We start from the raw sequence: 134943 nt of genomic DNA, 5'->3' as shown, positions 1-134943 counted from the left end.
AGAAATGTGCTAACAATATCACACATACACAAATAGGCTAGGATGTGAAGAAAATAGCAAAGAAGAAATTAAATGAAAACCTAATGTTCCTTTGGGATTTCAAAGTTTGAGGAAGGCCTCAAATCTAGGTTAAAAAAAAAAAAAAGAACCACGTGAAGACAGGCAGGCTCGGCTTCATCCTCAGGCACGAGAAGTGACCACTGGACTAGGGCAAAAGATGCCAAGCAAAGGCCAGCACAGGGAGCTGTTTAGTTAGTTATTTTTGATTAACACGAGCTTCAGTGAGATTTTATGGATTTATAGTCCTTCCATGAATCTGTGATAGCTTGGAACTCTGTTCCAGGGCAAAAATGCACTTAAACCCAATTACACGAGGCTCTGTGGTGTTTTGGGAAGTTTGCAGGCATGCCAATGATGTCTGCCAGCAACTGCACAGGGCTCACTGCAAACAGAAGAGCATCGGTTCATGTTATCAAGAGGCAGTCATAGGGGAGGGGAGTAAGGGGAAAATGGGAGGGAGGGAGAATGGGAGGATACAAGGAATGGGATGACAATTGAGATGTAATATGAATAAATCAATAAAATATATTGGAAAAAAAGAGGCAAAGGTTCATCCATGAGTGTGAGAGTATGGGAAGATAGTAAAAAGCAACCGCAGGCAGCAGGGCCTCTAAAGCAGGAACCACAGCAGCAGGCTACTAACTGCTGCTCGTGTCTGCTCTTCTTAACTGAATATAGTGATCTCATTTTTTTTTTTTTACCAGAGCAGACATATTTTTATATGGTAGCAAACATACTTGCCAACAGACCCAGCTTTGCAATCCCAGGAACAAAACACAAACCCAAAGGAGTCCGTCTCCACTGAGCCCTGCTGTCCTTACCTTCCACCCCAACACTGATCCAGTTGGAGTTTTATGAGCAATGTGGAAGGAAGCCTAGGGAGGTGGAGTCTGTAACTAAACTCTGAGTTCTGGAGCCAACATCTCAGGGCTCCTGAACTCTTATTAGTATTCTAAGACAGCTGAGATAATTGGCAAGGAATTAGCTTCCTCGTCTTTATGAGAACAACTCAAATGAGATAATGGAGGCGAGGGGGACATGTTGGCAACCAGTGGATAAACGGAGGCTGCATGAAGGGTCCAAGCATCTGCACTCTGCAGATAATCTGGCTTCCTGGGGGCATAGGGGTTGCTCAGAGAGTATGAATAAAAAGTATATTAAATAAGCACATGTGTACATATAAACTTAAAATGTATTTTATTGCTAGAAGAAGTGGTACACAATTAAAACAGCATAACATGCATTGTTTTGTGACTTCTAATGCATTTGCGGAACTTCTGTATCCTTAATGTGCAGCCAAAATTGAGCCACAAAAAAAGTGCCTGACAAAGACGAATGCTGCCTGCTCTTTTCTATTTCATTAGCAAGTGAGCTGTCAGGACTTTACTTGTTTGTGACTGGTGTGAGCAATCTCTTTGCTGAATTGCACAGTACGTGCTGACACTTGAAGGCTAGTTCAGTCTCTGGTGATATTCATGATGTAGTCTCTGCACCTTCTACCTGTGCGATGCTTTTCCTGACCACTTTCTTAACTCTGGAGAATCCATGAAGCACCCTACGCTCTGTTTTCCACGCCAGTGCTCGCCTTTAAATGCTTCCCTGGCAGTGAACTCTAGCGAACCTCAAGAGCAGCGAAGTCATTACAAAGTGAAGGGTTTTTTTCCAGTGTTTGTTACATTTATATGTAACTTATTTAGTTGTAAGCTTATATGCTTTAATAATTATCTATTCTTTCCTGCTTTTTGTTTGTTAGAGAACTCCAAGCTGGTCTTCAGCTTGCTAAGGTAGCCAAGGCTGGCTTTAAACTAGCTCCTCATGTTCCTTGCTCTACTTCCCACCTGGGGATAGCCATATACTGCTACACCTGGCTTATATAATTACATTTCAATCATTGTACTAGAAAATCACCTAGAAACAAATAACAATGTAGTAATTGCTTTTGTGAGCCAGTCCAAAACAGTCCTAGAAGATGGCTTGCAGGATCCTAAAGAGAACAAGGCCAGTTAAGAAAACAACTTGAGGACTAAACACATCCTATTCCACTGAGGCCAGACACAGCAGCCCAGCTCAGGACAAGTGATCCAAAAACAGGCAACAGAGTCCATGGCAGAGATAGCCCCGCTAGGGAGCCCACATGACGACCCAGCTGCCGTGGTTACATATGGTGGGTTCACTCTCTGTAAGCTCCCATAGGCCTCGGTTAGTTGACTCTCTTGGTCTTCTTGTGAAACAATTGTTCCTTAATTAGAGACCTGACGCAGTGGCTTGGCTGAGGTCTATATGAGAAAAGAGACCCCACAGCCATAGTTTCATGAGTTATCTATGTAAGGAGTAACTCTCATTTGAATAGTTTTACTTTATGATTTGATGGATTTTAGAGTATTCACTATTTTGGGATTCTTAAAAATGATTTTTAAAAAAAAGCATTTTGTGTCACATTTACAAAATGTGTTTTTTCTAGCTTTAATAGTTTCACTGAAAAGCAGGCAAAAGCAGATCCCCTGAGAGCCTGCCTTGCTTTATGGTTGATGTGTATGATGAAATATGACTTTTGCTTCTTCGGTTTGTGATTTGAATCTTTAGTGGTTTCTTTAAAAATTCAGCTATGTTATGTGAACAGATTTTTGTTTTAATCTCAAGTGTGGGATATGGGGTTGCTTTTAGTTTGTTCCCAGCTGATAATTGTCTCCTGCGGCTCAGAGAGGAGCGTGGCCTTTGTCGGCTGCAGTTAGTAGAATTCTGAGGACTCAGAGAGGGTGTAAATATCAGAGCCCTGATAGAATGCTTTGGAGGAAGCTACAAACAAAAAGCAAACAGAAAAAAAAAAAAAAGCTTCCAGGAGACTGTTGGAGGAGGAAGAAGGCTGTGGCTTTGGGCAGAACTGCTGGGTATTCTGATGACTGAGATTGTATTGTCCCAAAGAACCCGATGACCCTAACCAGCCAGAAGTAGTCAAAGAGAACTCTAACCCCTCTTCCCACTAGCCTTCTTTCTCTTCTACCCTGTGATGGGGTATGTGAAGGTATTAGGAAGGATAAGGGGTGAAGAAGGGAGAAAGAGGTATAAGGAATCCCATTAAAACAGAGTTTAAAAGTAATGCCAACACAAATCTGTCTTTTCTGTTCTCTGGTAGTCTTCTGGACAACTGTGTGAGGCAAAGTGTGACAGGAGACAGTCTGGACATGCTGTTTAGCTTGGATTAACTACCATCTTTTTTTTTTTTTAAGACTAACAGAAATAACACTGAGAAACATTTGATTTTTTAAAATGTCTACAGCAAGGAAAACAAAAGTCTCTTCCTTGGTGGCTTTCTTGTAACTCAGATTCTTACAAGCTTTAAGAGACAAAAGAAAGAAGCCAATGAGAGTAATTTGGGAACAGGACAGTAATCATGTCAATTAGTAACTGTTTTATCTGATATTATGTTGTGCTGACTTGCTGCCTTTAACTCTTACTGGCAGGCAAAAAATCATACTAAGTTTTCCTTAACGTAGACAAAGAACAACACAAGAAAAAATTGCAGAATTATGAGAGATACGATTGCATTAAAATATTCCTGAGGCCAGCTATCACTTTGTTTGACATTCCATTTTACTAATTGAAAATTCAGCCACAAATATAAGTAAATGCTGTAGTGCATTCTATCTATGTAAACTATTTTAATTTTACTTTTTATGAAGTATTCATTTTATATTCTGGTCCCCTCCCTCCTCTCTCCCCATCCCCCTCTCCTTTCCTGTTTCCTCCCATCCCCCTCCCCTACTCCTCAAAAGAGGAGAGCGCCCCCTACATCCATTCCAGCACATAAAGTCATCTCAGGACCTTCCCTTGTGGCCCAGTCTCCACGGGACCCCTTGGGCCCTGGTTAGTTGGCTCTGTCAGTCCATCCATAGAGCTCCTGTCCTCTCTGAGTCCTCCATCCTTCCTCCAACTCTTCCCCAAGACTCCCCTATGTTTGGCTGTGGGTCTCCAATGTGCTTCCATCAGCTGCTGGGTGGAGCCACTCAGAGGGCAGCCATGCCAGGCTCCCATCTGCAAGCACAGCGGAGTATCGTCAGTAGTGCCAGGGGTTGGCTATCTCCCATGGGTGGGTCTCAAGTTGGGCCAGGCACCAGCTGGACATTTCCTCAATCGCTGGTACATCCCCGTTCCTGCAAATCTTATAGGCAGGGCAAGTCCTGGGTCGAAGTTTCTGAGGTTGGGTTGGTGTTTTCCTCCTTCCACTAGGAATCATGTCTCTCCAGCCTCCAGCTATCGCTTTTAATGTCAGCACTAGGAAGGCAGAGGCAGGCAGAACTCTGTGAGTTTAAGACAAGCCTGATCTGTATAGCAAGTTCCAGGGCAACTAGGGAAACAGAGAAAACCATGTTTCTCAGAAAAACAAAACCCAAACAAAACATCATCATCATCATCATCAACAACAACAAAATGTTTCTAGGTAACTGGATTAAAACTAAAAGGGATTAATAAACCAATAAGAGAAAGATAGCATGATCAGACATGACTGAACGTAATTCACACATACTTTGTGATTTTTTTCCTGGTAAGTGGCAGATCATTGGGTCATCTCTATACTCCAACGGAGCCCAGCTCATAGACAGCCTGAGTGCCTGCTTGTAGAGGATGGTTTAGGGACTGGGGACTAGCTTGAAGTGGAAGAGGATGAGTTGGCCAGAGGATAGACTGGAGGGAAACGCCACTGGTCTGGGATCGTAGAAAAGTCTAGGCTCCTGCAGGAGAAAAGTTAAAGGAGATGCAGCTGATGCTGCTCGTTTGTTACTCCCTCAGAAAGCAGGACAACCTGTGAGCATCAGACTCAAGCTCCGTGGGCTACACTGTGCCTGACACGAAGTAGTGATTCATGGACATGAGGCAGAAATACACAAATCACATTGATATCTAGGAGGTACTCACGTATAAACACATTTTAGCTATATAGTACAAGATAAACATACAATTCTCAGATCCAAAGAAGATAAATAAAAAACAGGACCCAAGAGAGGATGTTTGAGTCTCACTCAGAAGGGGATATAGACAGCGGAAGCAGTTGAAGAGGGGGAACAAGGCAGGAAGGGAGCGTGGAGAGAAATGAGATCAGACCTAGGGAAGGTGGGGGCAGGAGGACAGAGAGCCTGCAGGGAGAAGGGAAACCTTGCGCAGGGGCATCTTTGTTACAAGCTGGAGACCTAATACAGGGTAGGTCAAGACACATGTATGCATACATGCACACACACATGCACTTGCCTAAGCACACACACTTTAAAAATTAAAAAAAAAATAAAGTCTTAACAAACTTAGGACCATAGTAATACAGAATTTAACTTTAAGGCCACAATATTTCTTAAGTCCTCTCTCTTTTCTTTTTTTGTCTCTCTCTGTCTCTGTCTCTCTCTCTCTTTGTCGATCTGTCTGTGTCTGTCTGTCTGTCTGTCTGTCTGTGTCTGTCTGTCTGTTTCTCTCTCTCTCTCTCTCTCTCTCTCTCTCTCTCTCTCTCTCTCTCTCTCTCTGTGTGTGTGTGTGTGTGTGTGTGTGTGTGTGTGTGTGTGTGAAAGAGAGTAACTCAGACTGACTTTAAACTCCAGCAACCCACAAGCCTCAGCCTCCTTTCCTAGTGCTGAACTACAATCGTGTAGCACCATACATCTACACACAGCTTGATGTGTTTAAGCACGGTTCCCTATGTGGCTCAGGCAGAGCTCAAAATATGTGCCCAAGTTGGTCTCTAACTTGTGATATTCCTACCTCCATGTCTTGTACTGCCACCCCTAGTCAGACAGTTACTTTTCCACATAGCCTCAAGCACTGTGTATACCTAGACATGGCATTGTGTTGGTGACATTTCCCCGTAAGCTTTCTTCCTTAAATAGAGTGTGACAGTTAATATTGGTGGCCAATGGACAAGACCTAGACTTATCTGGGAGTGCCTGTGGGGATTGAATTGAGTACATTAATTGAGGTGGGAAATCTGCCTGCTGTGGATGGCACCAGTCCCTTGACTGGGATCCTTGAATGTATAAATAGGGAAAGGGGGCTGAGTAGCAGCATGCAGCCTTCGCTCTCTGGTTCCTGATTGTGGGTGTGATGACGTGATTAGTGGTTCAAGTTCCTGCTGCTGGGACTTCCTTGCTATGGCAAACTGTACCCTGCATTGTGAATTACAATAAATCCCTTTTCCCTTTAGTTGTTTTGTCAGTATGTTTTATCATAGCAACAGGAAAGGAAACTAAGATACGGAGAGAAAGAAGCACACTGTGTTTTAACTCCTCGACCATAGGATGCGAAGGAAGAGCCAGATTCCATCTATTTCTTTTCCCCTATTTGAGGCTAAATTATGTCAGGCAAAGCTGTGAAGAGCAGAAGCATCTTCTTTGGAAGCCCTAATCACCAGAGGGCGAGTGATAACAAATGTTTCCATATGAATTCCACGGCAGATTCCATCTGCAATCTTTACTTTTGAATAGTCAGCCCACTTTAAGGTTAATCAGAAACAACATGTAAACAAATGAGCAAGTTCCACCATTCTATTAAAGAATTACCTGGAAACTAGCCAATCATGGATTTCAAAACAGGTTGCTTTCTTACAGAAACATATATATATAGATATGTGTGTGTGTGCATGTATGTATATAGACATATATTTCATCCATCTAGTATTCCTATCAGTATAAGCAAACAGGTCCCATTCAAGGCGGAACATTTAGCTTTCTGTTAGCAACGGAAAGAATGCTTCCCCAGCAACAGGAAAACCCGAAAAGGACATCTATTTTTAAAAGTAAAATGTGAAACCCTCAGCATTTTGCTGATTTAACGAACAAGACAAATTATACATCTTACCCATCCAAAAGAGGCGAGTGTCCTTATAGATTCAAGAATAGCTGATTTCACACATCCTTTAATTAATTTGCTTTGCTCTTATATGCCAGCAGGGGTTTTGTTGCTTTGTTGTTGTTGTTGTTGTTGTTGTTTTAATCCCCACACTTCTTCTGAGTTCTGTTCATGGATATTTACACAAAGAGCTTTTCAAAGCAGGAGGTGTCTCATCTGAGGTGGTAAGGTGGCAATGCAAGTTCATTATCATACGCAAAACAGTTCACAGCAGCTGTGCCACTGCTCAGCCGAGAAGTTCTGGAAAAGGTGGTGATGAATGTGCTTGTTGAAGAAAAGTGATAGGAAGGGAAACTGCGACGTATCGCAGTTTTAAAGCAGAAAGGACCCCAAGAAGTTTTTGATTTGTGACACAGGCTTTGTCCAGCGATAGAGATAACCCGCTGTGTTATGGGCGTACAACAGGGCTAATCTAACTAAAGTTTCAATCTTTGTAGAAAAAGAAACTAAAACTCAACTGGTGATTTTTTACTTCAAGGATTTTGTTCTATTAATATCAGGAGGCAGGGCCATGCTGCAAACATTCTGTTCTCCGCTTTGTGTTTATTCCATAAAGGATGATTACTCAGGGCACATGTGTAATTTCACTTCCATTTAGCTGCTTATATATTTACTACAAGTAGTTTTCGGTTTAAAGTTTTCACTGAAAACAAAATATCATTGCTGAAAGGGTGAAGGCATGCCGACTTCTTGCTGACTACCACCCTGATAGGGAAAAGTAATAGAGTTCCTAGAACAAACTGTTCAAGCTGCCAACAACCTTGGTTGTCAGGCTGGTGAGACCGGAAGCAATATAATGGCAGTCTTTGATTTCAGCCTTCCTCTGTCAATGTGGAAGTAGCTGAGGTAAGCCTTATGTAAGGAGACATATTAGGCTGGGTCTAGAACTGATTCCTTTTCTCATTTCCTCCTTTGAAGACAAAAACAGGAGGTCAAAGTGTAATCACACTGTGGTCTGTATCAAATCGAAGACAAAGACGTTCAAAACATTGTAAGTTTTCTTTCTTTTTTATTATTCATATTACATCTCACTTGTTATCCCATCCCTTGTATCCTCCCATTCCTCCCTCCCTTCCGCTTTCACCCTATTCCTCTCCCCTATGACTGTGACTGAGGGGGACCTCCTCCTCCTGTATATGATCATAGGGTATCAAGTCTCTTCTTGATAGCCTGTTATCCTTTCTCTGAGTGCCACCAGGCCTCCTCATCTAGGGGACGTGGTTAAATATGGGGCACCAGAGTTCATGTGAAAGTCAGTCCCCGCTCTTCATTCAACTGTGGAGAATGTCCTGTCCATTGGCTAGGGGTTCGATGTAAGTTTTAAGAATTACCTTAATGTATATGAATATAATCACAGACATAACAATCATTAGTCATATAATTCTACATGATATATACACATATAAGATTTTATATATATATATCAAAGATATGTGCACATATGTATATATCAAAGATATATAAACATATATATTTCTTTAAATATTGACTGTACTATTTGTTGTATAAAGTTGAGCAAAATATTTTAACTCTTTGGCTTTAACTTTCTTTTGTTTAAGCTGGCAATAATAATAGCAATTACTTTAAAGGGTTGTGGTGAAAGCATTGAGACTCTGGCACACAGGAAAAACTTAGTAAGCATTAGGTGGTTAGGTATTATAGAGAATATGTTTATTCAATAAACCCATTGGCTGTTCAGATCTATAGATGAACAGGTAAAAGCATTTTTGTCATCCTCTTCCTTTATGTTTTAGGGTCATGAGAACATTCTGTGTATTATGAGTGTGAGTTCATGACATTGTGCATTTGTGAAGACTCAGGAGGAAACCTCACAGCACAGGAAGCAAGGCAACATTCGTGTATAAAAAGAAAGCCAAACCCTTGAGACCACATAGATCTCAGGAATGAAGGCAAACTGCCACCAGGAATCTAAACACACAAAACAATCTCACTGACGGTCCTGGGAGAAGAGGTGCTGAACCAAGTGACTTTGGGAATGTTGGTGGGTGTACAATTGAAGAGTCTGCAGGCAGAGACTCTGTACTTCCGGTGATAAGTATTTCCCGTGAGAGTGGGTGCTAATACTTCTGATGTTGCTATACACACATTTATAAATACATGTGTATGCCTGTTTCTCTGTGTGTGTGTGTGTGTGTGTGTGTATGTGTGTGTGTGTTTGTGTGTGTGTATGTTTATTCTTGGGGCAGGCCTTAAAGGTGGTCTCTATTTCTGGTTAGTTGCAGAGAACAAGCTGCAATCTGTTGCTGCCATAGACTGAGCTATCACACCATGCCATGATGGGATGTGTTTCTTGGAACCGATCCAAAGTTAATCTCTAAATTGCTTTTATCAGGACTTTTTTTTCACAGCAACAAGAAAAGTAACTCGTGTAGTTTCTTGGCTCTATTAGCTGCAATGATCTAAAACGAACAACAGTCCAGGCAGCAAACAGCACTTATAGATTCCAGGTCTTGGTTCTAATATTATTTCTCAACAAATGGAACAGAGGTTTCTTTGAGAAATGGTTTACTTTAGGCCTGGCCAAGGAAGGGCCAGTTACAGCCTACGCAACCAGAAGTAGAGGAAATATCAAAAGGAAAACAAGTTCCCCACACTCCCAAAACAACAACAACAACAGTAACAACAACAAAACTTGTCCCACACTGATGGAACATGTGAAGGGACAAAGGGACAAACAGCACTGGATAAAAAGCCAAGAGTTGGATCAGTGAACTAGTACTAGACTACAACTAACAGCATAAAAGAAATACCTATGTCCGCATATCCGCAGGAGTGGTTGAGGCCTCCCGTGTTCTAGTAGAGAACCTCCCACCAACACTTGGGCAAAGCATTGTAATTCAACTTGGTAGGTTAGATACAAAAAGCAGACATGGCAGTAAGAGGGGACCTGTTGGGAAGGTCAGCGGGCGAGGAAAGAGTATGAAAGAAGTTGGCGACTAAAATTTGTCATCGTTTTTATGAAACTGTCAAATAAACATGTGTTTCAAAATAGAGAGGTGACAAATCTGTCATGGAAAATAATTCCAAGTAATTTATTAATGCATTGTCCCCAGAGAAGAGCAGCGCATTTCCATTTTCTAGGGACAGACTGCCCATTGTGACTTCCTCGCTACGAGGAGAGTATGAAGGAGAGAAATACCTCACAGCGACAAACATCTGTTCCAGTGAGGTCATGAGCAGGTAGTATGTGACACCTGTCATGGATCTGTAAGGCTTCTGTCAAATATTAAATGCCTGCTATGATGCTGCATTGAAGACACTAACAGTTTCTGTAACTAAGAATAAAATGTTTAAAAGTTGTCTACATCTAAATTTTGTGGTTTTAAATACTCAAAAAAAAAAAAAGAACCTTGTATGTGTGTGTGTGTGCGCGTGCGTGTGTGTGCACGTGCACATGTGTGTATGGGGGACATGCACATGCTGTGGCATATGTGTGGTCGTAGGACAACCATAGGGGCCAGTCATTACCTTTTACTTTTGGGTCTCTCTGCCTCTCTTCTTCCTATTGCAGACACCAGCCAAGCTGGCTCCCCGGAGGAGCAGCAGGATTAGGGCCCTGAGCTACCCAGTGCAGCTTCTCCCATGTTCTGAAGCTCTGAAGCCAGGTCCTTGGGTTTGTAGAGCAAGCACTTCACCTAGTGACCCATCTCCCAGGCCAAAGTATTTGTTTTTAAAACACTGATTGGAGCACCATTAACATACTATACTAATAAAGTATCAGACGTTTACATACTTCCAATATGGCCTTCTATATAGATCTTGATGTCATTATATTTTAGAGCTAATATTGAAGCAATATTTGAACGTTATATTTTCTGGCTATGTATGCCATCAGCAGAGGCCCCATTTAATTTCATCTGTCTTAGTTGGGCCAGTATCTCCTCAATAAAGTACCATGCTAGAGAGGAAAAGGATATGCTGGGCCATTCGAAGCTCGGCTTTACAGCCCTGAGATTTAAATTATCCCATGAAGTTCTAACAGAATGGGGATAGCCTTTTGTGTGTTCTTAGAATGTATGTCTGTGGCCAATGTGGTATTTCAATGCTGCTTTATTGGCTTTGGCTCTGGACCTTGATAATGAACGTGTAACCTGCAGTGCTCACTGGAGGACAGTGTACATCCATGGATGAAGGACTTGTTCACATTTGTTACAAGTGAGGGTTTTGGAGGCTCCATCATAAAAACAATAAGATATATAATTTCCTAGTTTAATTTACATATATTGCAACTATGTGAATCTATATAATCATCAATTACAAATAAAACTAAAATTGGCCTTATGGCATAAAAAAATTAAACATGAAAATTGATGGATAGATGTAATTTGTTCGAGAAGTTAATGACAAATACCTTTTCAGTTTCTCAAAATGAAGTTAGATTAAATTTGTGGAAAGCTGAATATGTAGAAATAGTTTTTGTTTCAGAAACCAAAGAAATTGGCAATGGATATTCAGTGTTTGGGGGCTTAGATATCAACATCAGCGACCTGTTTTTCAGTATCGAGGGTTTCTCTTTGCCTCTTGCCTCTCCTGGGTCATCCTCTCTAGCACTAATCAGGCTGATCCACACATCTGTTAGGACCAAACCCTCTGCAGTATCACCTGCTTCTAAAGAACGCTTGTTTTGTTTTAAATGTCTTATCAACAGCCCAGCATTCCTCGCTCAAGTTTCCTCTAAATCAACTGATGGGAATAGGATGTCCTCAAGGCCACATGGAATGAAGTTTTGACCCTTTCTAAATTGGAGGCTTACTTTGTTTTGATATAGTTATACTTGCTTTTGTAAGTATTTTCTTTTCTAGCCACATAACTCAATTGCCGTAATTATATTTTGCTTTATTGCTTTCCTTGCTAGTAAACTGACACATATCCAACATATATATAACATAGTCAAGAGAAACCATGTCTGGTGGTACAGGGCCAACACTCCCAGCTACTCAGGAGCCAAGGCAGCATTGAAAACTCAGCGCCACGCTGGGTTAGAGTGAGTTCATGGCCAGTGGGAGGAACACACTGAGACTCTGTATAAAAACAAAAAGTACCATGAAATCTAGAGACACAGTTCATTGGTATCTCTTTCCTAGTGGGCAATGAGGCCTGCAGAGCTCACCTTCTGTCCTGAGCATCCTGTAGCTCTCCAGTGACCAAAGTGATGCTCCCATAATTACAAAATAAGAGCATACAACATTAATTTTTAAATAGTTTAATTTTCAACACAATGGATTTGTTTTCAGTTTTCATTAGGGGTATTTTCCTGAGTTCTCTTAGGAAATGGCTCACTATTCATGTAAGAACATTGAGCATACACTCTGTCCTAATTATTACTGTTTAATTGTGCTAATTACTGTTTCAGGGCAGGTAGGATGTCCAGTTATTATAGAAGCAGGGAATAGGCCCATGTGTGTAGCTAGAACCAATTGCCCAGTAGAAATAAGTTGTGTGGAGGGTGTGTGTGTGTGTGTGTGTGTGTGTGTGTGTTGAGAAGGCAATCAGCACAGGATTTTATTTTATTTGTTTAGGTCATACTAAGAGATTCTGGTTGGGAATTTGATTGGAAGGGCTAGGAATCTTGATTTGTTTCCAGGCTTACAATATTCTGAATGCTAAAGCCATACCCATAGCACAGGTTTGTGTGGAAACCTAGTGTATGCATACACTCACATTTTCACTTTTTCCCTTTCACATAGGGTCTCACTTAGCCTGGGATGGCCTTAAACTAGCTTTACTTTATTTATTTTTTGTTTTTTTGTGACCTGGTTTCTCTATGTAGCCTTGGCTGCCTTGGACTCACTTTGTAGATCAGGCTGGACTTACTTATTTAAACTGACAATAACCCTGAATTTCTAATTCTCCAGGCTCAGCAGCCCAAGATCCAGGATAATAGATATTTGTTACTGCTCCTGACTTAGATAGTACTGGGGGTTTAACCTAGGGCTCTGTGCATGCTCAGCAAGGGCTCCTAATTTGTCACTTTAAAAAAATGAAAAAAATCGTTCTTCTACAAAGGGAAAATGATAGAAAACACAGAACTGAATACTCAGAGCAGCCACCTAAATTACAGTTTGAATTCAGTAGCTGGTGTTTTAAACATTAATGAGCCTTCTGTATTCTTATTTACAGGTTGGAACAGTATCTTTTTCCAGGCTGCTTGCTGTCTCTTCTCTTGGTTTCTCTTGGTATCAATGCAGCTTTGTGTTCTTCAATCTTCTGTCCTATTTATAAATTACTCTAGTAACACTAGAGTTATAGCTTACTCTATTGTATAAGTTAGAATGTTCTTGTTCCAGTAAAGGAGAAATTGGATATAAGTTGCAAAGTAAAAACAAAAAACTACTTCGCTACAATTCATTGAATGGAGCAGTGAGGGCTATTCTTGAAAGTCAGCATGATTGCTTAAATCAAATTTTCCTTGGGTGGACACAACAGAATGGAGATAATACAGGATTTGTAATGCATTTGCTTTATTCACTGTTATAAGAATTTATGAATACATCCTTAAATTACATTTAGCACAATAGTGCCATTGTTGAGTGCAAAGATTCCAGTACAGGGGAAGTGACTGCCCGCTTTAGTTTTCCACAAACTCTTTTATAAAGCTTTTTGTAAGAATGTGATACAATTGTCTTATTTTTCAAGTCCAAACACTTCTCAGTTTCTTTGCAAATTGTTTTGTAACAGCAGAGGCTTTTCAGGAAAACTTCTTCATGGGAATCCAGGGAGAGTGATTCTACTATTGTTCCCATAGAAGTGGACTGAGAAAGGTGCCATGGTATTAGCAGTTCTATTCACAGAAATTTCAGAGTTCAGTCTTACTTAATTTGGATCTACTCAGAGACATTTACTGAAATTCGTCCACTCTGATATATAGAAATTATATTATATAAAGGTTTAAAAAAAATCCCAATAAAGCTCTGGAGACTGCAGTTACCGGGCAAACGTTGCTTCCTTTTTAAGGGTCTCTATGGAAGGAACATTAAGCCTTCAAGGTTAGGCAGGTCGTGGCCAATCAGCAAAGCAGCAGCCCTTAACTCTACCATCGGAGTGAAGGCGATCTGCCCGGATCACGTCTACAACCTGTCGCGCGCCCAGCACGGGACTTACAGAGCGCTGGGAGGGACAGAGGCAACTTTCGGCCAAAGTTTCAGAGAGAGACGCAGCGTTGGGCAGCAGTTTCAGGTCACCGCGCGGCGGCGGCTACGCAGCCGAGTGTCCCGGGCACTCGAGGGTCTCCACGGGGTCGGAGTGATGCGCGAGGGGAGTCTCTCCGCAGGGACGCAGCCTCCTCAGCGCCACCCGTCCGCGTCCCGGCCTTCACGGTCCTGGACCCAGCCAGGCGCGGAGGAGCCGGGTCGCTCGCTGCCCAGCCGCCGCCTCCGTCCCTGCGCGCGCCGGCGCCATGGAGACAGTCACAAGACGCCCGCGCCCGGCGCGCCAGCCAATGGGAGCGCACGTCGCGGGGAGACGCGGACGTCGCTCTTCCAAGATGGCGGCGCGTCCGTCGCGAGCAGCCGGGCCAGGGGGAAGCCAGCGAAGCCGAGTAAAGCCGCCGCCCGGGACAGGATTGAAGCAGCAGTTGCCGCCGTTGGCGGCGGCCCGGGCAGTTTCCGCTGCTGCTACGGCTGTTGCCATGCGGCGAGGCTAGGGAGGACCTCACTCCCCCGGGGTGTAATGATGTTAACAGAGGTAAGCGGCGCCCAGTGTTTACCTGAGAGGCGGGTGAGCGGCCGGCGCCAGCCCGTCACCGACGCCGCTCCCGGCGCTGGGCCCGACCTGTGCCGCGGCACGGCCCGGACAGCCGCCGGGATCCCACAAGTGCCACCGAGTGGGCGCGGTGCTGACTCGGCAGAGTTCCACCTCCTCTTGTCGCCGCTCGCTGTCGCCCCGAGCTGTCGCTCCTCCATGGTGTCCGCTCCCCGCTGCCTTGGGGGCGGCCGTGGCCCCCCGCGTCCCGGTGCTGGTCCTTGTCCGCGTCCCCGGCCTCCGGGCCCCTTCCCCTCCCGGCTGGGTCAGCATCCTGGCGGTGGCTGCCGGCCCGGGCGATTCTGCCTTCCACCCCTACCCGGAGTGCTCCGCTAAGTGAGGCAGGTTCCCCCAGCCACACTCGCTGGGCTTGTGCCCCTCTCCCCTGCCCCCCACATCAAGTCACGTTCTTGCAGTCCTCAGATCCCAAAGTTCAGTTTGGCATCCACCTTCCTGACCTGCGAACGGCCCCCTTGCTTCTCTCCGTGGAACATTTTTTTTTTCTCCCTCATTTGACCTGAAATGGAAGTAGGGCAACAGTGATGAACCAATCAGTTTCCCTTTTCTTAGCGCCCACTGTCCAGTTGCGGAGACCAGACGTTGAAGAAGTAGAGTTTGCCTGCACTGGCAGTACTTTAGGGGGAAGAACTTAATCGGTGCAACTAGTTTAATGACGGGAGGTGACATAGCCGTGCGAACGAATGGTCTGTGCAGGTGTGGATGTTTGACGCTTGTGGATTTCATAAAATCCTAGCAGCAGTTCATTTCAGGTTTCTTGAGAATCCTACTGTCAGGGTTTGGACATCTTTGTGAGCTGATGTGAGGGTAATAAACGACGTTAATGGTCTTTGGGAAGCAGTCCTACACGGGCCAGAAAGGAAATAAAATATTTGCGTGGCTTACTGTGTGAAAAGCAACGATACAATAGGACACGCTGAACTTTCCAAGTCTTTGGAACTTGCCTAGCTGAGAAGCTTCGTACTTTGGTGTTTGTTTTCATCTTTGCCCAGAATCTGGCATACACAGTGTGCCTGGGAAATCCCTATTGGCTGATTGTTAACTTATGAACCACACGTTTCTATGAGTTAGAAGTTCACATTAGGTTTCCCGATTCTATATATTTCTGAAGTTACGTTCATTGTCACAGACTACGGTTATAGCAAACGTTGTCATCTATTTCTATTATACTGATATTTCGGTGAGAAGCTGTCCTTATCTTAGTATTAATAACTTCTGTGGTGTCATAAGACTTTTTAGAGCTTTGATCTTTTCACACAAGATTAGTGTGCTAATACAAAGATATTTTGATTTGGATAGCCCGAGCATCCCGCCCCTGACAGTGTTTCTCTGTGTAGCCTTGACTATCCTGGACTTCTTTTGTAGACCAGGCTGGCCTTGAACTCACAGAGATCTGCCTGCCTCTGTCTCCCCAGTGCCCAGTGCTGGGATTACAGGTGTGCACCACACTGTGAGGCTAGCCTGAACATTCTAAACTTCTGTATTTTAATATGACTTAATGTTTCAGTGAAGTATTTTAAGCAGTAGATCAGAGATAGCCTTCCTTTGTTGTTGTTGTTGTGTGTGTGTGTGTGTGTGTGTGTGTGTGTGTGTGTGTGTGTGTGTACAGCATACAGGCGTGTTAGTGGCAGAGCCAGGGTTCCAATGTCGGCAATTCCTGTAGAGCTATTTTACCAAGCACTACTTTGGGCTGCTGCTCTAAAGTAAAACTCAGATTAAATTGTGCTTTGATCTTGTCTATGATTTTCGGCAGACATTTTATATAGAAGCTGACTGAAGCCCAGAGACTTGTCCAAGGTCGAACAATTGTTAGAGAAATAGTTGACAGTAGAAATCTCATCTGACTCAGTTCAGAATACCAATCTCCTTGCTCAGCTGCCTCTCAACGAGTAGTTTTCAGCTTTCTTGACCAATTTTAAAACATCTTACTTCCTTGTCTGAATATTGTCAGCAGTTGAACAGAAAAGAATTCATTACTTGAGACTTTTTGCTGAGCTTAGCTTTTTGTCATTTCAAAAAAAAAAAATATTCCCACGAACAGTCTCATTTTGAAGTATTTGAGATACCACTCCCTCCCCCCCCCTCTCTCTCTCTCTCTGTGTGTGTGTGTGTGTGTGTGTGTAAGTAAGTGGTAACTTAAACCACCCAGCAAGTCTTAGGGTTGAGGGGATGTGATTTAATTAATCTTAGATCTTAAAATCTAAAGTAATGAGCTGCATCCTGCAAGGTTTTCCTACCTTTTTAGTAGTCCTGTTCAGCAGGTGTTTTCCCTGCTCTGAAGGTAGTGAGTTAAGGTAGGTGATATTATCACCATTAGCTGGGTGACAAAACAGGCTGAGAAGGTGAAAATAACCTGATTAAAAACCACAGAATAAGACAAGAGTCACATTTAAGTCTTATTTAAGATTCTGTGGAGTATCATGACCTTCCCCCGAAATGCAGAATCCCTCCTCCTTCTGCTCTTTCCCTTCTTTCTTTCTTTCTCCTTCCCTCCATTCCTGTCCTTTTTATTTTCCTTCCACTTCTGATACTGTCACTATGCTAGCATTAATTTTTTAAAAAGTAGAGAAACATAGATATGATCATATCAATAATGAACATTCATATGAAACTATTAAGTTTTGCATTTGTCAAATTATATATTTAATTGAAACTTCAGAAATGAGATCACACATGAGTTATTCATTAAGAGCTATTTTAAATAAGGAGAAAGGGAAAATTACTCAAGCCAACTAGTATGTACATTGAACTTTGAAACCTATAAAAGATAATAGTATAGGCTTAGTTAGGGAGCTCTCATTTTTAACTTTTTGGCTTCATTTTTTTCTTTAAAGTATTTTTTTAAATGCAGTTAAATTATTTGGATGGCTATTCATTTTATGTATTTGTGTATTTTTATATTTTCTGTCAGGGATGATACAGCTACTTTTAATATCCAGTTAATATTTCTTCCTCTTTTTTTTCCTTTAAGACTTAGTATTTTCAATGTTTCTCCTATAACAGTTGCAAAAATTTATCTAATATCCTTGAAAATTATTTGCTTAATAGTTTCTGGCTTTCTGCTTATTAATAATAAGGTTTACATCTCAAAATTGGGGCTTTTAAATGTCAGTTTTTTTAAAAATTAGTGTGAATTTTCTCAGTATTAAAATATTGTTAAATATCACTGAATTTCATTAGTAAACTTTTAAAGTTTTCTTGTTATTTCAGAAGCTATACAAGGGTTAGCACATTTTCCTCTACCTCCTGTATACTTTTATTTAGCTGTCATAAAATCATTCTGGTAATATGGCGTAAGGTTATTTTGTGTAATCAGTTGTCAATCATTTGCCATTCTCTGCATGTACAAATAATGAATAGGCAAGACTGTTCAGACCTGCAATTCCAGCACTTGAGAAGTGGGAGCAAGAGGAGCCAGGCCAGCACCTGGTTCTAAAGCTAGTCTGGGCTATGTGATGAAACCCTGCCTCAAAAAACAGACAGATATCAACAGGATGAGAGAGAGAGAGAGAGAGAGATAGATAAAGTGCTTGGATTTGTATATGTAGGACATTAAGTGAATTCTAAGTAAAATAGTTTATACTTGTATTAAATCACTAAATCTGCTTTCTTGATTTTTAGATCTGAACACTAATTTTTTTTTTAACCTCAAAGTTAACAGACATGAAACAGATGGAAAGGGCCTTAATGGTAGGACTTTTAGAAGCTCCAGCTTGTTAAGAAATGAAAAGGCTTTGTGGTTCAGATAAATTAGGATGATACTCGTTCAACGAAAATGAAATCAGTTTCCTCTCTGGAGGCCTGCTCATTGCTTTCCATGGGTGATTGACTCAGAAAGAAAGTGATACAGTTATAGCCTATTGTGCAGTTATGTGACCATGGAGACTTCCAGAAATGCTTGTGCGTTCTGTGGTGAAGCCTTGAGAGTTAGTGGGTGAATGTGCATCAAGGAACAGGCTGAGCTTCTGGGACCCTTTCAGTCAATAATTGTGCACATATACTTGCCTGTAAGGACTATGTAAAATATGGCAGGATTTTATTGATTAGTTTATTTATGGTGGAAATACTCTTGAGATCGATTAATCCTTAAACTATATGAGCTGCTTCTTTAATTATTAATTAATGGCATTGTAAAGGCTGCTAACCAGAAGTAGAACTCTGGAGCCTTCTTGGTATTCCAGGCCTGTGAAGAGGTGTGCGAAGAACTTTACAAAGGGAGTGGAGGTTTTCGCAGGAATGACCCTGATTTGCTAGTGTACACGTTCCTTGTTAGAGAATTTTGGTTTCTTTCTGTAATCAAATTCTTGTAGCAAGGATTTTACATATTTAATACAGTGCATTACCTCTGTGCAAGTGGAAAAATTGTTTACCATTTCTAGCCCAGTGTGACTGTTAATTTCTGAATACTGCTAATTTATCACAGGTAACTGGGACACCTTTTTGCAAAGGTGATAACACTGTTAAAGTCTCCAGAAGTTCAAGTTCAATCAGTATAATTTTACTCACAGAGACTTCAGTAATAGCAGTATGCTGTTGAGCATTAATAACAGTAACAGCTTTTTAAAATGAAGTTTACTTAGTTATTTCAATAACTATATTGGTAGTATCCCTCTGTTTACTTTACCTAAACGTTTCTCCTACTTGGAACTTTGTAGCCTTTGGCTAACCATTGCCATCTCTCTACTAGATGAACTCTGTCTGGTAATGCTCATCCTCCCTACATGGTGAATTCATTTTGTAGTCTATATGGGAGACTCAAGTATTTATTTCATTGCTATTTTTACTTCATTTAGCATAATGATTTAAGTGCTCCCTCTATTTATCCTGATGGACTCTTAAGTTGATTATACTTATTTGGATGCTGTGAAAAGTGTCCTAATGCACAGTGCACATATCCCTTTAACATATAATTCATGCCTTTAGATGTGTATACAACATATGTATTATAGGAGTATATAGTAATACTACGTCAGGTTTCTTTTTTTTTGAAGAATGATAATGTAGCCTATTCTGTGACAACTATACTAGTTTCCAGGCTACTCTAGGTATCTTTCATCTTTTTGATAATAGCTAATCGAACAGGAAGATATGAAGCAATATCTCATTTGCTCATTATTAAAATGGGTTACAGTTAATTGTTAGAATCCCTTATATGTTTAGAACAGTAACCCTTTACCAGAGCTATGGTTGCAAGTTTTTTCTTCTAGTCTATGAGATTTCTATCTTTAAAATTTATCTTGTGGGGCATGTATATGCATGCATACATGTGTATGTGTCCTTGCCTGTGCATGTGGATACCAGAAGTTTTGGAAGGTGTCTTTCTGTAGTGCTCGCTGCCTTATGTTTGAGACAAGATCGCTCACTGAGCCGGGACCCCACTGGTTATGCTAGGCTTGCTGGCCAGCGAGCCCCTGCGTCTACGTGTCTGTCTCATCGTCCTTGCAGAGGAGTAACAGACCCCATATTTGTGCTCTAATTCCGTCTTCGATTCTAGTGAATGGAATCTGAGCTCCCCATCCCAGAAATTTAATTTGGGGCCCTGTGAGGTAGCCCAGCACATAAAGGCACTTTCCCTACAAGCTTAGTAACTTGAATTTAGCCTCTAAACTTCATGTGAGTGTGGTCGAGAGAACTGACTTCACAGAGTTGGTCTTGCGTTGCCAGGCTATTCATGTTCTCTTTCCTCCATCTTGCACACAAAATTAAAAAAAAAAAAAGATGATTTTAACTGGAAAATAATAATGTATATGTATTTTTAATAATTTTAAAGGACTTGAATTTTGTATTTTTTCAGGTTTTCAGAGGTTGGACATTAACATAAAGTGATTATTTTTATTTTTAATATTTTAATTCATCATGCCTCTATCCTTTTTATTCCTTTCTGTTGTATTGGGGTCTTACTGTATAGCACAAGTTGGCTTTAGACTTTAGATCTTCCAGTCTTAGCTTTTTGAGAACTAGAGTTACAGATATGTGTCACCATGCCTCCTGTCTACAGGGAGGTATTATGATTGCAAAAATAAGCAAAAATAGGTGATGTTTTAGTTAACACCTACAACTCTAAACCCAGGCTTTTTGCGTGCTATGGAAGTACTATGCTCCATCAGTGATATTACTCCCTAAATAGTTAGATGATCAGTTTTTCACAGAAATGGATAGAGGATTGTGTAGTAGGTATAGGTTATGGAATAGGTTATGATGAGAAGCACTGTGACATTGTTACATATTTACAAACTTTCCTACAGTTTATTTGGGGGAAGTACAGGGTTAAATGTTGGGTTGGGAATAGGAAGTCAGCTTTAAGATTTCAGGCCTTTATACATCATATGAGCATTGCAAAATGTTTTGCTGTACATCTCTTAACGTAAACACCACCTGTACACTTTTGCAGATAATAAAAGGCTAGACATTTTAATGTAATCATATTGCTAGGTGTAGTGTGCATGCTTACTGAGGATTTGTGTCATTTCTAGTTTACATTAAAGGTTTGAGGGGATATTTGAAGTAGAGTGCCACAGGCGGAATCAACAAAGCTCAGCTAACTAAAGCAGCAGTGGCAGATAGGGAGCGTGAGCTACAAAGGGGAGAAGCTGAGTTCTGTCCCAAGTTTCCAGTGCTGGGCAATAACATGGCATTTGATGGAAAAGATGGGCGACTTCACAGATTTCTTTTCCTCTGCAAGCTTCTCAAATTCTGGCTTTTAAAAATTATGTCTCCGAATTTTGTGATTTCACAGACTGTCAAGTATTTCTCACTTGACGGTACTCTAGAATTAAGTTTCTATTTCAGAGTCAGGTTTAACTTTGATAATGTCCTAAATATTCAGGAGAGGGAACTTTGAATTGAAGCAAATGATAGCTTTTAAATTGCTTTAAACATTAAAAGTTGTAATTGAGCAAATGCATATGTTGGAATAATGCAATAATAATACTTAAGCCTGTTATTAATGCTACAGGAGTGAGGCAACATACAAATTAGCCTGTGTGCTGCGCATTATGAGGAGTGACTCGATCCCTATTTACTGATGTGATCATGAAATAGTCCTTTGAACTTTGTAAGCATTAGCTTCCCTTTCAGTAAAAGTGAGATAGCACCTTAGTCAATTCGTGATAGACAATTGAAACACAGTTATAAAGAATATTGATAAGGCTTTAGTTAAAATTGTATGGAGGTGTGTTTGTTTATCAAGTGAGAATGTGGCTATTTTGTGTTAGACACATGCTAATAAGATCTGTTGATGTGGTTAGTCAGATTGAGAAATCTGTGCTCAGAAACCTCACTGTCATGGCTAAATTTAGTTCCACTTTGGCCATCAAACTGAGGCCTCAATTTTTTTTTTTTAAAGAATGAAAGAAGTTATCAGATTAATGAGTGAAATTAAGAGGAAAAGAGGTTGGAGAATGTGGTTTAAAGTTAGCCACACAGCTCCAAGTGAAGAAGCATGCACTTGCTGAGTTGGGGTGAGAAGGCAGTCCTGATTCAGCTTCCTGCAGCAGCAGTGTCCTCACTTCCGGACTGCCTGCAGGGGCCCTAGAGAAGAAGAATTCAGAAGGCTAGCTAGAGAAAGTCTGTGAGTCTTGGTTCTTTTTCTTCCATGGGTGCTCTGTCACTAAACTAACCCTGTGAGGCCTTTGAGTATGTTTTGTTTTTCTAAAGGCTTACGTATCCTTAGAGTAGAGTAGTCAATCACATTTTACTGACAGACTGCCAAATCCCATTACCCTAGTGAAAATAATACTCATGGCCTGGTCTGATCTCCATGTATTTACTTATTTATTTGCTGTATTTTTCCTACCATTGTGAGTACTCGAGGCTGCTGGTTAAAGTGCATTCCCACAGTCTAAAGCAGAGCTTTAAACTAGGTACTTCATACTAAAGTATGTGTTGACAGAATGAATTTTAAACATTCCCTCAAGAAAAATTAAGACAAGTGAAAAATAACTTGGATAATATGTCTACAATATATTTAAGGTACCACAATAATTACTCTTAAAGGATTGGCTATTCTTTATTTCTTAGAAAATTTATAAAGGTAAGTATATGTAACATTAAGTAACATTATATTTCAAATTTGGGTTGCCCCCATATCCCCCCAGTAAAAAAGAGAAAGAAAAATAAAAAGTTGAGCGGGAAGGATTTTAGTTAAGAAGTTAAGTGTCTGTGTTTTGGACCGGGTGAAATCTAACAGGCTGCAATTTAAAACAAATTATGAATGCAAAGTGGTAGTTTTTATCTTGTATCTCTGACTACATGGTATTTATTTTGATTTCATGAGTTCCTAAAAATTTTGTTCTGATCTAGATACATCTATAAAGGGTTTACTTGTAATAGTACAAAAAGGCTGATTTTCATTGTACTTTTTTGAATGTTTAAGTTTGATGACTTTTAATGCTACTGTGAAAGTTTACAAGTATGTATGAATAAAATTGTTATCTCTGATTTCAGAATTGGAAATTTGGAGGCAGGGCACATTTCCAAAATGTGCAGGTGCTAGTAGGTTCTTTGGATTAAAATACTTCTTAGTTACACAGAGCACTACTGGCTATTTGTCCATCTATTCATCATGGTTTACAGCAGTAATATGTGCTAGGAGAGTTTGCTGTTAGTAACCTATCTCTGCTGTGTTCAGTTCTTTAGGATGATGATCTACATAGCATATTCTGAAGCAGGAGAAGTTAGTATGTGTCAACTGAGATAGTTCATTGTTAACTCTGTAACACTATTTTCTCCAGTTTCCTGAGGCATCTTTTCAAGTCTCATGCATTTCTGACCACTCTAAGGTGATTTTTGAAAAGTCTTTGGGTGCTGCTCTGTTTAATCTTGGATTGATTTTATTCCTGAAACATTGAGAATGGCTTTAGCTTGTTGTGGTTTGGAACAAGATAGGTATGTAATCCTTTGCATTGTGAGTTTATACAATTGATAAGACACTTTGTTCTTGATTTTTTTTTTTTTATGACAAACAGCATTGGTGTTTAATCAGACTGCAACTGTTTTAGAATTACCAGTGTTTTTTTATGTGTTTCCTTTTTTATATATTACCTAAGTGTCCAACATAAAATACTGCATTAGTCTGATCCTGTTAGAAGGAACTTGCACAGAGGGAGATTGGAGAAAACATAAAGAAAAGAATACATTAAAAGTACAGAACTAAACAGTAGACTTTAGAAATTAGTGGATATTAATTACATGCAGGTTTTAGAAAGATGAGTAGGCTTTGAGAATATTTTATGGTTTGTTAAATTTCATTTTACAATCAAGAAACCTTCCAGAATGAATGTCCAATAGTTTAAAAAGTTAATGAACACTAAAGCAAAACTTGGGTGAGTATTTGTGACTATGTTTGTATGGGGACTCTAATGCTCTGTGGTGGTTTGAATGACAGTGGTTCCCATAGGCTCGTCTGTTTGAATCCTTGGTACCTACTTAGTAGAACAGTTTGGGAAGGATTAGCAGGCTTGGCCTTGTTGGAAGAGGTGTGTCACTGCTGTGGTAGACTTTAAGGTTTCAAAAAGACTTGCACCATCCCATTGTGCTCTCCGCTTCCTGTTGGAGTTTCCAGATACAAACTGTGAGCTGTTCCTGATGCCTTGCCTTAGTTCTGCCATCATGAACCCTAATCCTCTGAAACCGTAAGCCTAACTAAACTCTTGTATAAACTGCCTTGACTATGGTGTTCTGTCCCAATAGAAAGAAGCTAAGATATGCTCTACGTACCATAAATGTCTTTCACAAGAACTGTGTGTACTTTTGGTTAGGAATGATGGCTGGTTCCAGATTGCTTGGGGATTGCTTCACCTTGGTGAAGTATTTAGTCTTTCTGAACCACAGTTTTCTTAGTGATAAAATTTGTATTCATGGTGCTTATTACATAGGTTTAAATGAGTATGAAGTGAAGTAGTTCTATGTAGAACTGACGCTGAGTAAATACTACGCCTTATGATTATTTCTTTGAATGTAAGTAGCAAGTAGTGTATTTTTTTTTCTACACTTGATCTTAGCCAAAAGGCCGAGAGGCAATGCAAGTAGTATATTTTTTCAAACTTAGTTTCTTTTTTGTCTTAAGTTGTTTTCTGTTGTCTTTGTTTCATTGAAGAAGCTTTAAAATGCTGAACAAGCTAATACATACATACTCTTTGAGCCAGATAACCTAATATATTCCTATTTTCCTTTGTTAGTAGTTAGTAACTTTTTATTTTAGGAATTATATTTCTAGTGTAATTTGTAAGAATTAAATTTATATTTAATTTCAGGAGGAAATCAACAGGGATGATACCTGTACAATATAAATTGGATATAATCAGAAAATTTGGTTATTATTTTCTTTGTGTCCATGAAAGCTTTTAGTGTAGATGAAAGGGAAGAGAAAATTACATTGCACTTATATTCCACTTGAAACGTGTCATTGCCATGCAGTGTTCTCATATACAAAGTACTATGGTTCTTTCAGCTTGATAAATGTTTCATTAAAGTAATTACAAATAATTGAGATAAATGTCTTAGAAAGTTAAATAGGTGAATATGTATAACTCATTAAATCCTACTGACATGTTTCATATAAGGAACTGATGAGCAAGAAATAGTAAAATTAACCCCTCCAGTATGTAGTTCTATAAAGGGCCAAATATTGCAAATAAATTGTTTTCTTGTATAAATAAAAATTATGGATATTTAAGCACATTAATAATTTTGATCTCTTGATGCAGCAGGTGTACAGGCAGGCTCATGTAATAATAAAGTATTTTTTTGAGCTGAGCATGGTGTCCCATGCCTGTAATCCCAGTACTCAGGGAGGCAAAGGCAGGCAGATCCTTGTGAGTTTGAGGGCAGCCTGGTCTACAAAGTGAGTCTAGGATAGTCAAGGCTACACAGAGAAACCCTGTCTTGAAGAAAAACAAGTTGGGCTTTGTTCTCAGGGTGCCCAGTGTTTCTGCTACAGTAACTTTCTCCTTAGCCATCAAGGGCCTTGTGCATGAATTCATGTCTGGCTCTCTCCTTTCTATATTTAGCTCTTTCATTCTTGCCGTTGTTACTGTATGTGTTACTCCCTGTCCCACAACTCCTGTGCTTCTTTCCATCTGTTTTTCTCTACATTTTAAACCCTGTAGTGTGCTGCCTTAGGAATTGTTCCTTAATCTTCATTCTTTTCTTCATTTAATTGTAAAGATGCTTTTCATGTTAATTTGCAAGCTGGAAAAAAAAAGCTTGCTTTTCTTTTCTTTTTTAAATTAGTTAATTAATTAATTAATTTACTATACATCCTGGTGGTAGCCCCTCCCTGCTATCCTCCCAGACACATCCTCACCCCCCCCCCCCCCGTATTCCTTGGAAAAGGGGAGTGCTGCCCCCCCCCCCCCCAGCTCATCAAGTTGCATCAGGACTGAGTTTGTCCTTTTCCTCTGTGGCCCATTGAGGCAGTCACATCAGGGGTGTATAGCTTAGTGTAATTCCTTTTCATGGCTCGTCCCTGCATTTATTTTGTCTTTTAGTCAAATGACGACTATTGTATTTTTGAAAGTAGGATCATTGACTTGTTATTTATCACCTTGCCACTGTAAAGCCCTTAGCATTGTAAAGAAAATTATGTCAATTTCTGCTAGCCCTAGAACATAGCCTGAAAGTTACAGTAACACCTGCAAATTTTCAATAAGATTCCTGAAAGTTACAGTAACACCTGCAAATTCTCAATAAGATTCTTAAAGAGTAGCAAGGGTTTTATGATGGTAGAGCAGTCTATTTTGTTCTATAATTAATTGATTTTTCACTCTTACTAACTTTTGATTATTCAGATTTTCTGTACAGAAATATACCTGTCCCCGCTAGTAAACAAACAAACAAACAAACAAACAAACAAGCAAAAATCCTTGCTTAGCAGTTTTCAGAATAATAGTCTGTGTTATACCTTGGTTTTAATATCAGGCTTAGTTCATTTTCTTGTTCTGTGACTTCACCATTTTTGTATCGTTTTGGTCTCCCCACCCCCCATATCTGTATAAAATAGCTGCTAATATAATTTACTCATTAAAGAGATCTTATAGTCAGATGTATTTAAAAGCCATCAAAGGTCCTGAGCTAATAGTGAGAGCTTAATCCTTGGTAGCTCATATTGCTGTGTTAGAGGCTATTTGCTGTATAATCTAGAAGTGAAGCATTACCAGGTGGGTGACAGTGTTAGGTTGCACAGTGGGATGTTTGCTTTGTCCGCTCATCATTACAGAATTATGTTGTTTTGATTTTCCTTTGGGTATTACCAAAAATACCAGAAGTATTTTGTGTGTTTTTTAAGGTTCATGTTTATTGTTTTTAATTGTATGTATGTGCAGTTTTATGTCAATATGATACAATCTAGAGACATCAGAGAGGAGGGAGCCTTAATTGAGAAAATGCCTCCATAGGTTTAGGCAAGCCTGTAGGATATTGGTGATTGATGTGAGAGGGCTCAGCCCATTGTGGTGATGCCATCCCTGGGCTGGTGGTCCTGGATTCCAAGAAAGCAGGCTGAGCAAGATATGGGAATCAGGCCAGTAAGCAGCATCCCTCCATGATCAGCTTCTGCCTTTAGGTTCCTGCCCTGTTTGAGTTTCTGTCCTGATTTCCTTCAGTGATGAACAGTGATATGTAAGCATAAACCAGATAAGCCCTTTCCTTCCCTACTTGTTTTGGTCATGGTGTTTAGTCACAGTAATAGTAACCCTAACTAAGACCATGTATATATGTGTGAGTATGTGCATGTGTGCGCAGAGGCCTGTGGGTTTCCCTGGAGTTAGAGGTATTTGTGAGCTATCCAAAGCGGGTGCTGGGAACCAGGATCTTCTGCAATAGCAATTCATGTTCTTAACCATGAAACTATCTCTCTAGCCCCAGTATTCTTCATTGTTATAGTCTGTGATGTTGAAGGGTAAATATAGGCTCTTTATGAATATGTTCTGCTTTGCTTTGTGCCATGAACTGCTGTGATACAAGTTTTGTTTACTTAGACAGGTATCAGGGTTTCTATTGCTGTGAAAAGACACCATGACCACAGCAACTTTTATAAAGAAAAATATTTAATTGGGCTGCTTACAGATTCAGAATTTAATCTATTATTTATTGCCATGTGGGTAAGCATAGTGGTGTGTAGGCAGACAGGGCACTGGAGAGGTAGCTGAGAGTTTTATATCTGGATCAGCAGGAAGAGAGTGAGACATGGACCTGGCTTGAGCATCAGAAACCTCAAACCCAACCCCAGTGACACACTTTCCTGGACAAGGCTACACCTCCTAATAGTGCCATTCCCTGATGACAAAGCATTCAAATCTATGGGACTACTCTGGGGGGCATTCTTACTGAAACCACCACAACTGGTAAATGGAGCTTTGTTATTGTGAAAACTGAATTTAGTTATGTTAAAGTATATGAGGTTAATTTTCTTGGAATTTAGTTATTGTTAGAATGAGATGATGATGGAGAAGACAGTAGGCAGTGTGCTTACCTAGAAATGCCAAGCATAGCACTGTGTTATGTTAGGGTTCTATGTTTTATATCATTTTTGGAATACACAGAGAAAATGAAGAGAACAGCAGGAACTTATTGAGAAACATGGACTTTACAAGATTTTAATTTCATTTTTGATTTCTTCTTTCTTGCCTTGAAAAATATAGCTGAACAGTGTTTTTTTCTGTGTTACAACATTTTGTTAGCTACTTCAAAGAACATAATGATTCAAAACCCTGTTATTCAGAGATAATTTTCTAAAGAAATGACTTAAGTATAGCCTTAAAACTATTGTAATTAGATGTTTTGTATGAAACATATTTTAGTATGCCAGGTTATTTTAAAGGAGGTATTTAAAATTACTATCAACACAATTTTTAACATTTTTAAATTTTAAAAAGATTTATTCTGTATGTCTTTTCCTTGCATGTGTGTGTATGTACCTAGTGCCCACAGGAGCCAGAGGGAAGTGTAGAACCCTAGAACAAATCATAGAGGGTTATGATTTGCCATGTGGGTCCTGGGGGTGGATCCCAGATCTTCTGTAGGAGTACAGTGTGAGCCATCTCCCCAAATCCTACTGACACTTAAAAAAAAATCTTACAGTATTCTTGAAAATCCAGCTTTCTTGTCTTCTGCTTTTGACTTTAGGTGAGGAAGTATCATAACTTGGAGATCATGTCATTTTTATGTGTTCCTCTCTTTAAGCTTTGAGTTGTTATACAGAGGAAATGTTATGCATTTCCTCATGCAGGCAGTCAAAATTATACTTTATATTTGTATACTTAAAAAAGGGCTCATACATATACAAATTTATAATGTGTTTTCACCTAATAGAAATTGGATTTAGAGAGCACTTTTACTAAAATTTGTAAACGATGCTTTACAAATAGACTTGTCTAACATTACAGGAGGTCTCATTACTTGACAGTACATTAATTTAACTCATAATTATTGTCTAGAGGAGTAAAATTGTAATATTATAATAAATGTTGAGAAGGCATGTGATAGAAACTCCTTTTGTCCCAAGTTAATTATATGTAATAGAAAAACGGTGTAAATGAATACATGTAACAACCAAACATATCTAAACAAATGTTGACATAATATTTTAGAGTCATTTTAAAAACCTATTTTGATTTAGAAGTTTTCATGTTTATCATAGAAATGAAAAATTATATACTTGCTTTAAAGTCTTGGGCTTCTTTGCTTAAACATTTGTTGTTAATTGAAGATACAAAACATGACTTAAGATGATTTTTTAAATAAGAAAAGTGACCTGTCCCAGTGAAAAATAATAAAATATTGATTACAGTGTTTTTTGTTGTCAAAATTACATCTGCTTGATGAATAAAGAAGTATAGAAATTGCATGCTTCTTGAATAAAGAGGTATAAAAATATTTTCTGAGTGTGTGTGTGTGTATGTATGTATGTATGTATGTATGTATGTGTGAGACCGTGAGAAATGGATGCATGTGTGTGCATGTATGTATGTTTGTGGATGCCAGAGTTCAACACTGGGTATTTTTCTCTATAATCTTCCCTTAATTTTTTATTTTTGTAGTGCTCGGAGTTCATCTCAGAGCTAGTGCGTACAAGGCAAGCAGTCTACCACTAAGCTACATTTTGATCCCCTCTACTTATTTTTTGAGAGCAAATATTTTACTGTATCTAGAGCACCCCATACGGCTAGACAGGCTGGTCAGCAAGCCCAGCGGTCTGCCTGTGTGCTTTCTGGTACTGGGTGTGGACACATCTTGCTGTGCCCTGCTTTTCCTGTGCATGCTGGGGTCCGAATTCAGCTTCTCACGCTTACACAGCAAGCAGTTTGCCTGAGCTTTCTTCCTAGCCCCTAGTTTTTCTGTTTTAAACAATCTCCTTTTATTTTCTTGTGTGTGTGCATGTGAGAGAATTTTCATTAAATATAGGAAAATGACTTAGTATATTGCTGTGAATTTTCTTCGATAATTTTTATTTAATTATAAGTTTTTGTTTATTGTTGCACTCCTGCTCAGTAAAAGTAGTTTGTCACTACACTGATATAATGCAGACTCCAAGGGCAAATGGAGCATTAATGTACAGATGTCTGTAAATCCTCAGATTGAGAAGTGAAGTGGTGGGGTACATCACTGGGAGTGAAGATATTCTTGATTTCCAAGACCTTGGCTTAGAATGGTTTAATCACATCTGTCTTGGTTTTGTTTGAACTTACTCAGCATGTAGTTTTAGGAGTCTACTGTAAGTGGTACATCAGGCATACAACAACAAACAGAACAGCTACAGTTTAGGTCCTCATAAAACCCAGTGCATGTGCTAACCATGGGAAAGTAAAGGTAATTCCAGCATACAGTGATAAATGAAGATAGTGGCAGTTAATGAAGATAGGCTATCTGCAGTTTAATAGTGCATTAGTCTTTTGTTTTCTCACTTTGATAGTGACTTAAATACAGATACATGTCTTGTTTCTTGAATCAAAACAGGAGTGAAAATTAATCTTTATGGCATGACTGCTACTCCTTGAGGCTGATGTAGGAGGCTAACTTGAAGTTAGGAATTCAAGACTATAGTGGGTAACCAAGTGAGAGACCACTTTTCAATGAGACTCAGCACATATGGAGACAGGTAACCCCTTATAGCACATGTGGGGACCATGGCTCTCTTGTATACCATGCTCATTTTTATGGCAGATACCACTACTGACCTCTCTTTATCTGATTATAGCTTTGTTGAGATCTTAAGTTTGCTGATCCCAGCCAGAATTTTCTATTTTCCCCCTTTTTAATCAATTAATTTATTTAGTTTACATCCCAATTGTAGCCCCCTCCCTCCTCTCCTCCCAGTCCCACCATCTCTCCTTTCCTTTCCTTCCAGTCCCACCATCCCTCCCTCTTCCCCTTCCCCACTCCCCTCCTGCTCAGAAAGGGGGTTCCCCCCTCCCCCCCCCCCAGCCCAAGCACATTAGGTCACATCAGGTCTGAGCATAGCCTCTTCCTCAGTGGCCTGGTGAGCAGCCCCCATAGGGGCTAGGGGAAATGATCAAAAAGCAACCCCAAGGAAGGACTCAAGGACAAACAGGGACACAGGTCAACATTCTTTATGCCACTAATCTGTGACAAGGCAGGGTGGCTGCTGCCCTGTAGAGGTAGCAGGTAGGTCCAACTTCTCTGGCAGAGGGGAAACAGATTCTTATGATCTCTGTGGGATAAACCTCCTCTTCTGCAAGTTGGAAAGGGAGCTCTGGGCTTGAGAGAACAAGGTAGCCGAACTTTGTCAGAATAAGATAGCCAAGAGACCAGACCCTTGGTTGTAAAAAAAAAAAAAGGGGTGGTGGTGGTGGTGGAAGGGGTGGGTTGGGGAGATCTAGGATATGCTTTTTGTTTATAGAAGAAAGCCTGTCTCTGGGGCCTGGCCTCTTGTTAATTCAGAGGCAGCTTTGAAGTGTTTTGTTTGAACAGAGCCAGGTTGATGACACCTTTTTTGCCAAGTTGGATTTTATGGTCCCTTTCTGGTGACAGGAGAGAGTGCTTTCTCTTTCCATGTGCAGGTAAACTGACTTTTCAGGGAAAGAGCGGACTCAAGACCTCTGCCCAGCAAAGTCCCACATAGCTAGGTCTTGAGGTAGAACTATTACCAATTTTCTGAGAAAGCACCAGATTGCTGTCTAAAGTGGTTGTGCAAGTTTGCACTTGCAACAGCAGTCGAAGAGTGTTCCCCCTTTCTCCACATCTTTGGAAGCATGAGCTGTCACTTGAGTTTTTGATCTTAGCCAATCTGATAGGTATAAGATGATACCTCAGAGTAATTTTGATTAGCATTTCCCTGATGACTAAGGATGTTGAACATTTCTTTAAGTGTTCTTCAACCATTCAAGATTCCTTTGTTGTGAGTTCTCTGTTTGGCTCTGTTCCCCATCTTTTAATTGGATTATTTGGTTTGTTGGTATTTAGTTTCTTGAGTTCATTATCTATTTTGGATATTAGCCTTCTGTCAGATGTACAGTTGGTGAAGATCTTTTCCTCATCTGTAGCTGTTGCTTTGCTCTGTTGGCAGTGTCCTTTGCCTTATAGAAACTTTTCAGTTTCATGAGATCCCATTTATTAATTGTTGTTCTTAGAGCCTGAGCTGTTGGTATTCTGTACAGGAAATTGTCTCCTGTGCCAGTGAGTTCAAGGCTGATTTCCACTTCTAAAATATTTAATGTTTCTGGTTTTATAGTGAGGTCTTTGTTCCACTTGATCTTGAGTTTTGTGTAGGGTGATATTTTGTATTTTTCTACATGTAGTTCATCCAGTTAGACAAACACTTGTTGAAGATGCTTTCTTTTTTCCTTGTATGGTTTTGGATTCTTGCAAAAATCAAATGTCTATAGGTGTTTGGGTTTATTTCTGGGTCTTAGGTTCTATTCCATTGATCTACCAGTCTGTTTCTATCCCAGTACTATTCAGTTTTTATTACTCTTGCTCTGCAGTACAGCTTGAAATTAGGGATGGTGATACCTCCAAAAGTTCATTTATTGTGTAGAATTGTTTTAGTTTTTCTATTTTTTTTCCATATGAAGTTGAGAATTGTTCTTCCAAGATATGTAAAGAATTGTGTTTACATTTTGATGGGAATTTCATTGAATCTGTAGATTGCTTTTGGTAAGATGGATATATTTACTATGTTAATCCTACCTATCCATGAGCATGGGAGATCTGTCCATCTTCTGATATCTTCTTCAGTTTCTTTCTTCAGAGGCTTGAAATATTTGTCAAACAGTTCTTTCACTTGCTTAGTTAGAGTTACACCAAGATACTTTATATATTTGTGCCTGTTGTGAAGGGCGTTCTTTCCCTAATTTCTATCTCAGCTCTTTTGCTGTTTATATAAAGGAGGGCTACTGATTTTTTTTTTTTTTTTGAGTTAGCTTTGTATCCAGCCACTTCACTGAAAGTGTTTATCAATTGTTGTTGCCTGGTAGAATTTTTGCCATCACTTACATATACTATAATATCATCTATTAATAAGGACTCTTTAACTCCTCCTTTTCAATTTGTATTCCTATGATCTCCTTTAGTTGTCTTATTGCTCTATTTAGAATTTGCAGTACTATATGAAGAGATAAAGAGAAAGTAGGTAGCCTTTTCTTGTCCCTCATTTTAGTGGAATTGCTTTGAGTTTCTCTCTATTTAGTTTGATGTTGGCTACCAACTTCCTGTATATTGCCTTTATTTATGCTTAGGTATGGACCTTTTTACCCGTGATTTTTCTGACACTTTTTATCATGAAGGTGTGTTGGAATTTGTCAAAGGCCTTTTCTGTGTCTAATGAGATGATCATATGATTTTTTTCGTTTTGTTTGCTTATGTGGTGTATTACATTGATGGATTTTCATGTGTTCAACCATCCCTGATCCCTGGAATGAAGCCTACTTGATTATGGTGGCTTATGTATTTGATGTGCTCTTGCATTCAGTTTACAAGTATTTTATTGAATATTTTTGCATCAATATTTATGAGGGAGATTACTCTGAAATTCTTTTTCTTTGTTGAGTCTTTGTGTAGTTTAGGTATCAGGGTGACTGTGGCTTTATAGAATGAATTTGTAATGTTCCTTCTGTTTCTATTTTGTGGAATAGTTTGAGAAGTATTGGTATTAGCTCCTCTTTGAAAGTCTGGTAGAATTTTATGCTAAAACCATCTAGCCCTGGCTTTTTTTGGTTGGGAGACTTTTGACGACTGCTTTTATTTATTTAGTGGTTATAGGCTGTTTAAATTGTTTAACTGATCTTGATTTAACTTTGGTAAGTGAAATCTGTCAAGAAAAACCATCCATTTCCTTTAGATTTTCCAATTTTGTTGAATACAGGTTGTTTAAGTAAGATCTAATGGTTCTTTGGATCTCCTCATTGTTTGTTGTTATGCTCCTCTTTTCATTTCTGATTTTGTTAATTTGAAAACTGTTTCTCTGTCTTTTAGTTAGTTTGTATTGTTCTTTTTGTTTCTAAGTTATTGATTTCAGACCCTAGTTTGATCAGTTTCCCCTGCTGTCTAGTCCTCTTGGGTGTGCTTGCTTCTTTTTGTTCTAGAGCTTTCAGGTGTGCTTTTACATTGCTAGTATGAGAACCGCCCAGTCCCTTTATGAAGGCCCTCAGTGCTGTACTTCCCCCAGCACTGCTCTATTGTGCCCCATGAGTTTGGGTATGTTGTGCCTTCATTTTCATTGAATTCTAAAAAGTCTTTAATTTCTTTCTTTCTTCCCTGACCCAGTGGTCATTGAGTAGAGAACTGTTCAATTTCCATGAGTTTCTAGGTATTCTCTTGTGTTCTGTTGCTGTTGAAATCTAGCTTTAAGCCATGGTGGTCTGATAAAATACAAGGGGTTATTTCAATTATCTTGTATCTGTTGAAGCTTGCTTTGTGACTAAGTGTATCGTCAATTTTGGAGCAGGTTCCATGAGGTACTAAGAAAATGTATAATCTTTTGTGTTTGGGTGAAATGTTCTGTAGATATCTGTTAGGTCAGTTTGATTCATAATGTCTGTTTTATTATTTCTCTGTTTCGTTTCTGTCTCGATGATGTGTCTGTTGGTGAGAGTGGGGGTGCTGAAATCTCCCACTATTAATGTGTGGAGTTCGATTTGTGATTAAGCTTTAGTAATACTTCTTTTACGAATGTGTGTTCCCTTGCAGTTAGGGCATTAGACATTCAAAATTGAGATGTCATCTTGGTGGATTTTTCCTTTGATGAGTATGAAGTGTTTTTCCTCATCTCTTTTGATTAATTTTGGTTGAAAGTCTATTTTACTAGATACTAGAATGGCTCCTCCAGCTGCTTCTTGACTCCATTTGCTTGGAAAACCTTTTTCTAGCCCTTTATTCTGAGATAATGGCTATCTTTGTTGCTCAGGAATGTTTGTTGTATGAGTAGAAAGATGGCTCCTCTTTTCACATCCATTCTGTTAGCCTGTGTCTTTTTTTTGGTGAGTGGAGTCCATTGATACTGAGAGAGATTAATGACCAATGATTGTTCATTCCTATTATTTTGTTGTTCGTGATGGTAGAGTGTATGTGTGGTGTGTGTGTGTCCCTTCTTTTGGTTTGGCTGATGTGGAGTTTTTATTTCCTGTGTTTTCTGGGATGTAGTTAGCCTCCTTGGATTGGAGTTTCCGTCTAGTATCTTATGTAGGGCCAGATTTTTTGATAGATATTGTTTAAATTTGGTTTTTTCATAGAATATCTTGTTTTCTCCATCTATGGGGATTAAAAGCTTTGCTAGGTATAGTAGCTGGGGCCTGCCATCTGTGGTCTCTTAGTTTCTGTAAGATATATGCCCAGGCCCTCCTGGCTTTTAGAGTCTCTGTTGAGAAGTCAGGTGTAATTCTGATAGGTCTGCCTTTTTAAGTTACATGGCCTTTCCCCCTTGCAGCTTTTACTTATTTATTTGTTTGTTGTTCTGTACATTAGCATTTTGGTTATTATGTGGCAGGAGGATTTTCTTTTCTGGTCCAATCCATTTGGTGTTCTGTAAATTTCTTGTATATTTATAGGCATTTCTTTCTTTAGGTTGGGGAAGTTTTCTTCTGTGATTTTGTTGAAAATATTTTCTGGTCCTTGGAGCTTGGACTCTTCACCTTCTATTCATATTATTCTTAGGTTTGGTCTTTTATAGTGTCCCAGATTTCTTGGATGTTTTATTGCTTCTATTTGCATTTTCAGGTCTTGGAGAGTTTTATTCATTTCCTTTATCTGTTTGATTTAATTTTCTTGTATTTCTTTAAGAGATTTATTCATATTCTTTTTAAAGGCCTCTATCATCTTTATAAGATTGGACATAATGTCATCTTCTTTTGCTTCAGCTGTATCAGGATGTCCAGAACTTGTTGTAATAAGATAGCTGGGTTCTGGTGGTGCCGTATTGTCCTGCCTCTTGTTGTTTGTGGTCTTATGCCAGCCTTTAGCCATCTGGTTGTCCCTGGTGTTCCCTGTGTGTTCCTGATGCTGACAGGACTCATTGGGGAGGCAGTCAGGGCTTTGGGACAGACAGTGGAACTCAGGGACTAGCAGACTGCTCATTTCTGCTGGCTAGGTATTCCTGGGGACCTGCAGGCCTGGATGTTCCTTTGCTGGCTGGGCAGAAGAAAGGCTGGGTAGGCTCTAACCTGGCTTTTCCTGGGGTCCCACAGGCCTGGATGATCTTGGGGCCAGCAGTCCTCTAGAGGGAAGGTTATAGAACTATGTGACCTGTGTCCCCTGGCCAACAGGAGAAATGCTGGGCGTGCTCTAACAAGGTTGTTCCTGGTATCCTACAGGGCTGGGTGCTCCAGAGGGAAGGTTATGGTGCTAGCTGTCCCTGGGATCCTCAGGCCTGGATAATCCTAGGGCCAGCAGGCCTCTCCAGAGGGAAGGTTATAGAGCTTTGCTGCCTGTGTTCTCCTGCAGGCAAGAGAAACTGAATTTTCTGTTAAGAAAAGTTAGAAGTCTTAATTCATAACGATTTTTAAAGGTTATTTAGAATATAAGGGGAAAACATGATGGACAAATGAAATGGAATGACTTTCTGATCCCTTTTTCCATTTTTAAATTCTTTGTAATATATAAAAGACAGCATCATCTATAATACTTGGGTATATTTTTTGACAGTAGTGGAAAAAGAGATGGGCTGAATTCCTGGAAGGAGATTGACTTTTCCCTTGTATCTTTCATTTATTCTTTGATATTTTTATCATCCACCAATTCCCCTTTTCCACTCCTTCAAATAGTCCCAGCATCTCCTCCTCTCACCTTCATATCCTGTCTCCTCCTCTCCTTTTGTAACTCTGTGGCTTCATTAGTTGAGCCTGCTCTAATGCTGACGGGTCTGACTGGCTTGATCTTGTGCAGTGAGTGAGTATGATGGCTGTGTCACATCTAGCACACAGCATTTCAGAGTACTCCTCCCGTCCTCTGGCTTTTACATATTTTTGTTCCGTTCTGTGATGTTCTCTGATTCTTGATTGGGTGAATAGGGTTTTGGAGTAGGTTTAAATATCCTGTTTATGGCAGAGCCCTGAGCATTAACTTACTGACTGCGTGTGAGTCACTGCTGTAACTGCTGCCTACTACACAAAGAAGCTCTCTGGCTAAGACTGAGGGCAGAACCACTTTACTACGTGTGTAAGCACAAATGTTTAGATGGCAGCTTGACCACATGTCCATTTAGCAAAACAGCACTAGTATAATGATTTAAGTGTCTTTTGTGTTGGTTTCAGATTTATTTTTGATACTGGGGACTAAGTCTATGGCTTTTTCTTGTATATACAGGTATGCACTCTATTCTGAGACACATTCCCCCACAAAAGTACATTTTGAAGACAATTTAAAAGGAATTTGAAAACTGGAAGCACTTTTATTAAAAAGCTATTCTTCATTCCATTTGTAGCACTTTTCATGTTGCTACATATATATTTTATTTTTAAAAACATTTTTGTAGTATTTGTGTTTGCATGCATGGTGTGTGTGTGTGTGTGTGTGTGTGTGTGTGTGTGTGTGTCTGTTTGTGCGCGCGTGCGAGTGCGTGTGCACACATGCCACAGTGCATGGGTGAGAAGTTAGAGAACAACTTGGAATAGATTCTCTCTTGCACGTTAGTGGCCAAGCCTGTGCAGCAAGTGCTTTAGCCTGCTGAGCCATCTGGCTGCCTAGTCCCTATTCTCCTTTTTATTTAAGGACAGGCAGGCCACGAACTCTGGATCCTTCTGCCTCCAACTCCTGAATACTGGGATTCTGGCACAAACCAACATTCTAAGTTTATATTATCCTCTTTCCCTTGCAAGCAGAAGCTGTTGGATTTATAGCTTTCAACATTAAGGCTTGGCACATACCTAACTAATTATTGTAGAATCAGTCTGAAACCTACAAAACAATCCTTTGAAGGGCAGTCGTTTTTATATTATGTTTACTGTCCTATACATAAAACAAGATATTAAAGTACTTAGTTTCATATCATCCATCAACCCATCCATCCACCCATCCATCCACCCATTCATCCATCCACCCACCCATCTATCCACACACCCATCCATACATCCACCCACCCATCTATCCACACACCCATCCATACATCCACCCATCCACCCATCCCTTTGGTGTTTTAAGACAGGGTTTCTCTGTGTAGCCCTGGTTGTCCTGGAACTTGTTCTGTCCGGTCTCGAATTCACAAGATCTACCTGCCTCTGCCTCCTGAGTGCTAGTATTAAAGGTGTACTCCATTACACCCAGCATTTCCATATTAAAAATAATCTTTTTCTTAGTTGAATAGCTTCAGGTATGTTGTCCCACTATTAACTAATCCCAGGAAGTGTCTAGCTGAAATGGCGTTTCCTTGGCTGTAAACATGCAGCACCCATAGGTATTATTTTTTTTCCCTGTAGTGCTTACTTGATAGTATGTGTACTTACTATCCAAATGAGTGTTACAATTGGTGTGCTTCAAAATATTTCAGTGAAAGATTTTAAGCATAAAAATAGGAAAAATACTATACAAACATAAAATGGGAAGAACAATGTCCCAGGCACCCTGTGCTCATGCCATCTTAGGCGCTTACCGGCCCACAGCCTATTGTAGCTACGCTCTTTTTACTTTTTCTCAACAAAGAACCTTGGAAATTATCTTGAAGAAAATTCCAGGTACTTGATTTCATATTGAAAAATACATCAAAACATTCCTACTTTTAAAACAACTATAATATAATTTTACTAAAAAATAAATAGAAATGTATTAATATAATTATTCTAACACTTAGAACTACCAAATTCCTTTTTTCTTCCTTTTACTTGCTTTCTTCTTTTTTCCACTGTACTTTGCTTAAAATCAGTTTGAGTTATGCCAACACATTGCTGTTTTAATCTACAGATTGCTTCCTGTTCTTATTCCATTGTCATTCTTCTTCTCCTTGAATTTCATTTGTTGAAAAAACTGTTTTCTTATGTTTTTTGCCTTTTGGTGCTTCCTACAACATGAATGGTATGAATTTTGGTTAATTCATCTCCATGACATTTGTAACATTTTCTCAGTTTTATGCAATATTAAAGTAAGTTTCAGGTTTGATTTTAATTTTTCCAGCAACACTTTCATAGCTAGTGGTGTTTGTATAGCCTTATTCCACGAGGCATCTGTTTCTGCTGATTTTTCTTTCAAGGACTAACAGCTAGATTATTGATAGACACATAATTCATTAAGAATTACAGCTCATCCATCACTATATTAAACATTTCTTAATAACCTGCATTTTTGTCAGCCAGCACTGATTACCTTGGTGGATGTTTAATTCTCTCTGGCCTTTAAGGATAGTGTCAAGACTGTGTGTCAGTCTCCAGACAAAATCACTGGGATGTTAAAAGCAGTGTCGGCTCAGTACATCCCAGCTGCTGCTCCGACTGGGCCATTGCTGGGTGGTGTGTTTTCAGATGTCTACTGAATCCTCTTAGTATAACTTGTTAACTTCCTGGTGCTTGAGGGTTCATCCCAAAAACATTTCTTCCCTAGACTCAGATCAGTCATTCTTCCAATTAGTCTTGATGCGTTTTATAGGAATTGTCAGCATTGCTTAAGGCTCTTTAAAAGACAGACGTATAATAGTTGCTATTCTTAGGCTGTTTTCCACTAAAGATCCACTGTCAATTTACCATGCTGTGAAAACACTCGAAGGAGTTCCTCTATATGTGGTTATTCTCTTTCTGTGTAGCTTTCATAATTATGTAAAATATTAGAACTGTTGATGGTCTTATCAAGAACAAGGTGTTTTTAGAGATGCTTAGCTCTCACCCATGCCCCCTGCATCCCAACTGCCTGACAGAACCTGTCTGTCATTACCTTTAGAAAGGGAGCATTTGTAACTTTCTCTTAGATGACTGATAGCTGTGTATATTTTAATAGTACACAATTTTATTTAGGGTAAATAATTAGAAAAATATGCTAATAGAAAAACAGTTTGTTCAGGATAAATAGCATTGCTATTTTTCAGTGTAATAGATTTTGTTAACTCACATAATTAAATCACAGTGGAGATGTGTCTTAATCCTCAGTATATTTAAATTTTCTCTTTCAGTTATTTTTTAAGAGAATTTTTTTGGGTAAGATATACATCAATGTTATTGCTAAAGAGTTTTTAATTGACCTTAGTTTTGTAGATACCAACATGTTTCCTAAATAGTAAAAAATATTTGTATTTTTATAAGCTAACCCCTACCCTTGAAGTAAGCATTTTTTTAATGGCATCTACTAACATTTGTGGCATAATGTAGAGGCGAGGTCATCTTCATTTTGTGTGTGTGTGTGTGTGTGTTGAATGTGAGAGTGCTAGTCTCTAAAAACCTATTTATGGGCCTGGAGAGATGGCTCAGTAGTTCACAGCACTGGCTGTTTTCCAGAGGACCTGCGTTCAAGTCCCAGCACGCACATGGCAGTTCACACTTGTCTGCAACTCCAATTTTAGGAGATTTAACATCCTCATACAGGCACACATGCAGGCAAGACACTGTTGCACATTAAGTAAAGATAAAGTATTTTTGAAAATTACAAAGTATTTACTTTTTTATGTGTATGTGTATTTTGCCCGTATATATGTGTGCACCACATGCATGCCTGGTGTTCCGAGAAGCCAGAAGGTGTCAGATCCCCTGAAATTAGAGTTACATATGGTTGTGAGTCACTGTGTGGGTGCCAGGAACCAAACCAGCTTATTTGGAAGAGCAGCCAGTGCCTTTTACTTCTGAGCCATCTCTCCAGCCCTCATTTATTTATTTTTTTAAAAAGTCTTTATTGACAGTTATTTTTATTATTATGACAAATAGGTTTCTGGTAGTCATTTGATTAGTCTCTTTTCTCCCCCACTGTCTGCTAAGCCTCTTGTTAGAAATCCAGAAGATTGTAGCAAACTAGTTTTGCATTTTTTGACTTTGAATATTTGTGGGAAATCATCTAGGATTACTTATTTCTAAATACTGATATCAGTATTTTATGTTATTTTAATGTTCTTTCTGCATCTGATAAAGCATTTATTATATATGTATATATGTATATATAAACACATACATATAGGTATGTATGTATATATAATATTAATAAATATTACTAAATTATATATATTTAGTATTGTAGTTGTTCCTGGTTCCTAAATCATTGATTCCTTATTGGAGCAAGGAGGAAGGCTGAAACCTAACCTAGTTTGTATTGTGAATAAATAACACACGGTATGATTTTCCTACTTTACACTTTGTATAGGTATTATAGAAGTGATAGACTCTAGTTTAAATAAGACAGACTTTGAGCAGACAAAATGGCTCAGTGGGTAAAGATACTGCTGTACAAACTTGCCACGGAGTTTCCTCTGACCCTGTGCATGTGCACATCGGGTATACATACAATAATAATGAATACAATCTTAAAAACCTAGTGAATTAAGAGCACCTATTTTCTTTATTGTTGGAGTTTTGGAGTCCTCTTAGCTAATAACAAACCATTTATTAACATTGTCTTAATAAAAAATACTAAGGATTTTTGGAAGTCCTCTACATATATGCAAATAATTGTCTTAGAAAAGTATAAAGGAGGCAGTTCTACTACCAAAGAACCAAAACTTATATGTATGTATATAAGTATGTATAGTTTACTTATTGTGGTCACTCTGCAATTGGAGTAGGAAGGAGAAACTCCAAGGGTAGTCAGTTGTAATCATGTTCTCCTGTTGTCCAGTTAGCTATATTTGAGGCAAGTGCCTAACTGAAGTGTGTGTCCTTAGAAGTCCTCTGTCCTTGCCTACACAACAGCTGTATTGAAAAACCATGTCATCATCTTGAGGCATCCTCCCAGAGGTACATTAGGTACCTTGAGTTGGGGTGAGTGGAAAAGCATGTTTGTTCTTCTGTTATTGAGCAGGAGAAAGGAAGGTTGGGCTGTTAACTCAACTTCAGTTGCTTGTGTGGTTGCTCCCACAAATCACAGTGGCTAGATAGGGTGTGCCAAAGTATGTGGAGTTAGCCAAGAGATTGCTACTATTTTTATGTGTTACTCCCTGGGGAGAAGGAGGATGGAGCCCTGAATTGCTTTTGTTTTGGAGGGTGGGATGTTGGCATGGATTGTACTGGCAGGACCATGTGATGCGTGAAGCCATATGGTCAGGTAAAGAGGAGCACTTCCATTTAGGATCTGTTTTCACATTCTTTCCTATTATCCTGCCCTTTACTTCTCTCATCTCTATTTCTATTTTGTTCGTCTTAGCTAGTAAATGTATTAATATTTAATAAATTGGCTTGTATATACAAGACCTTGATTACATTATAGTCTTAAATGAGGCTTGGGTCTCTTGTTAAGATAATATTCAATTAAAATTCCTAGAGAATAGTTTCTACCTTACTATAGATAGAATGAGGTGGGAGGAAGACAGGCTATGCTTGTGCTAATGCCACTCTTAGGGCTATTTTTGTTGTTGGACTATATATAATTTCTTAGGTTGGCATTAAATTTATATAAACTTTGATTCTTGGTCCTATCTGTTTGGTTATCCTCTGTCATATAATATACTAAAATGTATATTGGGGAGTCCAATATACTAAAATTGGACATTGGGGAGATGCCTCAGTGGTAAAGGGCACTGGCTGTTCTTACAAAGGACCTGTGTATGACCATGGCAGCTCATAACTGTCTGGAACTCCAGTTCCAGGAGATCTGAGCCCCTCATTTGATCTCTGTGAACACCAGGCATGCCCATGATCACATGGAGGTTAAAAAAAAAGCTATGAAAATAAGTAAAATATGCTTGGTTTTTATAGTCCTAAGACCTATCCCTTTTGTGACTCAAATTAGAGCCCAAAGTACTTCACATTGGAATTTTTAAAGCTTGTTCAGCTGCTGATCAAAAATAGCTGTTTTCACTTGATCCTGATTCTTTTTTTTCTTTTCTTTCTTTCTTTCTTTTTTTTTTTTTAAGATTTATTTGTATACAGCGTTCTGCCTGCGCACACGCCTGCAGGCCAGAAGAGAACACCAGACCTTATTATAGATGATTGTGAGCCGTCTTGTGGTTGCTGGAAATTGAACTCAGGACCTTTGGAATTTGCAAGAGCAGCCGGTGCTCTAACCTCTGAGCCACATGTTCTAGGACTGACTATAATGGAATATGCATCTATGAACAACGCTGCTTAACTAATTGGCTATGGGCGGGCTGACTTGAAAGATGATCTCGTTTGAGAATTCTATATTAAAAGATTCTTAGTAATTTTTTAGGACTATATAAGCTTCTAGTATCAGCTGTATGTGGTGAATTTCAAGTTTGAGCATAAATATATTTTGATAGGCATAAATTATCAGAAGGTAGTTATTTCTACTTGCTATATATTATCAAGAGGCATATATGATTCTTTTTATTTTACTTTTGATTTTGAGACCTTTGAAAGTATTATTATTACTACATTTTTGTCTTTTAAAAAACTTGACTGCCTGGCAGTGGTGGTGCATGCCTTTAATCCCTGCACTTGGGAGGCAGAGGCAGGTGGATCTTTGTGAGGGTTTAGGCCACCCTATGTGGTCTACAGCGTGTGTTCCAAGACAGCCAGAGGTACACAGAGAAACCCTGTGTTGGAAAAAAAAACATCTTTTGGCCATCCCATACTGTTTCAGCATCCTCTTTCCCCACCTCATTTGTGTTTACTTTGAAATTTTAAAAAATCAGATATTTCATTTTATTCATGCATTCATTCCTTATTTTGTGTGTGAATACATGTGCATGTGAGTCCCAGGATGGAACCGAGGTCCTCAAGCTTGGTAGCAGGAATGTTTGTCACTGAGCCATCTTGCTAGCTCCTTGAAAATCTTTTTAATTGAGAAAGATATAACTCAAACATAAGACTGGAAAAGTTATACAGTTAGAAGTAAATAGTTTGGTGAATAAATATTTGAGAAGGCTCTCTTGTCCTCCAGTTAGAAGCTGAGCTAGTTATTTTAGTGCTTTTAAAATTTAGGAATATATCATTAATCAACAAGCTATTTAGTTCTGAAACTAACAAGCACAATCTGTATACAGAAAGGGTATCAATGCTAACATTAAGTCAGCTTGCACTAGGGAAGGTGGGCTAAATAGCACCTGGAACATGTCTACTTCACCTTTCTGGATGGAGAGTTTGCCAGAACTCTTGGTGGAAATTGGTAAACAGAGTTTTGGGTGGACCTTGGGATTTGGCAGTACTGTGGTGAGATGTAGGTGCCAAATGCTGATGTCACTGATGATCACAGGGACCAGCCTGCTTTTTGCTTTATTTCCAACTCCTGTCCTACTTTCAGTTCTTCAGAGGAAGGGTAGGTGACCATTTTGAGTGAAATACTGTTTCCAACTGATTCAGGAAGGAGAATGGAAAGGCAGAACCAAATGCTAATTAACAGCCATTCTGGCTTTGGCTAAAAGTATCAGTGGCCAGGATTCAGAGAAAGGATAACAAAAATAAAAACGAACAACAGTTGTGCTACTCCTAGAAGTAGGGCAGTGGTGATGGTAAGAAGACTGTGATGCAGAACATCTGTGTTCCTCAGATGTTCATCTGTGAATAAATGAAAACACCAGTTTTCCCACAGGAAGCCTCAGTATCACAAGTAACGTCTTCCTAAGTGAGTTGTGCAAGAGCTTTCGGTTCCTGTGGTCTCTAATCATGCAGAGCTGCTGACCAGCAAAGGTGCTTGTGTTCTCTGGAGGGGCTGTCCCATCAGAGGGACAGACGATGTTCACTTGTTTGTGCTTTCTCCCTCCAGGATGTAAACATAGGGAGGTGTATGAACATGTGCACTTGTTGTGCTTCTTTGACATAACTGTGCTTTGCTACTTAGAGCTATCAGGACCCTCAACTGTGCTTAGTACATAGGAAGCAGTCAGTGACCGTGCATGAATACATAAAACCCTTCCATTCATAGTCCACAATGCGTATTGTCTATGCTATAGTTTTTTTGTCGTTAATTTTGCTTAGTGTAGCATCTTGTAATACTTTCTATTCTTTCTTTCCCTTTTTGGTTCAGTGTCTAATTGTTTTGCCTTATAAGACAGTCTTCTCTGTGCTGCTTGATAAAAGAGTGAGACAAATACCATCTTTGTATACATCACAGTGCACAGCAAATTTATGGAGAAACTATTTGAATTGAATATCTTTATTTATTCATTAAGAATTAAACTGTTGAAATACAGTGTGCTTTAACAAAGGAATACTTTTACTATATAGAACAGTATGATTCTCCATGACTAGTTTTTCTCTCTTAAAAGAAGGAGACTTTGGACATACTTTCTTAAACTTGTGGCTAGCTTTGGTGATGGAAGTTGGGAATTTTTTCAATATATTTTTCTAAGTTTCTGTGTAGTATTTGTATAAATTAAAAATGACATAGGTTATGCACATTGAAATTTTAATTAAAAATGTTTCTTTAGGTTATACGTTTTGAGATTTAACTTAAAAGTATTATCAATAATAATTTTGTCAACTAGTCATTCAAAAACTTTTCTGTATGCTTTTGCAAGTATAAATATTCAGTTATTTTATAAATACTTTGTTTCTCATACAAGTTTTTCATTTAATAGTTTACATAACTATTTCTTATTGCAACTTCGTATTACCATTTTCCCCCTCACTATTTGTTGATGGTCTCTCTAAATCTCTTGTGTATTGTTTCTTAGAAATAAATGTCCAAGGATATATAACATTTCTAAAACCAAATATTTTAATGCTTACTAAAATGATACTGTAAATATATAAAAAAAGAAATTCAGAATCATTATGTCTAAAAAAAGAAATTAAAACCTACTGAAAAGCTTTTTTTCTAATTTCTGTGATGAACTATTTCTTTTGTCTTTATTTACTTCCTCCCTTTGTTCCTTTGCTTTATTTCAGGCCAGTCTATCCATATGGGGATGGGGAAGCCTTGGCATTGTCCTTTTTCTAGTAACCTTTGGACCCTTTGTAATATTTTATTTGGCATTTTATATCCTCTGCTTTGTGGGAGGGTAAGTATGTGCATCAGTAATTTTATAATTTATGTGTCACGTTTGTTAAAATTGAAACAAAATGACTGAGAACTGAGAGTATGATTTACTTGTGAATGCTATTTTCTCAAATTTTGTTTAACTAAAGTTTAAAAAAAATTCAGGTAAAGTAAAGATACCCATATGTATTTGGTGGTCATCTTTAAAAATGAAGTTTCAATTACTAATCATGAAAATATCGTATATAATATGAAATTTTTTAATGTTAGTCTGGATTTAAGGAGAGAATTTTATTGTCTGTTGTGATACTACTATCTGCTAGTTTTACATTAGAAGAGATACTATTTCTTTGATTAGATGTCAAATAATTGTGCCCTCAAATTGATGCTGTTACTTTGGTGCAGACAGTTCAGATAAATACTTGCTTTTGTACTTTTCTCTTATGCTTATTTGGTTTTTTAGGATTCATGATTCCCTTAAATTAGAAACATTTAAAAGAAGACTCCAGCTGAACTTTATTGTGGCTTTCTGTGCAGAACAGTTGATATTAGACATAAAGTTATAAGGAAAATCTAGATTGTGAGATGCGTGTGAAACACTATCCAGTGTAGCTCAGCTGGAATGAGTATTTTATGTCTATACAGTCCATTTTATGTAATTTGTGTATAGTGTACACGTTGTAGTTATTTTTGAAAATAATTTTGAAACCTTCTGAACGTTTAGGGGCATTTCTGAGCTTACAGTTCCAGGTGATGTAGCTGATTGAATAGTACACGTAAATAAGGGCATAGAGTCTGTGAGACATGGAAGGGGTGGCTTCTGAGGATAGCTACTACCCATCATCTCTTTCAGGTAGACTTTGAATATGTATATATTGAAAGTCATGTATGGTCATTTTCTAGGGAGCACAGCAGTGGTTACAAAGCTGTGTATTTGTTAGATTGAATATTTTCTTAGCAACTGCCTAGATGCAGTGTCTTGAACCGAAATATTTAAATCTATTTTAGCCACAGGAGTCAAATGACATAAGAGTTCAGAATATCTTGAATGAAAAAACATTAGTACAAAATATCTGGAGCCAAATGTGTAGGTCCAAAGCCAAAGGAGATACCTAACTATGCAGAGTTGCATGGTTGCTCTTTATTTCACAGAATCAAGGCTGCTTCTACTGACTGGACAGGTTATTTTTCATAAAGAAATGTTTCTCTAGCCAGGCGTGATGGCGCTGGCCTGTAATCCCAGTATTCAGGGAGGCAGAAGCAGGAGGATCTGTGAGTTCGAGGCCAGCCTGGTTACAAACCAAGTCCAGAACAGCCAAGGCTACACAGAGAAACCTTGTTTCAAAAACAAAACAAAACAAAAAGATGTTTCTCTAAAGGGTAGAGATTCTCCTAACTAATTTCATAATTAGAATCAGCCCTTTGTCAAGGCTGAAGGAAAAGTATTTCAAAATATTTACTGCCACTTTGGAAAGAGAGGAAATTGTAGTCTGAGAGATAAAGGTGAGAACTCTAAGGTGGGATGGGATTGATTTCTCTCTTTCCCTCTTCCTCTTCTTTTCTTTTCTTTTCTTTCTTTTTTTTTTTTTTTTTTTTTTTGAGGCAGGGTTTCTCTGTCCTGGAACTTGCGCCAGGCTGGCTCAAACTCTGCCTCTGGAGTGCTGGGATTGAAGTCATACAATTACCTACCTGTTTTAACAGTAAATTACAAACTGAATTTGACAAACAGAAGGATGATTATCTACTCACTACAGTTAGTAGAAGTTTTGTTGACCCCTTTCTGAATTTGCTAATTATCAAGGAATAATTTCCAAAAGTGGTTTGGATACTTGTGTAAAAGTTTTTTTTTTTTAATACATTTTTATTAATTTATACATATTACATCTCAGTTGTTAGCCCATCCCATGTATCCTCCCATCCCTCCCTTCCTCCCACTTCCCCCCCCTACTCCCCTCCCCTATGTCTGTGTCTGAGGGGGATCTCCTCCCCCTGAATATGCTCATACGGTATCAAGTCTCTCCTTGGTGACCTATTATCTTTCCTCTGAGTGCCACCAGGCATCTCCATCCAAGGGACATGATCAAATATGGGGCACCAGAGTTTGTGTGAGAGTTAGATCTTCTTCTCCACTCAACAGTGGAGAATGTCCATCGGCTAGTCCGGGTAGGGGTTCAAGGTTTTTACTGCCTATTTTTTCCTTGGCTGTTGCCACAGTTTGCGGAGGACCCCAGGGCCCAGACTCGCCTGTAGTTTTCCAGGACCCACTGGATCCTTCCATTTCCTCTTTCTCCCAGGCTTCTCACACCTAAAGTTTCAATAGGATGTCCTCCCCTCTTACCCATTATTCTGGTAGGTACAGTTTTTCATGGGGACGTACACCTTGGGCTAGTGTCTCGATATAAGTGAGTATATACCATTTAGCTCTTTTTGCTTCTGTGTGAACTCACTCATTATGACAATTTCTAGTTCAATCCATTTGTCCACAAATTTTGGAAATTCCTTGTTTTTAATAGCTGAGTAGTATTCCATAGTGTAAATGTACCACAGTTTCTTTATCCATTCTTCTGTTGAGGGACACGTAGGTTGTTTCCAAGTTCTGGCTATTATGAATAAGGCAGCTATGAACATGGTTGAGCATATGTCCCTGTTGTGTGGTAGTACATCCTCTGGGTATATTCCAAGGAGTGGAATAGCTGGGTCTTGAGGAAGCCCTATTCCCATTTTTCTGAGAAAGCACCAGATAGCTTTCCAAAGTGGTTGTACTAGTTTGCATTCCCACCAGAGGGAAATGGACAAATTTCTCGACCGATTCCATTTACCAAAATTGAACCAAGACCAGATAAACAAATTAAATAGCCCTATTTCGCCTATAGAAATAGAAGCAACCATTGATAGTCTTCCAACCAAAAAAAGCCCAGGGCCAGATGGTTTCAGCGCAGAATTCTACCAGTCCTTCAAAGAGGAGCTAATACCGATACTATTCAAGCTATTCCGAAAGATAGAAATGGATGGAATATTACCAAACTCCTTTTATGAGGCCACAGTCACATTGATACCTAAACCCCACAAAGACCCAACAAAAAAAGAGAATTTCAGACCAATTTCTCTTATGAACATTGATGCAAAAATACTCAACAAAATACTCGCAAAGGGAATACAACAGCATATCAAAGACATCATTCACCATGACCAGGTAGGCTTCATTCCAGGAATGCAGGGATGGTTTAACATACGGAAATCCATCAATGTAATCCACCATATAAACAAACTGAAAGAGAAAAACCATATGATCATCTCTTTAGATGCAGAAAAAGCATTTGACAAAATCCAACACCCATTTATGTTTAAAGTTCTGGAGAGATCGGGAATACAAGGCACTTTTCTAAACACAATAAAGGCTATATATAGCAAACCAATAGCCAACATTAAATTAAATGGAGAGATACTCAAGGAAATCCCTCTAAAATCAGGGACCAGACAAGGCTGCCCACTTTCCCCATACCTCTTTAATATAGTTCTTGAAGTTCTAGCCAGAGCAATAAGACATCAAAAGGAGATCAAGGGGATCCAAATGGGAAAGGAAGAAGTAAAATTATCCCTATTTGCAGATGATATGATAGTGTATATAAGTGACCCCCAAAATTCCACCAGAGAACTCCTACAGCTGATAAACACCTTCAGCAAATTGGCAGGATACAAAATAAACTCAAAAAAGTCAGTAGCTTTCCTATATACAAATGACAAACAGGCAGAGGAAGAAATTAGAAAAATTACTCCCTTCACGATAGCCACAAGCAATATAAAATATCTAGGAATAACCCTAACCAAGCAAGTGAAGGATTTATTTGAAAAAAACTTTAAACCTCTGAAGAAAGAGATTGAAAAGTTTTAGATACAGATAGATTGTTGGAAAGTGTGGTGAAACCGTTTTTGAAAGTGTTTCCAAAGCTGCGGGTGGTGGTGCACACCTTTAATCCCAGCAGTCGAGTGGCAGAAGTAGGTGGATCTCTGAGTTCGAGGACAGCCAGGGCTACACAGACAGACCCTGTTTTGAAAAAAAAGAAAGAGAGAGAGAGAGAGAGAGAGAGAGAGAGAGAGAGAGAGAGAGAGAGAGAGAGAGAGAGAGAGAGAGTTTCCAGTGGTAGGATGGAGTCTGAGAGTCCAGGCTACTTGCTATGCCATAAGTTGGTGTGATTCTGTCTGGCCTGCTGGTCCTATTGGAATCGCTGCCATAAGGGTCTTTTGTTTCCTCTGTAACCCAGTTGAAGAGGATTAGCAAATCAAACATTCTAAAAATGCTCAGTTTATGGTCAACAAGGTCATAATTTTCTGAATCAAATCTTGCCTTTTTGTGACCTTGTGAGGACTGATTGTCCCTTCAATGAAACTTTTTATTACTCAGTGCATTGTAAATTTAAACAACAAAGTAGATTTTTTAAAAGCCAAGTGATAACATTTTATAAATTCGAAATCATTTGCTAGTTTAGCTCTGCTTTTTCTTAAGTTTTTAAAGATGTGTTTTTGTTATTTACTTAAAGTGCACATTTGAAAGGAATATATTTTTCTGTGAACAATCTATCTTGCTTTCTGACTTAAAAAAACAAAACAAAACAAAGCTACCAAGTGTAAAAGTGTTCTGTAGTTCATCCATTCAAAATGATGATGATATAGACTTTTTTTTTCCTTGCAGTTAAAGCTAATTCTTTTTTGCAAATGTTAAGAAAAACACTTTGACGGGGCATGGAGAAGTGCAGTTTTGTTTTAAATCATGAGATTTGGTCAGTACTTCATTATTATTTTAGGACATTTTGTTGTATTTATTGTGTGAGTTATTTATTTATTTATCTATCTGTTTATTTTGGTTTTTCAAGACTGGGTTTTTCTCTGTAGCCCTGGCTATCCTGGAATTTGATTGTAGACCAAGCTAGCCTTGAACCTGCCTCCCAAGTGCTGGGATTAAAGCATGAACCGCCATGGCCAGCTGGGTGGGTTATTTAATAATTTGTAGCCTCTAGATTTCAGTTGTGAGTCTGAGTCTAGCCCTTAATGACTCAGCCATCCCCCAACCAATTGTAGCTTCTAGATTTACGAAAACACCAGCCTAAAATATTAACTAGTTGTTTGTATTTACCAAAAAAAAAAGTGTTCTTTGAACTTGCTGTCTTACTATTGTATTATTGCATCATAGGCTAAGATTAGTGTTTTATCAGTCATGATCTTAAGAGTATATAAGTTTAAATAATTACTCTATCATATTTTTAATGCTCTTAATTAAACTGAAACACAAGGCCACTGTGTTAGCCACAAGTGATAGGTATTGCAAAGGCTTATGTGTATTATATGTAGTTTTAGGTAAATAAATGCTATGATATCTTATGATTTTTAAGACATCATCAGTGTTATTTTACCCTCTTTCTTCCCTCCTGTGTTGACCTCCCTTTCCCCCTCCTTCCTTTCCTCCTGATTTCATCCTCCTGCCCTCTTCCTCCTCCCCTTCTTGGAGAAAGGGAGCCCCCCTACCAACCAAATGAGACATGGGGTCTTTACCTAACTTGGCTGGCCTCAACCTCACAGAAATGTGCTTGTCTCTCCCTTCTTAATGCTAGGACTAAGATGGGCATCATTATGCTTGAGATGGAAGGTTTCTAAAGAAAAGTTATTTGAGTAAAACTTGGAAAACCACTTTATGATTCATTAAATATTTCTAGCTGTTATAAACTCCCGAGTCTTAACAAAAATTTGTTAATGTTGCTTTTTCTAAATTTCCAGACTTATTTTTAGGAAATGCTAAGCAGTGAAGTCTGAAGTATATTTAGTAACATTATGATAAAGTATAGAAATACTTTGTTTTTAATCTATAATTGTTTCCCCCCGACAGGGGTTTAGTGGTTACGCTCCTGTATGGGAAAACAAACTCAGAAAAATACCTAGAGCAGTGTGAACACTCATTTCTTCCTCCAACATCATCTGGGGTCCCTAAGGTAGGTCATGTAAAGGAATGCGCAACCCCACAGGACACTTCTTTGCAGCGATCCATGTAATCCTCTGATGGCCTCGCAAAGCTGTCATTCACAAGTGTGTACGTATTAATGGGAGCTGCTTGATCTTACTGAGATCTAAAACATCCTCTTCAAAACTTTTAGTATTATATGTAAACAAATAGGAATGCATATGTGAGGAAAAGGTGGTAGACACTGGTTAGTTTAATTTGTTTGTTTGTCTTAATATCAAACTCGTTTATATAGTTTTAAAAAATGCCAATGGATATTTGGTTTGAGTAAAATAAATAGGAATCAGAGACAAAATGTACACTTTGTTTACTTACTTTGAAAAGCACTGTTTGTTTTTAAGCTATACAGTGTCTGTAGTTTTAAGAACTCAGGTCTTATTTTATCATTCTGAATAATGTTATTTTTCTATTAAAGTATCAGGTTTTTTAAATGAAGTAGTTACTGGAATCTGTGGGTACATAGGCCTCACTGTTGCTATACTATCAAGTTTTGTGTGATAGCGGTCTTATTTTATGTGGAGAGGCAAATGGTTAAATGTGATGTCAGTTATTTAACCTTATATAAATACTAAAATGTAGATGAATAAGTAATGTACAATATTAGTTTAATTATAGAAATGAAAGCATTCTACACCATTCTGTTTTATGTTCATCAGCTGCAGTTTCGTTTATATAATATTGTTTATTGTAATTAGTAGGTTCACTGTGAAATTTCTATATATGCATGTTTTGATCACATCCACTCTTTGGCCTCTTTTCTTCTTCTCTCCCTCTCCCCCTGTTCCATCCTCATCCTCATTGTCCCTCTGTATTCTCACATTGTCTTATGCTTTTCACATAGGAGAGAATTCATGGGAACTAATTTATATGTCTATGTTTGGCTTATTTTGCCTAAAAAAAATACATTATCTTCAGGATCTGCCCATTGTAATACTTCCTTGCATGCCTGTACTAACTTCTCTGTGGCTATGCTGTCTTAGGTGCTGTGAGTAATGCTACAGTAAGCATGGCTGGGCACATGTTTCTGATTACTGACTTACTTGTATAAAGATAAATAGCTTGGAGGTAATACTTCTTCACTACCTGAACTTCATGTTTTTCTGTTTTGTTAGAACTTTCATTAGTACATATTCTTTCATTTTATTTACAAGACTCTCTAAGGAAATTAGCTTTTTCTTTCTTAGCCATCTATAATTTTCATTCATTTGGGAGGTACATAACAAAGAATAGGAAACATTATAAGAGTTAAGATTTTACATAGTGATAAATCAAAGTCAATACTAGTTATTTTTTATAATCAATTTTTTATAAATGATATAAACATAGTTTTGACCTTTTTTTTTAAAATGTGACTTATAAGCTGGGCATGATAGTGCATGTCTTTAATCCCAGTACTTGGGAGGCAAAGGCAGGCAGATCTCTGTGAGTTCAAGGCCAACCTGGTCTACAGAGCTAGTCCAATACAGCCAGAGCTGTTACACAAAGAAAAATAAAATGTGATTTGTAAATATGAAAAAAGCTTGGAGGCTGATATTATACTTACATATGCATTTTATATAAGTTGCATATTGTTTAGCAATAAGTTTGCATTCTAAGCCGTACATTATTAGGAATTTTATCAATATGAGTATCATAAAATGTGCAGAAACAAACCTAGATGGTATAGCCTATTGCCTACCCAGCGTATGTGATCCTGTCTCTTGCTCTAGGCAACAAACTGCTTAGTATGTTTCTGTACTGAATACTCTGGTCACTCTAGTGCAACCATAAGTATGTGCGTTATCTAAACCATGAAAAGAAGCAATGGAAATGTAGTCTAAACTTTTGTGGTGGCACACTCTTCTAATGATTGGCTTTAAGCTCAGCATTTGAGATGTAAAAGCAGGTGTGGTTAGGGCCAGTTTGGTCTACATGGTAAGTTCTAGGCTACACAGGACTATATAGTCAGATCCTGCCTCAAACAAACCAACAAATGAACAAAAAGCCAAACAAGAAAAAAAAAAAAAGGAAAAAAAAAAAAGAGTGGCCTAATAAAACCACCAAAAAAAAAAAAAAATAGCTTCAAATTTTTAAGAGAGCTTGTTGAAGTCTGTAGAAACTTCTGCTAAACATTAGCTAGAAGTTGTCTTGTGGGTTTTTCTTTCTTTCTTTCTTTCTTCCTTTCTTCCTTTCTTTCCTCTTTCTCATATCCTCTCTAGTTTCCTTTTCTTTTGCTTCTTCACTAGATGATAGGAATTCCTCTTCTGCTTGGCCCACAGCTATTGAACTGTATTTAGTGTATGGCTATTTATTGATGTTTAGATGCATTTAAGAGTCTTTCAATTTTTCCCTCTATTCCCAGGCTAATGATCATTCTGATAACTACAAAAAAGTAGTGAACTATGTTTTTCTTGTTTTTAAAAATGTCTTTAATTAAAATCATCTTTAAAGTAAATTTGTTTGATTGTAAGCTCTTGGTTTCTAGAAAAGGAGGGGAAAACTCCGAATAAGTAAAGAAAGTAAACTGACCAATCAGAAGCATTACCTTCATAGTTTGAAGGTTGCCTGAACAGTGACAGTTACTATACATTTCTGTTTAGATCCCCTCTACTAATCTAACATAGAAAATAATAGATTTTTTTCCTGGATATCTAATTTTGGTACCCTAAGAAATCAAGTTTAGCTTATACATTTTTAAATAAATTGTTTATTGGATGGAAAATACAGAAAAGTATAATAACAAATGAATTTGAAGCAAACTGAAAAGATCTGAAATCAAGCAAATATTCAGTAATATATCATGATTTTCCTTAAGTGCTTAGAAGAAATGAAACGAGAAGCCAGGACTATTAAGATTGACAGAAGATTGACAGGTGCCAATATAATTGATGAGCCTCTCCAGCAAGTGAGTTTCAGTATGTGGTATTTCAATTCCATCTATTGTATTTGATGTATATTTCTTTTATAAATACTAGTGCACACCTCTTACTGTTTAAACAATTTTATAATATTGTTATCTTTAAATTTTGTACTTAATAACTCTACTTGCTAGGTACCTATACTAAGGTGTTTTATTTAACATGATAGCCATTATGGGTTAGCTGTATATTAGAAAAAGTTTTGCTGGCATCTGATACTCTAATAGTTTTATAATTTAAAACATTAATGTGTCAATCTTGTTGAGCAAGCTCAGTGGTTTGGTAAATTAGACTTCTGAGTTGTTTTTAATTCTTTTTAAATTGCATATTTCTGATTTGATTAAAAATGTTAATTAGAATTAGGTATCCCCCTCACAAATAGTTTCTGATGATGTTTTGATTATTGATCATTATAATTTATACTTTAAGCTTGTAATATTTTATAAATGAACCTGTACTTAATTTATATGATTTGTAGAAATCATAATCTTGATATTATAGACTATCAGTATTGGCTGTATCAAAGGTATTAATGCAAGTGAGTTAGTTTTTGTAATTAGATTACAGTGGATCTGATGAGGGCATCCTCAAAACATTTGTTTTCCTTAGTGTTTGTTGGCATTGCTTACATCTTGTCCTAGTTGAATGGAGTTGAACCCTTCAACTGTGCCAGCACTGAAGATGGATTTTCTTTCCACACTCTATCTGAATATGGGTAGTCTTACATGATGCTGTGCTTTCCTAAAAGTTAGAAGTGGATGAGTTGGGGTTTCAGAACATTTTTTGAAATGGTTTTTAACATGATGATTTTATAGTGAAGACAGGAATTTACTATCATAATTTAAGATGCATAGAACAATATAAGTTGCCAAGTAATTGTCTTAGTGTATGTGGTTTTTTATTTTCTGCTGTTAGTTTTTAAATTATTTTTCTCTAATATTTTGCTATAGGTTATCCAGTTTTCCTTGAGGGATTATGTCCAGTACTGGTATTACACATTGAGCGATGATGAGTCATTTCTTCTTGAAATTAGGCAGACTCTTCAAAATGCACTCATTCAGTTTGCTACTAGGTAAGATTGCTGCTTGTAGTTATACATATATCACACATGTAAATAACTTCAGAATGAAAATTAGTTGTTACCTAAAAGTAAGTAAAATAATAGAATATTGCTGTGGAATAATATCACATATTATTTATATGAAATATTTTCATTTCTCTTGGGTATACATCTAAAAGTATATTTAATACCTTATTTACATTTACTATTTTGAGGAAATGCAAATTTCTTTGAAGTGTTTGCATTGTGTTACATTTTCATTAGAAGTGTGTGAAACGTGATATTTTCTTTGTCAACAGTTGTTACTGTTCGTCATTTTTTATTATAGCTACCCAGTAGGAGTAAGACAGCATTTCATTTTGTTTTTGCCATGCATTCCTCTGAAAGCTAACCCTGAGCATCCTCCTGTATGCTTACTAGCTCTTGCATATCACCACTAAGCAAAGGTCTAGGTATTTCCTTGCTCTGTTTCAGGGAGGCTAAAAGAAGGCATCAAGTCCCCTTAAAACTGGAGTTACAGACCATTATGAGCTGCTGTGTAGATGCTGGGATTGAACTCTGGTTCTCTAGAATAAACAGTCAGTGCTCTGAAGTTCTGAGCTGTCTCTCCATCTCTGCCGTTAAGACTTTTAAGAAACATTAAGTGTATAGGAGTTGTATGTGTATCATTACACACACACACCCCAATGACATTATAAGTACATCGGATAAATATAGCAAATGCTAATAGTGATCTTTGGATTTTCAGTTTATAGCTGAATATAGTTAATTCAAGAATATTGCATTTTAAATAGGATATTTTGCTTTAAAGCTGTAGATAGTAATAATGATATCTAAGATGACTCTTTATGTTCTATCCTCTTTTAAAATTAGAAACAAAATTGTGGCTGGAAGTCCTGTGTGCCGTCCCTGTAGCTCTGGGTCCATATGTGCTACCGCTTTGTCATGTCTGGCAAATACTGTTTTGCTGCAGCCCTTCCCCTTCTTACTGACCTTACAGTTGTTCTGTTCCCACTTGGATGATCCCCAAGCCTTGGGGGACAAGGGTGTAATACAGATGTCTCACTTAGATTGCAGTTTTAGTTAGTGTGTGGGTATGTGTTGCAGAGGGGGAGGAGGCTGTGCGCGTGTGCGTATACCTTACATGCAACATTGCACATGTGGAGGTAGGAGACGCGTCAGTGCTCTCTCTTACTATATTGGTAGCTGACTGAACTCAGGTCTGGTCTTGGCAGACAGTGCTTTTATCTACTTGGCCATCTTGGTCCCAGCTTAGTTTCAAACTCGCTGTGTAGCTGAGGGTGATGCTGACCCCTTGATCCTCTTGCTTCCACCTCCCAAGTGCTGGTCCAGAAATTAATATGTAATATTTTGCCTTGTACCTGATAGAATAGTGAATATTCAAAAATCGTTTTTATGTTGAATTTCCATTTGTAAATTCTGTGCTACTTTTATAAAAAGTTTTAATATATATTAAGAATTAATGTTTCACTTTACAGGTAAATTTCAGTACATACCTTAAAGAATATACTTTGACCTAAGTTCATTTGTGGCTTTTGTTAGAGCCTGATTAAGGCTTTCCACTCTTGCTCTTCTTTTGTGTATGTTCATCTAAGGACCGCTCATTGTATGTGGGAATCGAAGGCCTTTGGGAAACCCAGAATTTTGACATCCATGCAGTTTGGAAACAGTGTAGAACTGGGTGGCTTATGTGATGTTGCAGTGTATTAAATAGCCATTTTGGTCAACAGTGCTATTGTCTGGTTGGTATAATTATATCTACAAAGCTTTGTGTCCTTGGAGAAGACACATCCTGGGATATTACCTGTGTGCACAGTTTCATAGCTAATGGTCTGATGAGTTTTAAATAAAGGATATCTATGCCAGTCTAATATTTTTCTAGAACTAATTAGATTCAGTGTTGCTTTCTCTTAGTAGTAATGAGTGATGCACTGCCTATAGTTGGTGGAATAAGCAAAATTGATCATTGCAATCCCAGCCCACAGATATGTGACATCCTTTGCCTTTTTTTCCTGTTTTCTTTTCTAATTAACAAATTATATATACATTTATATTATTACACATGTATAAAATAAACTACATATAGCAAGAAGAACCACGAAACAGTCAGGGATTATATTAATGTTATGTTTATAATGTTTTGTCTAATTTCATTTGGCAACCTTGGTAAGTCTAAAATTCTGACTATCTATCTTATCCCATCTCTATCAACTTAAAACCTCTCCTTTGCCTTTCAAAGACATGTAGCTTGGGAGCAGAAAGAGCTGCTCAGTACATGTGCTTTTTTAGACCTTCAAGAGAGAAGCAAGTGTTTGTGTGTTGCATTTGGCCATTGTTTAGTACCTGTTAACCGTGTTTTGGTTCTGAGAGAGGGCTCAATTAGTCATGATGTATTGAGGACCAATGCTTAGCATATTACTGAGGGGTACAACTGTAAATAAGGCAGAAAACATTAAAAGAAAGTCTGCTTGCCTAAGATTTGTTTTTAATTTTAACAATGAAAATATTTCGTTCAATAAGAATGATAGCACACAAGTCCCAGCACAGCCAAGGCTCCACAGTGAAACCATGTCTTGAAAACTGAATGAATGAATGAATGAATGAATGTACAGTGTGGTGTTAGCAGAATATGCAGCTGGAGAACCTGACCTAGAGAGCAGTGGAGTGGGAAAGAGTCAGGGAGGTGTACCATATGGGATTGTCATTTTACATATCTCTGGGTGGAGTTGAAATTGGAATTTTCACGTAAATGTTGGGGAGCAAAGGGAAACATATGGAGAATGCCCGGGGGACTTGTTTATCCAGTGGTCCCTAGATGCATTTAAAGAGTCAGTTCTTTTAAGCTTGAGAATTGCAGTGAAGCCTTACAGTCTGCAGAACTGACAGGGACGAAAACTGAAATTGATGAAGAGGAAATAAGGGTTTAGTTTTGCAAAATTGGAGAAAATATATGCATGAGTGACAACAGGAATAAGAGATGCGTGTTGGAGAGCTTGTAAAACTTTCATTTTGTATTATTATTTGCATATCTGTATTTTAAAAATAACATTGACTACTGTATGGAAAACTGAGTGGAGGGGAGATGTGAGGTTATAGGTGTGGGAGACCTCGGAACAGCGTAGTGCTGAGGAGGAAGACAGACAAGGGCAGGCAGAACTCAGGCTTGGAGAAAAGAATGCATTTTTGGCTTTGATCTTGTGCTGAAGTAAAAATCCCATCACCTGTTTCAAGGCTAGCTAATTTTCCTATTTAGGCAGCCATTTTGTCAAAGTATATAAGCTGCTGGGGCAAACATACTTGTTTCTTTAGGTTGGGGCACATTATTCGTATTTTTTCGTGACATGAAATATGCTCTTTTCAGTTAAGGAGTGTTACCACATAAGCAACGGCAATGAGAGTATTAGTTGTCAGAGTCCTTGTAGTAACCCACATGCTTTTATTCCAGGAGGAGCCATACAGAGGGCACTGTAAACAAGTGGACAGATTTGGGGTTGTTTGTAACTTTGGAGTGATTGATGTTAAGAAAACTGATAGCAAGCTGTTTTGAATGTGTAGCTGGAATGGTTTTGATTCATATTCATGTCTCATTTCTTGTATATTTATCATGCAACATTTTATAAAGTACTTCATTGTTAAACTGTTTTCTGCTTTCGTTTAGACAGAATTAAACATTTGTAGTATATTCTCCTGTTTGTAAATAGAAAACAATAATATGGTTGTTCTTAATTTAGGACATTCTTTGGTGTTCAAATTTCTGCTTGATTTGCATGTAATTATAAGAAATTCAAAATAGAGGTAGTATACTTTTTTCACTTTAATAGTATTCCTATATTTAGAAATAGAAAATCTGGATTAATATGTTGAGTTGTCTATTATAAATACTTGAATTAATTGATGGTTTTATTAAATTTAAATGTCAGAAGTCTAATGAATTGAGGTGACTTTGAAATGTCTTTTAATTTTGGCAAATTTTGTGTCATTTGAAAAATTCAGCAATAGATGGCATTGTTATATAAAGGAAAACAAATATTTTTTCTTCCAAAGTTGTTAGAAGGAATTTTTTATGAAATAATTTAGCTAATGGCCTATAGTAAGACACTATATTTTATAAAATTGAAAGTTGTTCTTAAAGACTGTAGCTTAAATGGTTTTTATGGCCAGGGTCTCACTGTGTTGCCAAAGTTGGTCTACAGTTGGTATATAACCCCAGGCTGGCCTCTGATTGGAGATTATTCAGCTTCTGCTTGCTTTGGGTGACCCATGTGTTAGCATGACTGACTCAGCTTGATTAGTTTGTTAAATAAGGGCATCTCGTGACTGCTAAGTTTATGTTTTTATTTTAGATTTTATAAAGAGTCGTAATATGGCTGCCAGGTCTGTTTATATGCTTAAACATGTGCTTGTGTTTGGAGACTGGTAGTTCTTTGTCAGCTGCTAAAGCCTGGGGCATGTTTAGGTCATTCTACCTTCTTGTGTGTGTCCTACTGTAGCTGTGCCTTTACAATTAATAGATGGGGTTTGTTTTGGAAAATGATACATACTTTTTTCAGTGTCATCACTATTCAATGTTTCCTCTTAGCAGTTCTGTTCAGATGTGGATTTTATGGAAATGTATGCTGCCTACTGATAACACCACCAGACTGCTTGGAGATAGTTTGGTGTCCACAGTAAAGGCATGTGCATCTGTCTGTGTCGCTCATCTGTCATACTCTTTGATCAGTATATTTTTGTTTGTCTGTTGGCTCTCTTGCTTGTTAAGACTGGCTTATTTTCTAGAATGCAGAGCCTCTAATTGAAAAGAAATACAGTGCCAGTCATCAAGTAAATAGCTGCACAAGTTGTTCATTGTACATGTGTCATCATTGGTCATAATGAACTGTGTGCTGTCCTGGTCATATTGCCCTGCGTTTTCTCATTGACAAGTATCTTTATGAGCTTATCTTACTTCTATTTGTTCTAGGTATGATCCTGAAAGTTTTAACAGAGTTAGTTACATGCTGTTTTTTATTTCTTTGTCAGTTCCTGAAATGTTTCTTGAGGTTTTCTGCTGTTGGGATAGAGTACTAGATAAGTTCATAGGATGCTACTCAACGTCTGTATTCTAAAGAGTTTTTATACATATTATGCTTACCATCATCTTTTAGACCAGCAGTTCTATGTCTCATCATTTAGTGGTTGTACTTTATAGTGCTAGTATATTTGAAAAGAAATAAGTTACTAATAGGATGTCCTCACATCTATCCCAATTTCCTGGTAAGTGAAGACTTTCATGGGACATACCCCTTGGCCTAGTGTCCAGATATAAGTGAGTATAATATGTACTATTTGAGTCTTTCTGCTTCTGGCTTAACTCACTCATTATGATCCTTTCTAGTTCCATCCATTTGTCCACAAATTTCAGGAATTCCTTGTTTTTAATAGCTGAGTAGTATTCCATAGTGTAAATGTACCACAGTTTCTTTATCCATTCTTCTACTGAGGGACACTTAGGCTGTTTCTATGTTCTGGCTATTATGAATAAGGCTGCTATGAACATGGTTGAGCATATGTCCTTGTTGTGTGCTGGAGCATCTTCTGGGTACATTCCAAGGAGTGGAATAGCTGGGTCTTGAGGAAGCCCTATTTTCAGTTTTCAGAGATAGCGCCAGATAGATTTCCAAAGTGCTTGTATTAGTTTGCATTCCCACCAGCAATGAAGGAGTGTTCCTCTTTCTCTACATCCTCACCAGCATGTGGTGTCACTTGAGTTTTTGATCTTAGCCATTCTGATGGGCGTAAGATGGGATCTCCGAGTTGTTTTGATTTGCATTTCCCCGATGACTAAAGAAGTATAGGAGAATGGCAAAATAGAAGGATCCAGAGGGTCCTAGAAACCTACAAGAAGAACATTACGATGGGCAGATCTGGGCTCAGGGGTCTGCTCAAACTATGGCACCAGCCAAGGACAATACGTGCAGTAAACATCGAGTTCCTACCCAGATCTAGCCAATGGACAGGACATTCTCCACTGTTGAGTGGAGAGTGGGGACTAAGTTTCACATGAACTCTGGTGCCCCATATTTGACCACGTCCCCTGGATGGAGAAGCCCGCTGGCACTCAGAGAAAGATAACAGGCTACCAAGAAGAGACTTGATACCCTATGATCATATAGAGGGGGAGGAAGTCCCCCTCAGTCACAGACATAGGGAAGGGGAATAGGGTGAAAGTGGGAGGGAGGGAGGAACGGGAGGATACAAGGGATGGGATAACAATTGAGATATAATAGGAATAAATTAATAAAAAAGTTACCATAGACATTTGGTTTCAGAAAATAGGTTGTATTACTTAAAAAAGAGTGAAAAATGTAGAATTTTTAAAAACACTGTTAAGCAAATAGAAGCATTCTGAATCTCTCCGATGTTTCTGTATCTGGGCTGAGAAATTACATGATGTACCTATGGGCAGGCTTATTTCAGATTTAACTGGAAATTTTTTACTATATTTACCAATTTTAATAATTTAAATTAGATTTGTAGGTCTTTGGACATTAAAATATATTATCAGAAGGCTACATAAACTGATATTCTTAAGAGGCTTATGAAATAAAATCTAAGATATAAAAATAGTAAGGAACAAAGTCTCAACATGGGAAGCTGGAGCGATGCTTGTTTGTTCTGAGCACCTGTGGCTCTTGCAGGGGACTAGAGTTTGATTAGCAGCTTATAACTGCTATACCTCCAGCTCTGGGAGATCTGACACTCACCTTCATTAAAGTAAACTTACATTTCTGTTAAGCATTTATATGATGATTTAATATTTTTTCTATAAGGTCAAAAGAAATCGACTGGCAGCCTTATTTTACTACACGCATTGTAGATGATTTTGGCACTCACCTACGAGTATTCAGAAAGGCCCAACAGAGAGTAACAGAGAAAGATGATCAAGTAAAAGGTACTGACTTTATTTCATTTTGAAAGCTAAGATTTGAAAATCTTTTCGCTTTTTGTGTATCCTCAGTCACTCCTTGTTGTTGTAGGTACAGCAGAGGATCTGGTGGAAACCTTTTTTGAAGTTGAAGTTGAAATGGAGAAGGACGTTTGCCGGGATCTGGTGTGCACTTCTCCCAAAGATGAAGAAGGTTTTATTTTTGCTATAACTCTTTTGAGACCAGTTACAGCATAGAGACAAGTTAACAGAACAAATCTAAGGTGGCGTTTTCTTCCACAGGACAGCTCCAATAGAAAACACTATTTTATTCTCATTCTTCCAGATAGCTTCTGCATTCTTTCCTCATCCTGAGGTTACCTTTAAATAACCAAACAATTACAATTTAAGAACTATAGTAATTTCTGTTCTTCAGTTTATTATGTCTCCCTGAAGAGTATACCTGTTATTCTAAACTCTTTTCTAGTTAATTTCAAATAAAAATGTTTAGATTATTATGTGCTGTTTTTTATTTTTTTGTCTGACTAGTTACTGCAATAAGTGCTTCTCGATGTTCAAATAGAATTTCTCTTGATGAAAAGTTTGATAAATTTTAGTTGTACATTTTTAAACATTTTCAACTTAGTCTCATATTTTAGCCTTTACTATTTGGGATGTATTTTTACCAGTGGAATTAGTTGTTGGATTGTTTCCTAGCAAACATCCTTGTGAGAATAACAATGAGGAAGAATTAGTGGTACAGGAAGTGATTTTCTTCACTTTTGAGAATATGCTAAACTGTTTTCCTGCCTTTGCTGCTGTTGTTGTTATTATTATTATTAGGAGTAGTAGTAGTAGTAGTATATTCTTTCCCTCTTTTTCTTTTTTCATCTTTATACTTGTTAATAGGTTCAGTATTCACTGCCAGTTCATTAACATTGTATGAAATCATAGTAAAGCAAAAACAGTGTTGTGAAGCATTTGTATATGAGTTGAGCTTTTTTATTAAATCAGTAGACAAGAAGAGTATGTACCCACACTGTTATTACGTGATGAAATTGTAGAAATGTATTTTTCCTAAAATAATTATTACAGGTAATCTTTATGTGCACAAATAACTCTAAGTATGCAAAGATAAATAATGAATAATTGAAGCGAAAAGTATATTGTGCATTTAGAACTGTCTTAGAGAAAAGTAGTTCTGTCATCAAAACTTCTCATGTGATTAATAAGACTGGTTCAATCGATGTGAGTTCAATGAATAGTAAATACTTGGAGAACAGTGAAGGTGTTTTAGTGAACACTGATGTGTAAGAAGCGAAGCAGGATGCTGTTATGAACCTGAGCCATCTTTCAAAATGTTATTTATATTAAGTGTAGGTAGACACTCTAGATTTTCTAATGTTATTATGGCAACTTTTTCTGTTTTTAGGATTCCTAAGGGATTTGTGTGAGGTTTTATTATATTTATTGCTACCTCCTGGAGATTTCCAGAACAAGATCATGCGATACTTTGTCAGGGTAAGCGTAAATTCGTACCAAATAATGACGTAAAGGAACTTAGAGCAGTAGTTCTCAAAATCTTTGGCCTCAAGACCCAGATAAACTGCACAATTACTGAAGCATTAAGGAACTTTTAAAAATTGTGATTCTTCATCTATAATACATATATGTGTTAAAATAACAAAAACAAATAAGAGTATGTAAGTACATATTCCATTAGCTGATAGATCAGCGATATGCCACCTTTAAAATCTTACTATATGCTTGTTAGGGACTGAGAATGAAACGGAAAATAACATTTCACTATTGTTATAAAAATGATTTTGACCAAGTTCATTCTTTGAGAGACTATTTTGGATCCATGTCACCCTGAGCACACTGATCTTGTCTGATCTCATAAGCAAAGCAGGGTTGGGGCTGGTTAGTATTTGAATGGGAGAAATGACCTTGGAGACCATCTCTGAGTTCCCCAGAGGTCATTGGCCAATCCTTTTGAGAACTGCCTTAGAGGTAGGTGCTTTGATCTTTGGTTATAATATGTAGACCTTTTATTTTAATTGAAAGAAATCCATACAATATATTTTGATTATGTTTCCTCCCTGAGGTCCTCCCTGCCTCCCTCCCCACCCTACTGCATGTTCCTTTAGTGTCTCTCTCAAAAACAAAACAAAACCCAAGAAACACAGAAAGGAAAATCACAGCAAAGTAGCACAAGTCCAGTGAGACCAAACAAAACAACACAAGAAGTCCACAAAATACCACTGGGTTCGTTTTGTGTTAGCCAACTACTCCTGGGCATGGGCCTTCCCTGAAGTGTGTTGATATACCAAGTGAGACTCCATGGGAGTAGACAGATTTTCTCTTTGTCAATAGCATCTATTACAGGTAGGTTATTGGTTAGCAGTGGAACTCTCTGTGCTTCCCCCTCTCAGTGCTGGGACCCTGTCTGTGGTGAACCTGTACAGGTTTTGGGTATGCTGCCATAGTTTCTGAGTTCGTATGTGAGTCCTGTCATGGCTGGAAGATAATATTTCCTTGAAGTCATCCATCATCTTTGGCTCTTAAAATCCTTTTCTCTTTTGCGTAGCTCCTGAGCCCTGAGAGGAGGGCTTTGGTGACAACATCACTTCAGGACTGAGGGCCCAAAGACTCACTCTGCATGCTAGCCAGTTGTAGATCTCTATTCCATTCTTCAGTAAGAATCTTCTCTGGTTTGGGTTCAGTAAGGCACAGATCTAAGAGTATAGCACTGTGTATTTCGGAGTTACTTTATCGCGTTGTTCCTTTAGCTGAAGAGTAGTTGTAGGTTTTCCTTTAAGCCCGTAAGCCTATCTGTTCTCAGGTTCTTGGCCATTTTAGCAGTGTCAGGTATAGGTTCCAGTATCATGGAGTCCAGTGAGAAAGTGATTGGCCCCACCTATAGCATTTATCCATTATCCCACCAGGGCATCACATAGGGAGGCCACTGTCCTAAGTCTCAGGGTTTGTAGCTAGGTGGTATTGATGGTTCCCTTCCTTCTCCAGTAGTGTACAGAATACCTTCCAGTACCATGAACACTAGTCATTAGGGGTGAAGCTTCTAGTTGGGCTCTGGCTTAACTCTTCCATCTTTAATGACATAATTAGGTGTTGTCTTCAGCAGTGACACCTTACCATCAGCTTGTGGTGAACAACCAAATAACCTTGGCAGTAGCTTGTTATGTTTTGGACATTCCATGAGGACCATTTGGCTAACAAAAGAGATAGACTTTGAAAATACGTCTTTGGTTTTATAGCTTTACATAAATTAGGTATATAGATATAACATTTCTAGGAAGAACCTTTAAAATAAAATTGGCAGGTTTTCCTAGTTGTAACAAGAGTAAGATGATCGGCGTGATCTGGAATTGTATCCTCTAATTGAAATTGCTTGTGTAAAACTGTGTGTAAATGTAAATTTTGGCTTGGGCTGCTGATTATGAATGCTAAGAGAAGAGCATATCCTGGTACAAGAGGTTAAGTGAAAGTACATTGGCCTTAAGTATAAGCTCATAATTGTCTTAGTTTTCCTCTTACAAAGTAGGCAACAGTTCTGCAACCTTGCAATTATGCTTCTGTGCTGTTGTTCAGCCAGTACCACACAGTTTCCAACATCTGTATAACTTGGTTTTACAGGTATGTTGATGAAAGAAATGACTGTTAAGTTTTGATGGGAGGAGAGTAATCCTGTAACAGCCAATTATTGGCCTAATCATTACAAAAGGTGATTAACTCTCAGCATGCCTGCTACTAGATTCAGATCTGCATTATTTTTGAACTCTTCTGCCTAATTTTTAAATATTTAAGTTCTTTAGTCCTAACCCCTGTTCCTGCTTACCACTCTATGGCTTTAAATACTGTCTAAATGTTGGTGAGCTTTAACTTTGTGTCTTTAGTTCTAATTTTGCTTCTGAATTCCATGTTATTCTGATCAGCTCCTCCTCCGAAACAGCTACTTGATTTACTCAGTTACCTTTTAAGCCTGTAAGTATCCAAGATGAAAGCGCTAGGTCTGGGTTTCCTGGTTAAGAACACTTGCTGCTCTTACAGAGGACCAGAGTTCAGTTCTGAGCACCCATATCAGGTAGCTCTCAACCACCTGTAACTCAGTTCCAGGGGAGCCAATATCCTCTATAAACTGCTGAGGGTACACATTCATGATGTAGCAGACAGATAAAACACATGTTCACATAAAAAGAGAAAGAAAATCCCCAACATAAAAATGGAAGTCTTACTTTTAATTCTCTATCATGTTTGTAGTTTAGCTTTGTAAAAATCCCAGTGAACATAATACAGCCATTAAGCAAGTTTTTCAAATCTAAGGTCCTTCTGGAGGTTCTATATGATGTGACTTTTATTTCTAGCCTTTATGACTAGTGTCAAGGAAAACCCATTTTGTGTAGAAAATTTCCGAAAAGGGATTATATTTACTAATGAATCAAGTAGGAGAAATAAAGCTTCATTATGGAGCCAGAACCAGGTCTGAATATAGGAAAAAGAAAGGAGATTTATAGTCAGGTAATAGGGTGTAGATCAGTGGGTTGAACATTACATTGTTGTTACCCATTCTTCCATTGGTAGATCTCTGGTCTGTTCCTAGTTTCTGGCTCTTATGAATAGAGCGGCAGTAAACATGATGGGCTAGTGTCTTTCTGGCAGTATGCAGAGTCTTGTGGGTGTACACCCAAGAGTGATAGAGTTGGATCTTGAGGTAGCCAGCTTCCCGAGGAGCCGCCACACTGATTTACATAGTGTGCAAATGATTGTGCAAGTTTTCCACCAGCAGTGGATGAATGTTCCCTTTACCCCACATTGACACCAGCATGCCAGCTCACTGTATTTGTATAGGCTAGGCTGACCTGTTTAGTGATGGCACTCCCATGGTAGCTGTACCCTCCTACGTCAAGTAGCAATTTAGAAATACCATACAGACATGGCCACAGGCCAGTCTGATTCAGATGGTTTTTCAGTTGTGCTTCCCTAGTGACTCTTAAGTTTATATCAGGTTGATAGCTGAAGCTAACTATGACAGAAGCATATGAAATATAAGGCGTGGCTATAGTTACACACCCTCATTAGGATTCTTGCTAGAGGTAGGCCAAGATGATCACATACAAAGAGAGGGTGAGAAATCTGATTAGATGTTGAGAGTGGAGGCACTCTCCACCTTTGGGTGGATTATTGCTAAAATGTGTGCTACAATGATGAAAAGAAGGTGGTGCTCTAATTTGGAAGAGGGTTCAAGTAACAAGGCTTTAGTTGAGGATAAAGCTCTGTCAGCAGTCAGTTCTACTTAAACTTGTTTTCACTAACTGATAGTTGCATCATGTTTTTGTTCTCATTCAGAATTGTTTTTGTTACTCTTAGCTAGATCATGTTCAGCTTTTGTATCTCAGTGTTCCTTTATGACCACTAACTGTTAAGTTTCTCGGTATTTCCCTGTACTGAAGCCTGCACCCAGGTCTTGTCCTCCATAGGTCCTACTTTTACTGTACCGAACGTGGTTATTTGTTTTCTGTGTTTATGAACTCAGTGCTTTTCTCCAGAGCGGACTGGAAACTGGCACCATACCTACTATTATCTCTGTGTTGTGAGTTTCCTGGCAGCTAGCACAGTGTGTGGTATACAGCAGGTGTCAAGTCAGTGACTCCCCTGTGATGAAAGATGAAACCCATTTGTCCTCTTGCTGGTTGTGAAATATATGCTACTGCAGAGCCAAGGATGGAGATCTGCTTTTTGAAGTGAAACTGTTGTTTAAAACTATACAAGAAGGTAGTGAGCAGATTTGTCTTGCTATAGATTGCTTTTAGGTCAGATTTTATTCTTTTGGGTCAAATCTAATTTCACCGATTTCATCAGGTAACTTTTGCTCATTTCACTTATGGTTCTTTATCAGTTTTCTTTTCTCAGTACATTCAAACTTTCACAGCGGGCATTTCACTTAGATTAAATAATGAGTGAAGAGCTCTCCCTGTTGTGTGGATTTGTTATTGTTACATAGATTTTTATGAATATAGTATTTGTCTGAGGTAATGACCATATAACTACCTCTGCTTTCTTCCTGTTTTACTCACTGAAGGAATCTTGTCTTCAGTAGCTTTCTGTTAGGTTCTCATATTGGCATTTGGTACAGTCTTTTAGAAACTTAGGTTCGTGGGTCAGCAGGAAAGCTCAGTGGTAAAGGCATCTGTACCACGTGTGATGACTTCAGTTCAGTTTCCAGAACCCACATAATGGAAGAAGAGGCTATGCAAGTTTTCCTCTGACTTCCACATGTGCGTCCCCCCTCCCCCAATGTAATGAAAAATGTGAAAGTGACTGGGGTTCTAAATTAAGGATTGCAAGCCAGAGGCTACGTATGAGGTGCTTTTCAGAACATCCCTGCGACTGCAGGGGTACACTAGAGTCCTGTAACAAACCTTTGTCTAGCTAGGCATTTTATGAGGAGAATTAGAAGATCAAAGTAACTTTCTAGAACAGATTCACTGAATATGTTAAATGAGAAACATAAATTGACAGTTATTTCCAATCTGTTGTTTTTTCATTTTGAAAAGAAACTCTGGAAAATTTATTTTGGGGATCAATTTTTTTTCTTATGAAATACATTTTAAAATTTCAACATATGGGTCAGAAACAGAATTTAAAGAAAAGAATTTGAAGAATGGAATTTCATATATATTTAAATTTAAATTTAATTTATAAAAATAAATTTAATTTAAATCTTTAATTTAATAGTTTTAAAGACATTATAAAGCCTTATGTGGTGGTGACTCCTGCCTATAATCCCAAGAATTAGGAGACTGAAGCAGGAGGATTAGATATTCTAGGTCATCTTCAGCTACATAGAAAGCTCAAGGCCAGCTTCTGTCACCTGAGATGCTATCTCAGAAATAAAACAAAGAAATAAAAAGTTAGAAGCTAATGCGAACTTTGAAAGAATTAATTCCTTATAATTCAAAACTATAAAGAGTCTTAATGTCTAGAAACTATTGGTACCTATAATACTGCTTGTTAAAAATACTAATTTGTTATTGGGTAATGGTTGTCGGTGACACTGTTTATTCACTCAGATTTAGACAATATTTATTTTGACAGACGTGTGTGTGTGTGTGTGTGTGTGTGTGTGTGTGTGTGTGTGTGAAAATAAATGGTGCTCATACATTAGAGGTCTGCTAAGAGAATCAATTGGTCTTTTACTTAGGCAAGTGAATATTGTTAGCATTACTAGTATTCTCAAGAAATGAATTTTAATAACTTTAGATATCACAGGCATTAAGGAATGACTAGTAGCTGCTAAAAAAGTCTATGTTAGTAGTATCAGTTCTACATTTTTATGTCTTCCATTCCATTCTTGTAAATAAATGCTCATGTTGGACTTAAATAATTTAGAGGAATGGTAAATGTATTTAAAGATAGCTAAGTAACTAGGTCAGTTGAGGAATTGCACTTACACACAGAGAGTTCTTAGGCAGGGCTACTGTATCAGAGAAATGTAAAACATAAAATAACAACAAATACAAAGAGACAAATACTGTAAATACAGGTGCAGTTATATTTTAAAATTGGAAGTGAAAAAGCTTTCTGCTGGAAGGATCATTGGTTCTTAGAGCAAGGGCAGAGTTAGTAAATGTGGGCATAAAAACTGCAAAGAATGGGAATCCATCTAGAGGATGTGGGTAGGTTTTATTATTTATTTTCTACATGTTTTTCATTGTGAAAATACTTCAAGGAGACATTTGCATACTTAGCTACCCAGACTTCATTAATGCTGAAACTACTTGGTACTTGTTCCTTTCACCACATTAAGTAAATATAATCTGAAGTTGATGTGTGTTTTCTTCTTACATCTGATAATAGATGCTTGAATTTATAAACATCTTTATACAAATATTTTGTCTTTTAAAAATTCATATAAATACTAATATACCAGAGGTGTTCTTTTATTTTTATTTTTTAAAATTCTCCTCTAGTTGTCGTAGATAATGTGTTGAAGTTGATATTGGTAATTTTATCTTCTTTATTTTGATGTGGGGAGGATAGCTCACATTTTTCTAATTCTGCCATAATTTACATGTTCCATGTGTACCCTAACTCTTATTGTTGTTTCAGGAAACCACTGTGTTAAATTTGAGAAGACGTTAAATTCAGCTATCTATTTTTAAATTTAATTTTAGGAAATCCTTGCACGAGGAATTCTTCTTCCATTAATAAATCAACTCAGTGATCCTGATTATATTAATCAATATGTCATATGGATGGTAAGTACCTTTTAAAATTGTGACTTGTATTTGAAACAGGTTTTTAGCAGTAAAAATACTGTATTTGGAGATCAGAGTGATTAATCAACAGTGTGTTAGAGAAATGAAGTAAAAGGAAGTTTTAAAACTTGTCTCTACATGTTTTAGTATCTTCCTTACTGTTACGGTGCTGTTACTACATATTTTAAAGGGATGACTTGTACTGCAGTGCTAGGTAGAGATGAGCACTTTCAGCCATGCTCGTTGATGTTCCTATCTGAAATGTTGAGAGCGTCTTGGGGCCCAAAGGTGTGTGGGGCATATGCTAGTCTAACAGTTTCATTTCTTGCTTTTTTAAAACTGTATAATATTTAGTATTTTAGTAGCTCAAATGTCTTTTCAGCTAGTATTTTTTCCTTTTTTTCTTTTTGTAACTATTAGTATTTTAGAGATTATTGTAAAACTTCGAAGGAGCCACTTTACCACCGTATGCATAGAACAGTGTTTTCACTGTCTCATATCCAGCGTGAGCCTTGCCAGTAGGATCATTTAACTCCCTCTCCTGTGAACTCTTGCATATAAAACATATATCTATACACATAAGTCACTTGTTCAATAGTGCAACTTACGCTTTTGTATCATTGTTTCTTTAAAAAAAAAAAACTAGGAAAAAATTAGGCCCTTGAGCACCCACCCACATACATCTTTTTAAATGATCCTTGTTTTTTCTTACAATTTTAAATATCAATTTTTTTAAAAAATTCAGAACAAGTCCTTGTAAGATTTGTATAATTTTCAAGATTGATGGCATCAGTGGCATCAGACTCACTGAGTCTTTGGTTATTTAAAAATATATTTTGTTATAAAAGGTTCCATGATATTTCCATTTTGTCTAGAGTGGCAGGTTTTTTTTTTTTTAATTTAGTACTTTTAAAGATATTTGGTTGGAGAAATAAATTTGTCTTCCTGCTTTTTTTGTTTCTATTGAAAGGTTAGTATAAGTATCATGACCACAGCTATTTTGTTTTTCTGTACTTTTACAGTCTCGAGCTCGTTAACTTTTTGCCTAGAATGACAAACACTACAAGTGTTCAGTCCCCTTTTCTCAGCTCTGTTGCTTTGCCAAGTTGAAAGTATTTTATTATTGTTTAGATACTAAATGCTCAGTTGCTCAGAACGTGACAGCATAGCCATGGTTAAGTCTGACACAGTCTTGTTCTCCTTTCCTTGCTAGTAGTTGCTCATGCGCTTTGATGAGTATCTACCCTCATTATAAGTTTATGAGCACTCATCTCATCTTCATCCTCACTCTGCCTTGTAATCTTTGTGTTTTTCCTGTTTTTATATTTCCATCACTTCTTTCTGCTTTTAAAAACATTGTCTTTGTGTTGTGTGGGAACCTTTTCCTGGGAGACACAAAGTGCAAATGTCTACTCACTCCAGAAAGGGAACCCTTGGCAGACCAAAGTAAGAATTGCACCAAAGAAACCAGTGAATTATTATTGGGACTACTTATGGGCAAGTGCGCAAGGGCTGACTTAATAGTATCAGGGCTGACTTAAAAGCAGCTGTGTAAGTGAATAGCCCACCCCAGCATGGGCAATGAAACTCATAAAACTGTAAGGCTATGAAATTTGTTGGTGTGGGCTGGACAGTGTCTTCCCCTCAGCACCTAGCAGTTGTTGCCTGCTTCTTAAAACTGGGAGGAGCCTTAGAGAACCTTGCAAGTTACCATTTGGTTGGTGGCACAGCTTTTGGGAGGCAGAGGCAGGAAGGATCTCTTTGAGTTTGAGGGCAGCCTGGTCTATAAAGCTAGTTCCAGGACAGCCAGTTCTACATTGAGAAACCCTGGTCTTGAAAAACCAGAAGGGGAGGGTGGACAGAGAGAGAGGGAGGAGGGGGTGAAGGAGGAGAGGGAGAAGGGAGAGAGAAGGAGAGGGAGGGAGAGAGACAGAGACAGAGAGACAGAGACAGACAGAGAGACTGGTGCATGGAGGATACAGAGAGATACAGAGAGAGAATTCCAAATGGCAGCTTGCCCAGACCTGTGATAGATTTGTGTTCTAAGGTTCATAAGCCTTTTTCTCCCTGGAGGGGATGTTTCTTTGGAGGAAACTGCCATAGAGCGCTTAGCTTGTTAAGGCACAACACTGGGTTTTCCTGTTTGTTTTTGTTTAATTAATTTTGGCTCTTCTCAGTCTTTTGCCGTTTCAATATGCTTGATCTGTGATAACTTCTCTTTTCAGTCCACACTTATCCTCTGTGATTCCCATGCAGTTTTATGGTCTTAAGTGTTGATGTCAGTGATTTGGAAATCATATTTCTGCCTAGTCTTCCCTGAATTCTTGCTTTTCATATGAAAAAGCATACTTAATGTTCATATTTGGGTGCATAATGGCTCCTCAATCCCTCTTTTCTGGTGTTATCTCTATCTTGATCCAGTACTGTTTTTCAGGCCCTAAGTTTTAAAAGAATTCTTCATTTCTCACATCGTCTGTGTCAACCAATTCTTTTGGTACTGTTTGTAACAAACATGCTACTTCAGAACCTCACACACAAACTTCACAGTGCCTTTCCTGCCACGGCCCCTACCACATGGGTCCTGCTGCCGTGTTTTACCTGGGCTTTGTCCTTTCCTCCTCTCTCTAATTGCCTGCGTTTGATTTTTATATAGGAGCATAGTTTATTCTGTTTCAAGTACTGTTCTGTTTAACCCTAAGTAATAGCTCACCGCTTTTCAAGACTAAACAACTTTTCACTATTCCTGCTGGTGTCGTCTTCCGTTCCTGAGGTCTTTTTCGTTTAGCTCCAGATACCTCGATTTCTTTGCTATCCTCAACCATTCTGAGCATGATTCTTTGTTTTTCTGTATGTGGACATGTGACTTACTCTATTTTGTTTGTAGAGTGTGACCCATTTTAATGTAAGTGTTTGCACGCTGCTTTTCCTTTTGGTATAAGCACTGGTGTAGTGGGTGGTGCCTGCCTATGGTTGTCATTTAGGACTGAACTGTTAGTAAGCAATCCTCCCACCACCTCTTCTTTAACACTTTATTTTCAGATCCGTGATTCAAACTGCAACTATGAGGCCTTTATGAACATTATTAAATTAAGTGACAATATTGGCGAGTTAGAAGCAGTCAGAGATAAGGCAGCAGAAGAGCTACAGTACCTTAGATCTTTAGATACAGCTGGTGATGGTAAGTGATTCACTTCGAAGAATGTTCTCTTCAAGGATTATCCTATCCTCAATAAAAATTTTAATTTACATAAATGGAATCATAAACTTCTAGTTTTTAATGCTCAAATTAAGTCTTCCTTACTGTACTAACATGTTGTTAGAGTAAAAGCATTATTTTCTAAATGTGAGGATGATGTTACTGAAATTGTCCCTAACATACAGATAATAGGTATGATTAAATTTAAAGTAAGTAAATAATTTCATGAAACAATTTCAGATTGCTTTTTATTGAAGCAAAATTGCTGCATTGATTATTTTGTTGAATTACAATAAGTATGTTGAGAATACCACAACCATTTTTTGCTCATACTGAGTTTGATTTTCTTTCTTTCAGATATTAACACTATCAAAAATCAAATAAATAGTTTATTATTTGTAAAGAAAGTATGTGACTCAAGAATACAACGGTTACAGTCAGGCAAAGTAGGTATAAAATACTTTTAAAATACTGCCTAGTTGTAAATACTTCATTGTGATTAAATGCCTAGTTTGTGACAAAAAAAATATACTAATTAATGAAACTTTTTACAACAGGACTTAAACAAAAAGAAGGGTGTGCATGTGCACGTGTGTGTGCGTGTGTGTGTGTGTGTGTGTGTGTGTGTGTGTGTGTGTGTGTGTGTGTGCTGGAGGTGTCTTCCATAGATGTTTTTCACCTTATTTTGAGATAGGATCCCTCACTGAACCTGGAGCTCACCTGACACCTAGAGTAGCGCCCAGTGCTTGGGCTGCAGGTACAAGCCTCTGTGTCTGGCTTTTTTGTGTGAGTCCAGGGGATCTGAACTCAAGTCCTCAAGCTTGTATGGCAAGTTTAATATATAATTAATAAAGCAGCAGCTTTCTTTAACCATGCTAGCTTCAAAAATAATTGGTACAGAGAGACTGATTTATTTTACAAGCTTAAAGCACTAATGTTAGGCAGACATCAAACCTCTAAACTAGTTAGCTGTCTCTCAGCGACACAGCCCAAGTTACTTGCCTGTAAATTGTTCTTCTGAGCTGGATCTGCCCCATCAGGCCTCATTCTCTTCACCTTCTCCTCCCCCTCCTCGGGCCTCCTTGTCCTCCTTAGTCTCCAAGCCCAGGACACCTCCCTCTCTTCTGCCCAGCCAGGCTGTCAGCAACTTTAATAGCCAGTCAGGGATAACTGGGAGCAAAGTTACGCAGCATCACTTGAGGTACCTAAGAATGTGCTCCTCTAGGGAATAACCAGAATTTGAGGGGCCAGTAATTAGCATTAGAATACATAGCACCAGACCAAATCCCAACAGTAAGCACTTTGCCAACCAAGCTTATTCTTAGCCCCAAAGCAAAAAGAAATTTTTTAATGATATAGTATGACAGATACTTTCTAAAACATTCAGTAAGATTGATTACAACACTGATTGAAAGTTTTCCTTCTGCAATGCCTGCAGAATCTGTTAAACTATGGACATGGGCCTCAGTTTTATATGATGGGGTTTGTTAACGTTGTAAAGAATACGGTCTGCTTTAAGTGATAGTAAGGTGAAACTGATAACCGTTTCAGAAACACTTGGTGATCCAGGACAAATAAGGACAAAAATACGAAAGTATTGATGGTGGTTGTTAGAAGCAACAGAGATTTAATTTGTGGGACTGCTATAAGCATATAGTGATATGGTAGATTTTATAGCATCTGCATATGCACTACCAATATCTGATGTGAAATTTGTCCTAACAGGTAATGATACAGCATACTGCTAGCATATAGTGTTTTAATAAGTTGGTATGAACAAAGTTTAAAGGCTACTTGGAGGTGAGGAAAGATGAGTACAGAAAGGAATGCGTTGATGGTCAAGTTGTACTTTCACATGTGCTCTCATTTGCCTTTGTGTTGCTGTAATAAAACTGATCAAAAGCAACTTAGAGAAGCAGGATTTTGTCTTACATTTTTAGATCACAATCCATAATTAAGACAAGTCAGGACAGGAAATGGAGCGGAAAGCCTGAAAGAACACTGCTTGCTGACCTGCCTCCCTCACTTTGCTCATTTCTTATACAGTGCAAACTCACCCAGCCTAGTGATGGTGCTGCCCATAGTGGTCTGGGCCCTTCCAGTGCATCATCAGTTAAGATAATAGCCAACCTCTCTGATGTTTGCTTTGTCTATAAAGTCAGGTTGATAATAACCAACAGGATTGCTGTACAGCTTAAATGAAGTAATATGTGCAATGCATCCAATACACTGCTCAATCCTAAACACCCTTTAAAATGTGAACTTTTTCCTCTACTTATAGTTTTCTTTGTATGTAGTGGTCATATTGTATTACTGCTTTGACTATGTAGTTCACTGTTTATATAGTAGTCTAGTAGTCTGAAAGAAATACAGTTTCTCTAACAGTAATAGAGGTTTTACTCTGTTAAAAGCAACATTACTTTTTGAATTTTTTTCTATTGCATAAATGCTAATCAAAATAATGTAATGAGGTTCATTATGTTATTTTGGATACATGAAGCATTCAAACATAGTCTTTTGCTCTTATTTCCAGTGTTGTTTGCTTTATTTTAGAATATGTAGAAATAGAAGATACACAAAAATACAGTGATACAGCTTATTTTATATTAGAGGAAATGAATATTTATTATACTTTAAATGGCTATTTGCTAACTATTTCTTAAAATGAGTAGGGAATTAGAGTCACTCAGCAGAGTATTTTATTGGGAACTAACATGCAAGGGAGGAGGAATCTTTGTCACATTTTCATAGAATGTTGCATTTTTCTTATATTTATGTAAACATCCTATTCTGATGTTTGATAATCGAAGTGCTAACTTGTATTTATGTGTGTTTGTAGGAAATAAATACTGTGAAGCTAGCAGCAAACTTTGGGAAACTTTGTACAGTCCCCTTGGACAGCATTCTTGTTGACAATGTTGCACTACAATTTTTTATGGGTAGGTAAAACTTTATTAAATAATATAGACATTAAATATTTTTGGATTTTAAACTTGTAGTAAAAGTCAAATAACACAAAACTACTTTTAAGTGTATAGTTTAGTGATATTAAATACATTGTTAGGATACGAACATTTTGTATCTATCTCTTTAAACTGATTCTTCTGTTATAAGGCAGAATTCTGTACTTATTAAGGTGATTGGCTTACTTTCTTACCACATTTTCAGATTTCTTCCATGTTGTAGCATATGTCAGAATTTTCCTCCTAATTTTTAAGGCTATTACATGCATAGACACATGTGTGCATATGCATGTGTGCTCACCTCCCCTGTCTCCGGCGCCCTTTGCATGAACACTTATCCTCATAGTTTAGTTGGTGTGAGTCAGGTTGCAGTGTATAGACTATAAGTAGATTTTTGAGATACTTCTTTCAGTTCTGGCAGCTATATAAGAATAAGCGCAGCTAGTGAATCATAATTTTCATGCTCACATTTGGAAGAACCACTGTCCCCCTTTTTTCAGTGCCTGTCCCACTAACATTTCAGCTAGTTTAAACTCCCAGGTCTTTACCCTAACCTCTGGGTCCACCCTGCCAGTATGTCATAATGGAATTGGCTTTTTAGTTTGCTATCTGGCTTGATCTTTAATAATTTAAAGTATTAGTGAATTTTCAATGTTTATTATTTTGTATTCCGATTTGACCTCTTTTTTTTTTTTATTTTGATCTTTAGAAACCATAGAGGTAGACATTTGCTTGAAAATAAATAAATGCCTTTCATAACTGAGCGTTTGCCAAATTATTTTTAAAATAAATCATAGAAGATTCTAATGTGATTTAAAATTGATTGAGAAACAGTACTTTATTGGCCCAGTACTTGGGAAATGGAAGTATTAGGATTAAGAGAACAAGGTCGTTAGCTGTGTAGCTGTTCTATGGCCAGCCTGAGCTACATGAGTTCCTGTCTCAAAATCAGAAAATGATGTGTGAAAGAATTTATATTCATGTGTGAATGACTTTGTTTTTATGCTATTTTTATAATATATATATATATATATATATATATTGTATATGTCACATTAAAATTACTTTTGTGTGGTGAACATTCCTAGTATAAATTCTTGAATCATTATTTGTATGTGATCAAAGTATATATTGGTTTCATACAGTGCTCATTCTTAATTTTAATATAGCTAGACAATTTCATATTATTACTAATCTTTATTCAGAAAAGATATTGAAGTATAGTTACTTATGTAAAGTCTCATGTAGCATGTTCACTAGAAATTTTATCAAGACAAGATACTTAAAAGCTTTAAGTTGGGTATAGTGGTTTATGCCTATACTCAGAAGGATTAGGCAGAAAGATCTTAAGTTGCAGGCCAGCCTGGACTGCCAGTGAGATTCTATTTAAAAAACAAAGAGAAAAAGCATTCTTTTTCCCTATGTAACTGTTATTTTCTTTTATTTTTTGAGATTAATATAATTCTGTCATTTCCCACTTTTCCTCCTTCTAAACCCTCTCATATATACCACCTTCCTCTTTCAAATCAGTGACCTTTTTTCTTTAACTGTTTCTTTAACTGTGTTCATATGTGCAAGTGTGTGTGTGTATGCATGTATGTATGTCGGTAGGTATTCCTTAATATGCAAATAAGAGCCTGTTCAGTCGGTATAATGTTACTTAGGTATGTTTCCAGGGCTCACCATTTGGTATTAGATGACCAGATGGTGTGTGCTCTTCCCTGAGGAAGATGATTTCTCCAAATCTCAGCTTTCCTTAGTTGCCTAAAGTTCTTTGTGTGGGGTTGATAACTCATGGGCTTTCTCTGATCCACTTTAGTGTGTGAAACATAGAGGTTTTCAGTATTTCCAACTGTAACCCTTCTTATTTGTTGTGCAGTACATGAACCTAAAAGTATGACCTTAACTACTGTCTTGCTGTGGCTTCTGTTTGGTAGATTACATGCAGCAAACTGGAGGTCAAGCTCATCTCTTCTTTTGGATGACGGTGGAAGGGTACCGTGTTACAGCTCAGCAGCAACTAGAGGTTTTGTCAAGTCGTCAGAGAGATGGAAAACAGCAGACCAACCAAACCAAAGGGCTCCTAAGAGCTGCTGCTGTTGGAATTTATGAGCAGTATTTATCTGAAAAGGTAAGGGTTTGTTATGGTCTGTTTTTTACCTTTGGTATACTATTCATAATAGTCTGTGTGAGACTTAATATACAGGGCATGATGGGGTCAGTAACCTTGCCTTGTTTAATCCTAAAGACAGTCTTCCTTCTTATCCTCATTATTCAAGGGAGGAATCCAGTGCTTATAAAATCAAATTAGTATGTCCAACTTCATGGAAATACTAAATGACAAAATCGTCTTGATATAAGGACATGATGGAAATCCGAGGGATAGAGATAAGCATGCGAGAGCAAACAGAAGAGAGCGGCAGATGGAGCTTAGTGTTCAGCACTTGTCTAGTGTGCATATGTCTTCAGTTAGGTCCCAATACCTTATACAAAGCAAGATCAGATTTTGTATTTCTGCATCTGTCACATATGTTTTGAAATGAAAATACTAGTAACACATTCATCTTTCAGATTTATTTTGCTCCTATATCACATTGGAACTTTGCTGCAACATTGGTTTACTAAAACAAATTTAGAATAATGGTAGCCATTCAGAAGGGTTATCTTGTATCAAATAAGTGAGTTGTAGAATACTAACCTTCTTAACTACTGCTTGCTTGACTGACTTAACTCCTGTGTGCCCAACTCTATACCAGTATGTTGGGAGTAAATCTTTGGGTTTTGGTTTTTGTTTTTTCAGTTCTCAAGACAGGGTCTTTCTGTGTAGCCTTGGCTGTCCTAGACTCGCTCTGTAGACCAGGCTGGCCTCGAACTCACAGCAACCCACCTGCCTCTGCCTCCCGAGTGCTGGGATTAAAGGCGTGCACTACCACTGCCCGGCCAGTAAATCTTTGTTAGTCCTTAATAGGGATCTAGAATAACCTTATGTAGAATTATCTCCATTTTTCCAATTGGCGAGTAAGGCCTAGTAAGAAGAAATTTTTTCAATAAAAATCAAGAATTAAATCTGTCTCACAGTGCCGGAGAGATGGCTCAGCAGGTAAGAGCACTTGTTGCTTTTCTAGAGGACCCAGGTCTAACCATAGCACCTACATGGTAGCCCGGATACAACGCCCTCTTCTGAGCTCTATGAGCACCAAGAATACATGTGGTACACAGAAGAAGAAAAAAAAATACTTACACAATTAAAGTAAATAATACTTTCAAAAAATCTTTGTTGGTCTCCTGCAATCTACAGGATGAACAAAACACTATAGCTGTATTTTACCTTTCTTAAACACTTAAGTATCATTTATAAACCAGTGATTCTTCCCTGCTGGTTACTTTAAATAATACGATTCTGTTATTAACGCCTATAATTTAATGTTTACTTCTATTTAGAAATTAAAAAGATAATTATTTCTTTCTCTATTAGGCATCTCCAAGAGTTATTGTTGATGACTATTTAGTAGCAAAATTAGCAGATACTTTGAATCATGAAGATCCAACTCCAGAAATCTTTGATGACATTCAAAGAAAGGTATTAATATTTTATGTTTCTCGAAAAAGTATTTCTGTGTGCATACAAGTTTTTTGGCAGATTTTAAAAAATATTTTATTAATTTATTCATATTACATCTCAATTATTAGCCCATCCCTTGTATCCTCCAATTCCTCCCTCCCTCCCACTTTTCCCCAACTCCCTCCCCTATGTCTGTGAATGAGGGGGACCTCCTCCCCCTGTATATGCTCATAGGGTATCAAGTCTCTTCTTGGTAGCCTGCTGTCCTTCCTCTGAGTGCCAGCTGGCCTCCCCATCAAGGGGCGTGGTCAAAAATGAGGCACCAGAGTTCATGTGAAAGTTAGTCCCCATTCTCCACTCAGTGGTGGAGAATTTCCTGTCCATCAGCTAGATCTGGGTAGGGGTTCAAAGTTTACTGCATGTATTGTCCTTGGCTGGTGCCATAGTTTGAGCAGGACCCCTGGGCCCAGATCTGCCTGTCATAATGTTCTTCTTGTAGGTGTCTAGGACCCTCTGGATCCTTCCATTTCCCCATTCTCCCATGCTTCTCTCACCTAAAGTCCCAATAGGATGTCTTCCCTCTGACCCACTTTCCTGGTAAGTGAAGACTTTCATGGGGCATGTCCCTTAGGCTAGTGTCTAGATATAAGTGAGTATATACCATTTGACTCTTTCTGCTTCTGGGTGAACTCACTTATTATGATCATTTCTAGTTCCATCCATTTGTCCACACTTTTCAGGAATTTCTTGTTTTTAATAGCTGAGTAGTATTCCATAGTGTAAATGTACCACAGTTTCTTTATCCATTCTTCTACTGAGGGACACTTGGGCTGTTTCCAGGTTCTGGCTATTATGAATAAGGCTGCTATGAACATGGTTGAGCGTATGTCCCTGTTGTGTGGTGGAGCATTTTCTGGGTATATTCCAAGGAGTGGAATAGCAAGGTCTTGAGGAAGCCATATTCCCATTTTTCTGAGAAAGCACCGGATAGATTTCCAGCATGTGGTGTCAACTTGAATTTTTGATTTTAGCCATTTTGATGGGTATAATCTTGGTGTCGTTTTGATTTGCATTTCTCTGATGACTAATGACGCTGAGCATTTCTTTAAGTGTTTCGCAGCCATTCGATATTCCTCTGTTGAGCATTCTCTGTTTAGTTCTGGGCCCCATTTCTTAATTGGATTATTGGGTTTGGTGGTGTTTAATTTCTTAGGTTCTCTATATTTTTTGGATATTAGTCTTTTGTCAGATGCAAGTTTGGTGAAGATCTTTTCCCAGTCTGTAGGCTGTCGCTTTGTTCTGTTGACAGTGTCTTCTGCCTCACAGAAGCTTCTCAGCCTCATGAGGTCCCATTTATTAATTGTTGACCTTAAAGCCTGGACTGTTGATGTTCTGTTCAGGAAGTTGTCTCCTGTGCCTATATGTTCCAGTCTCTTCCCCACTTTTTCTTCTGATTTATTGTCTCTGGTTTTATGTTGAGGTCTTTAATCCACTTGGACCTGATTTTTATGCATGATGACAAATATAGGTCTAATTGCATTTTTCTACAATTAGATATCCAGTTAGACCAGCATCATTTGTTGAAGATGTTATCATTTTTCCATTGAGTAGATTTGGCTTCTTTGTCAAAAATCAAGTGACCATGTGTGTGTGGATTCATCTCTGGGTCTTCGATTCAATTCCATTGATCCACCAGCCTATTCCTTTGCCAGTACCATGCTGTTTTAATTACTGTTGCTCTATAGTACAGCTTGAGATCAGATATGGAGATTCCTCCAGAGGATCTTTTATTGTATAGGATTGTTTTTGTTATTCTTGGCTTTCTGTTTCTCCGTATGAAGTTGAAAATTGATTTTTCAATGTCTTCAAAATATTTTGTAGGTATTTTGATAGATATTGCATTGAATCTGTAAATTGCTTTTGGTAAGTAACATTTTTACTATGTTAATTCTCCTGATCCACGAACAAGGGAGACTCCTCAATCTTATGTCATCTTCAATCTCTTTCTTCAGAGATTTAAAGTGTTTTTCAAACAAGTCCTTCACTTGCTTGGTTAGAGTTACTCCTAAATATTTTATATTGCTTGTGGCTATCGTGAAGGGTGTAGTTTTCCTAATTTCTTCCTCTGCATGTTTGTCATTTGTATATAGGAAAGCTACTGACTTTTTTGAGTTAATTTTGTATCCAGCCAATTTGCTGAAGGTGTTTATCAGCTGTAGGAGTTCTCTGGTGGAATTTTGGGGGTCACTTATATACACTATCATATCATCTGCAAATAGAGATAATTTGACTTCTTCCTTTCCAATTTGGATCCCCTTGATCTCCTTTTGATGTCTTATTGCTCTGGCTAGAACTTCAAGAACTATATTGAAGAGATACGGAGAAAATGGGCAGACAGCCTAGTCTGGTTCCCAAATTTAATTTGATGTTGGTTATTGGCTTGCTGTATATAGCCTTTATTATGTTTAGGTATATGCCTTATATTCCCAATCTCTCCAGAACTTTAAACATGAATTGGTGTTAGATTCCATACAAGTTTTTTAAAAAGTAGATTAGTTACTAAGTAGATGTTAGGTTAGTAATAATTCTTAATTCTAGACTTTTTTTTTTATTTCCTTGAATGGCCAATGAGAAAAATCTTTATTTTAGGTTGCTTTGTTTGAATCTCAAGTAAGATCCAGGTTTTAAGTGTAAGTAGTTTTAAAATTGTGTATCTATCTAAAGGAAAGCATGCCTCAAAAACTTACCTTAATATGAGTCTTCAAAATATGTATTTGCTTCTTAGAAAACAGTACTGCATAGAGCACAAAAATGGTATAATATCACATAAACGTATATTCAGATAGGACCCTTTTAATTATTGGAGGGTTCAGAATATCATATCAGTTATTTCACCATCTTATTGTTGACACCTTTTGAATAATGATACATCATAAAAAACATTAATGAAGCCTTTGTGATACTTTATGTAGCAAAATCATTAATTAATGTATATATATATTTTTAATACTTGGTTCTTTCAACAGGTGTATGAATTAATGCTACGGGATGAAAGATTTTATCCTTCCTTCAGGCAGAATGCACTCTATGTGCGGATGCTAGCTGAGCTTGACATGTTAAAAGATCCTAGTTTCAGAGGGTCAGATGATGGGGATGGAGGTAAGGTAGAAAATGTGTGTCTCAAGGTGCATTCTGGTTACCAAAAGAATGACCTTAATATGAGTCTGTGGTGGAATTTTGGGGGTCACTTACATACACTATCATATCATCTGCAAGCATGAAAGATGGATGTTTTTAAACCCTCAATATAAATTCTCTTATACTTTAAAGTGTGTGAGTGAATAGCAGAGTGAGAATGTTAAACATAGGTAATCCAAAATATTTTTGTGATGATTTCTCTTTTGCTAATACGTACTCACAAAGTGATAGTTGTGTGGCAGGTGGAGTGATTGAGGTACAAGAGGCAGTGCTTCTCAGAGTATGCCCCAGGCTGCGACAATGGACAGTGTCACAGCTGTTTTTCTTTGTGTCTTTCCTAATGCTCACTCGTTATGGGTGTTTTTGTTTTTGTTTTTGTTTTTTTAACTAGAAGACCTGAAGTCATTTAGTTTTTTCAAATGATGATACCAAGAGTGAAATGGACTTATGTGAGCTCTTCTAGTAAAAGATTCAATATGGAGATTTTAAATGGCTCAGCTCTGCTGTCTTTTATATTTGGATTCCAGGCCACAGGCCTAACATTCTCAAGTTGAATTCTTACATTTGGTTCTCTCTATACTATTACTTAGTTTTGAAACTTTTCTTTGGTGGCAAGGCTTAAGCAATTACCAGACTACAGAATAGGTAGGAAATATTTAATTACATAAGAAGAATCATCTGCTAGCCAGACTTGGTATCAGCACTCAGGGTGGCAGAGTCAGGCGGATCTCTGTGAGTTAAATGTTAGCCTGGTCTACAGAGTGAATCAAGGACAACCCAGGCTACACAGAGAAACCCTGTCTCAAAAAACCAAAAAAGAAAAAAGAGAAAAGAAAAAGAAAAAAGGAATCAGTCGTTACCTGCTTATAATTCAAAGAATATTCTGAGATGAAATTTTCTGGGTTCTTTGTTTCTGGTCAGAGGTTTGGGAAACTAAGAAGTTCAGAATAAAAGGCAACCCCTTTTAGAATTGTACAAGTAATGCAGACTTTTGGAAGATTCATTTATAAAATCAAGTTAATAAATTTATTAAGGCCAGGAAAAGGTACATTAACTTTAAACTGTTTATGAATAGTGTTTTATCATAGCTTTTTTGTTGTGTGTGTGTGTGTGTGTGTGTGTGTGTGTGTGTGTGTGTGTGTGTGTAGCAGAGATTCCTTATTTGACAGTTTTAATTTTTTTTAGATATATAATAAAACCCAAGGGGAAAGAGGAGCAGACTGTTGCTTGGTGTTAGAGATAATAATCTCTGTTTGACTTATTAATATTTATTTGCACAGTTTTGTTCCTATTCTAATATTTACTTTTTTCCCCAAGGCTTTAAACTTTTTCTTATGTTAATGTACAACGTAATGAGTCTCAAGGCATTTTGTACACATTTTTCTTGTTTCCTGTTTCTAAGTATGTCACTGTCTATAAGCATCCATTTTCAGTCCTATCTACTTTCCTAACATTCATTTTAAAAGTTGATTTCTCATCATTATTACTTAATTAAATAGCATTACAGTCAAGTGGTTTCAAAATCTAGATTTCAGTGTTTTATGCCAAATCTTTGCAGAAACAATTAAAAAAAAAGAACATTGAGTCTTTTTATACCGTTTCTTATGAGTCTGCACTTATCTAATGCACTTCACTCTGACCTCTTGTCTCATGGTTACATTGCTTTAAGCAACATCATATGACACATGAAAAAAGTGTAAAAACAAATTACTAATTGTTACTTGGTACTTGAATATGAGTTTGTTTGCACCTGTCAGGAATATGTATATTTTTACTTAAATGCCTAGTTGGCTTGATAGCTGGAGATTTAAGAGGTTAAATGTCTATAAGTAGAAAACAGTCTTACTGTGTTGCCCTGCTTTTATATAACCTGTGTTATTGATGTTTAAACATTATATAAAACAACAGCTTTGTGGGTGTGTTGCTTTGTCTGTTTGATTTTTGCTGTATATTAAGCTGTATTTTCCTTTTATAGAATCTTTTAACGGGTCTCCCACAGGAAGCATAAATTTGGTAAGTACTTCTTATGGGTACTTTAATTAGTAAAGTAATTTGAAAATAATGTTACCAGGTTTTCAACTTTGCTACTGTTCTATTGCTATGAAGAGACACCATGATCAAGTTAACTCTTAGAAGAAAACATTTAATTGAGGGCTAGGTTATACCTTCTGGGGCTTAATCCATTATCATCGTGGAGGGGAATGTGACATCAGATAGTAAGACATGGTGCTGCAGAAGTAGTTAAGAGCTACAATTTGATCTGCAGGCAGAGAGACTAGGCCTGGTGTGGGCTTTGGAAACTTCAAAGCTTACCCTTTTAACTCACTTCCTCCAGTAAGGTGATTTCCTACTCCTTCCAAAATATTTACCAACTGGGAAGTAAACATGTAAACACATGTGTCTATGGGGGCTCATTTAAAGTACTACATATGTATTAAAGTGTGTATCAAAACAATTCAAGTCACAATTTTATAACAAATATATATCTATAATTATAATACATCTTATTATTTAGAGAATTAAGAATGATAGACATTTAGCCAATAAACTCCACTAGCAATATTTGTTAATATATTCAGTAATGAACATATTATTTCTCTTATACATCTGCTCTTAGCATTGAGTAGCTTATTTCCTAAAATACTACTAGGAAGGAATAATAACATTCTGTGAAATATTCAGTTCATCGTTGAGCTGGGTGGGGCGAGGTGGAGAGGTAAAGAATGGCTTTTCCTTCTACTTTCCCTTTCTTCTAAATAAGTTCAGAGATTAATTGTGACTTGTAATGGATGTAGAGATTTATTGTCTTTTGTTGGCAACTATACTGTTCCTTATTTGGAAATAACATCATTAAGTAAATGTCTTTTTCTTACATAGAGTATATCTTTTGCAAAACAACTAAAGCAAATCAGCCATGGGCACGCCAGATTCTTTGTAACTTCTAAAGTGCTTTCCTAAATCATTTACCAGTTTACTTGTTATATTTCAAAGTGTCGCAACAAAAAGGAATTGTTTTTAGAACATTCAGTGTTAGCAATAATTTCATTATATACATATAAACTTTGTAAATCTTGGAAACTTTTTCTTAGTTTGAAATTTTCTAGTATTCATACTTCTAGTGTTTATACAAATGTTTAAACAGTAGTAAAATATGAGACTTGCTCCATGTAGGTGCTTTTATAAGTAAGAGAGATAAAGAAATCTCTGAATCAAAAACATCACACTGGAAGTCAGTGACTTGCAGTGTTTTATTTTTCTTATAAATCTTTTAAACTCAAGCTTCTATGTAATTGCTGTCACTCAGATTTGCTTTATGGTATGAATTAGAGCTTTAATGACTGGATGCGTTTTAAAAATAGAATTATAAACTAAAACATAGCCATTGAAGATACTTAATACATTGACTATTTGACATGTCGTCCTGTTGAGGTTAGCAGGGAAATCTTTCCTGTCCTCTGTACCAATGACATTGGAATTATGCTTGCTGAGCTAGCATAGAAAGTTTATATTTTTAGTTGGGAACAGTGGCATGTGCCTGGAGGCCCAGCTAGTCTGGAGACTGGCAGGAAGGACATTTGAGCCCTAGACTTTCTTGTCATCCTGGATAACATAGCAAGACTCTGTCTGTAAAATCAAGGAAAAGGAGAGAGAGGAAATTTTGCTTTAACTTAAAAATAACAAACAAACAAACAAACCACCTTTTTCTTGCAAGAACTTAAAGAATGTTATTTTAAGGATTGTTTTTAAAACTGTGGTTATTTCAAGGTAATATTAATGCATTATATTAACCCTAACCCTGATTTTAATATTATATTATAATTTATTATAGTGAAAGGATGTAAAGCAAAATTAGCAATCAGAAAAGGTTGCATAGGGCAAAGTGGAGGAAACAGGCACAGTCTTCCAAAGCTCCCTTTTGAAGATGTTACATGGACTGTGCTTACTTCCCCCACACAGTGAGTTTTAATAGAGTGAAAGAGGGAGGGAGAGAGGAACAGGAGAATATAAGTGATGTGATAACAATTGAGTTGTAATCTGAATAAATCAAATAAATAAAAAAAGGAACACATGTGCTACCAGCATTAGAGCCGGTGCACACCTTTAATCCCAACACTCAGGAGGCAGAGGCAGGTGGATCTCTATGAGTTTGAGGCCAGCCTGGTCTACAGAGGGAGTTTCAGGACAGCCAGGGCTATACAGAGAAACCCTGTCTCAAAACAACAACAGCAACAACAAAAGAGACCAAGGGCAAAGGAGTATTTGTTATAGCCAGATGACAAAGTGCCTATACTATCTGTAAATGCCAGATTCTATGCCCAATAGGAAAATGACTGTTCAGCATAAACCCACTGTACAGGCAGTATTAGATACAGTATAGCAGTTTTGTCAGTTAGAGAGTAGTGGCAGTCTCGCCATATCTGCTGTCCTTGTTAGCACTCAAGAGAGAACCTTGCAGGCAGGGTCTTCTAAGAGCAGTTTCGGGTTGCTTTGCTTTGTTGTCTTTGTCTGCCCTGTCTGCTGTGTGTGTGTGTGTGTGTGTGTGTGTGTGTGTGTGTGTGTGTGTGTGTGTTGATTAATTAATTGTGGATCAGTCAATAATTTTGTTTCTGTAAGTATAAATTTCACTAACATAAGTCTTAGCCTGGACTTAACTTACACTTGTTAAATAGCCATAATAGCCAATATTTAGTCAGTTCTCTAAATATTTTACATATGTTCTCATTAATCTTCACATAGCTATAGGATACAGGTGTCATTACTCTCCTTTGGTGTTAAGTAATCTAAATTAATTATTTCTCAGTTAACACAGGTGCTAACAAATATGACTCTGTCTACTGTATTTATTAAAAATTTTAATGTAAAGAGTTTCTGTTTTAATTCTTTTGTATTGACTATAATTGAAATTAAGTTACTATGTATGTAAAAGTAGTGAAGAGGCTAATTGTGATATGTCAAGTTGGTGACTAAATTGTTTAGATTTATAGTTTCTTTTTAATTATTGTTTAAATTTTGAGACTGGGTCTTGTGTGTAGCACTGGCAGGCTTGAAATTCAAGGTCACATGCCTTTGTCTCCCATGTGCCAGGAGCATAGCAATGTAGGTTCCTTATGTAGCTCTGTCAGGGTGAATGGAGCATCACTGTGTAAAGTGTGGCGGCCATTCACATGCTGTAAGTGGTCTGTGAGGAGATAGGAATGCTGGACATTTGGTATAAAATCTTAATACTTTTCCTGTAAAATTGTGTTCCCTAATTTTTTTCTTGCAGTCTTTAGATGACCTTTCAAATGTGTCTTCTGATGATTCTGTACAACTTCATGCCTACATTTCAGACACTGGTAAGAGACTTTGTCAAACAACTACTACTTTTAAATAGGGGCCGTTGTAATATCTCTGTTACTTTTACATTGATTCTTGCATTCAATTTGTTTTATGATCATATTTTCTAATTTGCTTTCTTTGAAACATGTTCTTCATTAAGTCCTGTAATGTTTGGTTGCTTGTATATTTGCATATTTTTCTTCTCTAAGGTTGCCACTGTTAACATTTGAAAATGCTTATTTTTTTAAGCATTTTATCATTTCAAGTAAATTCTAAAGCCAATCTTTGCCTCTTTGTACTTGAATCTTGCTGATAATCACTTTCATACTTCCCATTTTTTTTTTCATGGAGATCTCTAATCTGTATTTGCCTTAATGCATTTAAATGTGGCATAGATATCTAGGGCAGAGGATTTCTTGCAAACATTCCTAACAGAACCTCACAGATACTTTCATGGGTTGAACAACCTAGGGCTATACAGTAGGAAAAATGGATAGATAGATAGATAGATAGATAGATAGATAGATAGATAGGAAGAAAAAAGATAGATATGAAGTCCTTATTGTGACCATCAATACTGAAGAGTGTTAAAAATTACAGTTTTCTCCCCTAACCCCTCACTTTCCTAGAATGTAGAAGTATTCTTGCTGTATCTACATGCTGCGTTATACAACTACATGCCTCAATTAACTTTCATTTAGTTTACATTTTAGATACTGAAAAGAAATTTTGATACCTATGTTTAGTTTAAAATGATGGTCTACATTTTCAAAAATGGCTTTGTTTTCTTGTGATCCTCAGTGGAGCTAGGGATTCATTTTGCATCCTCTTGTCTGCTGGCTTCTGGAATAAGCTATCAGTTGTTCCTTTGCCTTTAAATATGTCACTCTCCCTTTGGAAGTCACTAGAGAACACATTGTCAGTTAAAGTAAAGATCTTGTTATTTTTCCTTTTAACTTGACTTAATTGTCTCACTTTTTCCTTCCATAAATTTTTAACGAATTTAAAAATGTCTGCATATTCTTTAGTGGCTTGTCTTATAATTTTAAGAATATCTATTAATGTGTTAGTCTTATATTCCATAGAAATATTAAATTTTATATCTAGAAGAGGACATTTATGTCCATGTCAATGATGTTAATTATTTTTCTTTTTAGTTTGTTCTGATTTTATAGTTGTTTTATTCAGTTTATTTTTCAACAACATATTATTCTTTAAAGGTATGAGCATAAGAACATTTTTCAATAGATTTCTTTTTCTCTCCCTCAAACTTAGAAAAATTCTGCGGAAGCAATATCATGTAGTAGGGTTAAAAGCACAACTTTGACAAAATTGCCTGGGCTCTCACTCTGTAGCTTCAGATAGGTGAATTCCTGTGAGGTTTCTACTGCATGTTCTTCATTTGCCAAGTGGAACCTTGATAAAAATGCCTATCTCATGCGATAGCTATATGTATATCTAGTTACACTGGTAATTGCTTATGTGTGGCAGGCATTATATGTGTGTGCTTCTTCAACAAAGATTTATTTTTCCAACTGGACACTGATTCATGATCTCATGTCCTTAACATTTCTGTTACTGATCAGAAAACTACAAAAATCCAGTGCCCTGCTGCTCTGAGACTTGTCCTTGACCTCTAGTGTCTTCTGTTTCTATCACCAAGAAATCCTCCTTTTAAAAATATTGAGTAACTATATGTGATTATCATGATGAAGTTGATTTTGGCAAAATAAATTGTTTACATAATCATGACTTCATAATTACTGGTTTGTAATTGCCTTCTGTGAGCAACATTGGCCCTAATAAAACCGAACCTTCCAGCTCTGTCTCCATCTTCTTCATGTTTATAATACACAGTAGCTTCATGTCTTTCTTCAAAATCAAGTTCTCTGTTTTCTGCACTTGAAAACATTACAGTCATTTTTCTTCCTGGTGCATATGCACCTGGGTAGGCTCTTCTCCCTAACAGTTTGTGATAGATCCTATTTATTCTTTTTTAAAATACTTTAGTACATACTCTCTTTCTCTTTTCTATCCCTTGATCTCTTCTTCAATGTTACTAATTTGTAATTGGTTATGGTTATGGCTGTATTGGTTTGTATTGTATATGTATTGGTTATGGCTGCCTAAGTGGCTTCTACATAATCTTTTCCAAACATCCCCTGGTCAAACTCGATAAGGCCAACCTTTTATTGCTCTAGCAACAGTGTTTAGAAGAGTCTTTAACTTGATGAAAAAAAAAAATAGGTCTATGATTGGTTCTGTTGAGTCTGTAAAAGAAAGCTGACAATAAAATGTGAGAAGTGAATACAGTCTAACGTGTGTAGAATGTGAGGACCAAAGTATTTCTGTTACTACTATTATCATCAGTATTATTTTCATTGCCAAAGAAAAGTATTAGTAATATATGTAAAGGGAAGGAAAGACAGGTTTAAGTAGGAAGTGCCAGTTTTAGAAAAGTTGCCAGGAATAGTTAGAATGAGACTCTGTTCATGTACATTTGGCAATAGATGTATACGTTTTACGTTACTGAAATAATTTACTAAGAAGGCACATAGAAAATCCTTTGCTTGACGATTTGGAAGACAGCAAAACATTTTGGCTGTAAAACGTCCCCTTTTTTGTTTCTTCACAGTTATGCATCATTGCAGTCTATATAGTCTAAACTGATACCATTCCTCCCCCCCACGGCAATGTTATGAAAATAGCTGAAGAGGGAAGCAGTGGAGCCTAGAGGTGCACAGTAACATGAAGACCACTGTCGTGGTTTTGATGGCATGTTTATGCCCTCACATTTAGGAGAAGCAGAACTGTGGTCTTTACTTGTAACTCAGTATCATAAAGGACAGATTGATGTGAAACAAGAGCTAGGAAAACTTGGTTTGGATTCTGTGGCAACATCCTTCATAATGTGTAAAAGCTCTCAGGAAGAGAAGCCAGTGCAGACAGCAGTTTATGGTTGGTGCCATCATCAGATGTTCCGCGTGCTTTATGTGTGGTCATCATTTATTATATCACATATATGTGAGCACGGGAGATAGGGTTCTGTTTTATCCCTTGTTGCCATTCTTTTGTCTCAGTCTGTCATTTCAAATTCTTCATTTCATGTTGTCTTTTTTTTGTTTGTTTTTGTTCTTCATCTCCCTTCTTTTTGTGTCTCGTTCCTCTTCATTTTGTTTGAAATGACTAGTCTATGCTGACTATGACCCATATGCTGTGGCAGGCGTTTGTAATGATCATGGCAAGACATATGCACTATATGCCATCACTGTGCACCGGCGCAACCTAAACACCGAGGAGATGTGGAAAACCTATCGGCGTTACAGTGACTTCCATGACTTCCACATGAGAATCACTGAGCAGGTAATGAGCTTTGTAAAGCTTGTGGCCTTCACTCTGTTTCTGATATTTTATATAATTGGCATAATTGGTGGCATGGTTTTGTTCAATGAACCAGTAAATGAAATGTGGAAACTTGAACCACTCTAACTCATTGTGAAGTGGAGTAACAGTAAAACACCAGAGATATTCTAAAATGAGAAAGTTAAATAAATGTATATTTCTGAGAGAAAAAGCAACAGGGTAGAGGACTGGGAGAGAAAGCCTGTACTCTGAGAGGTGTTTCTTGTTTGTTTGTTTGTTTTGTTTTGTTTTTGTTTGTTTTTTAGTTTGTTTTTTGTTTTGGGTTTTTTCTTTTTGTTTTGTTTTGTTTTTTGTTTTTGTTTTGCAACAGGTAGAGACTGCTATGTCTCATTTGGACACATGGTGGGTTTTGGAGGCCCAATTCAAAGCTATCGTTATGTTGAGTGGTACTTCCATCCAAGAGTGCTGCTAAAACCTGGATCCTTTGCTTAAGTTATTTTGATTCACAATCTAAAATGAACCTGACATTAACCAAATACTGCTTTAAATTCCTACTAAATTTAATCTTGTTTTGTAGAAGTAACTATAAAGATCTTTAAAGTTAAATAAAAAGAAACTGTTTCTCTTTCCTATTTTTGATGAGCTATTTTTTTTCTTTTCCTTAACTTAGAAAACACAAAACCAGATGAGATGGAGTAGATAATCTGTGGAGCTTATTTTTACTCCTGAAAGTCTTTGATTGATTAAAATGTTAGTTGTATAAGTAATATCTGGCCAATAAGGTAATAAAGATAGCACATAATTAGATTTAAAATGACACTGTACTGTAGGAATCAGAAAATATCCTTTTTCACATAATATATTCAAAAAAACCATGGTCGACACCATAATAATCTCATTAAAATGTTCTGCAGATAGAAGAAGATAGACTAGTAGCTTTAAAACGGTTAAAAACACAAGGTATTGGCTATCTTTTGTGCATTAAGTAACAGCACTGTTTGGAATCAACAAGTGATCGTCTTAGGACATGTCTTTTCATTTATAGATTTTTTAAATAGCTCTTTTCTTTATGTTTAGCTTGGTTTGTTTATAGATAGAGTTCCCAGCTCATATTGGAGAAAAATTGCTTACTTTGTATCTATTATATCTTTGTCTAAAAAGCATACAGAGCATATAACTCTTCTTTCATGCACTAAACCAATCATAAGTTCATAAAAATTATTAATGGCCAAGAATAATTTCTTAATTAATGGGAATTTGGTTTTATAGGACATTTTCTCTATACAAATAGTTGTATTTTTTCTATTAACATGAATAAATGTTAACTCTAAATAGTGTTTTAACAGTGAAATGATTTTTAAATTGATTTCATTTTGTTTAATTTAGTGAGTAATGTTTTTTCAATCTAATTAAATCAGTGAAAAATCATTTATTTTCTTTAAAGAGCTTAATAGTCTTATATTTATGGAGAAGGTTAATAAACTAAAAGTTCAGAATTTAATATTATATGCATTAAAAATGACATGAACTGCCCATTCAATTATTCTAGAAATATTAAGTTTTTCTTATGTGCCTCACTCTTCTCAGTTTTAAGACAATTAACAGTGAACCAAACAGTCTTGACTCTAGATGTATAACTTCCTATAGATACTGCACATTTCTGTTTCCCCTAGAAAAAAATCTGCATGAGTGCACAAGGACACTTATGACAATGATGATATTAAATATTCACTATACAAATGAATAAGAACATTTATGTTTGAATATTAATACATTTTGAACTTTTCTTAACATAATGTCAAACCTACTTCATCAAAGTTTTGGTGCTATATTAAGAATCTAAACTTGGTGTGTTTAATGTTGAAAGATAAGATCTTTGAGCTTAGATTGTCTACGATTTATATTTAGTATATGAGTCTTTTTTTTTAAAGGACATTTTGATTTAATATGTGTAAAGTCTTACTTTTTGCAAGTTTTTCTATGTTTTTCATTATTTACAATATTATAATATGTGTTGAAAGGTTATATAAATTCATTACCTTCTCTCATGACAGTATTTTAGAAAACTGATGCTCCAGGCAAGTAATGATAACCAAGTTTTTTTTTAATCTAGACTTTTCTGTTTTGTGATGTTAAATTATTGTTATTTGTTAACACTTCAAGTTTATGGAAGAAATTCTTATTTTAATGAATACTGGCATTTTTGTTCATAAAATACTTAAGTCTGGGGAAATCAATAACAGAAATCATTTCTTATCAATTCAAAGGCTGCAAGTCTAAGATCCATCTCTTAGGTTTCTTCTAACCTTCTCGTAAGGTTTCTCAGTTGTCTCATGCCAGGACGTGGCCCTTTTCCTGTATGTATGTATTCCTGGTGTGTGCCTTGAGGATAATTTAACTACGTAAATAAATACCAGTCCTATAATGTGTGATTACAGCACAAGGTACTAGAGGGAAGGCCTTCAGCATGTGAATTTGGGGAAATGCAGCTCAGAGCCCTGCTCTTTATGTTTAGCTTGGTTTGTTTGCCCTGCATTCTGAAAAAATGAGTGGGTAATTTAATAATTTGTCAGAAACTTCTAGTTAGGGATGGAAATGATTCTGAACCTCATCATCCCCGCCACCCACCTACCCCCTCTCTCTGTCTTTCAATGTCTGCAAGAGGAATTGGTTTTCTTTATAGAGATAATGTTTTTTAAACAAAAGATGGTTTTAAAAACTGCTTGCTTCGGTGTATGTAATTTGGAAAGAGGGCAAAGACTGCCTAAAGTTTCAGCTACTGGCAGTCTGCCAGGCCATGTATAGTAATTGCTTTTTCTTAGACTATTATAGCAACCGATATAGTAACAGCGGTAGTTTGAGAAGGGTTAGTACATTACTATTACGGATGCACCTAAATGTTAAGTCTGTAAAGGCTAGATTGCTAAGTTGCTTTGTATTTGTTATATTACAAAGAAATAAATAACATGACTATGACTCTTAGGGCTTTTTCTCATATTGTGTCTTATGGGTTTATTTTTCATATGATAAGGAAAGGTTATTAATGTTTATTACAAGTGTATACCGAGTTATAATACAGTTGCTGACTTAGGAATTTGTCTTTCCTGCTTTTTAAAGATATATATTACAGTGATTATTTTGTAGTCATTAATATTAAAATAGTCTATTAGATTTTAACAACCCATAATGTCAGAACTTTGATTAAAAATTTAATTTCTTAATATTCTCTTCAGGAGTCAAGTGGTTGCTAAGAAAAGCATTAATACTTTTCTATGAAATTTTGACTAATCTGAAATTTAGAACATCAAAATGAAACTTGCTATGGCTGGAAGACCATTTTCTTCAGTTATCCACCTTTGTTACTCTCCTTTGGCAATTCTTTATAATAAAAAGGATAACAGTAGTTTGAGCCTTGGGGACAATATGTTTGTGATGTTTTGTTTAATGTAAGAAACAAATTTTTCTTAAGTAGCCTTAAATTTTCTGAAGGCACTTTTGACATTGAAATTGTTATCTGGAAACTGTTGCTCTTAAAAAGAGAACTAACTGTTGAATGTATTTTGTCTTATAGTTTGAAAATCTGTCAAGCATATTGAAGCTTCCTGGTAAAAAGACTTTTAACAATATGGATAGAGATTTTTTAGAAAAGAGGAAAAAGGATTTAAATGCCTATTTGCAGGTAAGGCCACTGTACTATTTCCCATAGATTCCATTTGCTATAGTACACATGTAGATTTTTGTAAATGTATGTTTGGTGCAGCATGTGCATGGGATGCCTGTGACCCTGGGCTCCATCTTCAGCCTTACTAGCAGTCAGAACAACACAACTGATATATTGTGGCTGTAATTGTGGACTAATAACCACTTTGGAGGAGTAAGTCAAATGTGGCATACACAGTCTTTAACAGTTTAACTCTTTCTGTAGTTCATCTTAGTGATGAACGGACTTTTTATTTTTCAGACAGGGTTTCTCTGTGTAGCCTTGGCTGTCCTAGACTCACTTTGTAGACCAGGCTGGCCTCGAACTCACAGCGATCGCCTGCCTTTGCCTCCTGAGTGCTGCGATTAAAGACGTGTGCTATTAAGCACTCAAGACTTTTATTTCTTTGTGTTTAGATGCGTATGTGTGACATCCTATATTACTGTAGCTAGTATGTGGTGTGCCCAACAGTTAAACACTTCCGATTCAATACATAGTAGCTTTTCAGGTTGCCACAAAGACTAGTATATTTTTGTTCTCAGAATAGTTCAAGAGAGGAACAGAGCTGAAGTTGGTTCCTGGGTCCATCATACTGATCATAAATTTTTCTCATAGGAAATAACAAAATATAATTCAAGTTACATATTGCATACATAGGCTGGTAGAATGCCCAGAGATATATTTTCTACCTGAATACCCAGAACCCAGGTAGAGCAGTGAACCTTTGCAGTTTATCCTGATAAGTGGTTTGTAGTGCTCTGCATGCCCCAGAAGGGCATCATCCCAGTGACAGGGCTCCATTTTTGTTATTTAGCTCCATGTCTTCCAGAGGAGTCAGCAAACTGCAACAGGAAACCACTTGTTTGGAGCCATGGATTTATCTCTTTTGCTTGTAGCTTGCTTTTAATTTAACTTTTTTTTTTTTTTTTTTTTTTTTTTTTTTTTTTTTACAAGCAGTAGATTTGAATAGTTACAGTAGAGACTTTGTGGTCATAAGCCTACATAGTTACTATATAGCACTTTTAGAAAAAGGTTCAGCAAGCCTTTCTCAGAATATAGTGAAAATTAAGAGTTAAAAATGTAAATACTAGATATTTTGTCTAGAAGATTTTTTTCCCCTCTCAAATATTCAGAGCTGTGACTGGCTTTGTTTATAACTGCTATTGTAATTCAGTACTGAAATTGTGTACTGAAAGGACAGGAAAAGAAGAAAGAGAACGTGCTTTCACTTACCTTTGTCCTTCCCCAGATTGAAACTGAATGCATGGATGTATAAAAGGAATTTATAAAATTCCTTCAATATTTTCCTTCAAATATATTGAGTTTTAGTTCCATTAAGATCCCTGTCAGTTAATGTTTATACAATTGATAAAATTACTTTTCCCAAATGTGGTACTTTACGTTTATTTTTAAAGGTAACTCACTCTACTGTGTGCTTTTAGCTCATGAACTCAGTATGTCACAACTTGTGGCCTAGAAGGAACTAAACTAGATTACTAAGATCATTAGCCTTTGTGAAAGCAATATTTTTGGAATTTTTTATAACACTTGAAAGTTTTATTTATGTGTATCAAAATTCTACTTACAATATTGTTAACCTTTAGCGTTATTATATAAACAACACAGATTTCTAATGTGGATAAGCAGTGGAGCCAGAAAACAGAATAAAGTTGGAAGTATTTTATACTCTTTTTATAAATTGAAATTTTATAAGCAGTGCTATCTCACCATCTGAAGATGCTTTCATTTCTCTTTAGTTACTCCTGACCCCTGAGATGATGAAAGCATCCCCAGCTCTGGCTCACTGTGTGTATGATTTCCTTGAGAACAAAGCCTACAGTAAAGGCAAAGGGGATTTTGCTCGCAAGGTAAGCATGCTATTGAATTTACTTTTAAGATCTCCTTTCATGCTTCCTCTTTAATAAAAGAAAAATATAGATTTACACATATTTTGAAATGACATGTTAAGTGTGTCTTGGAATGTTGGCTTCAACCAGTGCGGTGTTACCTGGAGTATCTGCTAATCCCAAAAATGCAAGGAGAAAGACCACTGACCCAAATCATCATGGCCAAATTAATTAAAGCAAGCTTTTTAAAAATGTGTGTACACGAGCTGTTTCTCCTTAAAAGCAGGATTCAGCAGATCAGCATTGGATGTGAAGAAGACAAGGTTTCTATTGTTCAGGCCTAGGGTCTTCAAGTGGGAGACTTGGCAGACAAAATAGGCGGGGTAGAGGAGCGGAACATACACATAACAAGTTAGTTATCAGGCCTCCTGAAACAGGGAGTTAGAGCACCAGGTTGTCATAACATTTTGAAACAAAGGTAGGATTCCAAGATTGTTGTGCATCTTTAGGAAACAAAGACTTCCTTGTCATTTCCTGAAACAAGCAGCGCAGAACCACTTGGAGTTAACAGTTCCCAGTCCTGGAGAAAGAGATTTAATCACAAACAGAAATGGACCTAATTTGTCTTTAGTATTTAGTCTAAGATGGAGGGAGTCTGGTTCATCATATCTTATATACAAGCTCACATTATGATCTAATGGAGCTTGAAAGAAAGAAAAACAAGCAAACTTAAAATAGTCCATTAAGAAGGTTTGCCTAAAATAGATTAAAGCTTTTTATAATTTGGAGTAGGAAATGTTTTTTACTGAGCGGAAATGAGATGAGAAGAATGCTAAATAGGATGCATCATCACCTCCTAAGTGAAATGTTGTTATTTAAAGTTTTTTTAGTTAATTTAAAATATGGTACTGACTTGGGCTGTGCGGTGTCGTGTGAACAAAAGCCTTGTAAATGGGCGGGCCTCGTTGTCCTGCTTCATTCTCTGTTAGGGGCCATCATTATATTATTTTTCATTTTGTTACTTTAGTTTTGTCAAGAAATCAAGATCTTACTCTTCATTTTAACCCACTGTATAAATCAAGTAAGGTCTTTTTCTGTTTTAAATATGTCCCACACATAATTAACAAATGTTTGCTGGTAATAACAACAGCAGAAAGAAAATTTAAGAAGGTGTGCAGTAACCCTTTTAGAAGCTGGAGGTGATTTTAAAATAAAAAAATAAAAGCTACCACACTTCTTCCTTCCTTTGCATTGCAAAAACAAACACACAAAAATTCCAGAAGTTCAATAATTGATAGAAAATAAACTTAGGAATTTTAAGTAGGAGTTTATATGATTAGGATGTTGGATTTTAACATGGATGCTAACTAGTCTGTAGACTTTAAAATAGTAATATATATGTGCATCTATATGCATACACATACACACATATAAGTGTGGCTATGTATATTTATATTTTGTTTCCAGAGTGATTTCATTCTCTATCCAACCTTAAATATCACTAGAGATATGCTCCAGTCCTCTATCTTTTAGGTATTTGCCTTATTATCCTTTTTATGATTACATTAGTCCTAAGTAAAAACTGATAACAGTTTCTTGAGATAAAAGAAAATGTAAATAATAATATACCCTCAATTTAATAAGCAGAAGCATACATATATTTAGTGGCCTATTACATTTTTAAAGACCCTTCTAAGAAGACATTAGATTAAGCTACAAACATTTTATGAGAGACTTTTTGCAGCTTGAGGAATGTCTTGGAAACAATTGATTTTGTCTATTTCTTTTTAAAAATCCACAGAACAATTAATTAATTCATAGAACCAATGGCAAACAGCCTTTCTCTCTGCTTGAAATAACTTTTTATTTACTGTTATATTGTATAAACTCATTTTTAGCCATAGTTAGAAGTGTAAATGTACATTAAAATTCCATTTGTATGGTATGTTACTAGAACAGAGAACTGAGTAGAGCTGGCAACTTAAAGAATAGACAGCCCCTGTGTAGTTTTGCTGAGGATTTGCATGCACTCGCCTTCTGTGATGTACCTCTGTGCCTCATAATTCTAAAGTTTGTTTCTTGTCTGTTTTCAGAACATTTCAGAACACTTTCTAGGTCTGTTTTAAAACAAATCCAGTATTTGAAGAAGTAATCGTAGAGTGGACTTTTATGCCTGTGAAGTTCTCTTTAGTGAATATTATGTTCTATTAGAGAGTTGCAAGTTTTTCTTTACTTGCATCTCTTGTGATAAATATTCTCCAAAAGCTTTTCTTAGAATTATGTATGTCTGTCTGAGCATGGTGCAGGCTCTTAATCCCTGCCAGGAGGCATAGGCAGGCAGATCTCGGAGGTCCAGGCCAACCTGGTCTACAAAGGGAGTACCAGTATAGCCAGGACTACACAGAGAAACTATGTCTTGAAAAACAAAACAAATGAAAATATGAATTTTTACTTGTGTGCTCTTAACTAAGATTGAAAGTTCCATAATGCGTATCTGCTTTATTATGGCTGCTGTCTTAGTTACTTCTCTATTGCTATGGTAAACACCAGATCCAAGGCAACTTTTACATGAAAGAGTTTATTTTAGGTAGATGGTTTCAGAGGGCTAGAGTCCGTGGTGTCAGAGCATCAGGAGCTGAGAGCAAGCTTGATCTGCAAGTAGGGGACAGATGACACTGTGAATGGCGTGACTCTTTTTAACCCTCAAAGCCTGTCCCCACTGACACACTTTCTCCAACAAGTCCATCGTTCCTAATCCTTCCCAAACAGTTCCACCATCTGGGGAACAGATATTCAAGATTATGGCCCATTCTCACTCAGACCACCACATTCCACTCTCTAGTCCCCATAGACTTGTGGCCATACATAATGCAGAGTGCATTTAGTACAACTTAAAAGTGCCCAGAGTCTTTCACAGTGTCAACACAAAGCCCAGAGTCTCTTCTGAGTCTCACAGCAGCCTCCTAATTGTAACCTTCTGTAAAAAGCAAAAAGCAAGTACCAAACTTCCAACATACATTTTCACAGAAAATATATATTCTATTCCAAAAGAGGGTTGGGGTAGAGTGAAGAAGTAGTGGGTCTAAGCAAGACAGAGGTCCAGCATGGAGGCCGCAGTTGTAGCTCTATTCCGTGTCTGCTGTCAAAAGGCTCAAATGACGTCACCCTTCTGGCCCTGCTGACTGAAGTTTGCGACAAACTCCTCTCTCTTGCCAAGTCCCACTCTCTCTGTAGCTCTTTGGTAGATGTCTTGTGCTCTGGAAAGTGTCTCACCATTACTTTGGATTATGGTGGAGGTATGCAATGGTTAATTATATTTGTATCAAGTTATGTTTGGGAAGGTATTCAGAATTTCTCCGATAAGTAAACAGTGAGGGCTATTCTTTTTTAAAAATATATTTTATTAATTTATTCATATTATATCTCAATGGTTATCCCCTCCCTTGTATCCTCCCATTCCTCCCTCCCTCCCATTTTCCCCTTACTCCCCTTCCCTATGACTGTGACTGAGGGGGACCTCCTCCCCCTGTATATGCTCATAGGGTGTCAAGTCTCTTCTTGGTAGCCTACTATCCTTGTGAGTGCTAGTCTTATCCCAGTAGTAATTTCCTCAGTCAAATTTCAAAATCATCTATGTGTGTATCAACATATATATTTATGGTATCAATAGTTGTATTTCCTTTTTAAGGCAATGGCATACTGTTGACTGGAAAATCATTTAGCCTTTCCATAGTTGCACACTATATTTTCTTAGGTTTCTGAGTTATGTAACCGAGTTATGTATAATTTCTTTTTTCCTTTAGATGGACACTTTTGTAAATCCACTTCGCAACTCGATGAGGAATGTTTCAAACGCAGTCAAATCCCTTCCCGATAGCCTGGCAGAAGGAGTGACAAAAATGTCGGACAACATGGGCAGAATGTCAGAGAGGTTAGGTCAAGACATAAAGCAGTCTTTTTTTAAGGTAAAAAAAAATTTCCAGTGGTCTTTAAAGCAAACTGTTTAATGTCAACTAAGATCTGTTGATATTCTTCCCAAAATTGTCAGACATACATCTATAAAAGAGAAAAAGCTAGACAGTAAATTTATGTCAGAAACTGATACTAAAAATCTGTTCATTCATTAGGCTCTGTTGTGGTAGAGTTTTACAGATTTCTTTATAATAAATACTTTAAATTAACATTATTTTGTACCAACTTATTACACTGGGCTGTTTTGGTTCTTTAAGGATGTAGATTCCTTTGCAAATAAATGAGTTATAGTTAATATTCAGTCAAATACAAAGTCTAATCTTTCTTCGTTCAAACATTGAAGGCCCATCAATCAAATCATGGAGAAATCCTTCATCTAGTCGGTGTCTCCACCTGTCTTTATGTGCATACCTCTGACTGGTATAGAGGTTTCCAGAAAGCCTTTTTATTTGATTCCTAGACAGTGGGTTGGACTAAGTACCTTTGTTGCATCAGAAATGCACTTATACTTTTAGAATAATTTTGACATAGTTTTTTTTTCAAGGTGCCATCAAAGTTGTAAAAGACAGACCATAAACCTAAAACTTGAATTGTAGAAGTATGTAATAGCTAATTTCATGTGAATCTGAATGGTACATTCACATATTTATTGAACACAGATTTTCCTCAATGTTAGAGGCATTTCCTTTTCTATTAAACATTATACTTTCATGATGCTTTGTTCTTATTTGTAATTGTGAAAAAGCCAAACATTGAAATGGGTGGCACAACAGCTGCTGCTGATAACTTATAGACCCTGTACCAAAATAAATAAATAAATTAATAATAATAATAATAATAATAATAATAATAATAATAATAATACAACTTGCTGTGTTGCCAGATGTTTTTCTCAAGCCCATTAACATACTTTCAAGAGGTCTTAAAAGAAGATTGGAGTTATGTTCCCTGCCTATGCTGATTTCATATTTTAGAATGTAAAGCTTTGTTGACATGTTTTACAAAAATCAAGTCACATGCTGGTGTGTTTTGATTTATGATGGTGTTAGAGTGTTTCACTGTGTTTTCATTTTATCTTTAAAATCTGTAGGTGCCTCCTTTAATTACAAAGACTGATTCAGATCCTGAACATTGTCGAGTCTCAGCTCAACTTGATGATAACGTGAGTAAATTTTATTCTACAATTTTATTTAAGCTGTAATTCAAATAAATTTTGGCAGATTATTTTAATAAATGTGCATCTGTTTCATTCATTGAGATTTCCATATTGTGTTAAACGTGGCAAATTCTTAAACACTGAACAGGGTCCTGACTTCAACATCTTATTTTAAAAACAAGCACAAACCTAGAACTTACCAGGGTCCTAGAAACTTTGCTTTTTTAACCTTCTTCTCCACTCCAGATCTGTTGCTCTCCTACCTTTTACCGCCCTTTTATGCTTTATGCTTACAAATGAAAAAATAAAGGAGCTCCCTCAAGTCTGGTTTTGTTGTTGCTCAACCTTGAGATAGCCTTTTATGCTATGTTATGTAGTTGTTCTTTATCAGTTCTTGGGTCTTTGTAGTATTTGTATTTAATCTTGTAAATTTGTATATTGGATTATGCGTAGAACTCTTTATATATTTTAATTCATATGTTAAAATTGCAAAGATAAATATACATTCTTCTACCTAAAAATTCCATTCCTGAGTCAGAAAATGTATATAAATTTAGTTTTAGTCTGTGTTACTAAATACTTTTACGAAACTGTCTACCACTTTTATTGTCTCCCGGAGTACATGAGAGTTAATAGTCTACATCCTGCCAAGAGCCAGCATTTGTATTTGCGCATTCATGTTTGTTGGCTGCTCAGTGTTCTGTCTTGTGGGTATCTCAGTCTTTTCCTGACTTTTCTATTGACTCGCTGTCTTTGTTTTTGTGTTTTATTAGTCTGGGTGCTGAATGTACCCTGCGTATGAGTTCTTTATCACATATATACGTACATGTGAAATGCCCCTCGCTGGATGTTGCTTTTGCGCTCTGTATGTAAATAGGCCTACTTTATGGTCACAGTGGTGCTGCCTTGTGATTTTTTTTGCTTTGCCATAGAAGCATTTAAATATGCACTTGATCTGTGATTACTTGTATGTATAGATGGGCTGAAAGTTCAGCTGGCCCAAGCTCCACATCTGGAAAGTCCATCTTTTCCTACTGTGCTGTTTTTTTCTTGGTCATATATGTATGATATATTTTTTGAATCTCTTTTTGGGCCCTGGGCTCCAAGGCAGATTTATCTTAAATTTATATATTTTTTATTCAGTTTCCAGATAGGTTTGTTTATAATAAACTATCTTATTTATACTCTTTTGCTACTTCAAGGTCGTTTTAGAATGCTGCATGAGTTTAACATGTAATATCGGCAAAATCTTTCACTCTATGATTTTATAGTTTAACTTTTTTTAATGTCTTGTGTTATCCGACTTATGTTGTTATTTTATCAGATAATTGAGCACTATTTATTCTACCACAGTAATAAAATTAGTCCTTCTCCACAGGGACTGTTTAAGTTACAAGCTGTCCATTGATGGTATAAAAATTATACTAATCAAGTGTTTACAACATTGTGAAAAATTTAAAACTGATACTACCTTTTCTCATTACTTAAGTTACAGCATTGATTAGGAAAAGAATCTCAAAATATTGAACAGTATAAAATGATCAGCAGTTATTTATAGTTTTAAATCAGTAACTGTTTTCTATTTGCATGCATAATTTTTCACATAAAATCATTTTAGCTGTTTTCTATTTTTACATTATTGACTGAAGGCTTTCATAGTTAAACTATATTAATTTGTTTTTCTCTTTTAATTGTTTAAAAACTTTCCATATAATATATTCTGATCATGCATTTCTCTCCCCCAACTTGTCCTAGATCCTTCCCACATACCATCTACCCAACTCCACAGCTTACCTCCTATTTCTTTTTAAAACAAATAAACAAACAAATAAACAAAACCCCAGAATTTTTAAAAAGAGGAAAAATACAAGAAATACACACATGCCTAAAACCCCAAAATATTAAAAACACAAAATTTGAAACCATAATTCACAAGCAAAAGACTGGTAAGATGAAAGTGCCCAAACAGAGCAATGTGAGACAAAAGTCTTCTAAAAATGTATATTAATTTACTAGTTTTGGTGATGGATATAATCAGGTGTATTAATTAAATTAATATAGTTTCTAATTATATTTACTAATTAACTCTACTAATCATATCAAGTATACTGTTAGTACCATAGTATTTACTATGCCAATTAAACCATAAAATTTGCATAAAAATGCTTTATAATGTTAGTTTAATTATATATTGGGTTGTACTGTAGCTTCTTCTGAAAATAGTTATGTGTGTGTGTGTGTGTGTGTATAAAATTATATGCATAAAACATCTTAACTAAGCACCACATATTCATTGTTTGATCTGTTAAATAGAGATAACAAGAATACAGCCCTCTATCTATCTGTCTGTCTGTCTGTCTGTCTGTATCTATCTATCTATCTTCTATCTATCTATCTATCTATCTATCTATCTATCTATCTGTCTGTCTATCTGGAGGAGGCCGGGGTTCTTTGTGTCACTCTGGCTGTCCTATAACTAGCTCTGTAGATTAGTCTGGTCTTGAACTCTGCCTCTGCCTCCTGAGTGGAGGGAATAAAGTATGTATCACCTCACAAAATAGTTTTATTCTAATGAAAAAATATAACTGGAAAATAATCCTCAATTTTAGCATTGCATTACTACAATACTAAAAGTTACAGATAAATCATATTCCTGTAAGGTTATCATCATGAATGCACTTTGAGAAGCTTTTGAAAACCATAACCGAAGAATTTACTTAACATTGCAGGATTGTAAAATTCTGTATTCCATAGAAGTGGCTTTTACTCAGAAATACTTTTTTCTGAGTTAAAATGCAGTGTCAACTTTTGAAGGTTTATTGTCACATATTCTCTGGCTTGTTTCAGTAGCACTGTTTGTTCAGTAGAAATAGCCATTCATAGTGCAAAGCTAACTTCAGTTATCCTGATTTTTTTTTCTCATTTTTTTTTCAGGTGGATGACAATATTCCACTTAGGGTAATGCTTCTTCTAATGGATGAAGTGTTCGATTTAAAAGAAAGAAACCAGTGGTTGCGAAGGAATATCAAGAATTTACTCCAGCAACTTATTAGAGCTACATATGGTGATACTATTAACAGGTAACTGGGGCTCTTGTTCTTCTCCTTAGACCCAGGGATGAGCATTAGTGTTTGCTTCTACGAGGGAATTGCTTGGCCTTTATTGCAGACTTTTTCCTCAGTGCTTTTAAAGATGTCTTCTCAGAAGCAGCTTATCCCCAAGTTTAAGTGTTAAAGTGTGTGTCAGTTTATTTGCCTTAGAAACTTTGGCTTACTCATTCAGAGTTCTTTACTTTCAGAAAAATAGTGGACCATGTTGACTGGATGACCTCACCCGAACAAGTGGCTGACTCGGTGAAGCGGTTCAGGTCAGTCTCAGGACACACTCTCTTCCTCCACGTAGGGCAGAGTAGAGCACTACTAGATTCAGCTAACTGTTCACTTAATGGTCTTTGTTTCTTTCCTGGTCTTTACATTGGTTTTTATGAGCTGAGACTTAGGAGACTTATAATAAATATTTGGGGCAAACTTCACAGTGCACCAGGCACACCAGCCTGGCAACCTGAGTTCGATCCCAGAATCTAGATGAAGGTTAAAGGAGAGAATCTACTCCTATGCTCTTGTCCTCTGACCTCCTTGTGTGTGCTGTAGCCGTGTACCCCACACACACAGATATACTCACCATGAACATGCACACATGATAATTATAAATAGATAAACATTTCTTCTGTGATTTTTCTAAATAGACTACCAAAGGCACAAAGGGAACATTTCTAAAGTGATATGCTAGATTTTTATTTACTGCATAGAATAGCTTTAAGGTCGTTGACATAGTATTAGCAAGCTGGGCATGGTGAGGTTTGGGATAGAGGCAAGAAGAGCAGAGGTTGAACAGCAACCTTGGCTGTGCTGTGAGTTCAGGAGTCAACCTTGAAAACCTTGTGTCAAAAACTTAACATTTTTTAATCATAGAAATCAGTCAGTGAAGATTTTAGAAAAATATTTCTGTCATTGGTTTGGTGTTTACCTAAATATTTGAGGACAGTACAAATAAAAACAACATTGGCACACTAACTTGTTTGTGCTCCATGATATATGGAGAACCCTGCCTGACAGTCACTGAGGAGGAGAGGTAAGGTAGTGAGTAGAGCCATGAGCCCCGTTTGTAAGTGCGAGGGCAGGCGTGCAGAGCAGCTCCAGACAGCTGTGCTTTGGATGTCAGGAGGGCTAAGGAAGGAGCTGTCAGTGCTGCACTAACTTGCTGCTCCTAAGCCCCATACACTTTCTGATCTTACATCCTTTTCATCAAGTAAGTGGCTTGACTTCATTGTCGTGAGGCAGTGGACTGCTAGAGAAGGGAAGCAGCTTGCCCAAGGGCTCTGCTGACAGAAACGGGGGCGGGGATCTGATTTCCTGCTCAGACGCTAAGTTCTCTCTTTTAGACTTTAGTGTTTCCGAAAGTTGTACTACCTGCTGTTGTGATGATTTCAGTCAGGGCAGGTGAATTCTTCTGTGACAGTGTTCGCAACCTTGACTGTAAATTGGACCCAACTGGGAATTTTAACCCTGTGTGGGTCCTTTCTCCAGAGATGATTGGGTTATCTTAAGAGATAGAAAGAAGGTTTGCACAATAAAGGTGGTTTTATTTCCTTAGACCCAAGGTGTTTTTTAGTGCATGTTAAGAATGGTTTCTCTGCAGGCATATCCAACCAGTGGGCTAAGTAGAGAAGGATGGGGCTTAGCATGTCTATAGATTACAGTATTGAGATGGTGTCTCAGCATCTGAAGGTTGGACATCTCTGATGGTCTATGGAGTCTCATTTCTCCAGATCTTTTTAATACAGGTACCCTTGGACCAAATCTTAAGATGCAGGATATTGAAGTCCAAGGAGAATGCGGTGATTTTATGGTATACATTGCGGGCATCAATTTGAGATTCTTGCTGCCTGAGTTAGATGGGATCAGAGTGGAATGGCATAGCCAAGAAATAGCTGTTAAGCTGCTAGGCTGTCCTTTCTCAGAGTGCTGTGGGTCGATTTGGATGAGATATTCACTTAGCAGTTGCCCACTTTTGAGTTTAAATATCTATTATGTGTTGATCCATATATTCCATTTTACTAGTGTTTGTGAAGTACTCGGGCAGATTTACCTGGTTTTTTATGTGTATCTCCTTTGATGCCTTGATTGAACGCTGCTGTTGGATGATGTTTCATTTGTCTGTATAAAATTTTAGAAATGCTATTTTATTTTTTTAGCAGTTTGTAATGATGTTATCAACTCGTGAAAAATGAAGCTACTTACAAACATTTTGGTTTTTTAAATAGAGATGCATTCTGGCCCAATGGCATTTTAGCAGAAACTGTTCCGTGCAGAGATAAGGCTATGCGAATGAGAACAAGAATTGCAGGAAAAACAAAGTTATTTGCAATTATGCCAGGTGAGTGAACAATAAATCAATAAAAATTGATTTATTTTTATTTCTTCTGGCTTTTTGGCATTGGTACTACGCTAATTTAGCTTTTTCTATGTGAGGAAACAGGTTCTAAGTCACCTACCCAAAATTTGTAGTTGGGGAGTAGCAGGATTCTGATTCATCTTTGAATGATTAAAGCCCTACTCTGCTCTTTGAAATATTTTAAGAAAAAAATAAAATTATATAAAGAAAATATTACAGGTGGATCACTGATAGAAATGTGAATATGACCTGGAACTAGATAGGTCCCATCCTAGGGGACAACCCTTTTTTGTTGTTGTTTTTGCTTAAAGTCAGATAGATATGAGTATGTTTGAGGTTGTAGCTTAGTTGGCAGAGTATTTGCCAAGCATTGCCAAAGCCCTATATTTCATTTCTAATATAGTGGGCATCATGGGCATATGCCTTTAATCTTAGCACTTGATCAGCCTAGTTTACATGAAACCCCTACTGTTTAAAAAAATGCAAAGTATGAATTTTTAAGAAAGAATGTTTAACTTAGAATACAAATTCATTTATGTACTTGTACTTTATGTTCATTATGTACTATGATCAATTATTAATCCTTATAAAAGCATAATTCTGAAATGAGTATTTTGTTGATATTTGACTATTTATTTGTGATAACTGCTATAGATTTACTTGTCCTTTTTTTTTTTTTTTTTTTTTTTCTCTCAGAAAGAGAGCCCATGACTAGTGGTCTTTATAGCTAACAGATGGCAATGGTAGTTTTGTCATTGAATACAAGTATATTTTTAAAAAACTATAAATAAATGCCTAGATATATCTTACCTGTGCTTTAATTGTAGATATAGAGAATGGATAAGATGGATTTATAAGTCCTCTCACCTGTTGTTACCTATTTTTCTTCTTAGAATTTCACTTTGTTTCTTTCCTTTTTCTTTTTCTTTTTCTTTTTGAGATGGGGTCTCATGCTGTGTGTGGTTCAAGCTGATCGGATACTTATTGTGTAGCCCGTGCTGGCCTTACACCCATGCAGTCTTACTTCAGCCTCTCAAGTGCAGGAATAATACCTAAGCATAAGCAAATATGTCTGACTTTTCTTATAACTTAAAATTAGATTTTCAGTGTTTAGTTTTCTATCTTAAATTAGAAATCTGCCACATTGCAGTTACATTTCTTCATATGTAGTTAAATTTGGTGGCATAAAGAAATAACACTTTAGAAAAATTAAAAGGAACAGTGAGTTAGGCTATTTCTCAGCGTACCATTATAATACAGCAGATTGTGTTGTGGCCTCACACAACTGGAAAAACTCTAGGTCACATAGGCACTTCTTTTAAAAGTATCAGCCAGTAGTGATGGTGCACACCTTTAATTCTAGCACTCAGGGAGGCAAAGGCAGGCAGATCACTGTGAATTCAAGGACAGCCTCGTTTATAAAGTGAGTCCAGGACAGCCAAGGCTATACAGAAAAACCCTGTCTCTCAAAAACAAACAAACAAAAAAAAAAAAAAAAAAAAAAAAAAGAAAGGAAAAGAAAAACAAAAAACAAAGGATATTTTTAAAGTATCAAATTGTGTGCTGGCATTTGTGTTTCCATTCTTTTAGAGGGAACAACGAACAAAACAAGTTAAAAAAAAACCAGTATGTTGTATAGTGATCAGTTTTAAAAGATAAAATAATATAGCAGAAGAGGTAATGTCATGTGAACTTGAGCAGCAGAGAAACTTGCTGTGAAAAAGAAATTGAGGGTAGATGAAAACCGTATGATTTTATATATACCTAACCCTGTGTATTGAATTAGAGTCATATATTTATGCTAAATTATACTGTGTATGTGCTTTAATACAGACCTTTTGGAAGTTGCAAGTGTTTTTATGTTTTTTTCAAAAAAATCTTATTAAAAAGTTTGCAAATAAGCATCATGCACCAGAATTAACCAAATCCAGAGCCTACATTTTAATGTATTTCTATACACTTAGAATAGATGTTCGTTCACTGTTGAACAGATCTTTATCTATTTGTCTACTCCACTCACCTCCAGAAAAAAAGAAAGCAAGCTCCACTACAGAATCAGAACTAGAAAAACAGTTGTAATTCATGTCCATTACCTGCTGTTAGTTGTTCCTCATCCAACATTTAGTCTTTATTGTTTTTCATATTGTACAGTACAGGCATGTACCTTCTTACATATATGTACTCACTTTACTAACTAGATTCCATATATGAGGGAGAACATGGTTTTTTCCTCTGAGCTTGTGTGACCTTGCTTATTTAATATTATTCATTCTATGTCTGCACAGTTCTAAATTTTTCTATTTCTCTCTAACTCAGCAAAATAATGGTTTTATCCTTGGGGCACTTATTAATAATGCTAGGACAATCATAAAGCTATTCAGTGTTCTATCTGAGGTAATTTGGTCTTACCCGTGTAATTTCCACACTTGCTTGCCCTCATAGTCATGACAACTTTTCCATTCTTTTCTTTAGTTTCTCTTACAGGTATTTCTAAACTTCAGCCAAAATTCTCTATCTTCCTTTCTCTACCACTTTTTATCTACTTCTCATTTGTTTATTGATGTTCTGTTTACCAGGGGTAATCCTTAATTTCCTTGTATCTACCCTCGTCCTGCCCAAGTAACAAAGTCAGCTATAGTCATTGCTTCTGCAAAAGGCATTTGCAGATGTCTCCTCACTGTGGACATCTTTCTAATGTCTTACAAATTCGTACAACTATAAGGATATATTGGTCATCAGAACTCTTCATTCAATAGCGAGGGAAAGAGAGTGAGTACCACATGGGAATTAAGAGATAAGGTTGTGACTGGAATCTGGAATCTGTGGGCATAGCTCCTAACTCTCCTGTGCTGTATTGCCTCACTGGATCAATAGTGTAGCTGCGTAGATGAGGCTACATGTAGTTATGCATGGGCTATAAGACTGTTATACACACCTCATTAACTGGGTAGCTCCTGTTTACAGTTAATGTGCTACATGCCTTAGATGATTTATGATCATGTTTTAGTTCTGTATTTCCTTTCCTGGAGAATGATCTTTATATTGTTGTCTACTTCATTCAGATGAACTGAAGCACATTATTGGAGCTGAGACAACACGGAAAGGTATTCTTCGTGTTTTTGAAATGTTTCAGCACAACCAGTTAAATAGGAGAATGGTATATGTCTTCTTAGAAGGCTTTTTAGAAACCTTATTTCCACAGTATAAATTTCGTGAACTTTTCAACAAACTTCATTCAAGGTCAAAGCAGATGCAGAAATATAAACAAAAACTTCAAAGTACTCAAGCGCCTTCTTTACAAAAAAGGTGACGCTCCAACCCGTGAAGCTGGTGTTCCTTTTGTCAGGACTAATGGAGTGGACAGCTCTTCTGGGGCGTGACTCATATGCTGTGCGTCTACACCAGTCCTTCAGTGTCTCAGAACAGATTGCTAGTACATCCATACGACTGGTTCTTCTCATTCTCATCTGTAACCCAGCCACTACCAAGAGAGATTCCTGTGTCTTATATGATTTGGTGCATAATTTGCAACACTGAGAGGATACTGCCCCATCGCACTCAAGAATGGAGTTGTCTCTTCTGTTCTAACCTAATCAGCATTCCCCACCAGTGACAAAGTGCCAGAGCGCATGTGTGAACGCTATGGAAGCACAAAACAATGGTTCATAGGTAACTTAACTAATTACTTTAATAGCTGCAGACTGCAGTGTCTGACTGGGAGAGATCTGTTTCACTCGGTGATCTTGTGGGTCATTTTCAGCATTTTGCTATCATGTGGGTTAGCAGGTGAGTGATCTTTAGAGCAAATTTTTCAAGGCCTGGTGAAAGTAACAGAATGCCTTGAGTTTAGGAGATAACCCTTCCCCAAATTACAGTCTTGTGGTGTAAGTAAAGCACTATAAAATAAAACCAATCAAAAACAGAATTTGATTGGATTTATTGTTCATTAATATAAATTTTCATTGATTTTTATGTGCTTTAAGGGCTCGGCTTTGCTCTTATAGTGCTCAACTCTCCACTTTTCCTTTGGCATTCTGTGCAGAAGCAGCATGTGGTAGCTCTTATAAGTTCAATTTTTTAAAAATCTTTTAACATGTTACTAATTCTTTAGAAGGGGAATTATTTATTGTAAGAACTGCCAAATACATTCAATCCTTCTGAAAATTGGAAATTAAAACAGTACTCTATTAAAAGTTACCATATGATAACTTTAAATCGTATGATCTAGACATGCCTTAGGTAACTACCGACATAGCAAATCAAAGGATTAATGAGCTTATAGTCCTATGTAAACATACAAATGCCTAATTCTACTATGTGTACATATATGAAAATAAATAATGAAAACAGAACTGTACTATTTTTTAAAATATGCTTTTATTTATATTTCGCATAATGTAAAATTCTAAATAAAGCTAGTACACAAAACCCTTTGGTGTATACATTTAACTCCCTAATATTTTATATCAGTGAAGCAAAATCTCTTTTCCAGTTTTGAAGCCTTTGCATTTCCTAGTGTTCTCTGCATTTTGTCCATTAGGAAGTCTTCATATCACATATATGCAGGATTTCTATACTTTTAAATACTTCCAGTGACTAAGGGTTTGGATATATCAGCTCCTTTTGTTTTAAAACTATTTAACACTAAAACCTTAAAATCGTGAAGCTACTTTTCAGACCACTGAGCCAGTATCCTGGTATTGAAAGAACATTTGGTTGCTTACAGTAAAGGGACAGAGTATTGATATCCCAGTTCTTTGGGAGCTTTAAGATTGGAACAAGACATTTGTGTCTTGCCTTCTCATAGATCCTTCTTACCCAGTGACGCCTACCAATAGAGGGAAGCCTTCCTGTAAAGCTTTATGATGTTTATCAGTGCTGTTGTGCATATTTTGTAGTATGCATATATTCAGCATGTGTTGCATGTCTTGCAGAATTACATAAATAAACCCCCAACCTTTTTTTTTTCCTACTTGGAAGTGAGAAAAGATTCTGTTTCTCTGGCAGAAGAAATGTTTATTGTACTCGTCACAGGCCCTGCCCTGCCCTGCCAGCCCCTTCCTCTGCCCCAGGCTTAGTATTGGATGTGTCAGGCCTGTAGGAAGCATCAGCATGGCCACAAGTGCAATAATTTCATACATACCCTCCCATTTCAATTATATTTTTACATGAATAAATCTAAGTGTATGCAGAAGGATTCATGCAAGACCCTAGTTTATACATGTGAGAAAGCATTTCTATATAAAGTGAGAAAATTGTCAACCAGGGGAAAAGAGGTCATATAAAATGCAAATTCACCTAAAAACCCTGCAAGACAACTGCAATCATACCAAAACAAAGAGCAAAAACAAAACTATTTGAGTAAATAGTTTTTTAAGGTAATTTTTGTTGAGAAGAGTTTATATTTGAGGAGCAGAAATGTCAAATGGTCATGTGTCTGTACACATCTGTGTTTTACAACAGAGAGTATGGCTGTGCTACAGATATAGATAACCTTGGCTTGGACCTGCTGTGTACAGGATTTAACCCATAAGCAAAGTACACTGTACTTGCATTTAATACAGTTATTATATCTCATGCATTTATTGCACATATGAACATATACATGAAGAGGCTTTATGTCTTCTGATGTTCACTTTCTGAACGCTTTTAAGTCAGCTGTGCCTTTAGGCAAGAACCTTCAAAAATAATCATTATTCTGGGTTTTCTGATTATTTTTTTCAGATAGTATGTAACTACATAGAAACCATCACAGCTTATTCACCTAAAATTTGATTTTATTATTTAAACATAGCCCTTAGATGAGTCTTTCTTGTAATTAGGGTGACCTATGTAGTTGCTGGAGACAGTTGTGCCATTAACCAATGGATGCACTTTGTTAGCCTTAATTTAAAACAAAATTTTCCTTGAATATATCAGTTTGATCACTATAAGTTTGTGCTGCAGGTGTTTGGGGAAAAAAATAAGTCAAACAGTTACATGCGATGAAAACATACCAATTTTTTAAATTAAGAACATAAATTTCACGATCTACAGTTTTAATTTTGTGCAATATTTTCATTTAATGCATGTTTCTTTGAGTAATTGTAAAATAAGTACATTTTTAATGTTTTGAGATATAGTTTAACTGTCTTATTAATCCAACAACTTCATTCCGTTGTTGCTGCACCTTAATTAAGGACTTGTTTTAAAAGTCTTTTTGTCACTCCGTGTAAAATTCTTTTATTTGTAGAAAATTTTGCTTATGGGAGCATGGCTCCTGTATTATAAGGGAAAACTAAAGAGCACATTTTAGGATTTTAATTGTTAAAAAATTACCTTGTGCATATCATTGTACATTAAGTGTCAATTGTGCCTAACTGCTCTATCAGTGCTCTCCTTCTTTAACAAAGGGGAAACAATCAGAATGTCAGTTATTTTTATTAACAAAAAAGATTAAAATTTTTATTTGGTTTGTGTTATGTTCTGTCCATTAGAAAAAACTAATAAAGTATTAACAAACACCTTTATTGAGTTTCCTTGTCAATATGTGTTATTTTTTAAATGCTTGCTCAGAAGTCTTCTTTTTATAGTCTCTATAAATTCCAACTTAGAAATTGAGAAGTCAACACCCAAGGTTTTAGATCTGCTACTGAATAATTAGAACTAGCTATCTTTACTTTTTTATTTTATGGGGTAGGCTATCAAGTACCACAATCTTAAAGAAACTTTGTATTTTCTTGTCACATAAAATTATGACTTTCCAAAAGACAAAGATCTAGACTTTAGAAAATTTTATTTTATGTCATTTGAAATTCACATTTTAACTGGTATTTTAGACATGCTCAGTTCTAAAAGACAGATTATTTGGCATTTAATAACATGCTTGGTTGGTTAAAATATGCATAATGTTCTTGGTGTATTGCCACTGACTGCTCAGACATCAAATACCTATTACCTCACTAGGAACTGGCATGATAGTTCTTAAGATACTGTTATAAATATTGGTCCCTTTAAGATGAGCATTTGGTGTGCTTTAAGATGTCTTTTAAGATAGCTATGACAGAACTGTCTGTAGTATTATCTGAGTCCACAATGGCCACAGTCCAAAATATTGTTCCAGAGGCTATAAGAAGGTCCCTGGCAGCTTTGCCTTGCCTTATCCGCTTCCTAAGCATCGTTGCCCACTGAGTCTGTGACGTGAGCAGTGTAAGGATCATGTTCCCAACGCTGAGCTAGGAATATTCACTGGAAAAAAGCAAAAGTTGTAGTATCTCTGGTTAGGAAGTATAAACTTCACTGAAACAAAAAAAAAAAATGTGAATTTGGGACACAAATGAATTTTTTAATTTGTTTGTGAAATGTCCAGTATTTCAGAGAAAACAGAAAATATAGAAAGTTAATAAATACTTGTTTGTACAGCGGGTGGTAAAGTGGAATTCGGCAGTTAGGACCAGAGTAATGATATGAAAGAATGATACTAGACTTTGTCCTTAAGGGATGTGAGAAATGTGCTTTCTATAGAAGTTTTCCCCCTGCTAGAAGCAAACCAATAGTACCCAGAAAATCCATTTGGGAAAAACATGTTTGAGCTTACAGAATGTACTGGGCATTCATATATGTAATGGCAAGTCATTTACTTGATTTAGGAAATTTTATGGCAGCTCAAAATGAAAATTGTACCTCTCAAGTCATGCATGCCAATGCAGTGTGTGAGAAATGTATTAACTATGACCTTTTAAGTTAGGGTGACATATTAACACTGGAAGAAAAAAAAAAAACAGCTAGATGTATGTGTGTTGAAAGTCCCTACTCTCCCCCTGATTGATTCACTCAGAGGAAATTCATACTCTGTATGAACCATGGTTTTCATACAGTCTGGATTTAATGAGATGTCGTTTTAGATGGAGCACTCCTACAACAAAGTTAGTTCTCAGGCAGCTGAGAACTGAGGCCTGACTGACCAGCTGCCCAACTTTCAGGGGCAGCAGTCAGGCCAGCTCTGCCTGTCACCTCTTTAGCACAGTTGTTCCAAAGAAAGGATGAGAAGTTCTAACAGTGTTGGAGCATCTTACACTCTCAAGTAGAAACATGGCAGAAAAAAGTTGACATGAAGGTGAAGGGAGAAAATGTACAGTTGATAATATTTGTTACAATCCAAGCAACTAGAAGACCAAGCAACAATAAGGACCACGGGAGAGGACACTTAGACTCCTGGTCTCAGCACACTTGTGAGGTTTGCCTTCTCTAGATTATAGGTGGGACTTGGTTGTCCAGAGTTTCACAACTGGCAAGTACCAAAACAACCATCCCCAAGGGATGGCTTCTCAACACCAGCACGTGATATTCTGCGCTGTTTTATGTTTGTGCAGTCTTCCTGACCACAAAATGGAGTGTCTTCTCTTTGAGCAAAGCCCTGACAAGGTTGTGGTTTCCCTGTTAAAAGGTAAGTGAATTCCTAACTGCCTTAGGTGGAGTGAAGGCAGAAAAGCAAGTGGTTTTCTTTACCTTCATGTAACCACTCCACAATGGGGAGCACAGGACATAAAGAAAAATTGCATTTTCGGGGCACATGAAGGTGTGAGACAAACAACTGTATGAAAAAGTGGATCGTTTCTGTCCTAGGTTACCTACTTATTTAACTGAGTAACAGTGGTATTTACAGAAGATATTTTTCAAATATCTACCATCCATTTTATTTTGAATCTGGTCTTCTACAGCCTGAAAATGACTTTGCTGTGTTCTTTGAAAGTAAACGTATTCCCTAAGCATTTTCCTTTGGCCAGTGGATGTCCTACTGGAATGCCAGATGATGGTACTACAAGGTGCCCCTCATCGGCCCTTAGTGATGAGTACAGTGGTGGCCCCCTTGCTGACTCTGTTGTCTGTCCCTCAGTCCCTGTCTTGATAAACTTGGTTCCAGTTTTGGTTAGTGCAAAGCTACTTCCTCCCTCCCTTCCCCTTAATTGATAGAAGCAGTGTTCAGAGTCTAGCTTTTGTGTTTGATCCTATATCAAGCAACCATCTCCGTCCTGTTCACCTGCCTGTGTTGAGGACTTTGATAATCTCAGGCAACTGCCAATCTCACTGCAGCATTCAGTTGTTCATGTTTCAGCCTTTATCAGGCTTTTTTTCTGTAAGTGGTAAAAACTGTCTCTGTCTCATTTACAAAGTAGTCTTATGTATGTTTTGGTGTGTGCGTGCGTGCGTGCGTGCGTGTGTGTGTGTTTTCTAGGAAGAAAACAACTCCCTGCCATTTTGTCTCCTACATTAATTTGTAAGTTTGTTCTTTGACTTTTGATTTATGGGTGCAGTTGTAAAAGCACAGCCCCATGTGTGTTTGTGTCCATACCTGTGTGTGAATGTAAATGAAAGGCCTTTTTTGTCTGTGGAAAAGTAGCCTTACAAATGTAGTTATAGTCCTTATATTTGCAGCTGGCATAGACCCACTTCAGGGTCTCTCAGCCTCTTAATGAGATGCAAAAACTGATCTGAAAGGCCTGTTAAATAGGAAAGAATGCATAGGTTTATGGGAAACAGTGAGGTTTGTTTCCTGTAGTTTTGAAGACTTGCGACAGTTGTCCTTGGTTTTACGGTGACTGCAGTGAGAATGAACATGTGATCTGGAATGAGCTGACACATTTGAGACACTAGTCTATATGGAACCTGGAACTCTGTGACTTTGTAGTATCCTGTACTGTGATGAGAAGTTTGACTTTTCTTTCTGTTTGGAAGGAAAAAGTTCCCTTTAAGAGATGCTAATAAGCAGAACATACAGATATACTGAAATAGGAAGGCAATCCATCACCAAACTCAACAGCATCTCTAGGCAACTGGAGGTTTGGCTGAAACTCCTTCAGGCTGGCCTCGCTATACCTCACCATCTTTCTGCCCTGACCTGAGTAGTCCATTTACAAGTGTGTGCCACTACACTCTTAAATCTAGTGGAGACAAATTGGCATGAACAGGCTACTTAAGTAGGATTGCTGTAAGTTTAAGAGAACCAAATACATTTTAGAACTTAAAACAACAAAACCAGGAGTGAGTAAGCTTGCTAGCTCAAATATTTATGGCAACTCAACCACCTGGTAAAGAAAGTAGATAGGAAAAGTGGGTGTGTAAAATAATGGCCTCAGTGGCTAGATTACAATAAACCACGAAGATATGCATGTTATCAAATAGCTGCAAGAAGAATGCTAATACCATTTGTTTTGTTTTGTTTTGTTTTTTACAAAATGCAAAGTGTTTGTAGTTTAATATGTAAATATTGAAGTTTAGGTAATGCTAAATCGAATTATTTGGACAAATTATATGTTTGATGATTCTCATTTAAAATAACCATAGACATTTGTTCTAAAGTGAATAGCAATACCAAAGTTTCTAGTCTAGTTTGTTGTTTTTTAATTCGAGTCACCTTCCTGCTTTTAGTGTATGTGTTTACAAAGCACACAGCCTGGCAGATATGAAGTCCTTGGCATCCTAGACCAGCCCCTTGTAGACCAGGTTGGCCTTGAGTTCAGAGATCAAACATCCTCTGCTGGAATTAAAGGCTTCCACTAGCACGCCAGGCTTACTACTCCTGTTTCTAAGTGGTTTGTGCTATCCTTTGCAGACTTATTTGTATGTCCCCAATTTTTGTTGCCAGTACAGGTTACTTTGGGGGATTTTCTTAACGTGGTAGAATTCAAAATTTGCAAGTTTTTAAACTGTCTATCCCTTCAGTCCATCTAGGCTACCCTCTGGTTTTGCTATGGGGATGAGTGTAATGATTCATCTTCTATTTTTGGAGTCAGTTTATTTCTATTGAGGTGTAGTCAAGAAGGTTAAATTTCACAGGACTCACCTTACATTTCATGAGAATAGCATCGCATCTTTTAATGCTGAAGTTTAGAGTGGCCCTTTTGTTCTCAGATACTCCATAATCCTACCTATGATTAGCGTATAAAATGCTACCAAGCTGAAACCTTTGTTTGCAAGAAACTCAAATTTGAATAACACTGGGGTAAACCCAGGACAGTAAAGCCTAACAGTATAGGCCAGGAGGGATGAACTTAAGTGTTTGGCTGGCTCATGAACCTGAGACCACAGTGCTCTGAAGGCAGAAATGTCATCGTCACTTCATATTGATTAGTGGACAAATTTCTGTGAAGTATCAGGAATGGATCATGTTCTTTGTACTATCAGTTTTTATTCTGCTTTAATAAGTTGGAAAGAAACCAAGCAAGTTCTAATAATTGTCAGAGGTGAAACTATTGAGCCGCTTCTGTGAAGATTGTACATTCAGAACTCCAATTTCAAGAAGAAACAAAATCTCTAAGCTAGTGTACTTGGAACATCAGAGGGAACAGAAGACCAACATGTTTAGTTTGAGTCTGAGCTGGACTGAGGACTGATAGAGTGAAGCACACAGTCTAAAGATGTACTCCCATGGTGGACTGAGAAACTTCTGGGGTACAGTGAGCCCCAAGAAAAGGAAGGGGACTCAGCATGGTAGACTTCTGAGAGAAGAGTGAGATACCTGTTGCTCATTAGCTGATTTTTAAATCATAACCACTTTGCTTCCAAAAGGTGATGGCTATAGTGACAGGGCAGGCCAAGAGGAGTCGCTCGGGCTTGCTAGAGCAGATGGTGTAGAAAAAAATGTGGATGCTGGCACAAAGAGACAGCTCCTTGACACAGAGTTTGTAAGTTTGAGGTTAGGTGTAGGAAGGATAGAAAGTTCCCGGGAAGCCATGGTGGACATTCCACAGTTGGCAGCACAACATGGCAAGCCTGAGCAGGAGAGGAAGGAAAAGCTAAAAGTAAAGGGACAGCTCCAAAGATCTGGCCAAGCGAGACAAATGACCTCCTCAAACAATTAGGAAGAATCGAGGCATAAACATGGCCACCAGTCCCTATGGCTGTGTGACAACCCCTTGTTAACCTGCAGGTCACATGGACAAGGCCTACTATTGTGGGATAGAATTGTAGAGCTGTTTTCTTCAGAGTAGTCTCCGAATGTATGAATCCTCTGGACATCTGAGAGATAACTGAATAGTGAGCAAGCCAGACAGTGCTATTGTCAAGAAAGCTTGCAGCTTCCTAGTAGAAAGCTAAGGCATAGTAGATATTCACCTCACAAGTCAACACATGGCAATAAGGGACACCAATACACTGTTCAGCTATCTGTCGTGAAGAGCTTCTAAAGGACCAGGATCTAGGACTCTGCTTAGTATGGAACAGTTGCACTGGAGATTGTCTTGGGAGACTCTTAGAGCAGGTACTATTTATTCTTCCCAGGACATCAAAAGAGCAAATAAGCATGAAATGGGCACTGCTGTAGTTGCTCATCGTACACAAAGAACTGGAACTGATGGAGTGGAGCACAAATGCCCTTTGGCACCTGTTTTTGCCATCTTATTTTGTTAATTTTTTTTCACCACATTTTACACCTTTTAACTTGTTTGTTTGTGGTCCCCTGTGCCCGCAGCTGTTGGGAGGGCACCTCTGCATACAGACAATCTTTCACTGTAGCTGGGGATGTTGCATGGATCAGGAATTTAGCTAAGAACACCAGCCACATTACGTCGAGGCTTAGAGGACCAGCAAGAACACTGCCCCATCCCAGAGCTGGTAACTTGGGTCTTAATGTGTACTCTGCAAATCTCAAAATCTCACAACGTTTATTGTATTCAAACAGAGCTTTATAAGGAACTTTAAAGGGACATCGGATCAAAGAGTGGCCCATGATGAGCTTTGTAGTGTGAGTAGTCTCCCTCCCTCCCTCCCTCCCTTCCTCCCTCCCTTCTTCCCTCCCTCCCTTATAACCTACAATTGAACCTAGGGCCTTCTAACTATTAGCAAGTTCTCATACCCTGCTACATCACTGACCTTTGTGATATGAACTTTGCCTTTGGTTAGAGTGGCCTTCATGATCTTGTCATACTTCAGAAGCTGCAGTGATGATGGAATTTTTGGAGAATGTGGGGAGATCCTGGAAGCTGACATCAGATGCACATACCTAAGTATTTGGAAAGTTTACTTTGGGTCTACAGGCTTCCCTCAATGCCAAGTAGATTTAGATGGACAAGGGTAGTTGACAGATATTCCTTGACATAAGTTGGGTCATGTTCTATTAAACACATTTTAAATTCAGGTAATTGTGAGTTGAGAATGTGTTTAATTTACCTCCTAAACATTAGCCACTGTAGAGATTGTTGGTCACTGTAGCTGTGTGATTGACTTGTAGGTGTGGCTTGTACTGCCAAACCCATGTACTACTGCATGCTGTAGTCTGGGGTCGATTTTTTAAGCTTGCTTTCTTTGAAATCTTGCCTTTGTACAACTATATAGCAGAACCATATATTAAGGGCCATGTGGACTTTTTGTCTTGGGCCACAATGAATGCTCTCCTGATTCTTATTACTACTATTTCCAGAAGGCAAGTTACCTACAGAATTAAGCAGGTGAACAAAATATGCACTTGAAAGTCATCTGAAGGGAGGTACAGTCCCATGCCCAGAACGCTATGTCTTAAGCTGTTTCTGGTGAAAGTGTGGCAGGAAAGTCACTTCTGTGATTTGCCAGGTGGTAAGGGAAGTTGGTAATAGTATCATACACTAAACATACCATAAATTTATCTCAAGGAATAAAGTGACAGTTAAGCACAAAGGCAAATGCCTCAGACTGCTTCAGAAATGAAAATGTCCCCCACACAAATGAAATGAGGCCAGGAATAGGCTGAAGTATGTGCGAGAATTTACTTCAGGAAAGAAAGCATCTCAAAGCGCAGGGTTCAAGTGGGGTGGGGAAAGAAGGAAAGTTGACTAGAAGTTGTCATAAATAGGCTTGTTTGTATCCCATCCCTATATCATAACAATCTTATAATAGTCTACACATTCACACTGTAAACAAACCTAAGGAGCACCAGAAGAAAACAGAGAATTCCTTGGTATCCGGGAAATGGGGAAGATGTTTCCAATGATGACTTGGGAATCCAAGAGACATGAAACGAGGGTTAACTAAACAGCATAACAACACCTCTGCCTTGTAAATTATTCATAAGCAAAGCTGGAAACTTGTACCTTCCATCAAAGCAACAAAAATATGGATAACATTCACAGGTATCCAAAAAAATATTTTTAACAAAACAATTTTCATCAGACTTATGTGGTACACATCCTCACCTTCCTCTTCCCCTCAGTGAGGGCATATGGTTCTTCATAGTGTCTCAGTGGGAGAATGATTTAACCAGCCCACTTTTTATAAAATCTCTCCCCATTTTTAGCATCAAGTCATTTTTTCCCAAAAGAAAGAATGCAGTGTTTAAGAGTGCAAACTGTAGAGTGTTAATTGCCTGTGAACTGAGTTTTGACTCTAACAGGTTTGACTCTATATGGCCTTGGCCTTGTTGATACAAAAATAAATCATTTCAAATGGCATGGGCGGGAATTTATTCTGGAGCTGAAAATGGGTGGGTATGGCCTGGAAGTGATGACTTATTTACTCAAAATACCTAGCTCCAATGTAACACTGTCATGAGGGCTTTATAAATCAATATATTTTTTTTCAGATGTATTGATAGGACTGTGATTTAGGTTATAGCAAAGCGTGGAAGACTGCTATAGAGTCAAGTGGTCTGACAACATCCTTGGCCTTTGGTTTGCTGGAAATTGATAGTCTGTGCGTTTCGTGAATATTTGTCTAATAATCATAAGGTTGGCTGTTAGGCCAAACACAGAAGTGGACAATGAATGGCTATGAAGGGATCTGGAAAATAACCCAAGGTAGCTTGGCTTTGGCATATATAATCACTGAGGTTCTTCTCAAGTCAGTTTGTCTTATGGAATATTAAAAAGAGGTGTGGGTTTTAATTTTGGGAGCTTTGGTTCATAGCTTTGAATGTTTGTAAAGGATTTGACATTAATAGTGTCAACATTATATCCAGCATGTTGGTATATAGATAAAGGACTTAGAATAGCATCTGGCCCAGGACAAGTATAATGGAAATGTCATGGTTGTCACTATTTTCTAAACAATAGATGTTTTGCTGATTTTATAAAATTCAGCCTTATGGAACTCTTTCTCCAAGCATGTTATGGCCATTGTGTTGTAAAATGAGAGCAGATGTGGTAGCCTGCAGGAGACACAAGGCTGGTCCACTAACGCTGTTCAAGAGGCAGTGCCATGTCCTACCCCTCTCTGCAGATGGCCAAGAGGAGGACACTGTCCTTGGTGTAGCCACCCTTGAGTTACCAACATTACTGGAAACTTAACTCATTGGTTGACCAAGCTAGACTTCAGTGCATTAATTTCTTTGTTCTTATCCTGGTCTCTTCTCTGCTGAACAGAGTTTGCTTCCTAGAGAAAGTCAAGCAACAGCCTGTCTTTATAATGTTAAGGCACCAGCCCTGAGGGAAGTTAAAGGGAGATGCTATCTTTTTACTGGGTAAAGTGAGTCCCATGTTGAGGCAGTGAGCGCCTCGTGCTTTACAGTGAGGAGCTGCTAAGGATTGCACCAGCCACTATTCATTCAGTGTGAGGCCAGGCTCTGGACGCTACGTTTCAATAAACCTACTTGATGATTGCACTGCCCTGTGAGCAGGCAGCACCTTAAGGAAGCACTGCTAAATGGTCCCCTGGGTAGATGACTCTGGTTTTAAGGTATAAGGCCTTAGGGAAATTGGTCAGGCTCAAGTCCTATTAAAAGCAAGCCATAGGTTTTCTATGACATCATAAACCAGTTCAGGGAGACAAGTCCTACATGGTTTATGTGGCTGGCTTTATTGTGGGGCAGTCACTTTGTACATGCCTTTAGCACATTACTCATTTGTGCTTTTCACCCTAAGTTCCATGAAGGCCAGGAAACTGCATTTCTTCTTTTTCCTTTCTCTCTCCCATTCATTTTTTTAATCACTTTATAGCCTGATCCCAGCCCCCTCTCTACTCTCCTCCCAGTTCCACTCTCACATCCCCCTCCCCCTAGGGAACTGCATTTCTAAGCCTGAGCCCAGGGTAAGCTTTCTTGGCACAATCATGTTACTACTGCAGTGCTGATGCTTGATACTTCAGAAAATGGAAGGTTTGAAGGTTTAAGACCTACTCTTGTGCTATAAAGTTGAAATTGGTGGTTTGGTGGAAAGTTATATGCATTGTAATTGTTCAAACCCAAACCCCAGATTATCAGTTCCTAGGCTGGAAGCATTGAGAACATTTAAGTTATGTAGTGCCTTTTGGACACTTAACTGTCCAGAGTGGAGCACGTTCACGGGAAGCGATGGGTACTGGGGAGGGAATGCTGACTTCTCCCGGGAATTCTCTTCTGGCTGAGGAGTGCCCTCTCCTGGACAGCCCTCCAAACCTAGCTTAAGCAAGGAGATGGACCCCTCCTTTCACTAAAGATGCCAGAAGCAGTAGGGTGGGAATAGACTGAAATCAGAGAGGGTTCATCCAGGGGGAAAGCCAAAAGAGTGCAATGGGGTGGAACCCAAGGCACCTGGATGAAGGTGGGTGGGGCTGGAGGACATTTCTCGATGATGGTGTCAATTGTACACTACTTACTTTCTGCTGACATTAACATTGTCAGACTTTTATGTACACTCGTCCCATTGCTATCACCAGAATTCTGTAGTACATGGGAGTCAATCATAACCCGATTAAACAATATTTTCTGAGACTTGGTGTTAAAAGTGCAAGAAACTAAAGGAAAATGAAGCAGGCTAGACTTCATTAGAGTAAAAAACATTGTGCCTCAAAGAGCACTCTTATGGAAAAAGGACAGCCTGCAGCAGTGGCCTCAACCTTCCTAATGCTGTGACCCTTTAATACAGTTCCCCATATTCTGGTGATCTCCAACCATAAAATTGTTCAGTTGCTATTTTATAACTGTAATTTTGCATGTTATGAATTGTTATATAAATACTTTTGGAGATAGAAGTTTTCCAAAGGAGTCATGCCCCACAAGTTGAAAGCTACTGGCCTGTGGGAGACAGCATTTCCAAGTCATGTGTTGTTAAGAAACTTGTATCCAGAATTATGAGGAACTCCTGCAACCCAATAAAGAAAAAGACAAATGACCCAGTAAAACTATGGGCAAACAGCAAGATCTATATTCCTCAGGATGGAGTGGAGGGGGCGAGGGTGAAAACATAAAAATGGTCAGCACTCATGAGAAGATGCTCAGCACTATAGGGAAATGGAATGAAGCCACCATGCAACTGCTGGACACCCAATAGTCTGACTTCAATAAGAAACACAAGAAGGCAGAAAGAGATGCTGCCCATGGTCATAGAAAATGCTGCTTTGGAAAACCATTTGTTCATTTCTTCAAAATGATTTGTGAAGAACTATCTTAAGAACTAAGCAATTCTATCCTAGGTCTGTATGCATGGGAAATAAAAATGTCCTCCACATAAAACCTTGTGATCAAATATTCATGCCGGCACTATATTTATAATAATAGCACAAAGATGGAAACAACACAAATGTCTATCATCTGTTGACTCGGTACACAAAGTGTATGTTCACATAATGCAATGCTATGCAGCAGTGTTGGGGTACAGTGTTGCTATAGTGGCTGTGTGAATAAACCTTGCCAACACTCTATGGGAAAGAAAGCAATCTCAAAAGGTCAGCTAAGGCACAATTCTGTTTCAGTGAACTCTTGTAGAGAAGGAACTCCTCAGAGATACAAGGTGCTAGGCAAGAACAGGAATGGAGAATAACTTTTAGTGGATACAAAGTTCCTTTTTGGAATAAGGAAAATATTCTAATTCAGTGAGAGAGAGAGAGAGAGAGAGAGAGAGAGAGAGAGAGAGAGAGAGAGAGAGAGAGAGAGAGAGATGTGAGTGTGTGGGTGAATTGAGTACTGGAACAGGCATACATACAACATCAAAGTGTACACTTGAAGGCCAGAGAACAATTCTCAGGAATTGGTTCTCTCCCGCCACCTTGTGGGATCTGGTAACTGAATTCAGGTCATCAAGTCAGCTCAGCATGTGGTGCCTCTGTGCACTGAGCCATTTTGGAAACTCTAAACTGTCTTATTGAAATGTACCATATGTAGCTAAATCTCATTAAGACTATTGAAATATATAATACATCAGTCTAGTGCTGAAGCACCTGTATTTACTGATGACCACATCATGCTAATGATGAAGCCAAACTCAAAAGGAATCATCAGCTGCAAAGCCTGGACTCTGACTATAGTATTCATAATGCTCAAAGCTTTTGTAACACAGAGAGATAGCCAGGCACGATTTTAACATGGAACCTATGTTCTGAAATCTGGTGGGGAGCTTGAATTCTAAAATGCATTGCCCTGGTTCACTGTTTTATTGAGGAGTGGTCTGAGAACGCAGAGGCAGACTGATGCTGAGAGCCCAGAAAGCTCCAATACATCACAGAGGAGACGTCCTGGGGAACTGGTCGAGATGTGCTGACATATTGATGTATTTCAGGATCATCTGATGACCCTGTGGAAGCTGCAGACACTTTGGCTGCATTCCACGTGTACGGACTCCAAAAGAGAGCACCATTGGGCTTCTGTTCTCTAGTGAGATGGGGCTAGAGATTCTGGCGATAACTGGTGGGTCTCTGTACACAGGGCCTTTTTGCGTAAGGAGCTCTATGGAAAGTTGTTATCACTCTGGCCTTAGGATAATGCCTAGAGAGCACGAGGCTGATGTGTATAAGGCCTTGAACTCTAACTATGGTGTGGGGAATCCCAGAGCAGGGCTCACAAGGCAACATGTTTATCTCAGGGACTCAATACATGTTTTGTATTTAGTGGTGTGCCAGAATACGTCCCAGTTGTTTGTTGGACACAGTCTCACTCACTATGTTATTCAAGCTGTCCTTGAACTCAAGATCCTGCTGTCCCAGCCTTCTAAATACTGGAATTGCAGGTATATATCATATCTGGCTGATTTCTCCTTTTTCAAAGTAAATCAGTTATGGTAGTATGAAGTTTTAAACATATTCATTCTAAATGTCAACCAAAATATTAATATATATTTTGATGCACTCAGTGCTAATGTGTCATAATTATGGACCTACATATAGAGATAAACTTTGATGGTTTTACATAGATTGCAGTTGGGTGACTATTAATACATGGGATTTTATAAACCTGTCATTAGGTTTATCATTTCCTTCCACTCACCATTGTACCCGAAGCATAAAACCACTTGCATTCCTCTAGAACGCTGTAAAGCAAAATAATACATCACAGTTTTCACAGATGTTCATGTCACTGTCCATTTCTGCCCCCAATTCCCCCTGTGCCATTTTACAAAATATTTAAGAGAAACCAGGCAAGAGGGTTGTATGTTCAAGTCATGCCTGGCTAACTTAGCATCACAACATTAAAAGCACAAAGAGGGTTGGGGATGTGGCTCAGTGTATAAATCTGGGGATAAGGCCCAGACTGTTGAGACCCTGGGAAGCCTATGGCAAAGGTTTCATGGATGTATAAAGAAAAGCTTGTAGAAATAACAGTAGCATTGCTTATGATTTTAAATTAATTTAGCATATGTGACAGTATATGATACTGGTTTTTGTCTTTCAGTTGCCTTGCAGTTCTAAAATTACCCTGAAGCAATATATATATATATCCTATTCTGTAAGCCTTACTATGTTTTGGAATAAACACACACTGGAAGTGCCCGGTAAGTGTTCACTGACAGAAAGTCTAGCATTTTCAAAGCTCACCATTATGTCTCAACAACCATTCTCCCTATGTTAAGGGTATTAAATAGAGAATTTTCTGCTTTCCTGTTAGGTATACACACTCAAGATGGAAATTGCTGATTCTCAGAGCAAGAAGTTGGCCTTGAAAGGGAATGAGGTGAAAGAAGCTCTGCCCTGAGACATGCCCTGCTTCACCAGGCACGGCAGTGCAAACCTGTAAGACCAGCCCAGAATGGCCCAAGTTCCAGTAACACTGCAAATTAACACTGCATCCCTACAGAAATCCTTGCCTTGATCTGCAGCAATAACAGAAAAAAAAGCAAATCATTATTCCTGATTAACTGGCCTGTCAGGAAGGATTTAAGAAAACATCTTGAATAAGCCGACAGAAACCTCTAATACCAGTGGATGAGACATTTAACTATAAAAATACATGTGGTACTCTTCCCCCACCTCTAACTACCTTTCCTTATTGCTTGTGTGAATTTGTAGTCTATTTTCAGAGACACTTTCCTCCCTGTAGACAGTATTAAAATTCATTTAGTATCTCCATAAATAAGCAAAGAACATTTGCAATTCCAGGGAGCTTTGCACACAGTGTGCCTATTATCACCTTTGCTCTTGTAATTGGAGAGCTTGACAAACATGAGAATTAAACTTTCCTTAAAAAGCACAGGCATGCAAATTAGTTTCAACCCATTTCCTTTCAAATGCCCCAGAGGACCTTGTTGGTGCACAAAGCCCATAACATGCAGGATTTGGTGTTTGTGTGGAGCTTGTTGGCCACTGTGGATTAGGGGAGAGATGCCAAGTAAGTTGTCCCTAAGATCTCAAGGTTAATGTCAGGAACTCAACAACCATTCTGTCATATACTTTGAGCAGTTTTAATGAGTGGTGACAGAACAAAACACTTAACAATGTCTAGAGTGACATTACAAACATTGAGTGTGCTCTGCTTTCCAACCAGAGGCCTTTGTCAAATGAACCTTTTAACAACACACCTGTGGCTCGGAGCCCAGCAAAATGCTCCTGCTTGTGCTGAGGGGATTCTGGGGGTTTCCTTTGAATGGTGCACCTCTGTGCCACTAAACTTGGGATGAGAATTCTTCACTTGGTCATCCTTTGCAACGATGTGAATACCAAGATACGGGACAAGAAGCCTATCCAGGCCTTAAGGATGCCTGCCTATTTAGAATGAGATCTTTATTTTACAGAAAAATGGCAACTTGTGACGTTTTAACAATCCTTAAGGATAGCCCAGGCCACTGAACTGTCAAGAGAAGAAACAAGGGGCACCTGGGCCTTTTGTGCATGGGGTTAAGTGTTCATTGTCATCCAGAGACATGTGTAAATGCAATGAAATCATAGCTCAAGGAAGTGTGGGCTGAGAGGATCACATTGGTGAAAAAGTTGAAACAAATGGGCACTGTCCACTTCCCCCTTTGTGTTGGAGCGTCGACAACAATGCAAAGACACAAAGGCAGCTCTCTGAGGACCCCTAGACAGCCCGTGATTACTTCTGAAGTGACTATTGCTAGGGAACATCCAGCGCTTGTCTTTTTTTTGAAGAAGGTCTTTTGGGGGACCACCTATTGATTATATTTTGAGTTTAAAATGTATAGTATGATGGCGCTGTAAGATGGTTCGGTATATATGGAGTTTGTTGCCAAGCTAATTATGTAAATTCCTTTCACACACATGATGGAAAGAACTGTTTCCTGCATGTTGATCTCTGACCTTATACATGCACTGTAGCATGCACATACATACATACATATATGCATACATACGCACATACATACACACATAGGGATTATTAAAAATGTGTATTACAGCTAGGTATTATGAAAAATATCTACATATTTAGATGACATTTTTAATTATCAAACTTTAAAATGAATGTATAGCCCTGGCTCCTAGCAGGAAATTTGATCTCTGTGATGCACTTACTCTGCTAGATATTAGTATAAAAAGAAATACAATTTAATTGCAAGTTGCAAACAATGATACAAAGTCATTATCCTGAAAGCTTTGTGAGTCTGGGAGAGTAATGTCTCTCCTAGCTGTCAGATATTGTCAGATAATTTGAGGTGAGATACTGAATTAAGACCTGCATGGAAAGGTCTTTGTGCCCTCAGCACTAAAGCTTTGTCTTCTGAACACCAGTGCAAGGGCAAGAACCAAAGTCTCTTGATACACTGATAAAGCAACAGCCCACTTTGAGAGCTTTAGCAACCAAGTACCAATCTGGACCTCGCAGCTGCTAAAATGCTGAAGTGTTCCCATTCCAGTTGGCACACAACCTCTCAAGTTTCTGGTTTCCACAGAAGTATGTTGATAAGCGCTGGTGTTTATAAATCAAAAAGCAATAGACCCCAGCTTGAGTGGTTATATATAGTTGCAACGCAGGGTACTTTTACTTATTGATGGAAATGGATCAATATTTGAACATCTGAGGAATGTGGGACAAGTTTTTGTATTGTCGGCTTGCCTATCCCAGATTAGGCTGTTGAGGGGAGCAAGTGAAAAAAAATTAAATGTTAAAAAAGCACAGAGAAGATCTAAAGCAAGTCCTCAGAAATTAATTTATCATGATTGTTATGAAGAAGTCACATAAAGACTCATGATATTTGCTTCAGAATATCTGTACCGCCATGGCCTTCAGTTCTCTAAGTAAAAATAAGACAGTTTCATATTCTGATTTTTCAGGGAGAACAGAACCAAACTATTTTGTCTTCTGTTGCCTTGGTGGGCAAAAGCTAGGGATACATTGACATTTGATAATAATATATATAAAACTCATCAGTGGGGACAGTGCTGTTTGTGAAGTAGCTTACAAAATCGTACATCGCTTTGGTTGTCCCAATAACAAAGGAGCTGTGCTGATATTCAGTGAGAACAGGAACTACAGGCAAGCTGACAGTCCAAAAACTTGCCCCACGTTCCTCAGATGTTCAAAGAAAAGTAGACAAGACTCCTAGTGGAGGGGGCAGAATACCAACTCACCCACAAAACCTTTGATCCCAAACTTACCCTACCTTCAAATCAGGAAGGGATAAAGATAGAGCAGATCGAGCAGAGATTGAGGGAATGTCCAACCAATGTCTGGCCCAACCCAAGACTGACCCCATGGAAGAGATCCAACCCCTAACACTGTTAAAGATATTCTGCTATGCTTGCAGGCAGGAGTGCAGCACAGTTGTCCTCTGAGAGGTTCCACCCAGCACAGGTTCAACACAGAGGCTGAGATTCACAGCCAAACATTGGGCAAAGCATAGGGAATCTAGTGAAAAAATTGGGTTGGGGGAAGGATAAGAGGACCTAGAGGTGACAAGAGCTCCACAAGAGGACCAACAGAGCCAACTAACTGGGGCCCAGAGGGGCCTATGGAGTCTGAAACACTAACTAAGGACCATGCATGGACTGGACCTAGGTCCTCTACAAATGTAGGCAATAGGCACTGGGGGCTTCATATGGGTCTCCTAGTAAGGGGTATGGGGGCTGTCTCTGACATGGGCTCTATTGACTGGTTTTTGCTCACCTCCTCCTGACAGGACTGCCTTTCCATGCCACGGAGGAAGAGGACAAACTCAGTCCTGATGCGACTTGATGAGCTGGGGTGGGTGGATAGGGAGGTGTTCCCCTTTTCTGAGGACTAGGGGAGAGGGGGTGGGGGAGAGAGAGGGTTGGACTGGGAGGAATGAAGGGATGTAAAGTGAATAAATAAATTAATAAAAAATAGATCCATACAGTAATGTGGGAGAAAGGTGTGCTATCGGGACCTTAGTCAATGACACCCTGATTGCATAATGGCGTTAATAAGTAACTGCACGGTCACCGAGACAGCCTCAGATTGCCAAGCTGGTCAAGCACAGGCTTACGTACATGACCATAGGAGTTTCTGGCACAGGCGATTTGAAGCACAAAAAGGATCAAACCCAGCCTTGGATAGCTCACTGACGCTGGGCTACATGGCAAGACCTTGGATTTTTGAGACAGAATCCTACATATAGCCCATACTGGCTTTAAGCAGAAGCTTCCACAGGGCCCTGTGCTGGATAGTTAGAGTCATCATAGTCTAGAGACTCTAGACACAAGCTAGAGTCATCAGAGAGGAGGAAGCCTTCATAAGATTAGACTATAGGCCTTTTTCTTAACTAGTGATCCAGAAGGAAGGGCCTGGCCCATCGTGGGTGGTGCCGTTCCTGGGCGGTTGGGCCCTGGGTTCTGTATGAAAGCAGGTTGAGCAAGCTACAAGGAGCCAGGCAGTAAGCAGCACCCATCCATGGTCTCTTCGGCAGCCCCTGCCTCTAGGTTCTGCCCTGCTTTAGTTCCTGAACAGTGATGTGGAAACAGAAGCCAAATAAACCTTTTCTTCCCTCAAGTGACATTTTGTCATGGCGTTTCGTCACAGCAGGAGAAACCCTAACCAAGACAGGCCCCAGCGCTAGATCGTGAGAAAGCGCCACCACATGTGCTCAGTTTTGAGTTGAACTGTCCCTCCTATGACAAGAAGTAGATGCGTCATAAAACAGCCAACTGGAATACCTTCTCTTCATGCTATTATTTCTCATCAATATTTAGGGAAAACGGAAATCCCACTGGTAATCTGAGGAAGGATGGTTGATGCATTTGCAGACTTCTCAACTGAGTTACTGGGCAGAGCCATCAGGCTCTAGATGCATAGTGCCTTCTGGTGATGAATCTGCCACTGTCAACCACATTAGCTAATAGTCAATTAATACAGGGAAAGAAGATTTTGAGAGCATGGGTTTCAGGGATGAGTATGACTTCAAAGATTGCAGTCTTTTCCTGGATTGAGAGTTGGAAGCCATGGCCAGCCTTTGTGGGGAGTGGAAGAGGAAGCCTCCCGTGATGAAGTCTGGAGTGAGTGTGTATTTTCACCTGTGCCCAGCACTCTAAAGGCCTTGGGCGCATGGGGCGATTGGCAAAGCCAGTACTATTGGTCAGGCTGGAGAGCGGGGAGAGTGCTCTTCCCAGTAGGCCCAGTGTGAGTGCTTATGGGTGATTTATCAGAGGATGCAAAAGCTGGCAGTGCACCATGCTCCTTTCCGTGTCCCCAGCCTGAGACTGCTCACCTCGAGCGGCCTCCTACCAAGACCACCTAAGCTCCCCCCACCTCTGCTCTGCCTGATGAGCTTCCACATTGTGGTGGGAGTGGCTGAAGAACCCCTTCTGATCCCAGATCTGTACGTCTGTCCTTTCTTCTTTCCTCACTACTCAGGATACTGAGACCCAAGCCGCCAGGGTCACGGCGAAGCCTGAGTGAAATCAGTCCGCAGATGCATGAGTACAGGACTGAGAATGCTGAAGGGCTTCCAGAGAACTAGGTTCCTGATGCGCATGTGTGTGGCGCAGCCTAAGGTGGGGAGAGCTCCATCAAGTCTGGAGGACATCATGAAATGATGGGATAGCTTTGAGGCTCTGGATCTAAACAAATGCTGGCCTATCTGACCGGTGACCCGGGACTGCAAGGTAAACTGAGGGAAGAACAATTCTGGAAACAGCAAGGCAAGGAGAATCAAAAAGAAACTGAGGGCTAGCAACTGGGGTCTCTTTCGATGTAAATACCAAGCTGCATGACACCTTAAATGTAGAATATCTTCAATTTGGGGAGAGATTAAGATAGCAGGCTGAGGTCTAAGATGAAGGTTGGATATAATAGAGTTTAAAATATCAGGAACCTTTTAGATCAACTTCTAGGTAAAGTACTGCCAGTAAAACTCACATTTGGATGCATTACTGGGAAGATCAATCCCAGAGAAGTAGAGATGAGGGAATAGAAGTGATGCTGCGAAGAAGGACCGCTCAAGGCAGGGCAACTCAAGCCAGCTCTAGAAGTGATGCTGCGAAGAAGGACCGCTCAAGGCAGGACAACTCAAGCCAGCTCTAGAAGTGATGCTGCGAAGAAGGACCGCTCAAGGCAGGGCAACTCAAGCCAGCTCCCATGTGATAACCAGCTGACTGCTCTGCCTCTCAGGCCTGTTCTCTGAGCGGCCATGTGAGCTAGCAAGCTTTAAGAAGATTTTTTTCCTGAGGAAAAGTTTATTACCTTGCTTGGTCTTAAAGCTTCCAGGGTGCACATCCTGGACCACTAAGGACAGCCGGCTTCTTTTGCTTCAACAGCGAATGAGCTGGAACGTGAAGCAAGGCATTGCTGGGTTGTGCACTGCAAGCTAGTGTAAAGGGAGGTGGGCACCGAGA

At 37.8% G+C, this 134943-nt stretch overlaps 1 protein-coding gene across 6 annotated transcripts; it reads left to right on the top strand.

Annotated features, from left to right (window-relative positions):
- The first annotated feature begins 13412 nt into the window (after positions 1-13412).
- On the top strand, positions 13413-115580 carry SNX13 (sorting nexin 13). Of its 6 annotated transcripts, XM_084793583.1 has the most exons (28): positions 14510-14649; positions 46080-46192; positions 51061-51155; positions 52049-52151; positions 53890-53946; positions 54975-55064; positions 56028-56149; positions 62968-63089; positions 63175-63276; positions 64495-64583; positions 71258-71341; positions 74381-74519; positions 74895-74983; positions 77377-77476; positions 79438-79631; positions 80976-81080; positions 84089-84221; positions 86236-86273; positions 89527-89596; positions 92770-92942; positions 96514-96621; positions 98400-98510; positions 102293-102454; positions 103552-103623; positions 106552-106697; positions 106916-106984; positions 108941-109053; positions 112134-115580. In XM_084793583.1, exons 2-28 carry the CDS (start codon positions 46094-46096, stop codon positions 112379-112381), a joined length of 3033 nt encoding a protein of 1010 aa, XP_084649709.1. In that variant the 5' UTR covers positions 14510-14649; positions 46080-46093; the 3' UTR covers positions 112382-115580. The 6 variants fall into 6 exon arrangements, with proteins under 6 accessions (XP_084649705.1, XP_084649706.1, XP_084649708.1 ...); XM_084793579.1 differs by lacking the exon at positions 51061-51155 and having other exon boundaries at positions 13413-14649; XM_084793580.1 differs by lacking the exon at positions 51061-51155 and having other exon boundaries at positions 13414-14649; positions 92803-92942.
- The last annotated feature ends 19363 nt before the right edge of the window (positions 115581-134943 follow it).

Source organism: Acomys minous, assembly GCF_964271855.1.
Source record: "Acomys minous genome assembly, chromosome: 8".
Classification (NCBI taxonomy): domain Eukaryota; kingdom Metazoa; phylum Chordata; class Mammalia; order Rodentia; family Muridae; genus Acomys; species Acomys minous.
This window is presented reverse-complemented; position numbering and strand designations above follow the sequence as displayed.

What these genes read in the sequence shown, in the direction of transcription:
- SNX13 (XM_084793579.1), top strand. Translation starts at nt 14,212, where the DNA reads ATGCGCGAGGGGAGTCTCTCCGCAGGGACGCAGCCTCCTCAGCGCCAC. An exon ending in TTCTCCCAAAGATGAAGAAG is followed by an intron (nt 63,277 to 64,494) that starts GTTTTATTTTTG and finishes TTCTGTTTTTAG; the next exon opens with GATTCCTAAGGGATTTGTGT. An exon ending in TGCACTACAATTTTTTATGG is followed by an intron (nt 77,477 to 79,437) that starts GTAGGTAAAACT and finishes TCTGTTTGGTAG; the next exon opens with ATTACATGCAGCAAACTGGA.